The 144,179-nt window shown below is 38.6% G+C and overlaps 3 protein-coding genes across 4 annotated transcripts; 1 reads left to right on the forward strand and 2 right to left on the reverse strand.

The window, feature by feature from the left end:
• Nucleotides 1-2,399: 2,399 nt before the first annotated feature.
• Nucleotides 2,400-41,848, reverse strand: LOC137193083 (aryl hydrocarbon receptor-like). The gene is made up of 11 exons (XM_067604272.1): nucleotides 40,495-41,848; nucleotides 35,795-35,982; nucleotides 17,916-18,025; nucleotides 13,629-13,718; nucleotides 11,941-12,073; nucleotides 9,836-9,969; nucleotides 9,442-9,644; nucleotides 9,238-9,347; nucleotides 7,914-8,055; nucleotides 6,021-7,635; nucleotides 2,400-3,846 (listed from the first exon to the last, which is right to left on the reverse strand). Exons 1-11 carry the CDS (start codon nucleotides 40,533-40,535, stop codon nucleotides 3,697-3,699), a joined length of 2,916 nt encoding a protein of 971 aa, XP_067460373.1. The 5' UTR covers nucleotides 40,536-41,848; the 3' UTR covers nucleotides 2,400-3,696.
• Nucleotides 41,849-51,977: 10,129 nt separating this feature from the next.
• Nucleotides 51,978-88,651, reverse strand: LOC137193084 (aryl hydrocarbon receptor-like). 2 transcript variants are annotated; one of them, XM_067604274.1, is made up of 11 exons: nucleotides 88,139-88,651; nucleotides 78,772-78,962; nucleotides 62,237-62,343; nucleotides 59,772-59,861; nucleotides 59,522-59,636; nucleotides 59,229-59,356; nucleotides 58,792-58,994; nucleotides 58,469-58,578; nucleotides 58,087-58,228; nucleotides 56,002-57,778; nucleotides 51,978-55,588 (listed from the first exon to the last, which is right to left on the reverse strand). In XM_067604274.1, the coding sequence occupies exons 1-11, from the start codon at nucleotides 88,195-88,197 to the stop codon at nucleotides 55,511-55,513; spliced, it is 3,000 nt and encodes a 999-aa protein (XP_067460375.1). In that variant the 5' UTR covers nucleotides 88,198-88,651; the 3' UTR covers nucleotides 51,978-55,510. The 2 variants fall into 2 exon arrangements, with proteins under 2 accessions (XP_067460375.1, XP_067460374.1); XM_067604273.1 differs by having other exon boundaries at nucleotides 51,978-55,591; nucleotides 88,139-88,647.
• An 8,579-nt stretch (nucleotides 88,652-97,230) lies between these two features.
• Nucleotides 97,231-103,704, forward strand: ndufa10 (NADH:ubiquinone oxidoreductase subunit A10). Its single transcript, XM_067604276.1, has 10 exons — nucleotides 97,231-97,404; nucleotides 99,742-99,910; nucleotides 100,278-100,493; nucleotides 100,691-100,777; nucleotides 100,917-101,038; nucleotides 101,303-101,382; nucleotides 101,725-101,779; nucleotides 101,866-101,951; nucleotides 102,391-102,499; nucleotides 103,474-103,704. The coding sequence occupies exons 1-10, from the start codon at nucleotides 97,330-97,332 to the stop codon at nucleotides 103,540-103,542; spliced, it is 1,068 nt and encodes a 355-aa protein (XP_067460377.1). The 5' UTR covers nucleotides 97,231-97,329; the 3' UTR covers nucleotides 103,543-103,704.
• The last annotated feature ends 40,475 nt before the right edge of the window (nucleotides 103,705-144,179 follow it).

Below are 144,179 nucleotides of genomic sequence, written 5' to 3' on the forward strand. Positions count from 1 at the left end.
GGATGTAGTCTCAATGAATTGTGCGAAGTTGAAAAAGATGATTACGTAGCTATCTGCAGCTGTCAGGCTTTCACCTATTAGAGAGAAAAGTGGGGAAGGTTGAGCTGCCCAGTTTTCCATTTAACAGTCTTATATGTGAAAAAGTTGATTTAAAAAAACAAACAAAACACCATCAAGTTTGTTGACCAGCTGCAATTCTTCACTGTTTTTATTTCTACAGTAGCAATTCCTGTGAATGGAATCCATTCATTAGGAGATATTTGACAAAAATAGCCTTGTTTTCATCTTATTAAGCGGATATCTCTGTTGAACAAACATGCCTACAAGTAGCAAAATGTCCCACTTTGACCTTCACCCCCTGACAGATAAAGCTGAATAGCTACATCCCTTTGAGATTAACAGCCTCGTCTCCAAATGCAAACTTCGAAGGACATCTTTCTTGAACTGGAAGACTGCATCACAATATCACAACATCCTGGCAGGAAAACCTGCATCTCTGCATTTCCTGAATAGAATACTGAATAACCAGCGCCCTCTAGCAGCAGTAAGTGTAAACTGGTGTAAATTGAGCTGCATGGCTACAGTGGCAAAACAAGAGACTATGAAGATTTTTTATCCCGATATCTTTTCCGTTATGGACATACATACACACATCTTGTAGAACTGTTTCTCCAGCCAAAGGCTTACTAATTTCTGTGCACACAGAACTTGATCTACTGCTGTTGATTCAACAATCTTATAAGAAAAGAAAAGAAAAAAAAAAACACCCACCAGTAATGGCTTGTGTTGGTCACAAATAGTTATTTTATTAATTCATTTTTGTACTGACACCCCTTTCTGTGCTCTCTGTTGTAAAATTTACCATCTTCTGGATTGTTCTTTAATCATTAGCTGCAGCAGTGGTTTTGTTTGTTGACAGTAATTATGCAGACTTCTCACAGTTAATGTGGCAATGATTTATTGATGTTAAAATGCTACATATAGCACCTTTTACATGTCAGGGGTCCACAGTAAGGAGTCACTGACAAAGGTTGGAAACCCCTGCTGTTTACTGTCCAAGTGATTACAAAACTGGAGGGCTCAGAGAGGGAAACGTATGACTAATCAGAGTTATATGCTTACAAGATGTTTGTGTTTTTCACTGTGGTTGCAGAAATCCTTTATTTCAAAGGAAGAAAAGAATACATTTGAAACAAGCAGTCAAAGGACATGGGTCAAATCTGCAACATCTACACCTTATCCTGTTAGCATGTTAAAGTTACTGTGGATAAGCAAAAGACAAAATTAAACTCTCCAACATTATAGCCTATTTAACAAGTCTCGGTAGTATGGCACCATTTTCAGGCTGTCATAGGGTCCAGTGTTTTTTGTGATGACAGTACTATTTACAATTTTTAAAAAAGAACAAAAAAAAAAAGTAATGTGATGAAAATAGTGCTTGAAACTAGTGACTTGACGTAAAACTATGTACATACCTGTATTTGTCAAAGCTTGTTTGCCTTTTATATACAGTACACATCTGTTTTTCACATTGTTAATAAGTCACATCAATCATATTAAATAAAGCAAACATTTCTGCTGTAGAAAAAAGAAAGGGAACGAAACAAGTCAATTCGAATGACATGTAACCACGTGTGTCTCACATTTCAACATAAAACATATAACAATAATATTAATACCAATAGTAATGACATTATTTTAACAATTAAATGGAAATCTCTTTTCAGCATCTCTCCTTGATGAAATAAGTCTACTCTGTATCATTTTTCCAGTAATTTTACTATGTACAAGAAACATTCAGAACTGTATCCTTCCAGTAGAGATCTCTTTTTAATACTCACATTTGGTTTTTCAGTGATTGCCATTCTGTAACTGCTCCAAGATCTTGTGTAGACCTGAAATTAATGACCTGATATCACCCTGTTTCCTACCACTGGGTCAAAGTAGTATTTTAAAGGAAAGGTGTGACATTTTGGGAAATGAGTTTATTATTTTTTATTACTGAGATGACAAGTCAGTTGAGAAGATTGATATAGTTTTTTTTATTTCTATGCATCCAGTATCTGTTTCAATCTTCACTTCTCCCGCTTCTGGGCAAGAGAGAAACAAGAGGATTTCCCAAAATGTCAGACTTTTCTCTTTCTTTAGGTTTGATTGTACTGTAATGGGTCTGGATTACAACCACTGCTTAGCAAAGGATGACAAAGCATTGCATTTTCTTTTTTTTTTTTTGTATGAGAGAACATCTCACACACCAACTTCAAAACAATCAAGAATGCTTACTTGATGTAGGACATGAATAAATACAGGAAATTAAGTGACTTCTTCTAATCAAGTCAGTTAAACGTTTAACACTGCCCCCCCACCCTGACCCCATCCCACCCCCACCCCCCAAAAAAGGAAAAAAAAAACTCCAGAGGTCGAAGATGATCAACATTATCAACAACAAAAATAAGAATAATTCAAACGGAGAAAGATAAAAATGATGACACTAACAATTATAGAGAAGTGTTTGTGCTTGTGAGGACATTAACCCATCACCTGAAATGTACCTCAAAATAAGAATTTAAAAAATGCAAACTGGTCAATTTTTGCACCAGTAGCTTCAAAGATAAACAAACAAACAAACAAACAAACAAAACAAAAAAGAAACAGGGTCTGTTGTCTTTACAACCCCAGTATCCCTGACTACAGATCTGCATTAAGTGGGTGCTTGAAATAAAGTGCAGGATATTTCTAGCCATAATTTCCATATTCTATACTTTTTTTCAAAAACATATATGGTTTAATCTCGTTGTTGACAAGTACAACTGTTCAACAAAGAAATCACTGAACACTGAAAGATTACATTCTTGTTGCATAACAGAAAACTATAAGCGGTGCTGATGTCCTGTCGACTGCCAGTACCAAAAACCTGTAATCACGTTGGAGTTGCACTGACGGGGATAGAGTGTGTGTTTGTGTCTTTATGGAGCTTTCAGATACAAAGTGAAACAAATATTCCTAACGGAACCAAATGTGAAACCAAATTATGATTTAAATCAGGAAATATAGGATGAAATATTAATAAACATGACTAATAATTGCATTTGATGCTTGGTCAGATGCAAATTTTCTAAACCCTCTCCTTTCTGCTTGTGTCTGTACATTCATGAAGCGCAGACAAACAACTCGTGTCTTCACCTCAGTTCATCTGCAACTCCAACTTTGTTTAGATATCTCTTCCTTATGTTGTCTAGCTTTCTCTCTCTTCACAATGTACACAATTAAAGAAAAACCTGAATTAAATGACAGAAAACATCTTTGTTATTTCATATTTAAATACTGAATAACTGGTATTGAAAATGCCCCCAAAAATTGGTATTGAACTATCCTTAATTTAGATAGCATTTTATCTGAACACTGATTTATAAAACTTGTGTTTACCTCTCTGTATTCTTTAAAATAAACTCAACTGAGCACTCTTGACTGCATTATTGTAAACAAAGGACTCATATGATAATATGACTGGAAATACAACACAGTGATCCCCTCCCCCCACAAAAAAAAAATCACAACTTTAAAATGAAAGAAAGAAAAACTTATAGGCCTACGTTTATTCAGCTTTGTTTGTTGTCTTATCTAGATGTATAAGGCTGGTCCAGTCATTGTGTGTTTCTGGCCATTAACAGTGCATGACTGTTCCTGGTCAGCTGGTCAGAGGTAGAAGCCAGTGGCTGGTGGGTCGGGGAGGCTGGACAAAGTCTCAGGGCCGGGCATCTGGACTGTAGGGGGTGCTGCTCCGTTCCCATTGGGCAGAGCACAACCACCTGGGTAAGTACTGGTCAGGATGCAGCCATTCTCCATCTGCACAAGTCAAGAGGACATTATGAATACAGAGACCTGGAAGTGATGTACAATAGTGAAATATAGTAATATATAAAGTAATTGGAAGCAGTGATCTTAGCTCAAAAATAGAACCCCTGTTGCATGAGTTTCAACCACTTAACTCCCTCATCTTATCCCACATTGTCTGAAAATATCACATATACACTCATCAAGCACTTTATTAGGAACACCTGTGCAATCTAATGCAAACCAATACAAAAGCTCTGCCATAAATTCTACTTTTACGAAGCTTCTGCATTTTCAGTTTTTGTTGACATTGTCGGAAAGGTGATAATTCTACTTTATGCTTATTATGGAGGTCGTAGTGGGTGGTGGTGGTGTACTGGAGTGTATTATATTGAAACGTGTCCCACCCCTCTAACAAATATGAGGGAACACTATTCCTACTGTTAGGTTTCTATCCTGATTTGGCAACTCTTATTATTACTATATACTATTTTAGCATATAAGACATATAAGGCCTGTCACTAACAGATGTGTAATAATTAATCTAATTATGTGATTCAATTTTGATATTGATTCCATGGATTTTAAAAATATATATATTGTAGGTATATAGTAATCATTGAAATACCTTATGCCTATTTTATGGTATAAAAATATGTTTTGTAAATGTCTGTGCACAAGGTATTCATTGGAAAGAACAAATTAAGTAATTTATGTGCAGAAGCACTCAATAATTCTGTCCTTGATATTTGCCAGGGGCTGTAGGAATCAGAGAGAGTTATAATACATGGCCCACAGTGATGATGAATAATGATTATTTTTCAATACCCCATATATTGCAAAAAATGTTAGCATACATAACCAAACCTGTGCAACTTCCTCTTGAAATGTCACAATATTTTTAGAAATGTGTCAAATATTTACTCAATGTAAGTAATTTAGTCACCCAGACTTGTATAGACAATTGAAATTAAGATGCACAGCTACACAACAATATATACTATTCAATGCAATTCAATTCAGTTCAGATTTTGTGTTATGTAGCACAACAAGCTAGCAGAGCTGTAAGGAGAATTGCGTTCCCATGCATGCGCAGTGGCGTCTGCCATACAAGAAACCTCTCTCCTGAGTGTTACTAATGTTAATTTAATAATATTTGGACAACAATGGAGATCTACAGCATAGAGGAATACGATATATCAGACTTTACATACACACACACACACAATACTTGTAAGTAGGATGAGTTCATTGTTGGTTTGGCTCTGCGCACAAGATTTGATGACGATGAGAAAAATAATGAAAACTGCCAGCCAAGTATCACAACAGCAGTGTAAATTAATTGATAACGTATCATAAGTAAGAGGATTACTATATACTAAATCCTGTGCACAAATGAAAATGATGGCCGGGGGTCAAATTAGATGAGTCCTTCTGTGGGAAGCATGGATTTGCTTTGCAAATATCAGCACGATCTGCTTATATGAATTTGAGATATTATGTATAAAATGTTGACATATTTCCGTGAGGGTGTCACAGTTGGAAGTTTTAGTCTAACCATTAGAGAAGGTCAGGGTGTGACTGAAATTATAAATCATCCTTTGTGTGTCATGAATACTGACACCAAATTTCACAAGAATTGGTCATTAATTTTTGGTGGTCTAATGGAAAGTCTGCAGATCACCAAAGTTACTGAGATTTGTCCTATGGGGATCATGAATGCCTGTACTAGGGCTGTCACAAAATCAGATTTTCACTACACAATTATCGTGGCCAAAACAATTTATGATAATGATATTATTGCAATATCTATAGAAAATTTGAAAAAGAAATTATACTATCAGTCAAATCATCTTTAACTTTGTTTATTGTGTGTTTTGTCTCTTTTCTGGCAAATGAATTACACTCAAAATACGGGTGTAGGGAGGTGGAGAGTCTGTAACCATAACTGTACAAAAGCGTACAAAAAGAACAATTACACTTAATGGATAGTGAAAAGATATATTGCATTACCATTAGCCTGTACCAAATTTCACAACATCCGTCTGAAAAGTTGTGAAGATATTTTTCTGTGGACCAAAGTGTTGGACTGACAAACTGACTGACATGATGCATGGTGATATAGTGAAGCTTTTTGAGAACCAACTAACCAGTTCTAGCTAGGTAGTTATGATTCAGTGCCTCACCTTACTGTGACTGTGACTGGGGTCATGAGGGATCTCCGAGGTCAGCATGCCATAATGGTCCAGCTGCCGGCAGGGTTTGCCCACCCCTAGGATCTGCTCCAGAGAGGCGTTAGGGGGAGGACACTGTGACAGGCTGGAGATGACCTGAGCCAAAGGAACTGGGATCTGTTCCTGCGGCTGTTTGTGGCTCATCCCCTGGAAAGATGAAACTGTGGACTCTGCCCTGTGCTGTTGCCCATTGCTCCCAAACAAACCACTTCCACTAATAGTGTAATCCACATTGTCAATATCAGGCATGCTATAATCCATGCAAGAGTCTAGTGAGGTGTTTGTAAGGGGTTTTTGGCTGTTGTCAAGGCAGGGACCCAGACTCTCACTGAATCCATAGTCCTGCCACTGGGATTTTCCAGCTGGATGCTCTGTGCTGGAGACGCCACATAGTCCGTTGAGGTTGGTTGCCTTCTGTTTGGCATGGCACTGCTGTGAGAGCTGGTTCTGCATCCGGGGTTTCTGCTGCTGCTGAAGGTAGCTTTGATGCGTTTGCTGCTGATGAAGCTCTCCATCCAGCTCCGAGGCCTTGCCATTGAAAATAGTCTGTTGTGAGTTCAAGTGTCCCGGTTGTATCCCTGCATTGGTTAGAATGTCTTGGGCTGTCCATTGTCCATTGGAGATGGATTGATTGTGCCCTAACAGCTCTCCATTAACTAATGTGTTAGCCAAATGGTTGTTCTGCTGGCCCCAGTCATGTGCAACTTTACCTGGTCGCATGTTGAGGTGCTGTTGCATCTGCTGGGATAGCTGGACAATGGGAGCCTGCCCCACTAGAGGAGGCTTATGGTGAGAAAACTGCATTTGCACATTAGTGTCTGAGGTGGCGTTACTATCAGGTAGTGACACTGGTGTGGCTGCCGCTAAGGCATTACTAGGAGGCACCTGTCTTTCATGATCTGTGGTATCAGTCTTCCCCTCAATGGAGTCATAGATATAAGAAAGAATCTCATCATTCGTTAGCAGGTCATCCAAGGTGGGCACACGCTCAGGGTCTATTTCAACTCTGATCATCCGCTCATCCAGCAGCAGCAGCTCCAGATCCTCAGCACTCAGCCCCAGCCCTTCTAGAGCTCCAAACAGCTCACCGTTTGAACAACCCCCCTCTTCCGAATCCACAACCCCTTGGCCCTCCAGGGAGAGGGAGTCCAGAGTAGCCAGCAGTGGGTCAAAGCTGGTGCCTGGCTGTGTAATGCTTGGACCCACCACACCATTGCTTGGTGGGTCCCAGTTCCTGTGCAGGCTGGAGGATTGGGAGTCAGAGAAGCCCATTTGGTCTCCAAAGAAGCTGCTATGAACTGACATTTTGGACTCCAGGGCGGGCTGGCAAACATACACCGACTCATCCTGACTCATAAGGGCCCCTAGAAGGGAGCCAGGGTCCAGACCATCCCTCATCAGCCTCTCAGTCCGGCTCTTCTTTGACTTACTGCCATTTTTCTCATGGCTTCCATCTATAAAGCCTGCAATAGGATGGTTGGACTGGTAGAGCAAGGCCTCACCTGTAGCATAGGTAAAGGGTAGATGCATGGAGCGCTTACGCAAGTGTTCTCCTCCCTCTTCATCCCTGCAGAGACAGAAAACATGATTATTATCTGGAAACCTAATGGCGGCAATCAAAGTTCCCAGCTTGTGCTTGGTGCTTACATGCATTTTCTTGTTTGAAGTGTCATAAATGTTCGATTAATTCGTGATTAATGACTATTCGCAAAATTGGATGGTACCCACTTGAGGTAAATTCCTAAACTCTCTGTGTAAACCAAGTTAAACCATTTGTGGGGGATAAATCAAATTGTGTTTGATTTTATTTATTGGTTTTTATTGGTTTGCAACATAAAAACATACAAAAGAGGCCTCTGGGTGGCGATGATGTAGTCTGGTTTGCCGTTCTTGTACACCAGCCGGGCATTGGCCTGGACCCACTTCCAACGATTCTCCTTGGTAAGGAGCCTGAACACAGTCAGACCACTCTCTCCAGTCTTCATCACTACAAACACACACACACAGAGTTATAATGAGTAAACTGTAATAGCATATGTAGTGTACAGAATATACTGTAGTGTTTTAACTCAACAAAACAGAAAAAAGTCAACATTGTAGAAAATACAAAACTGAAAACCTCATTCAATTTTATCAGTGTCATGTTTTTGCATCCCTTAATTTGTATTTTGAAGTGTTGTATCTAATGTAGTTTTTGTTTTTTATCTTTAATTGCCCTGAGGAGAGTAACATATCTGACCTTTGAAGTGTTAGCCCTCACAATGTGTTGATGCTGATGTATGTATCATCTCTGATGCTTTGCTCATACATTGGATTTGTAGACCCCATCCTCTCCTCTGGCAGCTCAGCAGCTTTGCTCAATCTGCTCCGTAATCCAGCAGGATTACTTGCAAAAGCTGTCTGAACTCTCTGACCAGGTTGGACCAGCTTCCACAACTTTTTTTGACAGGACTAAATCTAAAATAGCAACATGTTTCTGGCAGTATATTGGCAGATGAATGTCAAAGATGGATGGATTCATTTTCACTGTATAACAGCTAGAGACTACTTAGCAACCATCTATTTTTGCCACCTTAAAACTGTGTTTACATGCAGTTAACTTTGGGTTAGTTATTCTTGTCTATTTTGCTCATTAAACTTTTACATGACATGGTATATAAACTATTGAACTGCCACTTGTGGTACAGCTTCCTTGGAGAGTTTTCATCATATATTTTGGCACATTGTCTTTGACTATTTTGTATGTAAACAAAATCCTTATATACAGTACGTGATTTTTTTTTCAACTGTTGTCCAATTAAGTTTCTCAAATGTGTCAACTCAAGACACAGAATGTGCATAAAGGTGGAATCTCACAATGACCCTCATGAATTTATTTAGAGTTATCTGTAGTTTGTTTTTAATTAATAGACGTAGACCAGTAAACGATGGCAGCATAATCAAACAGATGTGGACTGTCAAGAAAAGGTACTTTCATGACTTAATTTTTAAAAAATGTATGTTGGTGAAGGTCATACTCCACATGATCATTTATGTTCACTTCCATTTGAAGGGCCATCCTATTATCAGAAAGTCTTAGGGCCGATGTGGATTATTTATTAATTGCCATAACAGTTACTGTCAAATAACTTGATTGGCTTCTGTAAAGACACATGGAGATTAAACTTACTTCTGACATGGTTCTCTGCACAGTACAACATATCTGCTGCATGGATGAACTGATAACCAGATCCTCGTACCCGCAGTTCAGCCTCTGTGTACCCCAGCACTATCTTCCCCCTGTACAAAAAGACAATAATTCCCAAATCAGGAAAATTCACATGGCTCAATAAGACATGTATGGAGTGTGCATGTCGCACGCCAGTTTCATTACTTTGCATCACAGGCCAACGGTGTGAAGTCCAGCTTGTGTTTGGTTCTGAAGATCATGTTCTTGGTCCTGATCTCCAGGATGGATGGAGGCTGCAGAGGAGTTGCAATGGTGAAAAGGGCGAGCTGTGGCGGCACCTTTCCTCCATTATCTTGTCGCTGGTTCTGTCCGTGCAGAAACTTCAGCCTGCCCTGGATGTTTAAAGCCTGTAGAGTAAGGAAGAGAATTGGGTCTTAGTGTTGGGAGATCTCATGGGAATGCTGGTGCAACACTGTAAAAACAGCCCTGCACAGACATCTACTGAAAGCTAAATATCAAGTTTCATGTCTCCAGCTCTGGTGAAAAATATACCTTTAGTTTGCAGGTTTTCTCTCTTTTGTTTCAACATGTAACCTACCAGGAAGCCGGAGGAGTTGTCCAGGAGGCAGCGGAAGCGACACACAAAGTTTCTCTCCAGGAAGGATGAGTTCTCTGGGGGAAGCTGTTCGGGGTTGTAGGTGACCAAAGACGAGCTGCTGTCAGGTTCCATCTCTGTGGGTGAAAAATATGAGCTGATGTCAGGTCATTGCAACCAACTCTCTCTGAACAAAGCTTAGTTTAAATCAACAATGTGTGGAATCGTAATGTGATTATATCAGAATCAGCTTTATTGACCATGTATGTTTACGCATACAAGGAATTTGACTCCGGTTCAGTGGCTCTCACTACACACATCAATCTTTAGACACACAAGGAACAAGTTGAACAAAGATAATTAAACATATCACTATTATGTACAACCAAGTGGGTGAAAAAATAGATACATAAATATAGAAACAAAAAATGGACAACAACATACAATGTCTATATACAGGTGAAACTGTTTCTGTGAACTGTTTGTAGTGCAAAGGTGTGAAGAGTGCAAGGAGTGCTGAAATATATATTGAATAGTTTAAAAAAGTAATGTTACTTCATATACATACAGTAGGTGGTTATGTACAGTATATACAGGCTGCTCAAATGAGGAATGAAATGTATACACATTATGTATTTATTATATATTTTGTACTATATAATTTTATAGCATAAAACTATTCTGATAACATGAGTTTTGCAAACAACAAAGACATCAGTACATTCAATGCATCACTAAGCAACTGCAACTTTGTTCAGTTCAGTACAAAACTACACCCACAGAAAACACTGTTTAGAAGGTTATGAGCTTAGTTAGCACCTATTTGCAAAGGAGTTATAGCATTATGATTGTTTCTGTGGCTTTTATGGTCTCTCAGTAAGCTTTTAGCCATGACGTATCATACTGTATATCACAACGGAGCTGACACTGGTGCTTCCAGTCACCAGTGACACTGATGATTTAGTACATTCAGTTCACCTTTGAGTATTCTGTGTTAAAGATCTGTCTGGATGCAGTGAACACCTCTACAGTAAAGGCCTCCTATATTTAAACTATACCATGACAAAGCAGTGTGTCTTGATTTCTGGTGATCCCATTTGTTACCATTTCACTTGTATCAATTTAAACATGAACTGCAATGCTTAGATAATGTCGCAAATGGGAAAATCAAGTGGCCTGGCATCATGCTGCCCTTTGTATTTATTCTTGACCTGCATGTTAATGTTGTCTCATAACATCAGCGGCCCTCCATTGTAGAAAATGCACTTATGTAATGATGCCTTGAGCAGCTTAACACATCAAATGACAACATTTGTGGCCCCTAGAGGGGAGACTGTCAACAGGAGTGGGTTAGTTGTGTCAGAGCTGTGGGTCTTAACTTAAACACATTGCTCAGAACCAAAGCACACAGACATAAGCATCTTAAAACCCAAATGCAGATCTGGAACCACTTCACCTCATAAGCCACAGTGAAGATTACAGCGTCATGTGACCTGACCTGAAGATGGTCTTATAGCTTAATGCCTAAACTGTGTGTACTTAACCATCTGATATTGATCCCCAAATGTGTATGCTCACACTGACTGTGGGCTGCAATGGAATACAGCACATCGAGTACATATCAGTACTGATTTTTTTTACTTGAAACAACAGGATCATATCAGAAGGAGGACTGTAGTTCTCCTTATAATTATATCAGCTTATTTTGTTTTTACCTTCTTTGTGTTTTAGACACTGATGTGACCAACTTTCAGAGTTTGTAGTTAGGGCAGCCTCAAAAGCACACTTGCTCTTCCAACTCAAACTTCCAATTTGGTCAAACTACTGTAAGGATTATTGCATATTCCCAGCCCAATTTACAATCCTTTTTCATGGGAAATCCAATTCAGAAACACTGTAAGGAGCCCAGGTCAAATTAAATGTAACTTAAATCTCAACAAATTGACTTGCTTGCAAAAAATGATAATGCCTTGTTCTTGTGTGTTGTATATTTGCTTGCCCTTCAGACAGTAGTTTCAGTTTAAACACCTGTATTCAGTCCCACCTGGAGCTCACAGTATTGTAATCTTAATGAAACTGAAACTCATGTAGGAGGAGAGAGTGATCACCTTGGGGCGAGTCCTGGCTAACGGCGGATGCAGCAGCAGGAGGAGGATTCAAAGCCCAGTGCAAGTTTCTCCTGAGCTCCTGTTGGTCCTCCGTATGGACCAGTTCATACACACTCTGGTGCATGACGTCAGTCTGAAGAAAATAACAAGAGGAGATGAAAGTATTAGGTTTTGCCAAAATATGACAACTCATGCAAGCTTTGAGACACATACAGGGTGTAAGCAAACATATGCACCTAATGATAAGAGCTAGTATCATAATTTCATGTATACAGTGTAATCTGACCTATGTTGCAGCAGAACAAAGACAAACTTAGCAATATATTAATTTCTGGAGAAAGTTTATCACTTTAATCACGAGCGTATCAGTTTATCACTCGGTGGTTAGTAATTATCTTGGTAGATCATTGCAAATACTTCATACTAGTTCGGCTGTTGCCACATGTTGCTGAGGGATTACTAGATGGTCTTGCTAGATAGCTGCTAAGTGATTGTTAGGGTGCGGTTGATAAGAGCTGCTACAGAGTCTCTGAGGAGTAATTGCTTGGTGGTTGATATAGTGTTGCTAAGTGGTTGCTATGGTTTCCGGTGTGGTTATTAAGTGCTGTTAAATAGTTGGTAAAGCATTACTAGGTGGTTACAAGGGTGTTGGTGGATGTTCCTGTAGTGCTGTTAGGTGGTTACTCTGTGGTTTGGGGTGGTGGCTATGTTGTGTCTGGGGAGTAGTCACTATAGTTACTTTAGTGCATTATGTGTTTGCAGTAGTCAGATAGTGCTATTAGTGGTTGTGGTGTTAGCAGCAGTCGTCACACAAGCCCATCAATGAGTGTGGCTGTAGCAATATGTTTGAGAAATTGCAATGTCCCTTAAAAATTCTCTCTGTAGCGTGTATTTCTCCAAAACATTGTGTTCAAAACCAAATTTCACTTTTGTATTGCTGCCACAATTCATAGCACAGGTGCACTGTGTTATCCAAAGAGGCACAGTGTGTACTGCTCAGTTGAGCTGTGATGCAGAGACGTGCTGCCCACCGCAGCACACTGCTGTGACTCGTGGCCTTACAAAAGGCCAAGCTATAAATAGGTCGGGTCTTTCGGTTGCTGTCTCTGTTTCTGAACTCCTGCACCATGCAGGGAGCGGACGCATGGATCATCAGAGACCCGAGCTGCTCCCAGCAGATGTTGCACGCAAGCTGTAAAACTAGACTCATCTATCTGCCAAAACAGAGCCTCTGGAGGTTTCCTATGATAACATATACTGTATTAAGTTGCTTTATGGCTTTGCACCTGTCCATCTCTACTTGTTCTCCTAACAATGTAAGCAGGAGGGAATTCATATCTTTTGTACATACAGTAATCCCATTTGAAAGGAAGTCTCTCAAGTGACTGTAATGACCAGTATGTTGGGGGACATGTGGCTGACAAATGGAGCTAAGCTAGCACTAGTATTGTTCTTATATTTCTAGCTTATCCTATAACACTACAGTAAGGCTCACACTCCGGGTCCCAAGATTTTTTAGAGCTCAAAATGTTGTCTTGCCAAAATGAATGACAAAAAGTGCATGCCCCTAATCTGTTTTTATTTCATATCTGATTATGCTTGATGAGATGCTTGATGAGTGTTAAGATAATTATTAGAGGTCATTCAGCCTGTCAGAAGTATAACATAGACTGGAAGTGATACAGTACCTGGTGGAAGCCCAAGTAGTCCTGGATGGTGTGAGAGGAGTAGAAGATTGTCCCACTGGCAGTGATAACCAAGACAAAACCATTGAGAGCCTGTGGATCAAACACACAAAGACAGTTAGTAAGGACAATTGCTGTTGCTGGAGTGAATATAAAGGTAAAAATCATATAGCTAACTTTAGCCATATACTGTAAGTATACTTGTATACTTGATACAATGCAGCAGACATCATCTCACCAAAGTAAAAATCCCTTTATTTTCAGCAGACTTACGCCGCCACAAACAGTAATTTATCATGAGGTATTTCTTTTTTAGTCAGGAAGTGGTAAGCACTAGTATTACTTGATTATTTTGGGGCATTATATCTACATCATAAATGCTACAATCATGTCGCTGGAAATGTTTAGTCATACTAGGACCTCAACACACCAAACTAACATTATTTAGTTTGGCACTGGTGGGCTGTGTGTGGCCAACAGTGCATCTTTTTTCTTTGAGAAGGGATTATTCATTCATTATGTTTATTTGTCTCTCCTCCTGCTCATTTCCTGGAGGAAGCAAGATGAAGGTAGTAAAGTGAAGAAGAGAAGAGGACAGAAGTGAACAGAATTGGGACAATTTTTTGCTTGTTTTGTCACAGACGTCTGCATCCATTATAGATAAGGTGGCACCAACACAAACTTAGGTCCAACAGTGAAACACAGAAGTTTATAGTGCAACATTGTTAAACATTAAAAAGGTTTCTAAAGTTAATTTTCTTGTTCTTTTCTGTGTTTTCACCGGAAAAGCAGAACATCACCAATGGTGCAATGAATGTGGATCTAATTTCTTCTATTTTTGTAAAGAGGAAAATTCATAAAGTTTCTTCTATTTGTTAGTTATAGATGCAGTTGTTGCAGAGTGAATATTCAGGTTTGTGATGGCCGGTGAGATCACAAAAGAAAGTGAGAGGTAGAGAAGGAAAGGAGGTAGGAAAGAATAAAGTAGAGCTACAACCGTTACTTGATTAATCGATTAGTTGATTGTCAAAATATTAAACCGTCAACTATTTTGATAATAGAATAATCGTTTCTGTCATTTTTCAAGCAAAAATCATATTCTCCGGTTTCATCTTCTCAAATGTGAGGATTTTCTGCTTTTCTTTGTCATATGTGACAGCAAATTAAAAATCTTCAGGTTTAGGACTGTTGGTTGTACAAAGCAAGCAAACTGAAGACATCACTGTGGGCTCTTAGAAATTGTCAATGGCATCTTTTCACCATTTTTTGACATTTTACAGACTAAACAATTCAAAAATAAATTTGAAAATACTTGCTAATTGCAGCACTAGAGTAAAGGGGTGGAAAGAGGGAGACAAAAATGGTGAAAGAAGAATCATGTTAAGTTAAATGGAGCGCACTCATTGTTTCTCTTCAAAGGGGAACAGCTGGTCCAACATTTCCACCTCACTAAACGCATATGTGCCCTCCCCCAGTATGGGAACTTTTCATTAACAAACACACAACTGTCTACACAAACATCTGTACAAGCACAGTCATCTCTCTCCTAAATCAGCCCACAGGGTGAGGGGATGAGTAATGCTGCAGACGCCGTGTTATTCTTTTTTGATAATACACCAGTGATTCACCACAATTATCTGCCACACTTCCTCCAGAGTAAACACAAACACCTAAATGTCACATACACAGCGGACAAACTGATGCTGAAATCAGTTTTATGACATGAATGTTTCAGTTTTTAAGTCATTATAACTACTAATTTTGAAATTTTACAGCCTCTTATTTATTTATTATCTTATCATTTTTAAAATTTCAATGTTGCTCGTGGAAGTGCAGCGCAACTGCTATAAATGAGGCCATATCTTTTAATGCCAGATAGTCCACTCATGTGTACTCATTAACCTCCCAGCTGCAAATGGTTTCATTCAGGCATGAGTATGAACAAGAGGAGAGTGGTGACTCACCGATTCTGGGTTAAAAAAAAAAAAATTTAAGCCTACATTGTGAGAGAAAGCTTCATGTTGCTCTTACAATGTAAGTGATGGTGGCCAAAATCTGCAAGCCTCCTTCTATGCAAAAATGTATTTAAAAGTTTATCTAAAGCCAATATCAAATCAAGTAGATATCTTTCAACATTACAGTCTTTTTAATGCCAAAGTTCCTCTTTTTGTTACTATACTTCCACCTCAGCTCAACAGGGAAACACTGTCTGAGGAAACACAAAGAGATGAGAATTTGATGCTAAAAAGACTGTAAATGTGGCAGATATGTGGCTTGATATGACTAACTCAGACTGATGTGGCCTCATATAAGCTTCAGATCAACTTTTAAATGCATTTTTGCACAAAATGACTGTGTGGACACACTGTTGATTTTGGCCTCCATCACTTACATTGAAAGCACATTTGAAGGGAGTCTTTTAATAGCCAGTATGAACATGAGGAATGATTACAGTGAGGAAAACCTGAAAAATTGTGAACCTGTCCTTTAAGTAATAACAAAAACTTTGTTGGAAAAAGAAATTAAAAAAAAAAAAACCCTGAAAATTTGGATATATATTTGAACATAAAACTTTTTAGTCTGTTTTCAGATTCATCTCTGGCACAGTTTTATCCAACAGTTGAGCAGCAGACTCATTTGACTAACAGTTAACAGGTTTGATGCAGGGCACCACAGTCAGTGCCAGGCGTATTGAGTGGTAAGCTGCCCTGAGCCTCTGAGCCTCTGAGGATCTATTCTGGGACCAATTTTATTCTCACCGTACATGCTACCCCTTGAACATATCATTCAGCAACACAACATCTCTTATCACTGTTACGCTGATGATACACAGTTATACCTCTCATTTAAACCACATGAACTGAACAATCTAACCAAACTACATTCCTGTTTATACAATATCAAGGACTGGATGGCAGCTAACTTCTTACAATTTAATAGCAATAAAACAGAGGTTTTGATCTTTGGTCCAGAACACCACAAACTACATATACAATCCTCCCTTAGTTCACTAACTACCAATATTAAGTCTGTGGCAAAGAACTTTGGGGTAGCTTGTGATAGCCACTTATCCTTTGAGCAGCATACCAGGAATATCATCCAAGCTTGTTCCAACTATTCTCAGTTTTAATAACACACAAAAAAGTCATACATGCTTTCATATCATCATGCCTGGACTACTGTAACTCTCTTTTTACCTGTTTAAACTCTCACCCAGTCTCACAATTGCAATTTATCTAGAACTCAGGAGCCAGATTGACTAAATCTAGAAGAAAATTTCATTAATTACCTACAAGGCCATTCATGGTTTGGCTCGGGATTATATTAAAGAACTTTTAACCCCTTACAACCCAGCCAGGCCTCTAAGATCAGCTGAGCAAAAGCTTTTAGCTGTTCCACTGACCAGACAGAAAACCCAGGGCAACCGTGCATTTTCAGTTAAGGCCCCTCAGCTTTGGAACAGCCTTCCCCTCAGAGTGAGATCGGTAGACTCCACTGTAGCGTTTAAATGCCCCCTTAAAACTCACTTTTACAAGATGGCTGAAACTTAACAATGTTTTCCTTTATACGTTATTGCATCACTTTCATATTTCTTCCATATCTTTTGCACTTGTATCTGTTTTATTTTTGTTCTTTTATTGGCATCCTATCTGCTTTATATGAGATCATCTCTTATATTTGCATCTTATTTGTTTATGTATGTGGTTATTTCTTTTACTTAAATTTCTCCTGCTTTATATGAGCTTATTTCTTATATCTGCATTTTACTTACTCATATATGAATTTATTTCTTTTATTTTGCACCTGCACTTTCATGTGTTTATGTATGGGTTTAGTGCTGCTTGATATATGTGCTCTCACGTTCCTAATTTCTGTATGTCATACAGGAGGGTTACATGGGTTTCAGATTTTCTTAATTTTTATTTTGTAAATCCTTTTATTCTGGAATGCTTGAAAAGTGCTATATAAATAAAATTATTATTATTATTATTATTGGTCTAAACGGATAGAACAGAAAACACAAGAGCAGTCCAGACTCACAAATGAAATTACTGCAATTGCCCATCAACAGTTGCTGTCTCTAGAAAATAGTTGTTTAGCTGTTTGGAAATTTGAGGCATTTGAGTAACCAACAAATAACCTCAGATATTGAACCATAAATCTATCAAAGTGTTGATAAAGATAAAAGATGTTGAGGATTGAAACTGAATAAAAATAGCTTTAAATAAATCGCTGTTATTACTGTAAACTACTGATTTACTGTGGTTATACAGCAGATTTATTACTGACCTGCAGCAGAAGTTCTCCTTCAGGAATCTTTGTCTCCACCACTCCGGCTGTTTTGATGTCGTCATCATTTTCACCGGCTGGAGACACTCTGTCCCGATTGTTGAGGGTAACTGTAGAGAGGGAGACAGAGAGGTGGGGGGTGGGGGTGGCATGGGAGGGGGAGGAGGTGGAGGTGGAAGTGGAGGTGGAGGTGGGGGAGAGGCAGACATGGTTTAGTCCTGTGATCATGTTTGCAAAGCACTGCTGTGACTGTCAGATTGCCTTATGCTTAGTATGCTAAAGATGCTGCCTGCGTGCCTGATCCCAGCTCATTAAACATTCATCACATGCAAAAGTCTAATTTTCAAACACAGGCCTTTTATTTTGTCCAACTTGATTATGATCGCCATGACATCATCACGTCAGTGATGTAACTTACAACAGAAAAACAAATTCCTTATAGTTGTTTGAGTCTCTTGAGAACTTCTGCAGTCCTACAGTTGTAATACTGTGTATAATTTAATATACTATGTATCCTTACTTCCACACCACTATGTTTCCTCTCATTTCATTTTTACAAACAACAGAAAGAGGATTCTATTTTGATAATCGATTAATTGTTTTTGTCAATTTTTCAAGCATAAATGCCAAACATGACCGAATTTCAGCTTCTCAACTTCAAGGATTTGCTGATGTTCTTTGTCTTATGTTAGAGTAAACTGAATATCTTTGGGATTTGGGCAGTTGGTTGGACAAAACTGGAATTTGAAGTTTAGGAAAATGTGAGGAGCTTTTTTAACAGTTTTCTGACATTTAATAGACCAAACAATTAATCAATTAGTCCAAATGTAAAGAATTATAATTAATACAATACAGACATGGCCATATGTATATTATACTGTATATATTATTGGTCGCTGTAATTGCTCTTCCTGTCCATACAGGCTGCTAAGAGATTCCTTCCTAAAGCAATGGGGAACAAAATCCACAGCTCTTGTTTGGTGCAAAAATGCGTTATTGAGTTCAGTTGAAGTTATTAGATGATTACATTTATTATTATGCCAGAGGAAAACTGGTTTGCAGTGCAGGCACAAAATTTTAAATATATAATAAAAAAACATGCACAATAAGAGAGAAAAAACAAACAGCAGTCTGAGTAACACAAATAAAGTGTTTATCTTCCAGACTTGTAAGAAATCAGGACAGTGTTAACTTGCTGAGCCGCTGAACCACAGTTACAGAAAGAGGGACTTTTGTCTGACTTGGAGGTTACCAGCTTGGTGTGTGGTGTGTTGTATTAGTATGAACTGAATTTTCGAAAACTATTTTACATGACGGGCAGATCTTTTTGTACCAGAGGAAGTTTCATTTGAAAATTCATCCTTACATTTATTCACGTGTGTGTGTACTGTGTGCTTCACATGTGCACGAAACACAATAAGAGAGCAGAGCTGTTGGAGAAGAGCTTTCTGTCTTTCCCAGAGATGCTTTGTCGCCACATTCGGGTGAGATGAGGCGACAGTTCCTTCAGGCGCCACTATATTTGCACTTTACATCCTGCTCGACCCCCCTCCCCCTAAACTCTCCTATCCAGCTTTATCCCTCCCCTGATCCCTCCCCCAGTTGTTCATTGGCTGGTAACTCCAGCTGTTCTCATCCTAATAGGATTCTCCTTTTTCCCAGTGTGACATCATAACTTTTTTTTTTTTCCATCCAGCTCTGGTGCTCAGGGCACATGAGAAGGTTCACTGGTTGGGTGGTTAAATAAATGGAGGAGTGCCTGCTCAAGAGGTTATGTCCATGGGTTATGTTAACGCTGGTTTTTATCTTGCATTTAAAGCATCAAGGATCAAAAGACATACTAACAAATATATATATATACACACAATAATCAATACAATAATCTATAATAATCTGTGAAGCCTAAACAAGCGTAAACCTCCATAAACACCACGCAGACATCAACAGAACTCAACTCAAGCAGATTTGAGTTGAATTACTTGCCATCACAATTTTAGGAAAGACATTTTTTAAATCCTCTTGTTGTTGATGGTTGAACTTACTGCATCCATAACTTAAAGTTAATCTATGAGTTTTTGACTGCTAGTGACATTGTAGAGCAATCTACAAACTGCAGACAGGAGTACCACACTCGTGTATTAGATGTTTAATATTTAGTTGTTGTATCAAAGCTTATATGTTTAATACATTTTTGGCAGGAAGCGTCTCACTGGTTGCTGGCTACGCCTAGATCCTTTTCCAAGAAGCAGGTTTACTGAGTTATCTGTTTGCCGAGACGACTCGGAACAGTTACATCAGTCCATGTTCCAGCTTTAAGGGGGTTGCAGATAACTCAGGAAAGCTTCTTGGAAAAGGGCCTTGAATGTTAAATCACCCTCTGTGTGGGTGAATAAAACAGGCCAAGTCTGTCAAATGAAGGGGGCTGTATGAAAATGCTCAGTGGGACAAACTATTAACCTGTTAACCACATGAAGAAAGTGTTATATAATAGTATATATATGTTGTGTTTAATTTGTATTTCTTCTGCTGGTACACCTGTGCAACTCAGTGCAGAAGCCCTGCAAGAAAACTAAGTTTTTGTTGACACTGTGTGACTCTTGTCTTATTGGTTTTGTAAAGCACTGATTTGCTGGATGTGTATATTTTTTAGGTGGATACACATTTTATGGATGACAACTCTGATAATGGATCATTCAACTTATGTATGTAAAGCAACTGCTTCTTTTCTTTGTTTCATATGATAGTAAATTGGGTACCTGTACATTTTTGGACTATTAAAAAGCAGTTTGAAAACATGTATTTGGACATTTATTAGCATTCGTGACTGCTTCAAAACACTGACAATGTCAACAGCTGATGAGAGATAATCGAAAGGTGAATGAATAAATAGTTAGTTAGAGCTAATATTATCACAATCATCACAATTTTTATTGTTATTTCTATTACGTGAGGCGATGAGCTCCGGTGATGTCATGAGAAAGAGAGCAATGGTCAAGCACATTAATCTCTGACCCCTGCAGGAGCACCGTGCTGCGACCCGTGATGACCTCTGACCCTGGAGGTGATGTATAACATGATTGGGTAACTGGGTTCTGGGTCAGATCTTTTGTTGTCTGCAAAGGGGGTTAACAAGGAGTCCATCTGAGGGGCAGACATTGGAGAGCATATGGGCTTTGTGTGGGGAGTTCGACGTAGCTTGTACCTTCACACGAGACAGGGCTTTGGTTGGTCACCCCTGACCTTATTCCCAAACAGACATCTCGAATCACCTTTTAGAAGGCCGCTGAGAACAATATGTGACATAATCCAACATATTTGTGAGGAAATGGCGTGGGGATTGCATCGCATATGGAGTGTAGCATTGTTGTTAGACAATGAAATGTGGGAGATTGCAGCTGGGAAAAAAAATCTGAAAAAAGTCAAATGGTGAGTTGATGCCTCTGAAACAACTCAGAAAACAAAGAAAAAAAATATAGAGCAGCCTCGGGGCTAACTGATTTGCGTGACATATCGTAATCATGTTGTTCTTGGCTTGATTACAGCTACGGTCCTTTGTTTCATGCTGTCGCCCTCTTTGTTTGCTGCCTGTCTCCACTATCAACCATCAATCATTAAAAGGCATATACCACCTTATGCTGAAACGATTAGTCAAATCATCAATCGCCGGAAATTAAATCAACAATTTGGATAATAGTTTCAATCATTTATCAAGCAAAAATGCTACTAATTCTCTGGTTCCATCTTCTCAAATGTAAGGATTTGCAGTTTTTCTATTTCAAGTTTGGACTGTTTGGACAAAACAATTTGAAGACATCACCTTGGACTCAAGGAATTGTTAATGTGCTTTTTTTTTTTTTTTTACTGTTTTGCAGCTGTAATGCCAAGAAAAGGCAAGGCAGTAGTGTTCTACAGTTGCTGTTAAGATTATGTTCCATTTGCACATGCATAAACTGAAGATAGCACAACACTGTACATATATTCATTTTTTTGTATGTTAACTGCCAATAGCACAATGTCAACATTAGTGCAAACTGAGTATTTCTTGGTAGGGATACAGTATGTAATGTAGTATGAAATGGGACACAGAGTCCAGAGGACATCCATGATTGCCAAAAATAAAAATAAAAACAAAAACTTTACAATCCTATTTTAAAAGCGCTATCCTAAAGAGGAATAATAATTGGTATTGACGTTACCATTATGTCATAGAGAGTTGTATTAGCAGTAAGTATGTTAATGTTTTGTTTACTTGTGATCACCAAATAATCTCATTAATCTCGATTTCATAAAATACTTTCCTCGCTCGTGATCCCAAACAATTAGATCTTGAACACAACATCACAAAATCCTATTTTGGGATTATGACATAACTTCTCACGATATTATAAAAACATTTATGTGTGTATACATGTGCTAGAAATCAATCTCTGCCAGAAACTGTGAATGCGTAACTGTTGTCTACAGCAGTCACGTGGGCACATTAGTCTCTCATTATATCATTGCAGTGACTTATACCTAAGTGGATCACTATAGTCTGCAATAAGCATGTTGTTGACTGCCACAGGCTCACTGTGTGGCATCATCTGTGTGAGTGCTGTGTGTGTGTATTTTTCTGGTCTTGGTAGTTTACGCATCAGAGACCACAGGTACAATATGCAGCAGAGTCAGTAGCATAATCCAGCCAGTAAAAGTGGGCCAACACAAAGCCTCTTGAATGGCCAGAGGAGGACAAAGAGCAGATCTTGTTATCAAGCTTCAGTGGGCAGGAGTGTACATAATGAAAAATTTACATTCCCACTGCCATAACATACATGTGGCATAATAATAGCGCTCCAGCAGTCACACAGAAGCGTTTCCAGTGAATTGAATAGGACAGCTCGGCTTTCCCAAATATGCTTATCTTCGCATAAAGGAGTTCCATAGTTACTGGACAGCAAGCAATACACATCAAAACAAAGTGACCTAATATAACATGGAGAGGTGAGACTCTGTTTTTCTCCTTTTTCATTCATTTTGTTCTGCACAACAATCTCTCTCGTTCTTTCTTTTTTTCTATCACATCTACTCTACTGTCCTCCATGAAAACATTCCTCCTAAAGGCACAATCCAAGGCTCATACAATACAAACCAATAAAGAACACTGCAAAAAAATCTCCATCTAGTAAAATGATACATGAGCAGGGCAATATTATCAGCTGATATCATCTTATCAAAGATAAATACATCAGAGTATATGTTGATAGATTTGGGGGAAAAAACATTAATGAGAAAAAAGTCTGTAAAACCAATGTTTATAGACTACCTTGTTCTAAATACTGGAGCCTTATTTCTTATCTTTGCCTCAACTGCTTGATAACCAAACTTGATGGATCTTAAAATATCCTAAAATAAGGTAATAAGGTTCAGTGCATTGAACTTTTAAAACTTTCCTGCTCTTCTAATATTTTTTTTGATTTTTGAATCCCTTTTTTGAAGAAAATCTGTCAGTGGGTTGAGATGATTTCCATTCCCATGTTCCATTTGATTAACAGTTAATTTACAGTGAGGAACATGCAGAATCTGCAGCTCTACATACTTTGCTAATCTGTCCTCCCTCCTTTGTAGAACATTCCTGAAACAAAAGAAACTGCACTGATATAACTGGAATTAGCTCAACCCATTGTAACTGAATTTTTGATTTTATTTCTTGTTTTAATTAACATAAATCTTGCTAAACCCTGCAGCCCTATGGCCAGATAAACCATTAATGGACGATTCTGCAAAACATTCAGTGACAACATTAAAAACATACTAACCACCTTGCCACATAATGGGCATTTCCTGCATTGGCACTAAACATTTGAACTAAACAAGGCATTGAATCTTGGGATCCTGGGTACCTGTTATGAGAAATGTTTTTTGCAGTGATGTCATTACTTAAAGGCATCTCATTATTCTTTCAAATCATTGCTTTGATAGCACTATAAATGTACCCCAGAGCAATGTGAAGACTTAATGAACAGGGCCAGTCCACTCAGTGCTAGACAGTGTGTGGTTCTTCCTTTCACAGGGCCCCATGTCGGCTCACAGTAACGTATCCGCTCCAGTATTTGATAAATCAAATCTGACAAACAGGCAGTGACCCTGAAAATCAGACAGTTTGTCATACTTCAGCTGCCTTTGGAAGTGTTTCCTATTGCATTGTGTTGTTTCTAGATGATAGTGATGCAACTGGAACAAAGAGGTTCATTGTAATATTCATTTCCACTCATCATAATCTAGCCAAGGTGTAAATCTGCCAAGTCAAGGCTTAGGTAAACTAAATTTTACTGGGCAACTTTTTAAGATCCTTTTATCTCCAAGAAGTTGTCAAAGGAAAATGAAATCAGTGTGTGCTTCTGTAGAGGGTGTAACAAGATCAGAAAAGAACGCCTGTAACTCTGCTGCTTCCCACCTAATATGGTATTTATATTACAGTAATTAAATAAATGAATTTACTATAATTTTTATTTATTTACTTATTTATTATGCTGGTGAGGAAACCTTTACAGTAACAGTAACACACTGAGGGATGAATTCACAAAGACTAGATTGCAGCTGCTGATAGCACCATGAACTGTGCATCATTTGCAACCACTATCTGCCCCGTCTCAATGTCTGATTCACAAAAGATGTTGCTCATCACACCCATAAAATTTTGCAGCTGAGTGCAATTTGCCCTTGTTTTGTGTCTGATTGAGTGAGCAGGGCTGTTTCCAGTGTTTCAGACTTTTCTCCATATTTCAGCGCACAGATTGGTCCATAATGAAAAAGAGCACAAAAACCTCAAATTGCGTGTCTTTAATTAGCAGAAGTGCCTGCAGACAGAGCTCTCTACAGTCACAAAGCAACTTCCATGTATTTTGCTTCTTTTACCTCTCTAATATTTTGCATAATCTACATAATCTAACATAATCTACTGAAATGTCAAATGTCAAAATTCAGCTATTAATGTGATTGTGTGTAATGTGATTACAAAAATGTCGTTCAGGTGTCACTGAATGTATCTGGGATTTCGCAGAAACATCAGCACTGATGTTCTGTTTGTTGCCCACAGCTGGCTGTATGTCACAGCTGGCTGCAGCATCACACAGCAGCTGAAAAAAAGTGCGTCTCCAAACTGAGAAAGAGGCTGTGTGCATTTACACACAGCAGCAGTAACTTCATTAACACTGGACACATCTACACATATACACAGGTCAGCTCTTACATACAGATTCCAGGTTTGTACAGTGGAATTGTTTGTAATAAAGCAGCACTTAGAGAGAAAGCTGGAGAGAGTGAGTGAGTGAGTGAGTTTCAGTTACCACCAGCTCTCTGAAGATGCCAATAATTTCAACTGTGTGTGGCTATTAGCACTGGTCTTATGAACTGAATGAACTTTTGCAATGCTATTATGCTATTTGCTTGGCAGTGCAGTTTGAGGTGCATTTCACCCTTTGTGGTTGCTTTGTAAATTACAGGGTTTCTTTTTCTCTCATTTGCACAGGTTTAGTGACCACAAAAGCTGCGCAATCCTCTTGTGAATTCCCTCACTCTTTGTCTCCACTGTGATAAATAAAAGAATAAGTAGAAGCAGGTTCTCTAACATCAGTTTTAAAATATTTTACTTCTTCAGGGATACACTAACATCTACATTTCAGCCAAATATCTTTATTAATTTTTTATTCTTTTTACTCTCTTTGTACTCATCCAACATTGATGTGTTTTTGGACAACAATAACGGAGGTCTATGGCACATGTATCATATATCATATTTCAGGTTTTAGATAAACACACAGTGTTTGTAAGTAGATCTATTCATTGCTGGTTTGGCTCTGCACATGATTTTTGTTGACAATAAGAAAACTACAGAAAATCTCCAGCTTTATCCTTTAAACTTGAACATCATTCAAGCTGCAAATTTTTTCTGTTCAAAACATATTTGGCATCAGTTTTGGGAGACAGAGTTACAGAACCGCATGGACCCGCCAAACCAAATGAAGTCCAGTTGTCGACACGTTCAGAAGAATCTTTTTGTCCTGGACCTGTGACCCAGAGGCCAGCTTGGCTCGGGTCCCGGCCTTCATCATGCAGCCTCCAGCATAAAGCTTAGTGACACCGCTCCATGCAGAGCCAGACCTGGGCCTTGTATGCCCGGGGTTTATCTCACAGAGGGCTTTACTCTGCTGGAAGCTGAGACCCGAAAAAACATTTCACATGCTGCAAATATTTATAAAATATTTAACCACTTTCAATTTGTCCCATCATGCTATTTACACCAGGATTAGAGGGGATGTTCTGTGCTTGTGCCGCTTCAATTTCCTGCCCAATCCCTACATGTCATCCTGGCATCCTCCCAGGGCCATCGTTACAAGCCGCTGTGTAGCCTCGATGACACAAAAAAACTCACACGTGACTCTGCCAAAAGAGACTTAGCACAGTGTTTCCAACCAATCACAGGAAAGATTTGGGATTGCTGTTAAAAGTAAGCTTCACCTTACTAGCTCATTCAGTAGTGATATATATAACCTTAGCTATAGTAGTGTTAGTAGTTTCTATGGAATCTGTTTAACTTAAATACAACGTATGAATTAAAAAATAATACATTATTCATGACTCTTTGCTTTTCACTCAATGAGCTGTGCATACAGACGTCAGAATGAACTTGTTTGTTTACACTGCATATTGCACATCTCTGCTGTCAGGTCACATGAGATAATAATAGCACAAGTCTGAATCATGGAGCAGTGCTATATTTGGACAGCATTAACCCAGCATATTAAGCCTGGTGGTGGGGGTGGGGTGGGGGTTCCTATAATGCTGACGATTACAGGACACACCCCACCCACATGGCCTGTGCTGGTGACGCAGTGAGGTGGAAGCACCGCAGTTTATTTTGGGATGCATGCCAGGACTGATTGAGACTACAGGCAGCGTGGACGAAAGCAAAATAAAGACTAAGAAGCTAAGAAGTCAGTCAGTGAATTCTTCACATCAAAGTATACAAGTTGTGACTCTTAACCTGCCTTATGAGTTAACCTGATCATTTATCTTCCTGTCCGTCCAGAAGTCTGTTTGACTCCTCGACATCCACACAAGTTTCCATCATTCAATGTTCAGTGTCGCCGCGACACTGCTGCATAGCGTAATCATTAGTAAACTATTTTCAGTGATAGTGATCTTATCCTCCACATTATGTCTTTCAAGTTGACATCAATATAAAGGTTATTCTCCTGTTTTTGGTTTTGTTTCTCAAACTACAACGCGACTCGAGCCAAAAGTGCACCTGCAGAAAGTAGACAGCTGGATCAGGTGTTGAAGTCCATCTCCTTTCTTTCAGTTAGCATGATTTCCTTTCTGAGATCAGGATAGAGGTTTATTTGACTTTCTGGAAATATATTAACATATGGACAGCATACTCCACTGATAAGTGGGGTACTATTGTTCGTGTAGCAAGGCCATGGACGAGTTAGTCATTACAACTGTTACTTTCTTTACTAAAGCAACACAACAAACTCTTCCTACACCTGATTGGATGAACACACTACTAGAGTACAGTAAAGGACTTCAGGCAGAGTCATCTAATCACTGTGCTGCATTTTACACAATTGATCACAACATTCACAGAACTCTGAGCAATGAGCAACTGGTTGGTCTTTTAGACACCTATGAAGTGGAACTTGTAAAGTCTTTCAAGACCTAACAAACAAATAATTATAAGAGACTCCAGGATGATCGTACTGCAGGGCAAGCTATTGTACATTCATCCTCTTAGCGTCTCACCGCCACCAGGAACTCTCTCACACACTCCGTACAGTAGCTCAGCTGTTAATCTCCACGGTAACATTAGCAGCTAATCAGGAAGTGCAGTTTAGGATGTTGATACTGTAGCTGCAAAGACAGCAGTCAGGATCCATATTAGCAGTGACAACTAAGGTGTGTGTGCATGTGTGAATCAATCAAAGCAGAAACGCATTCTATTTCTTACAAGTACAACTAGGATTCAATTGATTTATAGCTAGGTTCTTTTCAGCGCATTTGAGAACACACACACACAGGTGCTACCTTTGCTTTTTCAGTAACGCTATCTGTGATTGGTGTGTTTTGATTTTAGCACAGAATATATGAAACTTTAGAAGTTTATTTTATACTTCTGGACATTTTTGGCACCGCTATTGACAGAACAACACATGTTCAAGCATTACAGCACAAATAACTATCTGGCACTAATCTGTTAATTTCTGTTTGGCATGTATTTGATACATTTGTGTATACTGTTCTTAAATTGCACATAGTCACAATTAGAATCTTATCATTTATCTATCTATAGTTTTTGTGTGATTTCTGGGTTTGTGGTGATACTGTTTTCACATTAAAAACAACACTAAAAAAACATGACAGCATTAAAAACAACACATAGATACCTGAACACAGACATACAACATTACATAATCTGAAAGGATCCTAATCAGCATTAAGCATGTTACAGTTGTACATGCGAGACAAAACCAAAACTGTAAAATTCAACCTTTGAAGGTTAACACGCTACATTTCACCTCTGCACACACAGTGATTACATCCCAGTGTTTTCAGCCTGTCTACTGGGCAGGACGGAGAGTCGGACAGTGAATGTGTGTGTCAGCATGTACACATGCTCATACTCACAGTACAATGCATGCATACAGTATGTGTGTGAGTGTGTATGTGTGTTAATTATTCTACCAGAGTGTGAATGACAGTGAGTAAATATAGAATGTTTCAACTCCTTCAACCCCCAAACACTGCAGTAAATGAACACGCGATGCACACATACCACCCCCACATCCACTAACATACACATGGATGCACGCAACACACATACACACACACACACACACACACCCATACACACGTATACAGACTGAACATGAACACGCGGTCACTAATGCAGGGGGAAAGCACGCACCCTGTGCTGCTTTCGTGTCTCCCGAGGTTTCTCGATCACATGGTTGCATATTTGCTTATGAGAGGCGATCCAGAGAGGTGGGAGGAGGAGGAGGAGGAGGTGAGGAGTGATGGGATTTGGGCAGGGTACGGGCGGGGAGGGGTCACTGCTGATTACCAGGTTTTCCCTTTGGTGGCCTGCATTCCTCGCAGTGCTGTATCGTGATCAGCGCAGCTGGGGGATGGGGTTAAGCCCTGTAGGGGAAGGACGGAGGGAAGGACGGGCAGAGAGTCGAGGGGAGGGAGGGAGGTAGGATGGGTCGTCATGAAGGGATGACCCACTGCTGATCATGCAGCCCGGATCGCTCTCCCTTTCATGTGTGTCCAGATAGATGACCTACAGGAAGGAGGGGGAGGGGAGGCGCTATTTCAAAAAACAAATCATCGCCCTTATTCAGAGCAGCGACAGGCATCATGACATGTCACAAGACCTTCACAACAGCCACACAGCTTACATAACCAATCCCAGAGCAGCAGCAGCAGCAGCAGCAGCAGCAGCGGCGGCGGCGGCGGCGGGAGGCTATACAGTAGATACTCCAGAAATGTAACTGTGTGTGTGTGTGTGATTGCAGCGATGTATGGACATTAATTTCATTAAAACAGTTATTTGGCCTCATTTTCTTTAAAAACACCAGGCATGTAGCAATGTGTTATGCTCTGAATGAATCTGAATTGATTAACATGAATTCAGCGGTGTTATCTGTGCTTGCCAACACACTTCTTAGAAAACAGTCGAGTGATGTTTTGAAGGGAGAGAAGAAGTGCAAGCTGCTACATGTGTGTCATTTCCATTTAATTAGCCTACAGTTGCTGTAACTTCATGTGCACAACAATACATCCTACCGGGAGGAGAATAGTGTTTTACATAATTCATTTTCTATATCCATGGCTTGATCCAGAGGGAGTTGCATAATGTGTGTGCAGTGCTGGTCCATGTTTGCCGTCTCTCTATTAATGGAAGACATTGTACGCTGGTGCTTTTATAACAGATATAATGATCTACCTCATGGAAACATGTTAAAGATTCATTTCTTCTCTAGTGTTCTTATTTTTTTGTTCATTGTGAAGTTCAAAAGCGATCAAGTGTACTACTGTCAACATGGTTGAACAAGGCATTTTTTATAATAAAAAATCCGGGACACAATCAGGCGAGAAAAATATAATAGTTGGGTTAAGAACTGGATTATAAAATTACAATTTGCATTTTTTTTATGACTTAGAGGGAAACATATTCATTAGTCCTGTTTGATTCTCATGTTCTCTTTACTTTCACATAGTGGAAGCATTTCCTGAGGTGTCCTCACTACAAATAGACCCTGTTTAATGTGAACTGTGCTGAAGGCTGTTCTCTGTCAGCAGTCAACACTACAACTTTGTGATGAATGCTCACATTAAATGTGAGTGGAAATCAGTTCAAAGGTTCATTCATATTTCAAATAAGCCTAAGAGTCTACAGCCATGCTAGCAGGCACTGAGCGAAACGTTAACATTAGCATGCTAGCATGGTCACTATCTACCATGCTGATGTTTAACAGATTTAATGTTTACTATGATCACTTTAGTGTGTTAGCATTCTAACATTTGGTAATTAGCATTAAACACAAAATACAGATGAGGCTGATGGGAATTTTACTGTTTTTTTCAGGTATTTTAATTATTATTTTAACCAGATGATGGCACTGGATGGAAAGTCAGGGGATCACCAAAGTTATTAAAATTCATCCTGAAGGGACTGTAAATGTCTGTGACTGTAATAACTGTAAAGGTTTATGGTAATCCATCCCATAGTCGAGATATTTCAATCTGGACCAAAAGAGTGGACAGACAGACTGATGTCTTACACATGTTCAAACAATACACTGATTTTATTTGTGGTGGAAGAAGTATTCAGATCCTAAATCCTACATTCAAAATAGTACAAAGTAGAAAAGCAGTATAAGTAATTAAGTCATTATGAAGCACAATGACCCCTGTCACAGTAAGATTGTTATATCATCGGATTATTTTTAATGAAGCATTTAAATGTTGAAACTAAGTGGAGATCAGTTGGAAAACTTTATGTACTGTTGGACGATTTAATCTGTAATAATGAATTTTGTCAAGATGTATGTAAAATCTTAATCTGTAACTAGTAAGAATAACTGTTAAATGTGGAATAAATTATTTCCCTTTTAGATGTAGTGGAGCAGAAGTGTACAGTAGCAGATAATGGAAATAGTCAACCAAAGCACCTCAAATATGTATTTAAGTACAGTACTTCAGTAAGTGTATATACTGTAGTTACATTCCACCTCTGAACCTCTTTTGTGACCCAGTGTTATTTCCAGCAGTCCCACATTGGACTGCAGTGTTAAACACACAGCCAAATACAAACCACAGTTAAGTGATTCCCTCTGCAGTCCACAGGGATTATTTCTCCTAATCTCCATCTATATTTACAATAGAGCGCATTCAAAGGCCTACACTTCACTTTAACAACAGACATCCTGCTATGATAAAATCACAGGATTAATCACCATTTCATCTGCTGCCCTCTATAAGTTTAAACGGTGATCTATGAACTATAACTACAGTGTTAGCTGCAGCTCTCAGCACAGTAATGACCATCTGACATGCATCTGAGAGAGTAATGGTTATGCAACAGTAGTCACGTGATGGCAGGTCTGATTCTAGCTGCCTGCCTCTAACACTGCGGGAACCTTTCCAGAAAAACAAGAGAAGAACCAGAGGGAATCAGGGGTCGATGGAGGGGGCCGGGAAGAAGAAAAAGGGCAATCAAGTCTTTTGGCTGTGGGCTATGGTGACTCTTCCAAGAAACCCAAGAGAGCCCTTATTGGCTTAGTTGTGTCATCCTGGATCTTGTCAGGTCTTTCACCACCGTGAAGACACACAAGAGTGAAAAAGAAAATGCTTTTCAACAGTTTCCCCACAGAACCAATCCTAAGCATGGAGAATGATTATTGCTGTCATACATTTTATGAAGATATATTGACTGCTGTGTGAGATTTATTGAATATATCACAGTTTCTCATTTTTACTGTCACTTTCAACTTGGAAAGCGAAACCACATTAAACAAGATTTGATTGTTCATTGTAGCCACATGTGATGGTTGGATGGAAAGTCTGAAATACAAGAAATTATTTAGTGGAGATAAAATGAAAAATGCCTTTTTAACCCTTTTAGATCATCCCCAGTCATATTGTGGGTGTATTTAACACTATATGCCATATAGTTTTTTTGGTGATAAACCTCCAAGTACAAACAGAGAACACTGGCAAGAATGTGAACTATGACACTTACTTTGCAGCTGCTTGTCTATGTACACATGTTGCTAAAACTCACTTAACTTAAACATTCCCAGCAATGGAGCCACAAATGTAAGTCTGTTCTAAAGGAGGCAAAGTATTGGTCAAAATGGATTTGAGCCAACTAGAGTTTGACACCCTGACTGACTGGAAAACTTACCCCACACATGGATAAAAATAGAGAGAGCAGACTAGTACTAATAAGCGTATCACTGATTCTCCACACCAGATTATCTGTGACAGTACTGACACTGCTGGAAACACTGCATGTGGCTTCTCACTGCAGAACTGTTACAAAAGTCTAAAAAAACATCAACTATGTGGCGTAAAGCATTCAGCCCACAGTGTGAATCCTGCAGAATACATTGGCATCACAAAGCTGTTGACCCTTGTGCATGACACATTTAATAAAAACACATGAACAGTCTGACATCCGTCGTCTTATAATTTGGGACCTCAGCACCTCCAGGGACCCAAAATGACATGCTGCAGCTTTCGTTGCTGGAGCGAAGCAAATTTCTATATTTCACTCATTTACTGCCACAGTGCTGCTGTCACACATGGAGCATGAGTGATCCAAAAGGCAGACAACAGCTGTGAAGATGGCTCTTATAGCTGAGAGCTGCCTCACACCCAGAGTGGGGTGATCCCTGGTGTTATCGGTTTTAAAGAGTTAACGCCCCTCTCCTTAGACTGGCTGAGAGGGACAAGCCCATTGTAGCTCCTGACAATAACAAAGATGGCAGCTGGGCTGGATAATACTGTCAGCCAGATTAACTGGGCTCTGCTGAGGCTTTGTTCAACTCCTACAACATAATCAATTACGTACACGAATGTGTGACTCTGTGAAACAATAAACCTTACAGAAATGATTAAAAAAAAAAAAAAACAGCTGCTGATGATCTTCAGAGAGAAAAAACATACTTCTGCACTGCACATTACAATTCAAATGAATTTTAATACTTTATGATGGTGCGCCTCTCTTAGCATTAACAGCTCTTCTAAACGTCCAAACAGAGAGAGTGTTGAAGCAATGGCAACGTTCCCAGAGTGCACTGGAGCTAAGTCATCGCTCCACAGACCACCCACTTTCGGATGCCTCTGACAAGCAGGATTTGTACTGTTTACATACAACAAATTATGGCTGACCACAGAGGCAGCCTGGAGCGATGGGCCCTCGGGGTCCACAGAGCTTTCTCTTGGTGGAGCTGCTTCCTTAATGTAAGAGCCCTGAGCTCGTTAATTACTTAAAGACTGTCCAGGAAGTAGGCTAATGCAGTTAGACAAGAGGACTTGTCTATACAGTACACTTTGACCTATTGGTACTGAAATCCACAATCAAAAATACACTCTGACAGGTCAAGTAGCCAGTGAATATTTCCAGATGTTGCTGAATGGGAATAATAAGCACAACTCCTACTGATGGCTCGAAGACTAAATAAAGAAATGAATCAGAAGCTTCAATGTGGACTTCATTTTGTGTCCTCGGGGCATCAGAAGCTTCTGAATACACGCACAAACACACACACACAAAAAAAAATAAGAAATGCATTTCTACATCTGCCGTAAGCACACTCATATCACTGGTGCTGTATCCTGTCCGTCTCACCCCAAACAGCCATTTCAAAAGCCGCTCGCTGCCTTAAACAAACATTGCTCTGCCTCCATTTCATAAATTCTTTAAACTCCGGGGTTTCTCTAAATTATTCATGCTTCAAGAGCATCTGACGGCCGCATTGCAGCATTCTCTTTTAAAGATCATTGCCTAAAATATCAATGTCTTCACTCCGCATAGTAGAGAAGACTGTACACATTCATCCACTGGCATGCAACTCTTCCTGATGCTTCGGCGTACAGTTTTAATGGACACCAAGCAGAGCTCCATCTCCTAATCCTCAAATAACTGATGTCTCACACACACACACGGACATGGCTCTCAATGAAATATTGAAGGATGAAATCATCTGAATAAGGCGGTGGCTGGTTGCTCTAGGTGGTCTCCACATCTCTGGCTGCTGAGATGAGCCGTGAGATGTCAGGAAACACATCCAGCACAAATACAGAGTGAGTGACTGTGTTGTGACATTCTCATAATGGTTACAGGGATCAGAGTGATAAGAACATTTAGAAAGTGCTGCTTCCTGTTCTTCTCTGCTAAAGAGCTGCTCAAAAGAACAATCTGGCATTTTGGTAGATTTTTATTTGCCAACTTACCCCAATTGAAGATTGAATCACTTGAATTTCACATTTGTGCATTCAGTAGCAAGACTGGTCCCAGGCTAGCCTAGCTTAGCACAAAGAATGGAGGGAACTGATAGCCTAGGTTAATCAAAAGAGATAAAATACACCTTTGAACAAATCTAAAGCTGTCATATTTAAACATTGTCTAGTAAGCTAGCCACCAAACCATCAAAACTGAGTTAAATTTAGAGTCAGAATCAAACCTAGAAACCCCACAAAAAAGAGCCCTGAAGTTAAGCTAGTTTAACTGAATGCAATCTCGTTTCTTTCATGAGTATTTCTGAAAAAAAAAAAAACCCAACACGTTCCCGAGGGTTATAATCCATATTCTAAGATAAACAAGCATCTACAACACTTAGAATTTAAGGCCTTTCATGATTTTAACAAAGTTCAACTTATTAACATTCAACAGCAGTTTGTCATCTTTCCACCTTTTTAGTTGTAATCCTTTGTCAACCAGTGTTTAAATTGCAATAGGGCTTGGGATTGTGGGAAATGGTGTTCATGCAAAAAATCTGAATTAACAACAATATTACATTGTATTGTACCATTCCTATCTAGATGCATGAAGCCTCACAAATGGCATACTGTTTAGCAAGGTCATGGTGTAGTGCTAGATTTATAGTAATTTCAATTTGGACGTGTGCATGCTCATACACAAGCACAGAGGTTCCTGTTGCACTGTGGCCGCAAAAATATGCGTTAATCAACCACCAGAACCTGACCTGAGAACGCCACCTTTTTTTTTTACCAATCGTGTTTACTAAACACCAGTAGGCTCAGTGAGCTGTGGCTGGGGAGCAACGCACTGCACTTTTGTTGTGAAATGTAAGCTTATTACCACCTTTGGAGTACCAACAGAAAAAAGGTATGTTCTGCTGTTGCTTTGGAGCTTGTTTTCAGCTCCTTTGTTATGTAAATGATGTTTCAGCTGTGTGTGTTTGGGAATGGGGGACTTGTCAATGCAGGGGTGTCGCGAAATATGTAGTGGTTGAAAGAGGCGGCTAGCTGTTTCATTAGCTGGAGAGCTAATATCTGCAGGGTGTTTCAACTCAGATAGCATCATTTTTGCTCTGGTATATGCCGGTCGTTTGTTGGTGTTAGTGGGAGAGAGGCAAGGCACTTGGGAGCATGCAAAAATGTCACATCACAGAATTTTGGCAAAAACTCCAGCCCAGGTCCTTCACATATAAGTCCACAGGCTCATATACCCAGCCCACAAAGTCGGGGAGGGTCTTATTTTTTAAGCTCCGTTACAACCCGTTCACTCATTGGCAATAAAAAAACAATTAATAAATGTAAATTGCTTCATAATTCTTACATATGGAAGCTTTAACTAGTAAATTTACCAGAGAAGAAGTTCTTGGCTCGCAGGTAGCTGACGCTCAGGCGCAGGATGGAGAGCTTGTCCAGAGTGGCGGTGACCTCTTCAGGAAAAGGTAGGAGGCTGGCCAACCTCTCCAGCTCCCCGTTCAGCCTGTCTCGATGCCGTTTGGACGGGTTGGACTTTGCCCCTTCAGCTGGCGGTTGCTTCACCCTGAAGGACATTGTAAACAAAGAAGCTGGTCACATCCAAATCATCAGCAGACATTCAAAACCACCAGGGATCCCCAAAAAACCCAAAATATGATCTCTCCTTGGGTTTCTCTGTTCATTCTGTTGTAAATTTTGTTTTATCAAGGAGTTCCTAGGACTACAGCAAATACATTTTTGAGCCTGCTTTACCGTACTTTGGGATAATCATAAATTTGGGGGGCAATATACACATTTTGAGGGGATTATAGGGTGCTATAACAAAATAAGGGAGGGTATTTTGAAGTTTGAGCCCTTTTTTACATATTTTTGATAAGTATAATACTATAGTGGTATTTTGATAAGTACCACTATAACTTGTAGTATGTATTGCATATATTTTTTATGTGGGGGATGGTTGGTATCCTTTTGAACAGCCACCCCACGCCAGCTTTAGGCATGTTGACCTTAAAATTTATCGGCCAATCTCTTGTGAATTTAGGGCAATTTTTAAACACAGTTTGAACTCTATACAGACCCAGTGATGTCATGACACAAACATTCCCAAAGATACCAAATAGGTCAGGCTGAAATTTGAAGAAATGTGTATAAAATTACGTAGGTGGAATTTGATTTTGCTCACAATCAGCAGTCATGTAGTTTCAGTAGATCCTGTACTGTTAAGCTGTGTTGAAAAATAAATATTCCAAAACATGATTTTAGTCTTGGCTCCTAAAGAGGCTCATAGACGCTAGCTCACATTTTCCAAAATACATTACTGTTTTCTTATCAGCTGATATTCAGCTTTCACGAATGAATAAGCATCACCAATTATTTTTTTGCTGACAAACCCTGATTCTGGCAGGTGTTGATGTTTGTGTTGATGTATGAGGTTCATGTTTTTGAGTACATAAAAAGAGGCTCTTCTTACAGGACACAATCATGTTTTATAAAATATTACAATATGTAGGCCTATTAACTGAGTAGTTTTTAGTGATGTAATAGTTCATTAATGAATAAATACTACATATTTTGGGTCACTTTATGAAATCATTGCAGTGATGACTGCCTCAGAGGAAACATATAGCTAGGTATATCTTCCATGGTCTTTAAGACTTGGATATAAATCATTTCAAATGATAAAAACCATTACAAAAATCATATCTTCCAAATAGCAATGATGAAATAAGCTTTCATTGATATTTTATAACAATAAATAAAAGAGAAATAACTAGCCTGAGCCTCAATTTGAAGTAAACTAGGGTAAGCCTGAAATGTTAACATGTTTACAGTGTCAACATCTTTATTTGGAGGTCAGTTTTGCCAAATTGACCCAATATATTTTTCCCTGATGTTGCACATGATGCTTCATGTGTCTCAGAATGCAACATTAATAATAAAGACAAGCCACTTATGGGATGATTATAAGATTATAAAAGTACAGTAATGATCCAGTAATGATGACTTCTTGTTGTAAACCCTGAACTTAACTCTGTTCAGATGAGAATTTCGATGGACTTTCTGCAGTGGGTGCGTGATAAACAAAATAGTCTCTTTAACAAAACAATGACTTATGAGACGCATGTGTTATTTGAACCACATATGAAGACTATGAATAGAAAGCTAGAAAGAAAACAGTTGACATATTTGTGGGTGTAATTTACGTCATGGAACAAAATGTGTTTCAGCTTAAATGGACCACAGACTTTATGAAGTCTGAATTAAAAACCTTGTGGTATTGTGCATTAGAGATGTTGAAAGAAACACAGGAACAAGCATATTTATGAGTTCATTTGATGACGGCTGGTAGGTGATGTACAGTATCTTGAGTGTGTTGAGGCACTAGAGCTTTTCCAAATGATCTCAATCATGTCTCACAGTGTGAACTCTGCTCTGTCCTGTGTTTGACTGGCCAAGTCTGCACGTCACTACACTTATATAGGCTAATGGTCGGAGAGCTGACGTCCTTGACATGATTACTGTCTGTTACAGGGCATGAGGAAGAGAAGATTGTAGAGATTGAGGCATTTTTTAGAATTACTCCCCAAGGGGTCACATGATCTTTAAATAGTTAGGAAAAAAGAAGAAAGTTTTTTTTTTCCTTTTTTTTTTTTTTAACATTTTAACATTTACTTATGAAATACTGGATAGTTTCACCTCTGTAAAAAAAAAATATTTAAATGACTTTTGTTGAACAGTTATACTCATATACAACCTGTGATGATGTGAAGGTTGACATTACTTCGGTCTATACACTCATATACTGTGTTATGCAACTCTCATTTTCATGACAACACCCAGATGTTGCCATAGTGTGATTGTGCTTCACCTATTTCTCAGTTATTTTTTCTTTAATGCAATATATTAAAGGCCGTATTACTATTCTGACCACATTAAGAACTTGTATGTTTACATATATAATTAAAAGTTTAATTCATAAATGAAAAATAGGTGTTTTGAGTGTTTCTTAATTGTAAATATTGGCAAGTTTTACTTGTGTAAGAAAACATCAGAAAACATGAATAACTTGGATTTAGTTGTGTAGTTTTAGTCGCTGTATTAAAACACCTGTTCATCAGTGTGGGAGTGATAGCAGCTCCTTTTCATTCACATTTGGATCACAGATTGTGCTTTTATAAAGGTTGAGCGACTAGCTGTGTATCACAAGTTAAACCTGTGGAGTGAAGAATATATTTTCATACAAACAGAGAACATCAACAATATTGTAGCAATACGAGTTGACAGAATACAGTTAAGCTACAAAAACTGTTTCTAGTTCACACACGCTGACGCTGTCACGTCTGATCACTGCACATGAATATGGATGGATGGAGATCTGTTTATAATGCACATCGGTGATGGAAGCAGCACTGTGCTTGACCTGCAGTGCTGCTCTTTCTTGCATGTGTGTGTGTGTGTGTGTGCATGTATACTGCTGCAACTATTGTCAGTATCAGTAATATTAATATTTTATTTTTTTGATTAATCATTCATCTTTTAAGATGGCATAAAATTATAATGCCTATTGGAAGTGACCAGAGCACAGAGTGTCGTCAAAGTGCTTCTTTATCTGTAATCCAAAATCAACCGAATATCAAAATTGTGACGGGTCAATCAATGTATCTGTGTGTGTGTGTGTGTGTGTGTGTGTGTGTGTGTGTGTGTGTTTCATATTTCATCATCAAATCAAAAGTGTCTCAGCCACAGTTCTAGACTCAGCACAAGCAGGATTACAGGGATTTTTTATGAGTCCAACATTTACAAATGCTGAATCTACTTTTAAGGAATTAATGTGCTGCAGATCAATTTCTGCCTTAAAGTTCAGCCAGATTAAAGCTTGTTCACATATAACATGTTCATTCATTCAAAAACGACTGTATTAGTAAAGCTAAACGTGACATCATGTATCGACAGATATGTTGGTGTTGCAGTCATTTTGTACAGTGGGTCGATGTGATGATGTTCTCATCATGTGCAGCAGCAGTGAGCTGTCTGTGGACAGTTTGGAGCTTTTCCAAAGTCAGTCACATCTGATCACATTTGATCTCATCAAAGAATAAAGAAGATAAAAGGACTGCTTGGGATTCTTTATCTATTTGGATTGACATTTAAAAAAAAAAAAAAAAAAAAAAACATTGGCAGGGAAATGGCGTCAGTTTGACCCTGCCATGACTATGATGTCACACCAAAACAGTTACTGTATGATGTTCAGATTTTTATAGAAATATAAAATTCCTCATCTTTAATTTGGATCTATATTTCATCACTGTGGAGTTTTACATCAAATGTTTAAGCTGAAAATAAAGTAAAGTAAAGTCGCGTTAAAGCCTGAAAATTGGTTGATTTAATAAAAAAGGGCCAGGGTCAGTTATTAATATATATAGAGAGATTTATATATATATATGAGATATCATAAATAGCCCTTCATGATTCGATTTAACATAACCGATAAAAAAAGAAGCTGACAGAAAAAAAAAACGGTGCCTCTGATCCTCTCAAGGGCGTTTTGACAGAAAATGGCGCAACACTCAGCAGGAGGTGCTCAGTCATTTCTTTTTGAAGGGGTGCAAAATTTTTCTTTGAAAAGTTGAATTGTGTGTTACTTTATCTTATTTCCGACATATTGTTTAAAATATCTCTAAAGATTTTGAAAGAAACGGGAGTAGTTTTGAAGGTTAAAATGGGGCCGCTGTTGCAGGCCTGCAATAATCCGCAGGCATTAAAGCTACACAGCATTTTAAAACGCACAGAACATTTACGCCCACAGGCCCAACGACAGCACACATTTATTCTAAAACCTCAGCAAACTGCCTGTAATTAAATATACATTTTTAGCAAATCACGTGCATTAAATTATTTTGCGTTCCAAAAGAAAACGAAATCTTTGGAATTAAAATCTATTTGTGCTGATTGCTCAGGCTTATCGCGGCTCGTGCATTTTGGAAAACTAACATCACAATTCATACAGTCGATTTTACATTTTAATACGACGCTATTATAAAATATGAGAATTATAACCCAAATAAAATGAACTTACGCTCTCTGGACCGGTTTTCTCCTCTTGCGTCCTGCATACATGACGGCTCCTCTTATATAGAATCCCTCAGAAATCACACACAGCCTTTTTCTCCGCTACATGTAAACCACCGAGAAATATTCTGCTGTAATCCTCCAGATCAAGACTGTACACACATGTTGAAAAAAAAAATCTGAAAAACAAATTAAAAAAATAATACAAAAAACACCGGCAGATACCAAACGAAGTAAGTTAGGTCGAACAGGAGCCTCTTTTTTTATGGGCCGCTCCACTTAGGAATTAAATCAAAAACCTGCAAAAAAACCGCACCGGATCCGATCTGATGAAAAAGGAGAATAACTCGGAAAAATCACCCAACAGTTGTTGTCCCATCAGCCTCACAGAAACATGAACTTGTTCCAACTAAAAAAAGCGATGCTGAGTTTTCATCCTCATGAAGAAAAAAAAAAGGATGAGATGATCAGAGAAGAGGCGCAGTCTGCAGAGAAACCCTCCTCATCATTCCTCCACTTTATAAACACAGAGAAGTACTGGAAGTAAACGCAGTAAAAGCTTCAAGTATTTACATTTTATAATCTACATCAGTGCTGCTCTCCAATTAGCGCCCCGTACGTGAGCTGCAAATGGGGGACAGCGGGTGCGCGCATTCCACTGGCGGGCACGCCCGACACAGATTTCTAACCGGGCGCGCGCTCAAAGAAGCATCTACAGCAAAAGGAAGAGGGCACGCCGGGTGTGTGCGCGGGCACGTGGGAGAATCTCCTGGAAACACAGGCCGAGCGTGTCCACGCCGGCGAGTTCTCGAGCGAGGCCCGCCGTCCAATCAGCGCGCAGATGAGAGATGGAGGTTTATGTTGAGCCTGCAGTGGCCCGTGCTGAATGTGGGTCAGGGGTTAGACTCTTAAATAATGTAACTGAATTCATTTCAACATTCAAAATGACTCTCTGAAGGTCTTCACCTGCGCTGATGGAACAGTTGGATATTTTATCTCAGTGGGAAAAAAGAAGAACCTGCAGCCAGAAACATGTTTTAATAAGCAGCAGAATTATTAAAAAGTATAATTTAGGTGCTTAATGTCGTTAATGTTGTCCAGTTCTGATAAAAACATACAGACTTGATCGAAAGAAAAAGAAAAATACACTTTTTAAAGGAACAGTCCAACATTTTAGTGCATCTTCTTCAGTTTCATTTGGCAGATGTACACATTTAGATGTACTTTGATCACCACTGTATCTGAATTTAAGAACAAATGTTATATTATTTAATCATCTTTCTCTTGAGATTTGTGATTTACATGAAGCTGCACAAAACCATCAAGGCAGACAAACATATTTTATCTTCAGGATAATATTTCTTTATTCTTTCTTTTTTGTCCTTTGGAAAATCCAGTCTTCATTTAATTTAAATGAATAACATTTGATGTTACTGCTACCAAACTCCATGAAAATGTGCTGTTAATAATATCCTGCTTAAACATTCATTGAGTTGAATTGGATTTGCATTACTCCAGACACCTTGAGCTCAGTATTGGTATGGTGACACACCTTCAGGTAAGTGGATACACATCCTAACATGATGTCAGGTGCATACAGGAAAGGCAAAAACAATCTTGAGAAGAAAAAAGACATAATGTTGAAATGTTGTAATTGTTAATAATGTTAATAGATAGTCTTTTTGGGAGCATCGATTCAGTGTGTGGGCATCTTTTCTCTTGGTCACACACCTGCAGGGCTGGAGCCACCATGGAGGAGTGATATTCTATAGGCTGATTAAACATTTCTAATTATACAATTAAACACAGATATTATTTAACTCAAAAGCCATTTAAACTTGACTACTTTTAGGCCATCAAAACCTCAACAAATAAAGGACTATAAGGCTGACTATCTATCTGGGCCAGTTTGGAGAATATAAACATGTTTTAAACTTTTTTTCATTTAACAAAAATATATCAAACTGCTTAATGCATCAGATCAGTGTTTTTTTTTTTTTTTTTAAAAAGTTCAGGATATATTTGATCAAAGAATGACTAAATAAACTAAGAATGTGACCGAGCATTCAGTAAGAACTTCTTATACTCTCTCCATACTTTCTGTTACAGACACATTTTGGTTGATACTTGTATGGCAGAAGACATAAGATTTCGATGGGGGGTGGGGAGGTCAGGGCGGGTGGGGGGATGTCATGATTTCTGAAATCTGAAATCCTGCATGTGCTGCATCGTGTCAGGTTGTGTGGAAACAACAATGCAGTGATGTAACGCAGATGTATTTTGACAGCAGACGAAAGCAGATATGTGTTCAGCTATGGAAATGCATACATTAGGTCACATGACCACATCAGACCCCCTCAGGATGCTGAAGACCCCCCACAACGTATGTAGGAAGAAAATTAGGCCAACATGCTGATAGGTTGTATTGTAGTTGTGGGGGGTTTATTCATGGTTTCAAGGACAAACTGTTGATTAAAAAAGACATATTTGACCCACAAGTGTTAGGACAAGGCACAGCGATCTGCCTTTCTGTCAAAGACCATTCAGAGTAAGCAGTTATCCATGAAATTTGACATGGATATTCATTGTTCCCAGTGGATGAGCATTTTCATTTTGAGTTGAAATTACATTTATTAATACACTGAAATTCTTAATAAAATAATCTCACATTTGATAACATTATTGACAGTGCAATTAGACACCAACTATTTAGCATCAGTGGTTTTAACTAGCTATAACCCAAGTAATTAACATTAATGTTAGCTTGTTGTCCTTTTCCATTATCAGAAGCTAAATTATTGTTTTTGTCAAAATACATTTGCAGCACTGAAATGCATCCAAGAAAACAGGGATGACATATGGAGATTTTTTTTTTTTTTACAAAGAGTCAGGAGCTAAATAGTGTCAGTAAAAACATGTTTGTGAGCTTTCTTTACTTTGCTAACGTTAAATGATAAAACGGTGCCAGCTAGCTAACCAGCTAACGTTACCCCTGAGTTTAAAGCCTTTTCGCTAACATCTTCTTGTTCAGTATTGCTATTAAATGCAATTTAATGTTAGTTGGTGTCATTCAATTATAGTTGTAGTTACTCATAGGGGGTGGTTTGATCATAACCATAGAAGCCAAAACAGATCATTACTGGTAACAACTTGGTTTGATGTGAACATTTACATTTGCATTGTGAAACTGACTGCATGACGCCCCTGCAAGTAATTACAGTATTTTTAAGAGTACTGAAAAATAAGCTGCAGTAGTGCTACTGTCCATAATTATTACTGAATATTTGACAGCAAAATTTTACTGTTGGTGTTGAAGAAGATGTACAGAAGTGTTTTTCTAAATCATTATTAAGTATGCTTATTAAGGTGATACTAATGTAGTGAAATGCATTACTGTAATCAGATGTACAGTAAATAATTACCATTTTTCAGGAAACGCTGATGAGAATTTTGGCTCAGTAGCTTTGACTTATGAGCGTTATCAAGGTCTCAGTTTAAAAAGGTAAGTGAAAGTGCTCATCTCCCACTGTGCATGTAAACAACTGATCTGACACTTCTCCCAGACACTCATCAAAGCAAAAATTTTATTACCACCAAACACAGTTGTGTTTAACCTTCCTTTTGATTTTGAATCAACTCAGTGGTGACCACCAGCCCATTTGTTTAAGCGTATATTTTTGTTGTCTGCCTGTAGAGTACACACCTCTGCAGAAATCTGTAGTTCCCTTGCCCTTCATGCCTCCAGGAGCAGTGGGTTGGAGACAATAAAAGTTTTGTGTTTGTTTAGACACTTGGTGTCCCATGGGACAGACACCACCACAGCTGTAAGTAATATACAGTAAAGTAGGACAATGTGTTATGGTGTAATACAAGAAACCACATAACATTCAATTTGTAAACTTTTAGACTACAGATTTATGTTCACATTAAAAAACAAAGGACACATATCATACATGACTTTTCATACAAAAATCTATACAGTACTACACACTCTGATACAGATATGTAAACACTAGAAACATTCACAGACCTAAAAGTATCAATGCATGTATCAAATACATGACTTACTATAATATGCATAATGTTTAGTCAAGTCATTTTTATATGTATAGTCCAATATCACAAATTTGCCTCAGGAGGCTTTACAATCTGTACAGCAATACAACATTCTCTATCCTTGATTCGAAAAACTCTCAAAAAAAAAAACTTTTAACTATATTGATCTGTATGCATGACATACAAAAAATAACCTAAAAAGACCTACAGTACAGTGTTCTAGTTTCTTTAAGCTTATTGCTCATACAGCACAGCTTAAAAACAAAACAATAATAAAAAAATCTCACAATGAAATAGCATCAGACTTTATTAATTTACAAATTACCGTCAACAGGTGACTGAACAACCAATTAATGATAAACTGGAGAAATTCTGTCCCTGTGACTGTGTTTACATCACACTATAACACAACAACTTCAGTGCCCTGGCAAACTGCATGAAGTACATAATATGATCTCTGGCTGCATTCTTGTTAAGGAGATAAATACACACAGACAGCCACAGTATCATAGATCACAAATATTTAACCATCAGTAATAAAACCAGCAATAAGAGACAAACAGATGGTTTATATGACTTATGTTAGTTGATATTAAAATCCATTCTTCTTTCTTTCATGGAGTGTCATATGATGTCTTACTGTACTCCATCACTGCCAGCTAACTAGTCTTACAAAAACACTGCAGTTGTTATCATTAGCAACACTGTAAATAAGGTAATTCTCCTGGTTCTTTCATTTAAATGTTCACTTTTTATTGTTTGCTGCAAGACCAGAATATAACTGTCTTTACAATACACATAAGAGTTTCTTTTCTTGCGAGTTGTCCATGAGCAGTTTTACATTGAGTGAAACTGACTTTGATACTTAACAATGTATGTTTTCATCAAATGATGCCAATGCCACTTTTCTTCTCTCTGGACTTTGGTAAGTGAAGTTGTAATACCGTGTTTGACCACACAGGCTGGCTGACATTTACTAGCCATTAGAGCTCAGAGGGGCGCTGTTTCACCCATTTGAGGAAACTCAATGAAAAATGGACAAAAGCACGACAGTGACAGTGAAATAAAGGGTGTCAGTCATGTGCCAAAGCAAATTATTACATGTATGTAATAATTTGTATTGTGAGAAGTTGTGGCCTGCTTTGTTTCCTGAGAGAAAGCCCCTGTACATTTTAGGGGTAGCATAAGAGGGTCCCGGCTTGTTGCCAAAGGGGCACTGGAACCAGATCTGCCACAGTGTAGCTGGTGTAATGAGGGATAATGAAGGGCACTACTGCTGTAAAGAAGACCCCTCATTACGCTGGCTTTACTTTTTAACACTGAACCAAACAAATGCTGCCCCAGTGTGAGATTTTAGATAGCATGCCGCCGTTCCGGAATCAGAGGCATGACATGTAACAGCAATGGTGTCTAGTGTGACGTATAACATACGTACAGTGACATTGCTTTCTAAACAATAATAGTGGGTGATTTGCACCAACCAGCGACAATGGCGATTTTAAACCAGACTAAAAGCTGTTGAAATTCTCGCTGTAGAACTTTTAATATGTCACTTTATTAAGTTTTGATATTTTTTCCAGGTGAGAAAGTAACCATTTAGATTCCCAGTATGTGTCAGTTTATCCAAATAACGCCTATTTGGAAATTTGCTCTGACATTTTCAGAGATGTTTCAGAGCCACTGACCTGGTGAGACCAGCCATTCATCTCAGTTGCTAGCAGCCCGACTCCTGAGATGATCGGCCAGTCAATGTCCGTCGTCATCCCAGGGAGAAAATGATCTGATGAACTGATCTGTGCAGCTCTTTGATAATTTACCGCTGGCTCTAATGTCTCCATAGCATTTTGATATATGATATAATTCCTTTTGGAAGATAAATGTTGGTCTCACATATGAAATCTAACAATTGTAACTGCCACATTTGTCATGTGGAGTGGCAGGAACAGATCCAAATGCAGAGACTGAAATGGAGCGTTGAAGAAAACCTTCTTTATTCTCAGAACTGAGCAGGCAAAACAGAAGCTGGCTGAGCGGAGAGGAGCAAACTCGATGGAACAAAACAGAACAATGAAAACTCAACTGAAAACCAGACCTTAAATACAAACTAAACTAATCAGACAACGAGGAACAGGTGACAAGACACAGAGGCAGGCTGGGAGCTGAAAGGCTGGGAAGACACTGGGAGCAGGGCAAGGCTGATGAGACGGATATGGGGCAGGTGTGAACGTGACAGCAGACTGGGGAAGAACACTGAGACAAGGGCAGGGCTAACGAGGACGAATGCAGGGTGGGTCTAAGGAGGAGTACATGAACACACAAGGGAAACACAGAGTAACAGAAAACCAAAACCCAGAAAACACAATACTTTAAATCACAACCCAGCATAAAACTGCCCCAGAATTATATAAACTTAAGCACACAACACTACAAGCTAACTAATAATGCAGTCCTCAGGTAGTTTAGTCAGGTAGTTGTGTTGAATCTGAGCTGCTGCTGTCAGCAAGTATGCTGCTGTTCCAATTGCAGAATGATTGTACTGCAGCCTCCCATCCTTGGAAGTTTTTCCTCCCGAGTCAAACTCGCCATGTCCAAACTTGGCGTATTTGGTTTTGAGAAAGACCCTGTGTCAAATTGGCTTCAATCCTGACGCACTTCCTCTAGAGTTTCATACTCGGTTCAGCAATATACTAGGTTTTGACCTAGTTTAAGATGAGATTGACAAAGTACAAAATATGTATAAAATTGTTCAGAGGATTGCATTTTTGCTATGACAGCAGGAAAAGCAGTTGAAGGGATTCAAGTTTATGCCCTTAAATAGTTATTTATCCATGTGAATTTTGGATGGAGCTGAAGAGCTACGTAGTATCTAAAATATTTCAAATTTAACGCTTGTTGTTTGAATCTGTTCTCAGAACTGAGTAAAACCAAATGAGAGAATACAAACAATTTAAACCTAATAACCTTGAATCATTTGATGTTTTCAGAAGAAACACAGTCCGCGGTACTAAATGAACAGAATAGGCAATCAAAGAAACTGGAAAATCCAATCATACATTCATGTGTATATAATATCACATTTGCACGCAGGCTCTTTGTCTGCAAACACTAAAATGTGCCTTTGCACATTCTAGTGTCTGCAGACTACTGAAAAATGCATGAGGTTTGTGGCTTTGTAAGTGATCATTTAAATTGTGGCTTGGGGCCCAACTCTTTTTGGGACAAGAAAGGCTTGATATTTTACAGCTATCAAGGAAATACAAACTAATAAGTTTGGCAAGTGGGCTTTTGGCAGTAAGAAGATGGTGACCATCATACAACTATATGTAGACTGAGTAAGTACACAAGCCATAAAAACATGTTTTTTTCTTTCTTCTGAACAAAACCACAAGCACTTGCTGTTAAGGGAAATCAGTTTTTGTAGGTTCTCCAAGTGAATAAAAGCAAATTAAGGATTATGAATTATGGCAACCTTATAAAATGTCCTCTCTTTTTTTTAAACTGTTGTATTTATTCTGTTTTGAATACATCAAAATACTTAAAAATAAAACAAAATAAACAAAATAAAATATACAACTAAGCTAACTAACTAACTATAGAAAGAAAAGAAAGAATGTAAACTATTCATGACGTGTAGTTTGCCCACACTTACTTAAAGGAATATTCCTTAAATACACCAAATGAGCGGAGAGCGCGCGAGAGAGAGCAGCGTTGGTCGAGCGAGCCAGAGAATGAATAAAGAGAGGGAGCAAAGCAGTGAATAAGATAAATAAAACGTGTATTTTCAGATTACGTCACGGTGGTTATGTTCTACAAATACACCCACTCCTCCACACAGCCCTGCGGGAGCGAATGCAGAGCTTCATCCCGTCCACTGTTGCCTCTCTGCTCTGCGTGTGTGTAGCTCAGCCCCGCCCTCGGTCAAACAGACACACAGACCTGCAGCTCTTTACACATCCATGACACGGAGACAGAGAGCAGAACCCAGCAGAGGGGAGAGACGGAGACAACGATGTAACCTGGTTGCTACGCTATAAGTCCCGACCTCACGTCCTGCATAGTATACCTTTAAGTCACTGATTTATACTTTTTTAAAATGTTAATCTGGGGACCACTTATGGACTTCTTGAAAAAGCCTGGATGGATTTTTCAGTACAAGAATTTAAAAAAATGTCATATCTGATTTGACATTGTATAGAACAAAAAAAAAAAAAACTAATAAAAATGAGATTTTAAAAAAGTCCTAAAAGATTCAAAGAAATAAATGTGATATGGAATCTATATGATAGATTCTGGATTTTTCAATAATAGGTAAGGAAGATATGTCATTGCAAGAATTTTAATGAAGCAATTGATTTTTTTTTTTTTTTTGGCTGAAAAACCATGTCAGGCACAAATTATTATTCAAAGTAGAACATTTTAATATGCATCTGGAGGGAATCTTTAACCCGAGGTCCAAGCTTTTTCTGGAGGTTTCAACAACATTTCACAATCTACTTTAGCGGATGGTGTTTGCTCAGTTGCCATGGAGATATGTCAGTTGACACTGTGAATAAATGTAAGGAAGACAATGAGATGCAGTTGAAAGCTCTGGAAAAAATAACGAGTGATTATTTATTTATTTATTTTTGTCAAACTACTGTTTCCATGGTCAAGAAAGAGTTTTGTTTGTGAACACTGCTTAGACATATAGACATATATTTACAATGAGCAGTTGCAGAACACAAAAAAAGCATTTTGTTCATCTTTAAACTCTTTAGAAAAATGTTGTTCCAACGGAATTTTGTTTACTGATCATCATTAAATGAAGATCTCAGTGTATTCAATATTTTTATTTCAAACAACAGAACTGTGTCATGTAGTAAATCTGCCAAAATGGGCTTAATTATCAGTGAGACTGCTGCTTGGCAGTACAGCTCACTTGTACTGTTCACATAAATGGCACTGGAGGGTGAAGGCAGGGAGAGTGAGCCCTCTGGTGGACATAAACCATCATTACTTGCTAAGAAGACCGGCTGTGTCCTCAGCTTCCCTTGTCTTTCACATGGCCGGTACTGTATCATGTTTCACCCTCCTCACTTACCTCATTTGCATCTCTTCCTCACATTTTAGCTCCTCCCAACAGAAACAAAAGTGATGTCAGGACAAATGTGAAATCCTCTGAAGACAGTTTCTCAGAAAGCACAATTGGATTAATGATTCAGTCACACGACAAAACAGGAATAATGTTCTTACACCTGTCCTCAGCGACTAATCATCTGCTAATTTTCTCGTTTGGTTTGATAGTGAAAAATGGTGATATCATCAAATCGTTTCTTTGTGTGACCAAAACTGAATCCACAGTATGGCAGTAATCCATTACTTTAAATATTGCAGTGACACTGTTTCCATAGCAGCCCACTCCTTTTGACAATCCCATTAGATCAGCTGCAGCAACCAATCACTAAACAGATTCCTGCTGAAGGGTTGCTGCCATTTGATAAAAGCAAAGTCTCCTTGCTCCTTTCTCCTCCGAGACACATTTAAAGGATTGGAACATCCTCAGTTGATTTGGAGGTCACGGGTTTGAGCACACAAAAGATGATCAACTAAATAGAGAGCACGATTTCTTTCCTCTCCTATCTCCCTCTCACCATCTCCTGTGAGTCCACTGACTATGGATGGAAACTAGCCACTGGCACATTTAGATCACAGTGTTTGCACTGTCCAAGCTGTCTTAGCACTGTAAGAAATTAATGAAGCAGCAAAATTCTGTCTGAGGAAACACTTCATTTATCTGACAAATGGAAGTCATCTTCTACAATGTTCTTATTTATAGTCACAGGACACAACAAACATGATGCATCCTGGGAGTCATTAGCAACCAAAAAATGACATTTAAGATATGACAAGGATGCTAAACATCACTGTAGTTAAACATATTGATAACACAATAATAAGGGTACAAATCATATACTTAAATAATGCTTAACTACACTTAGTAGATCATCAATTAATGGATGTTAATTCACAGTTACTTCATATATTAATTGATGTTCCACCAAATTAGAAAGAATGTAACAACAGTTACTACAGGTGTAAAATCAAAGCCTGATAATGTGCAATACATCCAGCTAGTGTTGTTGTTGTTGTGATAGTAAAATGACTTTAAGTCCCCCTATTTAGCATTTATATGCAATATCCAAACACTTAATGATGTATAACGTGCTATAATGTAGTTATGTAGTGTGTATTAATGCAGAACATTTGTCAGTAATTATAACTACTCCTATGAAGACATATTTTATATTATTACAACTGTGTTTTACTACATTGTCATTCATTATCTGTTTACACACCAGCCTCCACTTATCAATATCCATAGAAGTTTGTTGTTGACAAATACATTCATATACACTCATATCTGCTTACAACTACATTATAGTGTGTTGTAAACAATTTATTAACTGTTTATATAATGTTTATAAATGGTAAATAGAGGGTTCAAGCGTCTGAGGTATATTCCGATCTGGTTCACAGACTTGGTTCTGAAATGCTCTATAAAACTGGAATACAGCTAATTTGGTGATATATCAATTAGTGTATAAAGTCATTGTGAATTAATATTTATTAACTGACGATCTATTAAAGGGCGAGTTCACAATTTTTCAAGTCTGTCTTAAAACAGTCAGGTGCCCAGATGAACATTGAAATAGGCTTTTGTTGCTGTAATCATTCTTCCTGCTCATACTGACCATTAGAAGATCCCTTCATAATACATGTTCACAGTCCTCCTTCTGTGCAAAAATGTATTTAAAAGTTTATTTGAAGGTAATATGAAGCTTCAGTCGTCCAAATGGGTCAAATCAAGTAGATATCTTTCAACATTAGTCTTTTTAGTGTCAAAGTCCCTCTTTTTTTACTATACTTCCACCGCAGCTCAACAGGGAAACACTGTCTGAGGAAACACAAAGAGGGAATTTGATGCTAAAAAGACTGTAAATGTGTCAGATAGCCACTTGATATGACTAACTCAGACTGCTGAAGCCTCATATAAGCTTCACATCAACTTTTAAATGCATTTTTGCACAAAATGAAATGTGGATTTTGTCCCAACTGTCATACACTTACTGTACCTTCTTCAACTACTAGTTTTACTACTGAATTTCCCTCAATGGACCAATGTACCATGTCATCTGATCTTTGTCATCGACTTCATGATGAAATAAGCCACTCAACACAGTTTTAATGATTGCACACATATATTTATGAAAAAGCATTTAACAGTAGACAAAGGGTGGTTATTTGTTTAACATATATATCATGATATAGACATTATAACTGCTTGGCTAAATAAAAGTGGATTACATGAAACTGAATAGTTGTGAATTTCTTTTTTTCTCTTTCCTTTTTTTTCTTTAACAAAGCACAGAATTATGGTAAATGTCAAGGCACATGTTAGCTTAAAAACATCAACACCGCTGTGAATAAAACATTTGGCTCCAGGTTTTTTTGTTTTTTTTTTCATAGTGGACATGTCTGTATCAAAGTCCAACATCACAGGCAATTTATAGGCTGTCCTTAGCCTCCACAGTCTGTTTCACGCTGAGAGATCCTCTACAGGAGAGAGAGTGAGGTTTCCATCGCTGCTGTTTCAATACAACAAAGACCAATGACCGACTAGGACGCAGCCAAGGATCTGTGCCCTAAAACCTTTTTAAGTTTTTCTCTTTATGATTCCATTTAAGATGGTAAGAAACATTTACTAAATGATTTTTCCAGATACACACACAATTGATTCCCAGGGAAAGGTAAAATACTGAGTGATTTCCCACAGTGCAGCAGGAATACGGTAAAGCTGCCATGTTAATGCTGTTCTTGCTTGCTTAATCCAGAACCTTTATGTTATCCTTGTAGTGTGGATATTATAAAAAAAAAACATCTGGTGAAAATCAAGATGAAAAGGAGCTAAAATACTCTGAAGAGGACAAACAGGAAACAGATACAGCAAAGTTAATATGATCTGAACATAGTTCAAATCTTCACGTTCTTGATTCAAACACTCTACTACGTACATTTTCATTCTGCTTGTCGATGAAAGAAACCTCACAATCTCCTTATAGAAATAAGTCATGACTGAAGTGTTTTCCCTTGTTTCCATTGTTGAGGACGTTTGTGCAACGGAGAATGGACTTAAAGGAATTCCTGCGTTGAAATGCACTAAAGAATAAAACCTTATTAATTTAAGGACATTTCCTATAGACATGGCTTCCCTTAAATTAGTGCAGCAAAAAAAGTATTGAGAAAAATTGTCTTAAGATGCTTTATATGAGAAGGCACAGATATATTTATATGGAGCTGCCTATTCAGCAAGAAGGCACAAGAAAATGTACTGGGTTATACTGTATATGGCTCAGTATGGGTGTATCATATCATTTAACTTTGGGTTATGGCAATAAGCAATATATATATTTAAGGTGTTCCGATGTAGGATCATAAAATATTGAAGGATGGAACAGAAATCTATTTGGATGACAGCTGCTGCAGATTCACCTGCGACTGTGACTAAAGGTCTGTTAGAAGCAGGTGTTTCTCTGCGGAGGCTGGTTTTCATCTGCTGCATCCCAATTTAAGCCCTGCTCCTTTAAAGTCTGCATTTCAACTATAGTACATCATATCAGGGTCGAAGTGTCCATCACTCATAGTCAATTCTTACTGTCATCCAAAGGAAGCAAGAAATGGGACACAGCTATCGTCAGTTGGTACTTTTGAAAGAGAATTAGCATCTCTAAAACCACATCAGTGTTTTTTTTTTTTGACATTGAACAATGGGAGATCATGCAGGCTTCTTCTATAACTCAAGCAATACTCTAGTTATTGGAACTTCTTCAATGCAATCACTGAGTGTTTTGTTGAGATGAGTGCATGATCTCAGTTGTGAAATATGTCTAATTTTGATAATGCACACACAGCGAGGTGCAGACCAGTGTGAGTTTCAATGCACATCTGTCAAAATTAAACAGGTTGCAGGTCTTTGGGTGGTGCTACTTTAATGAGGGCAAAACTATTTAGGGAAATGGGGCATGGTATGTTGAAGAAGAGTTATATGATTTTTGATGGGCTGAAATAGCCCACAAGCACAGGATTTTATTAGCAGCAGTGCATTCAAACAACCTCAACTGCAGCAATGCTTATTTTCTGTATTAGGAAATACTTAACTGAAATTGAAATTATGTGGCTATTTAATCCCTGATAGCAGCAGGCTGAGTAAATCAGACCCTCAGATGGGTAGTTTGGTGACAACCAAACCATTTTCCCTGATTGTGATTTCCTCTGTTTAAAGACTACTTTTTTTATTTCTTACATTTTAACTATCGGGGCTCTTTTTGGTGTAGTTGCACTGCGCAGAACGCAGCTCTGCAATGGTGAACTGACATTTTCCAGGGCTTCACTGAGGATATTTCCAGTTTGGTTAGGGTGTGGTGATGCCAATCCAGTAGCAAACTGCAACATTGGTGCCAAGAATGAGTGCATCTCACACGATTCGCTGCCCGCCTGCTCAGAGCAGGTTGAAAGCTCAGTGCACTTAAAAAAACAGTTTTGGTCCGATTATGGCATTATTTAAAGATTCATGATTATGATTCATGATTCATTTCCCCAGCATCTGTCATTCACAACAGCTGGCATCCTATACTGACAGCTTTTCCTTTACTCTGATGACTCTCTTTACAGCCATCTGAAGGTGGCTGCTATCGGTTTATATGCAGTCTCTAATTGGAAAGACTGTTGCAAAAAAAAGCACAGAGATCTCCGTACTCAAATTGGTCGGCCATGATGAATTGCTCTGGACAGTTTCTAATGCAAAAAATGTGCATGATATGGACACAATGAGAACAATTCACACAGTCCCATGTAAAATTGTGGATCAATTAAGAATTCTCTCTCCGCTAATAACTCCCTCAGGACCATCTGTTCAAAGCAATCCTCTCCTGGTGTGTCCCTTCAAAACATCGGGGTAAACTGGGGCAAAGGCAACGCCTGTCAGACTGCAGTGCTATTGGACTAACATTGCCACACCCTCTACTGCACCTCTTCTCCCACTGTGGAGCACAGCTAGTTACCAAGATACCAGTCTGGCGCAGTTGATGAAATAACCTCACTACACTGCAGGAAAATATCAGTTTGTCGGTGCAACACTGCGTTTCACGCCTTGCAACTGAAGGCATTCTCTATAAAAGCACCTCTATACTGCACACAGATAAACACATGTATCACACGCTAATGCATTCTGTACATATGAGATTTTTGTCAGCCAAAGCAGACCTTCTGGTGAAACAAACAACAGCAAATTACACATTATATTTATACACTTAATTTAACCGCATTTAAGGGTTTCATTTAAAATATACAGACTATTTTATCTGTAATAATATCAACTTGAAGGTACAGCTGTGTCTTTAGGTAGCTATCACTTTCAGTGATTCTTTACACTGATGTATTTTTAGGTGAAGACAACTTCTTTTAGAAAAAGTCTCCACTTGGTCAGTATAAAAGTTGAGAATGATTATGTTAGAAAATTGTCACGTTCAGTTTTCTGCTATTTCTATGTATTTAAGTTTGAGCAACAAATGAATGTCCCTCGCTGAATACAGGGAAGTGACAATGTCTGGTTTCCCTTATAAAAACATATTTCTTTGGCTATTTGGATTCACTTGACCAATCCTCCTAGCTGGCTCAAGCTCTATCCTGGTAAACGCACTTGTGGCTTTTATACTTCATTATTATTATAGTGTATCTTCACTAAAAACTGACAAGCTACAGCTTTTAAACATTACAGATTGGACAAAGTATATATGTGACACACTGATACAAAACATATGACAATAACATAAAGTTAAGCATGAGAGTCCGTGGATAAGCACTGATACAGGCAAATTATACTGTGTTTTGTCCTTCTCCTGGATTTGTTGCAACAACAACACAGCTTGGCTCTACTCTGACAGGTACATGGCTACATCACGAGCAGGAGTGGCAAAAATTCCATTGTGTTCAGCTGAGACTCTTTCATCCTGCTGAATAGAGAGGGAGAGGAAATCAAGCTTAAGCACAGAGTTAATTTTGAGAACAAGCACACCTTTTGGAAAATGGAAAAAAAAGAAAATGTAAAATAGCTGTTTAATAGTGAAAAAGCAATATTGGGAATACATCAGGATATACAGTATATGATATATAAACAATTGAGTTGGGTGAGTAAGGGGTGAGTGATCTGTTGATTTCAGCATTTACATTTAAGCTTTTATATTTCAGGCTTTCGAATCAACTCTCCGTATTAAATCTAATTTCTGTTTTTGTTTTTTCAATGTTTTTATTGCATTTAATTACAAACTGATTGTCCTTAACAACAGAGAAAATACAATCATTATTTATCAGTCATTTTTTCTTTTCTGTTGAAATGATCTGGCCCACAGCGGGAAATGTTTACCTGTGTCTGTCTACGGCATTCCAGGTAGTGCTGAATGTTGAGTGCGTGCTCCAAGGAGGACATGTTGGGCGGAATGGTCAGAGGACTGATGTTGGCGTTCTCCTGGTTGATGGCTGATGTGCCAACCACAGGCTCACTGTGGCTCCACTGGAAGTAGCAGGAACCTTGAGGGGGACTCTGATCCAGAGACGCATCAACCCCCCTCTGGCAAGAGGACCTGGAGAGAGCGACTGTGTCACCCCCTGCTGGACTGGAAGAAAAATGCTGGCTGAACATGCAGCTGCTTTGAGAAGCTGCCTGTCCACATGTCAGCTCTCCCTGTTGAGTGTGGTTCAGTCTGTTGACACTCCTTGGCCAAAGGCCAGCACGTGGGAATGTTTGGCTTTCTGATATTTGGCTGTGGCATGTTGGCATTGGCTGATGTCCATTCTGCATGATTCCAGGGTGATGCAGCTTCTGCTGCTGGCTCTGAGGCCACTGCTGAACCTGGTGGTTGTGCGCTGCAAAAGGTGTGCTTCCTTGTAGACAAGTTGTGGAAAAGGGTACGGGAATATTAGGTGTGTTAGAGGAATTAAAGTCATTGCAAGGAATCAGGGGTGGCAAAATGTCCATTGCAGTGGGTGCTACATGGTTTGGTTGTTGAACAGAGCTCTGCAGAAGCTGTCCATTTGCTGCTGTTGCAGGAGCTTGCATATTGTTTTGAGGACATAGAAGACGTTGGCTAGACTGCGTCTGGCCAGGAATACCTGGTTGGAAGCCCATATTGCTCATGGATGCCTGCCCACAGGATTGAAAAGGGGCATCAGTCGAGGCACCAGGGACAGTGAGCTCAGGGAGCTCTATCGATGGGCTGAAAATGTCCTGGAGCTGCAGGTGCTGAAGAGGGGGCAGGCTTGTGTCAGCTTGAGCAATCAGGGGACCTTGGTGGGAGAGTTTCTGGGTGCTGCTGAATATCTGAGCAGACCCTGCTGAACTTTTCCCTGTATTCACATGCTCATTCACTGTATCCTGCTGGTGAGCGTAAAGACCATTCATTGGAGAGTAGGTACGATCAGGGCTTGGTGTCTGAAACAACTGTTGCTCACAGAGTCCAGTGGTTGAGAGCCGGGCAGCCTGAGTGAAGGGATCTTGCTGATTATTGTTGACTCCTGTGAGGCAGCTGGAAGGGTTGGCATTTAGGCAATCGTCTGCCTTCTCCTTGAACAAAACAGAATCAATGTAGTCAAATATGTCATTGGTGAGGATGCTGTCCAGCTCAGACCTGACATTGTTCTGCTGATCACCCTCCTGACTTAATCTCTTGATAGTATTTTCCAACTCCATCAGCTCTGCATCGCTGACCTCCAGATTTTGCAACGCGGCACAAAAGTCGCCATTTTGAGCCATTTCTTCCAGGCTGTCAATCACAGTCATCACCGACTGTTTGGCCTCCTCTTTCACTACAACTGGGTCCTCTGTCATGGCTGCAGCCCCATTTTCCTGCCATGTGTCACTAGGAACGCTGACCAGGGCCCGGCTGTCCATGAACACCTGATCCACAGGTAAGGGGGTCTCCACTACCTGGGTGTAGGCTGAGTCATCCTGTCTAAGGAAGCAGTCCAGCAACGAGCCGGGGGCCACATCTGTGTCCATGTCATTGTTGCCAAACAATTTATTGAACTGAAACTGTTTGATGTCCACCGTGGGACCTGTGTTGTAAAGGATGGCCTCTCCTGTAGTGATGCTGAAGGGGAGCTGCAGCCTCCTCTGGCGTAGATACTCCTCACCCTCAGCGTTGCTGAAACAGACCAAACAGAGCTCACATTTCATTACTGACACCAACATCAGAGTCTTAATGAGCTTGGTAAGAAAAACTATCTGGGAGATGCCTTTGGCAGCTGGTACTTTACACTTAGATTCACTAAAATATATTATATATATATATCTGTTTGTGGTGAAACATTTACCATGGTTGGAGATGCTCTCCATGCTATTAGTTGCGTCTTTCCTGTCCTGGTTAACAGTGTGCCATTTCCATCTAATTTCATAATTCCAGTAACTAAAAGAACCACTGATAGTCAAGTTATTAAGGGATTAAACACTTACGCTAAAGCTCTCTGATATGCAATGATGAATTCGGGTCTTCCTCCTTTGTAGACCAGCTTGGCGTTGGCCTTCACCCATACCCAGCCTCCTGACTTACTCAGGAGCCTGAAAACAGTCAGGCCGCTCTCTCCTGTTTTAATCACTGATAAAAAGACAAAAAAAACAACACACAATTACAGGTTAACAGTGTAGTAGTAGATGAATTCTTAAAGGAAACCCTAACATGTAATTTTTTTGGCCTGTTATGGTTTACTCACCATACATTGTGATACAATAAGGTTAGTGCAAGTTTTTCTTGAAAGAAAAGGACATCTGCAATTCAATCTAATACCAAACGTTATTAGTATCTATTGTGAAAATGGAGGCTAAATTGCCAACATACTGCGGATGTGGTTGTCAGCGCAGTACATCATATCAGCTGCGTGGATAAACTGGTAGCCGGACCCTTTCATGCACAGTTCAATCTCTGAATAGCCCAGAACAAGCTTCCCCCTGGAGAAAGACACAAGAAAAAACATAAAGTTTGTGCTCCTGGAATAAATGTCAGCTTACAAGCAACAGTTCACGAAACAGGCCACAGTTAAGTGCATTGTAATAAGACCTGGGGAACATGCCTATTGTTTAAAGATGGTGTTTTTAGAAGGAGCATCTGGAATTAGCCACAATAATAAAATAAAAAGACAAGAGTGGAAGAATTTGTGTCACCTGTTATCAATGCCCATGGGTGTGAAGTCCAGCTTGTGCTTGCTTTGAAAGAGGAGCATTTTAGCCCTGATCTCCACAATGGATGGAGGCTGGACAGGCATCGCGATGGCAAACAGTGCCAGCTGAGGTTGGGTACATGTCCCATTGTCCCTCAAGACACTTTGGCCATGAAGGTACTTCAGTCGTCCCTGGAACTTCAGAGCCTGGTTCAGGTAAGAAGAATATGTGAGTAATTCAGTGTGAGATTTTCTAAAATGTAACAAGACAAAAATGTTTAATGTGTGTTTGTTTCTTGAATTGGCTACAAATATCTTGTAGGAGCTGCATATGATTTTGTTTCTGATGTGAATTATTCAATTCAAGTGAAGGTCACTTAACCACATTACACCCCGTTTTGGCTCTTTTTTTGACAATTGAACTTAGAATATAGCACTAACCAGAAAGCCAGAGGAGTTGTCCAGAAGGCAGCGAAAGCGACACACAAAGCTCCTCTCCAGGAAGGATGAGTTCTCAGGGGGAAGCTGCTCAGGACTGTACATCACTGTATTAATGGAACTCTGCAAGACTAAAAACACAGGAAGAGATAAAACATCACATGTCAGAGCCATTTACCTGAAACCATGAACACTGATTTACGTTAGGCTTTTGTCTTATTCAAACAGAGACATGCAAACTATCTAATGGTGAAAACCTGAATAAATGTGCCTTATTTTTCATTGACAGTGCTTACCATCTCCCCCTGTGCCAACAGGTGAGGGGTTTAGAGCAAAGTGGAGCTGCTCTCTGAACGTGGCCCGGTCATCAGTATGTATGAGCTCAAACACACTCTGGTGAACCACATCCGACTATCAGGAGAAGAGAGAACACAACTCTTCATCAACCACCCAAGTCATTATCATTTCATGTGAAACTAAGTTTCTGACACTAAAATGATTGTGTGCATTGTCTCTTTAAGAGGAACCAGAAGGGCAGCATCTAACCTGCTGGAAGCCCAGGTAGTCCTTGATTGTGGGAGAGACGTAGAACATCAATCCCTCTGATGTGACCACCATCACAAATCCATTCAGCGCCTGCACAGGGAACAGATGGTCAGACATACAGTTTGAATTAATGGAGGTTTCTTAACTTACACTTCAGTACATATCACTTCAAGCACCTGTCAAGAGCGTGATGGATTATTTTAAGACAATATGTTATTTTTAAATGACTAAATGACTAAAAGGGGTCAAATCTATCAATACATACAGTATATTTTTATTGTTTATTGTTCATATTCATGTAACTTTTCATAATACTAGCAGTCTGTGATGGTACTAGAGCCTTGTGGAAAAGTGAGTTGTAACAGGGTAAAATGATTTTCATCTGGATTACATTTTAACATGTATCAAATATATACTGTTTGCTGCAGCCAGGACAATGTTTAACAGAGTTTACAGTAAACAGGGTTGTCTGGTGACATGGACAGAGCATGCATCCACTAACAGAAAGTGAAGAGAAAAAAGAAGAGAGAAACACCATATAATCAGCTGATTATTCGGCACATCAGTAAGAATGAAAGAGGACATAAAAGTGACAGGTTTGACCTGCAAAAGGCATTTTTATAATCCAATTTTCAACAGTTTTTAACAGTCAAAAACAGATAAGTTTAGAGTATAAATACAGATCAAGTCCCATTTTGTCCAAATTTAACAGGTTTTAAATAAAAAATGTAAATAGTTGTGTATTTTCAAACTACTTTCCATTTTTCAGTTTGAGGGATGCTTTGCAGAAGACACTGGGTTGTAAATCCTGCTGGTTGTTTTTAATATAAAATACTGACACCAGCTGCTACTTCTCAAAGGCCCTCTCAAAGGTATTACACAATCACCGTCTGTTGTGATCATTATGCAGACCAAACTGTGAAAATGTACCTGACAGGTGAACATTAATAAACAAGGTGCAGGGCACTTGACAAGCACAGGTTTTGTTAAGAATCATAAAGCGTGGCCAGGCTTTGGCAAGAGGCACCAAGACAAGCAGCCTCACCTGTCATAACTTCCTCCTAAAATGGATAGAGCTGGATCAGCTCTACGCAACATGACTGGCGCACAAATAAACAAAGTGTGACTATGCATTTATGCACCTGCTAGCCTCAGGCTGTTCAGTTCACTTATCAATCAGCCTGTGTGACTTTTTTTTTTCTACACACAACACCAACATTCAATGAAAGTGTTTTAAAGGTATATTTGCATTATTTTGTGCCTGGTTTTAATCTGTGTATTATTACTGTTGTCTGCCTCTGCTGTGAGTTTGTGCTGCTGTGTTGGTGATCTTTTTGTGAGCTGCTTGGAGCCACTTGCAGTGATACAGCTTTATCCGGTGAGGGAAGTTGACCTGAATGGGTCAACGCACACCATCTGACCTAGCTTCATGGCCCTGCTCCTGAGCACAGCTGAATGTAGGTCAGACACTGCTGAGCTTCAAAGAATAGCTTTTTCTTTCAGAGAGATGGGGAATTTCCTGACTGTTATTTTCATTTAAATGACTTTTAGTCTATATAACTACTACCGGACTAGTCTTCAAATACAAAGATAAAAAGAGCGACAGAGTGCACAAGTGGTTAACAAGTTAGTGCAAGTGTATGTCATGTAGTGCAATTCTGTGAATATTGTGGTTTAGAAGTGTGTATGAGTTGACACTTGCAGACTGGGCTGATCTGTGACAACAGTGTTAAATGAACAGATCAAATATGCATTTGCAACAACATGTCACACGTTGTTGTTCTTCTGTGTGAAGGGATTAAAAGTAGCTTAATATGAATAGCTGGACTCATGGGATTGGCACTTTGTGATTTTGGTTGTCACTTTGCATAGAGCGTGCATATTTTAAGGGTGTAACACCATACATGTTTTTGTCTGCTTAATGTTGCCAGTTTTCAGTTTAAACTCAAGTGACCTTGATAAGGACACCGCAATGGCTGAAAGCGTCACTTCCTCTACAACAACTGTGTCGCTGTTGGTTAAAGTTGAAGATATACCCAAACCACCTACAGGTAAGACTCATCAAATTCAGTTCTACATATTTTCATTTAAAATACGTTGTCTCTTTGTTGACACTTATTTTCAATTCTACTCTGTTTTCACATGTATCTAAAAGTCCATGTGTTTGTTGCTGCCAGAGGACACTGATCAGCATAGTTGACAGTAAACAGGGTCCTCTGGTGGTGAGGATGGTTTAAAATATGCCTCCATTAGTTGAAAATGAGGAGAAAACAAAGTGATTATGCTTAAGGTTGAAAAAGAAAAACCAAACAAAGCAAATCCTAAACATGGTAGTACACTGAGACATGAGAAGTAACAATAATTGTATCACAAAGTTATAAAAAATGTGACTCTTTCAGACAAATTTATGAGTAGTGTCTGAATGGACATTTCCCCCCAGAAGTCAACTCAGCCCTGTCATGTACTTGGAGCAGTAGGTCCCCTTCAGAGAAGCCTGTGGCGTCCATGCTGTTCCCATTCTGCCCATTGACTCCAGGAAACAACAGACTGCTGTTACTGTTCTTCATGGTTGCTGCAGAAAGGGAGAAAATAAAGGTAAAGAGAGTTAAAAACTTCAAACTTAACCTGAAATATCAACATCTTAGAAACGTTTACACATCAGACAGAGACATCTTCAAACATTGCTAAATAAAATGTGATATACTATGGCATTATTGAAGTCTAAATCTCCTGCAGCAAAGTTATGGGAATCTTATCTGATAGGTATAAAAGCACAAATCAAACACAAGTGTTTGTTTTAATGGATGGGAGGTAGGTATCTGACTGTATATGCAGCATATATATGTGCAGGGGAATGGATAATGAATCTTTTAATTAACTTGGCAAAATATCACATAACTGCAGTATCAGATATTGCATCTTGTCTGAAAACATGCTGAATGATGTCTTTTTTACACATTCCTGACGTATTTAGCTGCTTGATTATTCATTTAAAAGTAAAAAGTCAAATAAACTATTTGATGGGTGAGAGCTTGACTTGTTTCATATGCCTTGGCATGTGCAAGCACAAAAGGTTTATTCTCTAAGGGCAATATGCACTCAGTGGATTCTGTTAAGATAATTAGGCTACTATCGAGCGCTGTCCACCAATCACATCTGTGACTTTACTCAAACATTTCAAGCGGTCTCCTCTTTCATCTGTACCCTTTTAGAGGTCCTGTGACATAAAGATATTGAAGTAACAGGACACCACTAGGCTTCACCTGAGCCGCTTGTGTCAAAAACCTGCCAGCCACAGATCAAAGCCAGTTTATATAACCATTTCCAGGTAAGGGATTACAAAAAAACTTGGCAACATCTCTGTTGTGTATTTTATATTAGGGAGACGTATGAGGTACCTTTGTTGCAAACAGATAACCAAACTTCCAGTGACAGAAGTTGCATCACTTTGTCAATATTACTCCATCAGTGTTTGGCATTTCAACATCAAAAGACAACATGTTTGTTTTTAGATTTACCTTGAAATTTCCTGACAGTGTTGTGTATGAAACCGTTCTAACTGTTCATCATTATTCTAAGCAGCCCACCATATCATGTTGTGTTTAGACTGCCACTTAAATATATGCTTATATACAGTATAATTAAAACCTAATTATTAGAAACTAATAGGCTTATATTGATGAACACAATATCTGATTACTGTAACGCAAACTAATAGTGAACGAGGAGTATTCAAACTGGAATTTAAACTTGACGAAGAATGAGCTGTAAAAAAAACCAAAACACTACAGGCTGCAACTTAACTTTTCTTCTCTTGCTCAAACATTTTAGTGTGTTTGGCTGCTTTTAACATTAACATCCATATCAACATCACCTCCACTTGCCCAGCTGAATATCACTTTGTCTCTTTTTCATGTACCATATTGATAATATGATAAATACATGCAATTATAGTACTAATATAACAATAATAGTATAGTTAATATAATTTTATGAATAATATTTTGAGAAATAACCTAATGGCACCCAAAGTACAGATGCAGCCACATAGAATTGCCTGCTGATCCATGACAGGTCCTTGTTTATCTGAATGGAATGATTGCATATATCTGGCTGCTAGCAGACTGGAAGCCAGCTGGGGGCGGAAAGTCTGAGTGTCTGGTACTGTATATATTTTCTAACTGAGATCACGTTGTCATTTCTTTTTTGAGACATGTCATAGAAACTGCTGACAGTGTCTATGAGCTGTCTGTCACTTGCAGAATGCATCAGGATGTCAAACGTGCAGTGCAGGAGCTGAATGTGTCGTGAGCTGCTGCCTTAGTAAATCAGGTGCTTAATACACACATATTATGGTTGCAAACTTGATGAAAACCACAGCACGCATTTGTCTGGCTCTTAATCTTGTTACATCCCTGTGGTAGCATATGAGTTAATGTACTTAGTTACATTTTACTACTAGTTTTCATAAGCTTGAAAAACCTCAGAAAGGTTTAAGTATCAAGGTGGAGGTAAAGGGTAAATCCACATTTAATCCCATACTGAATGGCAGGAAATTCTCTGTGTGATACCTTTTGCTACATTAGATAAACTTGACTTACTTCATTATTCTACCACAGGTTATCATAAGCTTGAACAAGAAAATGAAAGCAACAGTATTTACTTAGGCTGTGCTGAGTTGTGTGTAATCACTGTGTCTTTGGTCAGCAGTTACACAGCTGTTATGTTTTTGCACTGCACTTCCCAGAGATGAAAATGCACAACAGTGTAGATGAGACTCCTATAAATAATCTGGATGTTAGATCTAAAGTGTGTAGCAGAGAATAAGCAAACCCGGCTATTTGGCTTGTGTTGAGCTTTAACTGTTGGTCTCCCACCAGAAGACAGGTTTTCTCATTGCTGGAGAACTGATCTGGCAGCTTGCGTATCCGCACACACATAACACATACACAGAAATAACACACACAAACACACTCGGTCCTCTTGCATCTGCCCCTGGGGGGGTTTTGTAAGCAATAGCCGACAAGAGTGCTTCCCTTATCTGGATTGCCACTACAGGAAAATCCCAGGATATGGCCTCTCCCAACCCGTCCGTCCAGTCCTGTCACGCAACTTCTTTAAGGAGAGACGGGGCCCCTGAACACTCCCCTACAAACACAGACGCATAGATACTCTCCACCCCTCAGCTAGAACTCACACGGCGTTTACACAAACACCCGGACCTGCCCAGTCTGACAATCACACATCCACACAAAGCTGCAGGGCGGACACACAATCCATGCATACATCTACTATGAGCATAAATGTGGGTTATACGTGCAGCCCGGACAGACTAGCAACGCTGTCATTCAAAACAAATCATCAGACAGACTAAAATTGAAACTATATCAGCACAAAAAAACAGACACGTACACCTCACACACAATTCATTCTTCAGCCTAGCATACACAGACAAATGTAGACCATGCTACTCCAAGTCCAAATCTGGATAATTCACCAACTCCTTCATGCTGTCTTTTTTTTTTTTTTTTTTTTTTCTCCATTCAGTGTTTGCGTGAGTAAGTGGGCCTCTTTGTGGCCGTCTGTTTGTTTTCATCCCAGTTTTCTTCCCCAGTGGTGAACTCTGCATCGTGTTCTTCCTCCACATCTTTTTCCGTTGCTAACAGCTTAACAGTTTGGGGCTCTGTTCTGAGCAGTGCTGCTAGTCTGCAGCTGCAGGAGAAAGATGCTTAAAGATCCCCTCAAGACATGTACTCTACTCTCATACTCTCCTTACTACTCTCCTACTGAATAATAATGTGTGTTTGATAGTTTTTCCACAAGAAAAGTTCAATTATTTTGTCAGAATCCTTAAAATTGCATCTACTTCTTCTTCCTCATTAAAAATGACAGAATCTATAAATATGCAAATATAATTCATTTCAATAGTTTAACTGTTGGACACATGATGTCTCCTACTTACTGTAAAGTCCATTCTCACTGTATGTGCACCAGAGGCTTCACGTTTCCACATCACACTTGTGTAATCTGCATATTGGACCTGGATTGGCTTCCTAATTATTTGTGATGTCACAAATCATGCTCATAGGCTGACCCCTTAAAATTTGATTTTCAATAAACACAGAGAAACTGTCCACTTTCAGCAGATGATTGTGAAAGCAAACTCAAATACATCCAACTGTAGGAACACGAAAAAAAATATATTTTTGAGTGGAGGGGGACTTTAATGATACTTGTATAGAACTTGACCAGAGAAGGGAAAGACATTCCTGTATGTTTGTGGGGGGGGGGGGGTGGAACATTGAGGCTTGACTTAAATAGTTTAGAAATTATCTTAGAGTCATGAGTCAGACCTTCTCACATGTTTTTAAACATCTTCCACAGTTAGGCAACTTATCATTTTAAAGAAAAGCCCCTTGTACTGGGATAGGTTTACCAGACATCTGACTACCCGCAGTCTTGTGGCCTCCAAGTAGAGCCGATGTATATTTTGTGTAACTTGCAGTCAGCTAAGATGAGATCTCAGACTTTCCCACGAATTCTCCACATGTAGACACCTTGAGAGACAAACATTTGTCTGCTCTTGTTCACCTGCCAGCTTTGCAGGGAGGCATAACACATAGGAGGTTCATGCTACCCCCCCAGTTCCTCCCGATGACGAGAAGGTTTACAGGCACTCTGACAAACCAGGAGTTGCGCATGCAGCTTCACATGCTAACATGGAAAATTTTGTTTGTTGCAATGCACGACCAAGCCAGCTATCAAAACCGCAGGTATCTGCAAGGGTGGACAGGAGATTTAGTCAAGACTGCTTATGACTGAAAAATAAAAGGGGTGAAAGAAAGAATGTAACACTGATAAATGTACTATTTAGGCCATAATAACAGTACTTAAATCATATTCAGCAGTGACGATATACTCTCATACAAAACATTTAGGCAGCGACCCTAAAAGCTTCTTCCAATACTTTCCAGTTCTTTTTCAAGCCAAGGTGTAATTCGACACCAAGAGAGGCCCCTTTTCAGCATCAACACTTCCTCTTTCAGAAAAAAACAGGCCATTATGGGATTTGTGAAATGCAGAGCATGCTTTTGATGCATGATTCACTCCAGGTAAACAAACTTCTGACTCAGGTAATGAGGTAACCTTTAAAGGATTTGACATCTTTTCATCATTGGGTAATTAAGTGAAATTCAAAGAACTGTGAGGGTTTGTAGTTTTTCTACATGATATCTAGTCTGACAATTGAGAAAAACAAGTTAAAAGTAGTCATAACATGAGAGCGTGTGTAGAGTATAACTACACGCTTTCAGCTCCATACACTTCCCAAACATGGTGATAGAAAACAAGCAAAAATTCAACTGAAACTGAAAAAAACCAAATCTTTGAATTCTTTAAACTTGAACTTAAATAACCTTGGTGCACAGTGTCTACTTTAAAGTGTTAGCATGTGGTATGGAGTTGGGACACACTGAAAGTAAGGAGAGAAAAAGGAAATGCAGTCACGGGTTGGAGGTCTGCCAGATTCAGAGAGTATAAAGCATGCCAGCAATGCATAGGGGAATATTATCTTGATTTGAAAACATTTAGTTCCAGTAGATCCTGTACAGAGATCTCTGTTCTCACGCAGATGTGCAGGAAAGGGCAGTGCTAGCAACAAATAGCAGCCAATGAGCTGGGTCACATAGTCCACAGGTTCATCCTCCCATCAGTCTTTTGATTAATGTTCCAGTTTACTTCCATGACTTTAAGGGAGGAAACAGCCACCATTTTTTTCATGATCAGACAAGAGTGTCATCAAGGCCTTTCAAGGAAAGGAAGGAAAGCTTTAGATGGAAAACAGAGGTTTTTAGAGCCACTCCAAGGCTTATTAAGGATATGGAGGCACTATTTGTGGAATTTGAGTGTTACTACAAAATCAAGGCGTGTATGTTAAAATTAAAAATGACAAAATCTTATTTTCATGTACATTTTCCATTTACACTTTCACTTTTGTTTCAGTTGTAAAAGGTTTTTTTTTTCTGAGTCATTTTTATTTTCATCAATTATATTTAAAGCTGGAGTGCGCGACTTTTGCCTCCCCCTTCTGGCAGTGAGAGTAATTACAAAAACACTGCTGACACACTCTTACTCATAGGCTCTGCTGTACTCCATCGCTACTGTTGCGGCTGTAAAATGGTGGATAAGTTGTTCTGAGCGTCACACAACCCCCACGAAATGACATTTCACCATCAGAATTTGATCCATTCGGTCTGATAACGATTGAACAATCTAGAAGAGCCGTGTGTTTAAATCATTTTATCCCCTTTCAAGTTAGCAGAGAGCTAAGCGGAGGTTAGTCGCTCGACCGGCAGAGCATGTGCAGTATGCTTTCATCCGGCCGGCACGGGAATGTCAAACCCGACACCAGATTAAAAACTTTTATCTGGCAGTGATAGGCTTAATCAGCATTGTGTGAACTTGTTTTGCTTGAATGTAACGGATGTTCATTATATGTAAAAGTTCCACACTGCAAGTTTAATTGTTTTTTACACATTTTTTGATGAGTAGAAGGAGTAGAGGAAGGGTTTGTTATCATACCTTGTTTAAGGCCCCAAAACAACTCGAGCCAGAGCTGCAGGTTTGAGAAGGTTTGTGTGCTGTTGTACAAAACAAGCTGATGTTGATGATCTGATCCCACATCAAAATAAACAGTGATTAAATGCTATTCAAGACACAAAGTCTGTTTTGCTGCTGGTGGTGGTAGTGGAGTCTGGGGGCATCTGTTTTTTTAATCAACACTGTGAGCTATTCTTGGTCGTCTGGGTCCTTTTTATCGGCTTGAAAAGTAATGTCATCAGTTTTGGACTGGGCACGTACACATAGAAAAAAAAAACAAAACAAAGCAGAATTCAGGTGGCTGCGTTAGGCGTGCCGAACACATATCACATATCATATCACTAAAATGATTCTTATCAGTCTCCAGGCAGAATTGTCCTCTACTAGATGTCTAAATTTATCCCTTGGAAATCAGATAGCTTTTGCTGGAAATGAACACATATGAAGCCCCAACTCTGAGAATATGTGAACATCACAATCAACAATAAAAGCAAATTCACTGTCCTGGATAAAAATCACTGTTGATATTTGCACATTTCTTCCGAACCCCGTCAGATTTGAATCACAGTCCTCAAATAAAGGTAATAATACATCTTCTGTTCTTCTGATCCCCCAACCAAACTTTGAATGGGACAACAGCTGATTCTGGTCCAGCACATAAACAAACTAAAGCATTTTTGGAAGACTCTAAATGTCACAGAAAGCCTTGGTGGGCGAGCTTGGCAGCCAACAGGGAACAAGAAAAAAACAGTTTGGGTATAAAGGGAGATGTAGCGCTGTGGTTTAAAACTGGAGAGACTGAAAAATAACGTTCCACAGAATAGAAATTGGAAAAAATGAAAACATGATTCAAACTGTCTCCCAGTGGTTGCTTGCATTCTCACGATATACTGAAAGGGGAGTCATGAATCAAGAGCCAACGGGCAACTGCTGGAAGATGTCCTCTTCTTACATATTATGATAGTGGTTCTCAAAGTGGGGTCCGGGGATCCACAGAGGGCCATGAGGGTGTTCCAGGGGGACCCCAGCAAAAAGGAGAATAATTAATTTTCACTATAATTCCATCCATAAGTAACATGATGACAGAATGTCATCACAAACTTTCTGTAATAAAACATCTAAAAGCTAAAATCTTATCAGATGGAGGTCTGTAGTGTGATTTGTGTCAGTTTAGGGGTCCTTGACACGAAAAGGTTTGAGAACCACTGTATTATGATACTGAGTTGACAGGTGAATTATGCTGCGGTTTTGAGGGCATGTGTAAGTAAAACACACGTCTTTCATAAAAAATAATAAATAAATAAAAATCCTCATTATGAGCCCATCAGGATTAAATAACAAACAAGACTGGGCTTCCCCACACTGATACTCTCTCCTCCAAGCTGCAGACGCTGCCAGAAATTAAAATGTTCTTCTTTACTCTTTATTTCTTCTGTTACACTTGTGTCATGTGTATGGGGTTGTGTGGACGATGTTCAGATATCCCAAATACCAAATAATAGCACATGATACCATGTTACCACATCAACTATGATTGCTAACAGGCCCTGGATGTTTTCAATGAACTTGGAAAGCAAGTCCACATTTTTCTCAAATTTCTAACAGTGTCACACAAATATGTCAGCAGCAGTGAGCCACAAGCCTTTCAACATATCCAGTACTGCCTCATAAAGTCACGCTATGAGGCGAACAGTCCAGCTTGTTCAGAGAGATCTGCCATTTCACGGCAGCCATAAATAGCTTGCTTCATTATCAGGTCTTTAAATCTCACTTGCACCCCCTAAAACTGCTTATGTTTGTTCTTGTCTCTACAGCCTTTTCTTTTACCTAACGATTTATGGGATCTTTATCTTAAATTCTAGGCATGTCCCCACTTGAGCACCCATCCCAGGCTTATGTTTTGACTGGGATCACCCTTGAAAGCCGACCTTGGTGATCTCGTTTAGACACATAGCAAAGCCTCTGTCGCTGTTTACAGCCATCATCTGCTTTAGAGTGGTGCACATTCATCTTTACCAACTTGATGCAATTGAAACTAGGGCTGTGTTTAAGTTATTTAACTCCAAAGGCTGAGTTTCATTCTGCACAGCTGTCGCCATGAGTGTGTCTGTAAATGTGTGTTTTTGCTTGCTCCACTTTCTCACAAAAAGCTTATTTTGCAGCAGTGTTTGCGTGGTAGTATTTCTTTTTTTTTTTTTTAATACCACCACTAGCGCTTCTTACATCAGAGCCACAGTGCATTCTCAAACATTCCTTCAAGGCTTTCCTCATCATTTGATCCTGCCTCTGTAATGTTTGTCTTCATCCCTTCACCTACATTTTCTTAAAAAGTAACCATATGTGTTTGTTTTAACATAAACTGTAACAGCCACAAATCAGTACAACACCCTGCCTAACAATGTGAGGAGCTGAAGCTCTATCAGCACTTTCAAAACCAGCTTAAAAAGTCTGTTAAAACCTGTTCAGCTCTGCACTCACTGGTTTGGTATTATGGTCTTCATGACTGGCTTTTATTTGACAAGCATACATTTGTGATGTGCTATTGTGTGTAGTTTTCTATTGCGTGTCTTGTGTGTTCTTTTTACTCTGTACTGTTTGTTACTGTGCCGTTTCTTTGCTCTGACCTGCCAAGGGACTACAGATGTGAATTAGCCTGAAGCTATAATCTGGTACGGTGCATCAAATGGTGACATTTATGTTTGAGCTGTACACTGTCCTTTTTAAGTAAAATAAATTAAGCTAAGAGGTTTATATTGGACCTGTTAAAAGATAAAACTGGTTCTCCATACTGAGTAACTAGATGATAACTTTCATGAATCATTTCTGCAGCAGCTTCAATAATTATCCACCCAGAAGAGGAAGAATGAGTGTTGAATAACAATGACTTTCTAATGAAAAATAAAAATACCACCCCAAATTACTGAGATGCTTACATACAATAGACTAGAATTATCAAATGATCTCTGACTTGATTGAAAATTGAAGTCTATTGAACAGGTAGTGTACATGCCAGATTCACACTGGATTAAGCAACACAGACTCACTGTAATTACCAATCAAAGGAGGACTCCAGTAAACCCTAGTTCTGTGACAATCTATATTAATTTAACAATATAACGACTATGTTCTTTAAAGGTTAACTATTTAATATGATAATATTCCATATACTAACTTGAAAAGGTCATATGATTCATCTCCTGTCTGTTAAAAAAGTATCAGCAACATAATCCAAATGATCCTGCAACAAGTGTGATTTCTGGACAAAAGGTCATATCCAAGCTGTTACTTTAATTAGGCTAATATCGACAAACAAAATGCTGAGATATATGATGCTGCAATCCTATATCCATCTTAATAATGCAGCAGTGTCATCAGAACAAAAAAGATTCCTTTCAGCAGGGCTTTTCAAAACACTAAGTTGGCATAAATTGTGGTGGCACACAGGAAGAAAGCTGGCATGGACAACACTTTGCATTCTGTTATAGATGTATCACATGTCACATAAATACACACCAGTGCCAACAGGTAAAAGGGGAAAGGTCTATAAATATGTTTGGTGCCAGTAAAAGCATTCGAGGGTGTTCTGTCTCAGTCCACACCCTAATACCTCTTTCTTAATGTGAAACTACTGTCAGAGGTTAATCTCTTATTGTTACTGTTGAACAGACTCTAATCTGCAGTGTAGTTATATACAATTTACTACTAAACCATTAAATTACACACAATTACATTACATAATTACCCATTAACTTTCAGTTTCATGTCAACAACTCTTTTTTTCAGTCATTCCCCCAAAGGTACAGACTTTCCTTTTTTCTGTCTCTCTCACTTTCTTCAAAGAGTCGATGTTTAAGCCTGTAATAAGTGATTTTTTGGCCCTTTGGCAACAATAAAAGGGCAGCGGAAACAAGTTATGAACACAGCACTGACGTATCATTACCTTTTAAGTTGACATGGCAAACTTGTTAGCAAACAACTGCTTATTTACACATCCAGCAGTTATGGAGCTACATTATCATTCATTTGAAGTTATGTTTCTGTCTGCCTGACGAACATTTTTGGTGTCTACCAACTCCTGACAGATATGACTCTTCAGCTGCTAATGCTTAACTATGTTCACTATGTTTTTACTGAAAACAGCTGCCTGCAGCGGCTGAAAATGACACTATGAGAGCTGTGAGAGTGAACCAAAACAGTAAAGTTGTAGCCGGACAACTAAACAATGGGCTGCAACTATTAAGCTCCATAAAGCCAAGGGGAGCTCCAGAGCTCTATAGCTTCATCACAACAAATGATACCTCTCACATTTCACACTGTCAATTGATACATTATAAATGTTATTATAAAAAATATTGATTATGGATGCTTTAAGATGACGTTTTATAATCGTTATCACTGAATTAAGTTTCCATCCCTGATAGAGAACCCTGGTAACCACAGCCTGGCTGCATTTGACCCACTTCCCTCCCAGGTTGTGATGAAGGGTTGGTTGATGTGTGGTGGTGCATTAACCCAGGTTTGACTCGAGTCACTGCGTCGGTCTGAATGGGGTATTAGTAATCAAAGGTGACCTTCACATACACGTCAATCATAATACGATTAAAGTTGTACTCCAGCTATTTGCTGTTGCCCTTGTATAAGGTTAGACAACTGAAAAGAGTGGTATAAATTCAGGCAGAAGAGACTGAGGTATCCTGATATTTTAATGCCTAGTGAGGGTCAAGCTCCAAAAATACTGGATCCTACATTTCCCATAGTGTAAACGATAGCATTTTTTTCATTAATCCCTGCGTGCCTGGTAAACTAATGACTTCTTAACTAAATGCCACCAGTTTGTAACAGATCTGTTCTGTTAAAGCTGAGAATATTTTCTCAGACTTGACAAACTCCAGAGACCGAAAACATTTACACAGGCTGTTTAGTACTCCTCATGACAAGTAAACTGTAAAAGTAGTGGAGTTACCCTTAAGGGCAGTAATGACAATAATATTCTGAGTACATTAAGGTGATTATGCACATTCACAGCTAAGGCTCCATCAGAGTTTTCACAAGGCAACACCAACTGCTGAATTAAACATACCAAAGATGTTCTGCTAATGACATGGTTTAAACTGCTTTCATCCATTGTTTTCTCATTTTGAATGCTCTCAAGGCAACAACAAACTACCTGTTCTACCAGCTAACAGCCTGCTAACAGAGAAGCACGTCTCAGAAGACAAAGAATATCTAGACAGAAAAGCTCAAAGCACTGTTTTATTGTTGGATTTGTCAAAACAGCCAACAGCCACCATGTTAAACCATTACTGCGTCATAACTCAAAAGATTGGGTTTGATAGGAAACTATCAAACCCATTCTGATAGGAAACTCTTGATGTTGTAACATTAAGTGGAAGGGTCATCTTCAGCCCATAACACTGAAACATAATGAAACAGTCTTACAAGCAACAGAGAGTAATGATGTGTGTTTATTAGCCATAATTGCATTATTATGGATTATTATGTGTACTATATGTACAGAAACCAGCAAGTAATTGAACATTTATGAGGTGATGGGTTGCACATGGGCAGTGTGATAAGACATGTGATTTTGATCCTGTCCTCCATTACTACATACATGGAACAGACTGTCTTTTCAGTGTACCTGACTGCTGCTGATGTTGAATGAAGTGACAGAGGTGTAAAGAGCAAGACAGTGTCACTGAGAAACTGCAGAAAAATATTTTTTTCTGCACAAACAACTAAAAAAATCAACCAAATTCCCATTACTGTCTGTTGTGAATAATTCAAGATGAGTTCAAAATTCTTTAACATTGCTTTAACAACATTGCATGAGATAAATGTTCTGTAAATACCAAATACCACTTGTTTCAAATGTGCAGTTGTTAGCATTTCCCACAGTATAAAAGTTTCATTAAATGGGAAATAGCACTGCATTCACAACCAAACTTGATAAGGGATGTCAAAGGACTGCACATGAATGCAGTATATTGGTAGACTTTCAAATCAATACACACCACCTTCAACAGCAATTTCATGTTTTCCATGAGTAAAGACATTGTTTTGTTTGCAGGGAAATAATTTTGGGTGGGCTGATATTGAAAACACAGGTAATTGACCCTGTGCTGCACAGAAAAAAAACTTCAATATTTATTTTCTGTTGATATTTGTGTCAGCATACAGTATGTCATTTTGGTGCAGAGATGGTTGTGCAGTGGAAAACCTGACCGTTGGTTAGTATATTGCAGGTGAAAGTTAGAACAGAGGGAAAAGAGGGGTTGGTTAGTAGGACTGGGTGTTACAATCCCTGTAGATCAGTGCTTTACTTGACTGGGGTTGTCCTGATGTCGGGCGGAAAGTTGACCACCAGAGAATGTTATTTTGTTGGGACACATCTTCAGTTGTGTATCTCAGCGTCCTTGGGTGTTTTGGTCTTTTGCTTACAATACACCTTCTTCTGAGGCAGGCCCACCGCAGGCTGATCAGATCAGGTGTGTGTACCATAGCCAATTGCTGGCCTCTTTTGGTGGTCAACTGTTGGCCCAGGTGGTGTCTTTCCTTTTCAGCCACAGTCAGTGACTTCTGTGCTTGACATCCTCCTTAAGTACTTTTATTGTCTTCCTGCGGCCCTGCCCTCTGACTCCCAGCTCCCTTAGGAGCTTTGCTGTGGAGTTGGCCACGATTCCCCTGCATCCCACCTCAACTGGGCACACCTAGACATTCCAGCCTCAGTTCTTTGCCTCTGCTGTGAGGTTGGCGTATCGCAGCCTCTTCTGCTCATGAGCCCTGTCCAAAGCATCCTCCCATGGGTCTGTTAGCTCAATGATAAAGACACATCAATGAGATTCTAACCAGAGAACCAGATCTAGTTTCAGGCTGGTGCTGGCGATTACCGGGGGAAAGGTGAGTTGAACAGAGGGGATAGGCAGCATCCTCTCCCAGCCACAGGTCTTTCCAGGTTATTCCTCTCTTCTCATTGCCCTCTCATCTCATCCAGCAGCATTGTTTGTCTTGAGATATGGCTTTGGCGATCCTGACAGCTTCTTCTTGATGGTGTACCTCCTCCAACCACAAGTTGTCGACATTCATACACATTCACACACTGATGGCACAGCCATCAGGAGCAATTCGGGGTTAAGTATCTTGCCCAAGGACACATCGACATGTGGACTGGAGCAGCTGGGAATTGAACCGCCGATCTATCGATTAGTAGACGACCCGCTCTACCTCCTGAGCCACAGCCGCCCTAGCCCTATACTGAGGCATCTTGGTAATCCAAGCCACTTCCTCTCATGTGAGCTGATCGGTCTCTTCAATTTGCTGACTTTTGATAGAGTGACTTTGTACATGGTAAGTGGCCACATAAGATGGGGAGGCAGCCCAGAGTGGAGGCACCAAAGTTTCAGCTTCCCTGGAAGGGCAGTGTTGTTGATGTGCTTGAGGCTAATGAGTCCTCCTCATTTGTTGCTCCTTCTGTGTGTCTTTGAGGTTTGCACCAGACCATCGTTCAAGGTTTTTGATTGGCTTCTCCATGACTGTTGGTACTGGTTCTTCATCAATGCAGAACCTGTTATTTGTGAGCTTGCCCTTGATTATAGAACTACTGCGAGATTTGCTTGGCTTGATTTCCATTCGTGCCCATTTGATGTTAGTATGGAGTTTGTCCAGGAGGAACTTGGTACAAGCCTTTGTTGTCGTTATTGTGGTCATGTCATCCATGTATGCTCTAATCGGAAGCAGATGCAGACCACTCTTCAGGCGTTCCCCTCCTACCACCCAGCGTGATGCCCTGATGATAGACTCCATTGCCAGGGAAGAGATGGTACAGCGTGACATTATGCCTACCTCCGGGTGCTGCCAAGCGGTGGTGTATTCCTTTGTTGTAACACAGAACTAGAGAACCTGGAAGTAAGCTTTAACAAGTTGTGTGATGGCCTACCAGGACCTGGAAGAAGTTCAAGGCTGTCCAGAGCATTTCATGAGGCACTGATCCAAAGGCACTGGTCAGGTCTAAAAATAACACATGCAGGTCCTTATTTTCCCTCATGGTAGTTTGTATCTGGTGCCAGATGATGTTTGTATATTCTAGACATCCCACAAATCCTTGCACTCCTGCCTTCTACACTGTTGTGTCCACCATGCTGTTGCTCAATAGTTAAGTGGTGAGTCTTTGAGCCATGACATGGAAGAATATTTTGCCTTCTACATGCAGAAGGCTGATTTGCTGAAACTGGTTGATGGTTGAGGAGTTTGCTTCTTTAAGAATCAGGATTCCTCCTGCACTTTGCCATGCCTTCACAATGATTTGTTTTCCTCATGCCACTTTCATTACGTTCCAGAGGTATTTCAGGACACCTGGAACATTTTTATAATTGCAAATATAACATATAACATATAATAAAGGCCACAGGGCATCTTTATGTGTGAGAAATGACATGTGCATAGTTTTAGTACTATATGTAATTATCATTTATACATCTTGCCCCAGGTGTTTGATGAGAGTTTGACATGACTCCACTGATATTACACTATCTGTCCATACAGTTTATAAACACGAGAGCAAAACCATGTAGAACCTGCCTTGCATGGAAAACTATTTTTTTATGGCTAAAACCTTCGTCCTGTCTGAATAAAACACCTACTGTGTATGGATTGAAATAAATCCAAACTACATGTAAGTAATAATCCCTGGTATTCACCAGCTGCATGTTACTGAAAAGGAATCTCTGAGATGACTGGGACACACCTTTAAAAAAAGAACTTTCAGCATTTTCATCCTATCAGTCTATCAATAGAACTGCAAACTCAGTTAAAACAGGTAACTACAGCTGAAGTAAAGTTTATTATAGGTAGGAAATGTCAAGTGTTAAAAGCAGGTGTGCAAAGATTATGGAAACTACAATCTGGAATGATTATATGATTGCGCAACTGCAATACATCAGCCTATCTTGCCAGCATAGCAAAAAAGTAGGCAAAAGGGTGTGAGAACAGGCAGTGTGGGAATGTCACAACTCCTCTTACTGCGTGTAACATGTCCATTCATACTGTATGCTAACACTGCAAACACCTTAGCTAATGAGGCCATTACAGTCTGAAGCTACAAACCTTTCAATGTATTTTGGCTGTTTTAGTTTTTTTTTTTTTTTTACGTTCATCATTTCTATTGGTTAACATTGCTAGCTCAATAACAGAAGCTTATTAGGTGGCACTAGATTGGGTCTACATGATAAAACTCCCTGTGTGCTGGTCCCACTCTTGCTGATCTTAAACTTCCTTCAGACCTATGCCCCTGGGTTTAACTTCTGCAGCAAAATGCATACACTCTATATATGTCAATTAGTTTACCCCAGACAAGTGTAATTATCTGAATGTAAATAAAAAAAATCTAGCTAGCTAGCAAGCTAGTAACTAATCTATCCAATATTTTTTTAGGAGTTTTTCCTTATTCGAATCAAGGGTTTAAAGACAGAGGATGCTGTATTGCTATGCAGAATGTAAAGCCCCCTGACGCAAATTTGTGATTTGTGATATTGGGCTATACAAATAAATTGACTTGACACAGACAGGAGGCAGAGATTTAGTGCAACATAACCAGTATATCTACAGTACAACATCCAATAGGCTAAACAATGCAAAGAAAATGTACCAAAAAGAAAGACAGAACACATACATTCTGACGAGTGAAGCCAGAGGCCCCGAGACTGAGAAGTTACTCAGCAACCTGTCTGCCAACACCTATGCTAAAATGTCTGTTTAACTGTAAGAAAACTATCATCTGCGGGTGTTGGAGATATTATATAACACACACATACACATAATTGACTCATTCACATGACTCATCAGATTTTCAAAGCCGACGTACCTGCAAGTTTAATGAACTTACAATGAAGATTTGAATCTTAAAAAACATTTAGTCGTTTTTTTGCAGTGTGACTATTGTTAGTGTTGCTGACAGAGAGAGGGTGGAGTAAGGTTACAAGTATTGAGGATGTGTTGTTTCCTAAAACCAGATTCCTGCATGCTTCTCATTCCTGCCTTGGCTGTCAAATGCACTGCCGGTGCATTTGCATGCCTGCACTCAAATTCGTTCCAGTTCCAACAATCCTACAGTAGATGCTGGCCTTGTTTCACACACGACAAGCTCTGTTTGTTTGAGGAATATATATTCTATTTAGTAGATGTTATTTTTGCCAACTGATAAAAAGGCAACTGTGTTTCTTATAATTTGTATTCACATGCATTACTCTAAATTTGTTATTTACAATCAATCACAGCATCTTACAGTCCTGTTTCATACAGGTATTCAATGTTATCATTTTCTGACATGGTTACATAAAGAAAATTTTAGGAGATAGAGCTGCTGAAGCAGACCTGGCTGGTACTTGACCAGGCTGGTCCTCCTCACCTTTGAAGTGGCTCTTGACCCTCAGGTATCCCACGCTGAGGCGAAGGACTGATAGTTTGTCCAAACGAGAGCGAACATCGTCAGCAAAGGGCAGGAGGTCTGTCAGCCGGTCCAGCTCCCCATTTAGCCGATCCCGGTGGCGCTTTGAAGGGTTTGATTTGACAACTTCATTGCCTTCAGAGACCTTTTTTCTGAGGAGCAATAAGAAAAAAAAACAATAAAGTTGATTATTGATGTGTGAAAAATGTTGTTTAACAAAGCCTATGATTAAAGCTAAGGAGAAGACTGATTCAGTTTAGGCCTGGCTAACCGGCCCTTCCAGAGCAGGGCATCTGCTGTGGTTTGCAGTATGACATACACCAATTAAACATGAGCCATATTAACCTCTAGCAATGCTTCAAACAGCTTCAAACCTACTTAGGGAGTGAAGAGGCAGCCATAACTGTGACTAATAAAGACTGCAGTTCAGGTGAGTCAAGCACATCCTGATTAGTGTTAGACAAAGGAATGCTCTCACAGCCTCATGAGAGCTGTAGCTCTTGAATGCCAACAAAATAATCATTATTTTATATTTGTTAAAGTAAAAAGTACAGTACAAGATCCTCATTTAGTTTGAAACAAAACAACTGTTTCATGCGTCAGCTCATTAGAACATACACTGAGAAACAGAGATAGTGGGACACAAGCCAGCTTGGCTCTGGGTTTTCTGAATGCACTACTCAGCTGGGAGTAACACTCTAGCCTTTGCGATGGTGGATAAGAATTTGTGTAGAGCCACAACTAACGATTATTTTTATTATCAATTAATCTGTCGATCATTTTCTTGATCATTTAGTCGTTTGGCCTATAAAAAGTCAGAAACTGGTGAAAAATGTCGATCTCGGTTTCCCAAATCCCAAAATCCAACCTAAATGTCTTGTTTTGTCACAGATATTCAGTTTACTACCATAGAAAACTGAAGACACCAGAAAATATTCTCATTTAAGAAGCTAATTGGTATTTTTCCTTTAAAAAATACTCAAAATAATAAATTGGTTATCAAAATAACCAATTTAATTTTCTGTCCATTGACTAATCAACTAATCATTGCAGCTCACAGAGTTCCTTTTTTACACCACTTGGAGAAAAGTCAATTTCTTAGTAAACTTGGATTGTTTCCTGTAGAAAAAGAAAATCTAAATTTACATAATATTTAACAAATACAAAGATGGCAAACTATAGTAATGAACACTAATTGTAGGTAAGTCACTTTGGACAATGTAAAAGTTGATCTGACTAATGACCACTCATCACCTTCCTAGCTACCGCAGTTAGCTGCTACCTACCGGTCTGAATAGAAGGTCATGTTTGAAAGATTTTCAAACATGAAAACAACACAGAGTGGGATTTCTTTCTCAAGAAAACAATCTTTGGCCAAGTATAAATAGTACAGGCACCAGCATACAAACTATCCAATGTTACCACAAGTCATTCCATTGGGTACTTATGTAGCTTGCCAAAATGGAAGCCAGTTTTTACCATGACAGCAGCTTTATTTGCTCTTGACTTTCACTTATAAGGGGCAACAAGGTTTGAGACCACCCATGCTCAAGTGCAAAACACCAACTCACAAGGCTCGCTGGAGATACATGTCATTACTCACAAATCAGATACACATGCTACAGCGGGAGTGAAACCACGTGTCAGTGAATGAGAGAAATGGGGACGACACACACCACCACTGTTATCATTCCTCCGCTACACACCTGCTGAGAAAACACAGACTTGCTTACAGCTTTCAGGCCCTAAAAAGCCTTTATATTCACAAATTATTTTGACTACAATTGATGGTAAAGAATCTTTTTGGAGCTTTCAGAACCCACCCACCTCAAAATATATGGAATACATGGAATATATGGGGGAAAAAAAACTAAACAAGGATTGATGAATTGCATTATTGTGATAAGTATCTCATAATTATAACATAGTAAACTGATTATAATAGTACAAAGATACTGTATTACATCTCACTATCTCATATTTATGACTTTTTAGGTCATAATAAGTATCTCATAATTATATAATTATAATTGATGCTTTCATGTTTATTTTATTTGTAATCAATTCTTAGATGCATCACAATTCTCTCTTGAACAATTCAGCATCTCTGCACAAAGCGCCAGCTGCTGGCTTAATGACGGACTCCTGGCTTATATATTGTGGTGAAGAAACATTTTGCACAAGGAGTGGAGAGTCTAACGAGGTAACAAGGTTCTTGACTGTGTGCGATGAACATGATGTTAATCAGAATGAGCCAATCTTCCTCCTAACATTGTTTAGTTTAACTACATTTAAATGAACACATCCTGACAAGTGTTAATCCCTCAGCCAAAAGCATATCTTTTATGTACTGACCATTGACTGTATATAAAGACGGACATCATGACAGCTCCTCAAAAGTGAAGCCATAACATTTCATTCACCCCCTCGTGGCTGGCTGTAGTATAGGTCATAAGTCCAGCCCCCTCCATGTTAGTGGATGGGACATGAGCCAAACTAAAAAAATCAAAGTACATGTCACATAAATTTTTCCCAAAGATGGTTTCTGTTATTTTAGGTAGTTTTTAATCACACTGATGTTGTCAGAGTGCTCATTTTCTTTTAAGTTTGCTTTTAATTAGTTATTTGATGATATAAAAAGGGGATGTGACATCATGATAGACAGCTGTGACAGCTGCTCTCAAACCTCCATCAGGCGGCGGGACAGCTGAAGGGGCGTGTCCCGCAGTCCGTCATCCCGCTGCCCAATTCTACTGTGCAGCATGGATGTATAAAGAGAACTGGATACAGGCAGAGCGGCAGGCTTTGAAGCCAATTTGACATAGCGGCCAAACCATGTAATTACAACGTCACGTGACGCACACTGGCCCAAAAAGACTTTTTCCCATAGACTTACATTGTGAAAGAGACGTCAGTAAATCAGCGGATAAATTTTTTTGAGCGTCACGACCCCCACAAAATGACTTGTCTCACTGTCAGAATTAAATCTGTTCGGTCTGATCACATTTCAAAAGCCTCGAAGAACCAATGATTGAATTGTTTAATCCCCATTCAAGTTAGCCAGAGGGCTAAACCAGAAGTAGCCGACTCTGCCCATGAAAGTCACAAGTGCGCATGCTCTATGGGCCGCACAATGCGGAAGATCCGGGTACTTTTATACCGGGAAGTTGATTTTTTTTTGGTTCATGCGCCACTGAGCAACTTTCATAGGAATGAACGGGGCCCCGCCTCCGACGCTGTATCCAGTTCTCTTTATACATCCATGCTGTGCAGACTCTGGCTCCAAATGACATCAGACAAGCAAGATGGCAGCTCCCAGAAAGAAGATAATTTGGCTTAACTTTTGCATAGCAGCATCATCCATATTTATATACAATCAATGGGCTTTGCTGTGTATACCATGAAAAAGGTAAATATTATGAATATGCTCTATTTCTTCTGATGGAATATTAATGATCAAGATGTATCCATTTAATTGGTAACTATGTTGTTCTCCTTTTATAATCCGACCAAACATTTTACACGGCTACCATGCACATCCTGAGCGTAAACTGTCACAGTGGACTCTAATCACTGATAGGTTGATGCTAGAATTTTTTAGTAATGCAAGAGAGTCTACTGAGACCCAGCGGACAACAGCAGGCAGGATTGTAAACTGTTGCTGTGTTTTGTCCATTTGCGTACATGATGTAGCACAATGCAGTATCTGACTTTATTCAGTCAAGGCTCAGAAAACTGTCAGGACAAAAAGCTCATTTGTATGGACAGAAATGAATGACTATGTTATTGAAAATGTGTTCATACAGTAAGAACGAATATGGAAATCACCAACTGAGATGCATCGAGAGCACCACAAAGTAATTCCAGGAAAGAAAAGCACATCACAAATTGATTGGTTAGAGCTCTGCTACAACTTCAAAGGTACAGGTCCAGACCTATTAGGAATAAATCTGTATACATTGGACTGGATCTGTTACATTAAATACTCCTGCAGGGTAGAATTGTCTGTCCGTATTAAGGATAGGTTTGCAGCTGGATATCAACCAATCATGCTCTAATTGAATAGGTGCCAGTTAATATCAGCCAATATTCATTACAAATGATCTGATTAGTTCAACTTCAGATTTTGTCAGACAGGTAATTTAAAACACACCATTTGAAACGTGGACTTTCTCTTTTCTCTTTTAATCATATTGTAATTCTGTAGAATGTGCAGGACCCACAGTTGTAATTTTTGAACTATACATCAACGTAGGTGAGGGAAATCATGTCAGTTTCACAAAAACAATTAATTTGAGTTATTTTGAATATTTCAATTGAAAACACTCCATGATGTGATTGCAATAATAATGAGAACTTATTACCATCAATGTCTTGCCAAGCCTTGAGCATAACTTTTTCAGATGTTCTTAAGCAGCTTACTCTGTAAATATTTAGCCAGGGGAACTAATCAGTGATCTGTATCAGACTGGAAAATTCTAATCACATTAAATCAGTCGGTTTCAGCCCCAGATCACCTGATCAGACTATCTTTAGCATCATCAACTTCTTCAGGTCAATTCATACCAAAGCATGTATGCAGTTTCAGCCTGCAAATCCTCTATTTTTCCCTAAATTTCTCTCTTTACCAAAACTGTGGTTAATGACAGGCTATTTGGTTTCCTCCTCCGCCATTGAATAGTCTGCAGGGAATGCAGCCTTAACTCGATTGCTGGCCTCAGACTCGAGCTGTACCTTCTCAGAAATAGAACAAGACTGATCTCACTCTCAAGAAATGCCTAGCAGAGACAAAAGCCAGCATTCACAACCATTTTTTCCACCTTGATTTGCTATGGATCACGGGGTTGAGCAGCAGACATCAGGGTCGTCATTGCTGGAAAGAGGGATGTTTTACCTCATCCCTTCATATGTTGATTTCTTATCAAGAGCAAAAGATCAGAGATCTGAACCCAAACACCTCTGTCTCAGAGTCGAGGCAGCCCATGTTGCACTCAGTCTGCTTTAATGACACTGACACACATTTGTCTGCTCAAAGCAGTCTGCCAGATTGAAAAGGATGACTCAGTGGCTCAAAATTATGAAAAGCGTGCTTTTTATGCACGTTTGGCTGCTGACAAGCACACTGCAAATTTGGAAGTGGGATAGATTAGAAAAGCAGGCGGTTCTAGCCTACAAAGAGATTTACAGACAGAGAGAAAAAAGTGAGTGGGGAACTCACACAAAATAACATATGTTGTACATGAATGCAGGATTTTTTGCCAAACACAAAGTGTTTTGCAATCACTCCGAACTTTAGGTTTTCTGTTACTTGCTATGTTTATTCTCACCTGATCTCACCTGAAAACCTGATCATGATGTGGTGAATGCTGCTCTCCAGTTGTGTTATACAGCACAAAAGAAAATTAAGATGTAGCATGAATGCATGCAAAAATCAAGGAAAGATACAATCTTAGGCATCGCTTTGCCAGTAAATTTGTTGTTCATCCAGAGGAGCTTAAGAGCTATGGAGAAGTAATAACATGACAAAGACTACAAAGACGTAGAACAGTGTTTGAAACGTGGATTCACAGCAGAGAATTGGATGAATAAGTTTCTAAGAGAAGTGACAAGTTTTTAAAGGAGGTTTTTTTGTGTGACTCTTGCAAACCATCAAAACTGCCACAAGCTTCTTAGAGCCACCTTTCAAACACTGGCTTCAGGTCAGGTTTGCATCAAAAGCTTCTGAGCTCAGGTTTGTTTGGGCTGACATTTCTGGCCTGTGTAGTACTCTGGGAAGCAGCCTCTTCTGTGATCCAAGAGGGAAGGGAGGGAGGCACACTGTTTGCTTCAAGCTTGTTATGAGGCAAGCAAAGATTAGAAATACTGTTCCACAGTACTCAGACAGTGCTAGTGTCTGGAAAAAAAACATATTGTCTGTTGCAAATAATCAAAAAACATGAGTAGGCTATCCAGTTTGAGCCTTTTTTTTTTCATTACATCACATTTCTGTTTTCCCTACCTGTGTCTTTCTCAAGGGCACATTAACATGTGGACAAGAAAAGCCAAGAATGGGACCACCCACCCTACTTTCATTGATTACCAGCTCTACCACCTGAGCTACAGCTGCTCCACCATGCAGACAGATATCCTGACAGATTTCAATTTTAATGATAATAATAGTACAAAAATAATAAAATGAGATTTACTTTAAGCTTTATCGATCGATATTCTAACACAACTTTACCATGACAACACAACAAACTATGCATTAGTTATTCTATTGTTAGATGGTGGTGTTATTTATGCACATATTATTTAGGTTAAAGCACCATCTTTAATGGAGTCTTTGGCAATGATAAAAAAAAATGTTTAGCTGGTGTTTGTAAGGACTTTTATTTGAAAATGAAACAAAGGGCAAAGAACAAAGGGCAACTGTGTTGCTGTTCTCCAGGCCTGTTTTGGCATTCTGCCACACCTCTTATCAGCATATCTGCCTGTGTGTGTGTGTGTGTGTGTGTTTCTCATAATCCCTTTGGATTACTGTTATCTAAAAATATTTTCATTGTTGATGCATATTATCCCCTCTTATTCAGAAAAGCATTGCTTGCTAAAATAAACGCTTTTATCACACTATAAAGCGTATAACGCACAATCCACTTTCTCAGTGTTACGTACACATTCACACACATTACCACTGTACTCTCCTATACAGTATAATTCATTTTCACAGCAACCTGTAGGAGTGCTGCTACTGTACAGAAGACAATACTGTGCACCACAAAGTAAGTTTCAAATGATTTGACTGCAGTCTACAAATACTGCAGCAGAAGCAATGCATTAGATCAAATCAATTCTCACTATTTTTTTAATTTATTTGGGCGTCTGCAGCCAAGGGTACAAATGTGGGTGTGATTTGTTGTTGCCTTCAAATGTAGCCTAACAACTGTAACTGTTGCTTGGAAACTGACTAAACAATGGATGCTGCAAGACTGGAAGCACTCTTTTGATAAATGATACATGAAATACATTAACTGTGTATTTTAATCAGTATCTTGAAATGCATGGCAAAGTAGAATGGCATCATGCAGAGAATGTGTTTGGGTAATAAAACAGAGAATTTGGATGGCCAGATCTGCCGTGGAATGCCCCTGTGTAGTGACCACAGCCTTTTACAGTCAGGCTCAATGGTGCCTTTGTGCAGCTGAGCCCAGCTGGCCATCCAGGAAACCTCAGTCCTCAGCGCGCAGTCCCACATCTTCAGAAACACAGACGTCTACACACAGGCCACCTTTTTATTTTGGGATTTACACTGGGAACAGCCTATATGCAATTTGCCAGATCACTCCTACAAGCAGACATATCTGTTTACCAGTGAGGGAATATGCTACAATCCTTTTGTCTAAACCGTAAAATGCCTTTAATTCTAAAATGCATTATAAGTACTATATGTTATCAACCACCATGTATGTAAACAAACTTGTAACCACATCATAATTTGGATAATCCCTGTATCAAAAGACATGTCAATCAATTTAAAAGTGAAAGCAGGATCCTTTGTTTTGTCTTGTGATGGAGGGAGGGGCCACCTTTTGGTTTACATTGGGCAACAAAAGGTGTTTTTAATCAACAGAAGTGGGATGTTACAAAGTACTACGATCAAGTAAAATTCTGAGGATTTTCTTTTTACTTTACTGTTTCAGTTTTTACACATTTACACATTCAGCAGACACTTGCATTCACTTGGTGTCGTGTTTCAGGTCAGTGTTCAGTTCGCTGACTTTGTCTGTCTGCTATTAACGCTGGGCAGATAATGTACAGTGGATTTATCACAACTGTTTTTCCTGAAAAAACATCTGCCTGCTGCGTGTGGAAACGAGGCTGATGAAAGTGGAGGTGTGGGCCAGAAAAAACTACAAGCGAGTCTTTTCACATCACACATAGTCATTTGATCTATTCTTTGTATAAACAGACTGTTGAATGCAGCTGTAAGGAATCTACTCAACTAGCACAGGAGCAAACTGATATGGTAGCAAGATTATAACACAAGATGTTTGCTTGGGAAAGACACGTATGTAGAGTTGAAACAGTTGATTGATTTGTTGATTAACAGGAAAGTAATCAGTGACAATTTTGATTAATCATTGAAATCGTCCTTCAAGCAAAAACGCCCATAATTTGCTGTCTTTATGATAGAAAATAAAAGGTATATGAAGACATTAGCTTCAATCAATGGATTAATCGATTAAGTAATTGGCAAATGAACCAATTATGAAAATAATTATTAGTTGCAACCCTACAAACATAAGCATTCAGAAGTGCCTCACAAGACAAAGACTAAGCTCCAAGCTCCAACATTAAAATACAGTTTATATGTGAATGCTTCAATAACCAAACACTGAAAGTAACCTTTAAATGAATATTCAAGTACATTTCCATGCTCATGCTTTTCCTGAAGTAGACTTTGCACCAGGACTTTTTTTTTCTTAACTGTTCTATATCGACATTTTAAACTTAAATAAAGCATTGTTTACTTTCACGTTATGTTGTAAACTTTTTTTTTTTTCAAAACTAAGGAGACGAAACAAGAGGAGAAAAAGACAGAACCAGGCACACACATCGTACAGCCTGCAGTGATCCCAAATCGATGAGGCGCGAGGCCGTATCAGATTACAATAACATACTCGGAGCCCGCGAGCCCCCCGCCCTCCTCGGAGCATCGCGTGAGAGCAGCAGCCGACTCTCAAACTTGATTGCGATTAATGCGCGAGGGCAAGATATCCATGCCAGATCCAAGCGAGACACATTCTTAAGGTAGTCCGAAAAAGTGGAAAACAAAAAAAAAAAAAAAAAAAAAAAGAGAGAGAGAGAAAGAGACCGAGGACAAGAACACACGCTACCTGTTATCACCCACAACTTTTCTTATGAGTTGTACATATAGACTACAGCTGACATAATCCACGATAAGTTTACAGTGAGATGCTACACTAATAAAAATATAATAATAATAACAATAATAATAATTATTATTATTAATATTTGCAGATAATTTGACTTTACAATTTACCCAATATGACCAAATCTAATTCATCTTCTTTCTTTCTCCACCTTTCTGTAATTTGCAGCATTAAAGTAAACTGAAGGTTGCAAGGTTATAGATATTATCACTGTTGGTTTTCTACATTGGCCAAAGTTAAACGTACATAACTTTGTCTTTACCTTCAAAATACGTGCCTACACTTTCAAAAGTAACCTGAGTAACAGCAGACACTGCTTGTTGAAAACATGAAGACACAAACTCTTTAAGTTGTCTGGCTCTGTGTGCAGCACAACATTTTCTAACAAGACTTACTGTTTGAGAACTGGCTTCTTCCTCTTCTTGTTAGCATAAGTCCCAGGGTTTCCCAACATGGTGTCACGTCGCTTTACGCTCACAAACTTGAAGTTAAGTTTACGCTTGTTCAGTTCATTCACTTCACCGCTACAGCGGCTTCATTCATCCATACAGTGACAGTCGGTGGTCCGTCGTTTTTTCAGCCAGCGAGACCCATGTGTTGCCGGGGTCCACGGAGGTTTGGTGCCGCGTTGACAGATCCCGTGGGCGGTCACTGTCGCTGACCTTGGTCGGCGGTGCAGTGAGGGTGAGATAGAAGCAATGTGCTGAATACTGCTGGTTGGTTTTGTGAAGGAGGAGGACAAGAAAGTTTAGAAAAGTTTGGCGTAGAATTCAGCTTATGTTCAGCCCCCTTCTTGGGTTAAACAGCGCAGCCTTATTATTATTCAGAGTCACTTGAGTTTTCCTTTTTTTACCTGTACGGGGCGTTTTCAGGAAATGTGTATGTACAGTCGAGCAGAGCTGTTTTAAGGTGGACTGGACTCTTTGTGACTGTCAAGTTTGCTTCTGCTTTTATCCTGATTGCCTTGCGATTTTTGACTTAACCTAGATGGGAAATGTGTTGTTTGGTTGCGTTTGATCACGGCAGGAAATATCATAGCAATGTTTTCCTAATATCTAATAAATCTTTCATCAACCGATTCTTTTTCCTGCTGTAGTCTTCTATTTTGTACATACATATCATCTTGTTTTTGTTTGATATGTAAGCAAACTCAAAGATTGCGGACTAGCCCTATGTACCCTGTCATTTTTCACTATATTTATGTTACTGTGTGCTTTTCTAAATATAGCCTATGTATATACCCATATGTAATTCTTTAGCATTTCATTCTAAAACTATGGGCATTAATCTGCAGCTACAGCAGCCTGCTGTTTTCAGAGGGCTCCCCACCAGATTTTGGAACCTGGCTGTATTTATTCCCATTCAGTTACAAGAGCATCAGTGAGGTCGGCCACTGATGTTTGGGTGATAAGGTCTGGCTCATATTTGGCACTCCAGTTGGTGTTGATGGGGTTAATAAACAGGAAATGGCCTTCCCTAAACTCTTACCACACAGTCGGAAGCACACTGTCCAAATATTGTATGCTGTTGCATTAAGATTTCAGTTTAAATGTCTAATTAACTAATAGGTCTAGCCCAACTAACATTCCCAAACCAAAATTATACAAATACCTGTTCACATGTATGAGCATATACACTTATGTCTTAGCAAGTTTTGAGTATGTGGTGCAGTCACAGTTATGCTCAGTCTGTTTGATGTTCGATTGTGCTGTTGACTGACATTATTGTACCACAATTCAATACACAAAGGAAATGGAGGAGCTGCTCACAGCTGCAAAAAATTAAAGTCCAACTGAAATTAAATAGCATTTTATTTGTCTACTACAGTGTACATATCTGCTCTGTAAATCGATTGTCCTGTTTTCTCCTTTGAGACAAAAATCAGAAACCAAAAGAGAGAATTTTTTTTTGTGATGGCGCCCCCTAGTTTTGCATTAACTCAATAGAATATCATAGAGAACTTGTGTCCATACAGCCAATAAAATCTTTGCAAAAAGTAACATCAGCATTCTTTCATAGGCAGAGCAGACGGTCACACTGAGCCTGATTGCATCCTGCTACACAACACAAGAGCCGCAGACTGAACAGCAACCCACATTAGCTTTGCTGCTAAAGTCTTCTTCTACAAGAGTTACTGGAAAATCCGCCTCCTAACATTTAACATGGGTTTTTTGCAAAGGTGGTTTTTATCACATCACCTCAGCACACATCATTGACAGCTAGGACACGTTGCTAGCAGTTCTCATGGAGACCATTCACACTCTAAGCTTTCTCTATTGTTCCTCTCTAAACAACAGTATTTATCTTGGGCACACTGTACTTCTTCACAACAGCTGTCTGTCATCTTCACATTCCTCGCTTGAAGTTTGTCACTTGTTATAATACTAGACTCTATTTCCTTAATAGCACAAAAGAAAGCACTTTTATTTGTAATCGTGACACACTGACATTGTGTAAAATCCTGACTGCATGCTGCACTCACATTATTTCAACACGTACAACATGTATTTTTCCATTTTACTTTGGTGTCACATCTAAATGAGTTCAGGTCTAAATGTTAGATTTGATGCACAGTTTTGACAAAATGGGTGGCTTTTCTTTTCGCTTACTTTGGTGAGTGTTTACAGGCAGAATTTTGTTTGTTTGTGTTGCTATAAACTACTAAACCATGCACTGTTTCTACATTTGTATCTGAATGAGACACAAATGCATGGCGAACAACTTCAAGCTAAAAGTACCTCTTTCATCTGACACTTTACAGTATATCTATATATACATATATACATATGGTGTTTTCAGTACATCTTTGACAGCTGAGTTTGACTGAACGGCGCCTGAGGTGAAGGCTTTGACATGGAAGCTCTTCCATGTCTCTGTCTCTGAGAAAGGATACTCTTTTCCCTCAGGTCATGTGTATCAACAATCTACAAAGGACATATGCAGCGTCACAGTTACATTCTTTTCTCTTTTTTATAAACAGTGGGTAAATTTAATTGGCAGTCTGGACATGATTTGTTTGTTTTTACATGTTTGTTTGTAATTGGTTAAACTGTGGACTTGTTTGTTTGTTTGTTGGCTAAACTGTGGACCTGTTTAATTACTGGTTTTGGACTCTTTTGTATAGCGTGGAGAGTCCCATATCTCTGTAACAGAAGCAGGTGGATCAAATGGGACCGTAACTAAATGATGGCCTAAACTATGAAAATATAGCCCAGGTTGTTAAAAATATATTTTTCTTATAATGATTTAATACAAGCACTTTGTCATTTTTCACAACATTCATTTTTCAATATTTACATGGGCATTTATCAGCAGTGTTGTGGTAATGCATTAAAGTGTAACAGGTTCTTCTTGTAATCACATTACTTGTTTCAGTGATGCAGTAGTCTTATTATGAAATTACAGTCACTGCACATCACATTACATAAAGTTACAAGCTAAGATCAGTTTTGGAGCAGTTTGGATGGTGGAGAAAAAGTCTGCAGTAAAACCTCCATCTGTAACACCGAACCTTAAGATACCAGTCATTATGACTGTGATGCAAAAGTATGCTGATATATTTCCTGAAATGTCTTGTTTACTGACATTTCCACTCTCCTGAGCTATAAAGTTAACCGCTGTGCCCACATGCTGCATGTGGTGACGGAGACCTCTGCATGGAGCTGGATAACAAAGCAGCAAAGGACTGAAGAAGATGGGAAATGGGAATATGGCAGCTGCCGCACCACAGAATTCGGCGTGTGGTTGCTGGTGAGTGTTGAGCTATGGTTCCCATGGGTTTAATCCACTCTGTGTGCCTGTTTATTTGGCCGTGGTGCATTCCTGTGTGACAGCCACCGGTGCATGACCATCAACACCAGGCTTAATGTCTCAATTTCACACTAACTTTAGAGCAATGTTTTATTCCACCCAGCAGCGGTTTTCATTTAGCTGCCTTTTTTGGTTCTCCACCCACTGCATAACTCCCTTAAAACTTATTACAACAATGTTTTTTTTAACTGCTTTGATTTCTTCATTTGAACAGTTCAGTCTTGTCCCGGGGTCTGTTCCGCTCTGAGATGAAGATTTAAAAGCTGGACACTCCCATGTAACATGTGTAATTCTCTTTCTTTGTTCATTTTGAATGAAGACTTATGAAAGCCCATTCCCACCAGAAAAATAAAAACAGGTGAAGAATTAGGGATGGTAAGAATAGAAATTCTCATGTGACAAAATTAAAGTATCCATGTCAAAATTATTACTTAGTATGTCATATTGATGATTTAGTCAAATTTATGACTTCATTTTGACTGTATATTGTGTTATAATTGATTATTTTGACCTACTAGGCAGTAGTTATGAGATATTATAATTTCTATCTATTGGGTAGTAATTACGAGTTACTATTTTATATTTAGACCTAATAATTCATAATTAGCATGAAAGTGTGAGTATTAAACAGGACCTTGTTAAATTAATACCACCCATGCTCAGAAAACCTGGCCTGGATGAATACAGTAAAAGTAAAAAAAAGTGTATTTCATAATTTCAATATTCTTTACTTTTCAAGTATAACGTCATAATTCTTAGATATAAAGTCTTTATTTTGACTTAAATCAAAACCATGACAGACTAAGATTGATTTAAGTTTTAATTCTGCCTGACAATCATATAGATACTATTTTATTTTTTGCTTTCTAAACTTCATAAGTGTATTTATTTTGGGGGTGGAAATGGGCCTCAGTGAGATTTGATGCTGCAGCTGAAGGCATGGGTGAAAATGTAGACATCTCTGCATCTCCATGTGACATTTTGTTGGCCACAGCACTCTCTGAACTGCAGAGTCCTTTTCAAACAGGCAGAGGCTTGACAAGAAGCAGGACTGCTGCCCTCTGGGAAGGGAAGAATCGCGTGTGAAGGACAGGAGGGCAGTTTAAAAGCACAGTGAGATGTAACTCAGCTCTATTACACCCTCAACCACAGTGCCATTAAAATGAACATCAAGTTGTACAATGCACCCTGTGAATGTCACGGTTTCTGTTCATTTGCACGTGTGTGGTCGGAGAGTTTCAAGCATGATGTTATTTGCTAGGTATGAAAGTTACTTCTGTGTATTTGGTGGACAGCTAGAGGGAAGACTGTGCTGTCAGAAAAAAGTAGAGCAGAATTTAAGTGGTGTTGTAATGAGAGAGTCACAAGGAGGGTATAATGCATTCAGAGGTTCACATTTCCCCCCTTGGCTGTTAATAACAACATTGTGTTGTCTTTGACACATTTTATGAGACAAAAACTAAAAACTTAAAGGTGCAGTGTGTGGAATTTAGTGGCATCTGGTGGTGCCAAACAAAGTACTACTCACTCACAGTCAAACTGTTCAACAGGAACTTCAATGCCCCATTTACATTTTTAAAAAATGTTTTGATACGTCTTGCCAAGGTCAATGCAACTCAGATCTCAAAGGTTGTTGCAAAATGTTGTAAAAACATACTGTTTAAACGGGTCGACGGAAAACGGTTGCAAAGAGGTTTTATGTCAAAAATGCTACTGTTTTTACCTATTTTATTCACTTTCAGACATTTTCAACACAAGCTGTTGTAGCTAGACAAACAGTGTATTCCACATTAACACTTTATTAATAATATTACATGTATCAACATTAAAAGTGCCTTTTTTTTGGCAAGTTAGTATGCAAGAAATAACGTCAATCAAGCTGCAACTTTGCATCACTTCTGCCAATTTTAGATTAGAAAACTCACACAATCATTTTTTTTCAAATGTGAAATACACTACAGATGCAATTCACAATCAGAAACACTGTACAGTATGGGGGTAGAGCACGGGTTGTCTCACAAAGAAACATGAGGCAGGCCGTGTTGTAAGTGTAAACAATAACAATAATACATATACTGTTCGAAAAGTGTGTTTCATAATCACAGATGGATCAAGATGAAGCATATAGCGTTCCTTGTACAGTTTAAGGCAGGTGTAGAATAAAGCAGAAAATGTAGGCTACTAGTTTTGTTGCTATGCTTTTGAGTTGTTTTAATTATAAACAATTGCAGGCAAACCTCCTCCCTGTTGGCGCTGTTAAAGCCAGCCCAAACTGCAGAGCAGAGAAATAAAACCTGCTGTAAAACCAGGGGAAATTTGGCAGAGATAGATTTGCCAAACCCCTCAGCTGGCCTCACAGGGCTTTAGCCGTGAGACCTGAATGTGGAGTATTGTTGTTTTACTGTTGACTAATTACTCTGGTTCCTGTGGGTGTGTGTGTCTTTGTGTGTCAGGATGTGTACACGGGGAAGTGTGGTCACTGTAACTGTGTGTATGTGTTGTATGTTTTTATATGTGTGTATGAATGTGTGTGTTGATTGAATTCATCTCTCAATGTTGGCTTCAAAGATCCATTACTTGCACACACGTCCTTCACAGTATTGCTGCCTTTCTCTACATGTTACAACGTCTTTCTAATCTGCTATGTCGTCTATTAAAGTCTTTTTACCAGCGCTGTCTTCATCATATTCTTGTACCGCACAGAAGTCATAGACAGATGGTTGGGGTGGATGGTACAAAGAATAGGGCCTTCTGTGTCCTGCCTGTGTGTGGTTAGGTGTAGGCTACAGAAACCCTTTGGTTAGGATTAGGGAAAGATCGCAGTTTAGATTATATATTCAAAAATGCCAAACCTTAGCTAAGTGCTTTGAGTTTCCTAAATAAAAAAATCATGCTTTAGTTGCCATAAGTGGATACTGTAGGCAAAACAACGTTTTCCGTATACCTTCATTATATTGCTGTAATTCAGCTAGCATTACGTTTGTCTCTAAAAATAATTTCCTGTTGCAAATTAGTAGTATATAAATATCATTTATGAGGAGACAAGTTTGCTGTTTACTGTTTAACTCCACCTATATTAGCCATATTGAACAGCCACACCATCCAGTGGTTGTATGTTTGTAGGTGTAATAAACATTGCAGCCTCTAGGGGGCTATAGACTTTTATTCCTAGAAGTACAACTACATTGTGAGAACTGTGTGTATAATTATCTAACATGTCAAATCTAAAATGTTTTACAACTCAAATAGAGGAAAAAGTTGGAAACTAGAACACAATGCTGCATCCAAGGTGTGTGTTTCTCAAAATTTAGGGAGGAAGAGGAATCAGAGGAAAAGCTGGGAAACAGGAATGGCTGCAGAGGTATAGATAACTGATTATTGTTGGTGTTCTGGACAGTTCCCACACTAATGTAATTGAAGCTTAGATCTGCTAGTGGGTTTGTTACATGCAAAGTTGACTGTACACAGCTGAAACACTGGTGCTCCCACTGACCATGAAGTATGAAGTGGTGTAGTTGATTGTCAGTTGTGTTTACATTGATGGTTTCCTAGCCTACAGAGGAAACAACCAGTGAGTCACACGTATATCCTTACGAGCTTGAGGTGTTATGTAAAGTATTCAGGTGTGAACATTGTAACCTAGTAGCTGTGGGAGAAAAGTAAAGTAAGTGCAGGCAAAGATGAGCCTAATCATAACAGAAGGTAACTGCATATTTGTGAAGTTATTTCTCTCATTAAGAAATCAAACTTTGAAAGAGAAACAGATGATTACTGAGTCATTTCCGTACTACAAAGACATGATGAGATTTCCAGCATTGTTTAGATTCACATTGTGCAAATTCCAGTCCAGATCGTGAAGATTCCTAACAAAAACATATTTTCATGCTGCTCGTAGGAAAACAGATATACTGAGTAAGACTGTCAATCCCATCTGTTTCATTACAACTTTTAGTTGTTTCTGCTAACCGTGGAGATGAAAGACCCTGCCGAAAAAGGGGCCAATTTGTATTCCAGTCTACTTTTCCCACTGCAGTTGGTTACATTGCAGTGAGAACATTTTTATAAATAGTTGCTAGACAAACATTATGTAAATTCCAGCCCAGATGATGAAGATTCCTAACAAAAACATATTTTCATGCTGAATCAGAAACATGTACAAAACTGAACATCTAGGATTTTTCCTTTGATGTATTACTAGATTTAAGACTGCAGTAACAAAAGAAAAAAACCAAGGTTATTACTTCAGGTTCCACAAAGGGTGACATCAGGGGGCATTACCTCTCCCAGATACACACTGTGTTTGTATCTGGCAGGGTAATGCACTATTCACACCATCACATACAAAAACATACATTTTTTTCCCCACACAAAACAGCACTTTTAAGTTCAGCAAGACATTTGTCTAACAGTCTGTGTAGTGTTTGAAGCTATTAATGTTGCTTGTAGGAAAACAGACATAGTAAAATTGCTAATCCCATCTGTTTCATTAACCTGATTCCAGCCAGTGTTGCAACTTTTAGTTGTTTCTGCTAACTGTTTAGTTGTTTCTGCTAACAATTTGTATTCCGGTCTACTTTTCCACTGCAGTTGGTTACATTGCAATGAAAACATTTTTATGAATAGATGCCTGTTATTCTCTGTCATCAGTGGTGAGGCAGATTTATCTAAAACAAATAAATACTGCCATCTGTAGGTGAAAAGACAGAGACACACGAAGCATGGATCTTACATTGTTGTAGTGTAAGTGGGCACTCAGTGGGATAGATGAATATGAAGAGATTGTATAATATTAACAGTGAAAGTGAAGTGTATGATCACAATCCAAGATTTTCTGAGAGTGACTGTAGTCAGTATTATGCATTCTTCAACTTGGATAATTTGCTGTTAATCACGAATTGATAACCTGCCTTATATATCTAAAATCGATTATGTTGTATGTTATACAAGTATTTGATAATGAATGAGGATAAGAAAGTTTCTCACAAGATTATGCTAACTTTATTTAGATTTTTTTTTCAACACAAGAAAACTACAACAAAATGTCTTCAGATCTATTTTGATTATACAGATTTTTGTATTATTTTAGAATGGTATTCAGATTTCTATAATCTTGATAGATTCATAGCACCCTGTTTGAAAAAGAGAACATATATTTTCAGTGTCTCTGGAATTATTTGAACATCGCAGAAGGGGTTGAAATTAAAATTGGTTGTTTTGAAAAATGTAATTCATTATTTTCCTCTATCATGTTTTTAAAACTGCAATGTGTTGTTATTATTATTGATAACTTTGTGCAATGCATGTACATCATACTGTGCCATAATTACTGAAAATACATGAGGTAGTAAAGAAAAATACAAAAATAAGAGCATTGTTTAATAATAAAACAGTGTTCAGAGACATTGGTTCATAATATATGCTGAAGAAAAAATGTCCGCTAAAGTCAGTTTTTAATGGGATTTGTTCAAACTATACACTGTATATAGATCTTTATAAACAGTCTATGGTTCAAACCATTAAGTTTTTGTGACTATTTCCCATAGAAATATTGCCTGTTCTTGTCAATTAAAATGAGCTTAATTAAAAAAAGGAAGAAAAAAAAAAAAAAAAAGAAAAACAGTCAGGCAGTGACTAGACACCAGCTGACGTATATTGTATGAGACAACACTAGCTAAAGGCCCTACCTCTGACGTATTTTTGAGCCGCTGGGTTGCGGTGATTTGTGATATCTCCATTTCTCAGGTCAGGTCGGAGGGTTTTTGGAGGACAGTTCAGCATGGCCCTGAGGGGGATCCGGCTGATCATCCCGACGGGAACAAGTGCTCTCAAAGCTGTGAATGCTGTACAGAAGGTACGCAGAGAACACGCAGGAACACGGGCCTTTATTTCTCCTTCAACTTCACAAGGGCAAGCTAACTAGCTAACTAGCCAGCTAGCATCACAGTTGGTCCGGTTTGTTTGTAAAGTTGTTTATAATGTTATTGGCAGTCGAGAAGACAGCTAAGTAAACGTTTAATTATGTTATTGACGCATACATAATGCTCCTAGTCAAGATATGTTGTATATGCAGGTTCCAACCAATATCAGTCAGCTTAGATGTCGTCAGCTCCATTTGTCACCTGAACGGTTCTCTGTGACTCCCAGTGCAAAGTGTGTCAAAGCCTGTTTTTTTAATTGTTGTTCAAACGGTGTGTTGCATGTCAGCATGTGATCTCATACGCAAGTGTAGGTTTGATTTGGAAAGTGGTGGGGACATAAATTTGGCAGGGGATCTGGGGGTCCTGCCCCAATATTTAAACGGGATTTCCTGTAATTCTACTCAATATAGGCCTATACACCCTCAAGTTCATGTGTATAACCTAAATACATGTCTTCGCCTTTTACTGATATAATACAATACACATAATAAATAAATAAATAAATGAATGTAAACAAAAAATCGCAATACTCTTTTATGATGTACATATATATGGTACACTATAAGTGTATATAGTAGCAAATGTCATTTTCTGATAGATGTAAAGTGATCTAGCTCAGCCTTTTACTACATACGTAGCTACTTACATTTACCAAGAAGTAAAACCTTATTTCTCTCATTTTCCTGACGCCCATAATGATAATCCAGACTGCTCAATTATGAGTAAATATTGCAGGAGGTTCAATCGGAAAATAATTAATTGTAATGTTAATTACAGTAATTCTGTAGCCTTGAAACTGGGGAAGACAGAATAGCAAACTAGCAATCCTGGAAGAATTAATCATGCTGCTCTTGTTTGGCCAACCAGTATGATTCTCATGAGGTGAACAAGAACATTTAATGTTAGCCAAGTGAAATGTAATGGCACAAACTCACCCTACAGCACACCCTGTCACAGCATTTAGTTTGCTAGCTAACTACGTTATCTGTTAATGTTAGCAAAGTATACTAGCTACTAGTATAACGTTCAGATGTCTTAACTATTTTTGTTTGTACAGTGCTAACTTTAGCAAGACTACTACAATTCCTGGTCTGTAGTGAGTTAGCCAGCCCGGGGCCAGCTGTGGCTTTCATATCACCGAATAATCTATGTATTGAATTTGATATTGGTAACATACATAACAATTCTTCCTCTGATTGACTGGTACTCATTGCCTTTATTGGTTAGGTTTAGGCATGAGGAGTGAGATGGTTAGGATAAGTAGCTTATATCAGGCTACTTATCTGTTAATATTATCTACACTAACCATTTATGTAAGTTAAATCGTGCTCAGCAAGAAGCATTCACCTCTCGTAATGTTTGTTATAATGTGGGAAACAAAATGTAGCCTATAAGTTGGCAGTGCATCTATAGTCTGTTTTTGGATGTTATACAATTATTCTCAATCCGATACTGGCCCATATTCAACCAGTTAACCTGTTTTGTTATTTTGTACACAAAGTATGTTCAGTTTGTGGCTAAATATTGTGTAAACTGTTTGGTCACACAGTTTGACCAGCCTGCCATCAGTGAGGGTACTGCAACAACATTCAGTGTTTCCTCTAGCTACTCTTGACAAGCTAACATTTAGCCTAAAACTATTAATTTCAGTAAAATCAGTGAAGAAATGTGAATTTACATAATATAAGACAAAAAGGACCGGAGGAACATAGTACCTACTGTGTAGAACATTCAATTTAAGAGAATTTAAGGCTTTTAGGAGGACGCCTATGTGTTCTGTTAGTGTTTTCAACAGCTGCCATTATTACGAGAACTCCGACGCGTTTGGCTGAGATTCGCCAGTTAACAGTGTCACTTGTTAAACTGAAACAACGTTTAAATCCAGTATTTTTACAGAATGTGACTGAATCACGGAGCAACGCACGTACAACAAAGCTGTCGTCATCACAGACAAATGTACATTCAGCTGTCAGTTTATTAGGCACACCTAACTACTGGTTAAACAAAATATCAGAAACATCACTAAAAGAGCTTCAACAAAAATTGAACATTGTTGCAGTGCTGTTGCATTAGACTGCTTTCGTTTTAGTTAATTGTAACTAATAAACTGCCAGATGATATACTGCAAATACAGGTTTGCTGTTTGTCACAACAGCTCAGTTTTGACAGAAAGAATGATAAAACAACAAAGGCCATTACGCTGTGTATCCCTTAGTCACGTCTGTGTTAACACCTGTTTATTCTTAAAGTATGCTCTTTTTGTCATCCAGGCAGGTGTTCACACAAGCTCAGTGAGAAGCCTACGGTATGGCTGGTGGGCCTACGCGCTGGGCGAGAGGACGACGCCACGGTTTAACCATTACAGCAAAATCATCTCTGTGGATGGCAACCTGGCCTCAGGGAAAGGAGCGCTGGCCCAGAATCTGGCTGACAAGCTGGGTAACTATCTGACTGCAAGCAACCTTCATTAGAGTTGTCACCAAGATACACTCAACCAACCTGTGATTCCCACTGGTTTATCAACATAAAGTAGATGAATGAAGACATTTAGAGGCTAAAATGACCAGTACCGATATTGTAAAATTCTGGTAACGATTTGTTTTAACATTAACTACAGTTTAGACAAGTCCGATGGCTGATATGCCCATATTGATTTGTCTGCAGTACTCTAATCTAAAAAAAAAAAGAGCCAAACAATCAATGGTCACACTCTACTAACTGTATTGAAGACATACTCTGACATTTTTGGAAATATGCTCGGTTGTTATTTCACTTGGAGTAATAACTTCTGTTTCTGTATCTGCAGGGATGCACTACATGCCTGAGCCCGATACTTTCTACTTGGACAAGATGACAGCAGAGAAGGAACCCCTCTCTGTTGACTTCAATGGGATGTGCAGCCTGGAGAAGTTCTACACAAACCCCAAAGCTGCTGATGGAAACAGCTACAGGCTGCAGCTGTGGATGTACACCATGAGGCTGCTCCAGTACGCTGACGCCATCGAACACCTGCTCACCACAGGTATTGCACGCTCTGAGGGAACGCACAGAGGTTCACTGTAGTTTCCTTTTCTCAGCTAACAAAGGGCAACCACAGCGTGAGATCAGGATAAGTCCAAACTAATGCAGACACGTTTGAAAAACGCCACTTACATTAATGACACCCTAACCTCCCATGTTTTCTGTCACTCATCTTCATCCTGATCTTCTGTGTTTAAGGCCAAGGAGTGATCCTGGAGCGATCCCCCTTCAGTGACATGGTCTTTCTGGAGGCCATGATGAAACAAGGCTACATCAGGAAGGAGTGTGAGTATAAATATGTCATTAACATCAAAGATGGCGCCAAAAGGTATTAAATTAACCGCCCACTTAAAAATAGTACATATGAAGCACAACCATGAAAGCAATCGTCTTGATAAGTTTTTCTCTCTCCTGTGACTTGCAGGTGTGCAGCACTACAATGAGATCAAAGACATCAGTATCTGTGAGTTCCTGCCCCCACACCTTGTCATTTATGTGGACCTGCCAGCTGAGGAGGTGCAGAAGAGGCTGAAACAGAGCGGCAAGGTAGGGGAACGCACACAGAGACACCACGGGATACTGTCTTCATTGTAGGATACTGATTTCTGGTATTTCAGTCTCGTTCATTAACTAACTTTGAACAAAGGTCATTACCATTTTCAGTTGGAACAACAGCCTAATCCAAATGAAAACCACCTTAATCCAAATGAAATGTTGATATTAAAAGGATGGTGTAAAGTGGGATGTTTTAATCAGGCTTTTTAGGCTTAGCATTAGTCATTGATTAAAATGGAATCTCTGTATTCCCAGTCCTATCTTCAGAACGTGCCCTTGATGTATCTGAAGAGCATCGAGGATTGCTACAAGAAGTCTTTCCTGCCCAAAATCAGGTAAGCAGGTGAACGTATAGATGGTAAATGTATGGTGGTGTATCAGATCTCTCACCATTGGCAAACTACATATGATTCAAACATGGTTCATATGTAATGCGACATTAAAAACTAACTTTGCCAGTTTGTGGTTATTTTTAACCATGTCGGCACTGTTTAAAGGCTAATTAGCAACACACCAGCTTGTTAACATCGCCATTGAGAGCATCACGCTGACATCATGTTATCATTTAGCTCAAATCTGGAGCCTAATTACAGCCTCACAGAACTGTAACGCATCTGTAGACTCTTCATCTTATCACACCTGAAGTGCTCGAACCAAAGTTTGTGTCTTTCTTTCAGCGAAACGTCAGAACTGCTCGCTTACGATTCAACCCAAGCACAAGATGTTGAAAGAGTAAGACTCGAATGAACAGCAGCTCGTTAAATACAAATCTTGTAACTGTTTTTGTAGAAAGCTCACTCATAACGTCGTATCCACAGGTGGCAGAGGACATCGAGTACTTGAAGTTTGAAAAAGGACCTTGGCTGGAGCAGGATGATGTCACCTACCACCACATGAGGATGCTGTGAGTTGTTGATTGCCGTTCTGCGTTTCCACATTGAAATGCAAATTACACAGGAAGATCTGCAAAAGTCAAATTTCCACAAAAGTATCACAACCGCTGCCTCTGATTGTCGTAGTCATTATGGATAAATATGCAAAGTACCTGAAGGGAATCACACGGAGAACAGAAAAGGCACATTTGTTTTGATTTTCACTTCTGTTCAGTTCAGACTTTTATTTTCCCTGCAAGAAAAGCATAAAAACATGAACACAATAAGACTATTAAAAACATTCAAGTGCTGGTCATATACACGCAATAGAGAATACAATAAAAGTTTCATGAAGAATATGGATAAAATAAATTGATGCCTGTGTGCTCGTCTTTTGGACTCCAATATTAGCCATCATGCTGGGTTTTCAACACTCTGCTCTAATTTGATTGTATTTCTGTCTCTTTACAGCGTGGAAGACAAACAGAGGGTGGCATCCCTGACCCACATACCAAGGTTTCTGCCAGAGATAACAATCGGGGCCCATGATTATGATGAAAAATTCTATGCCTATAAATCGGTATGTAGACACAACATGTTCATTCTTATTAGCTGGTCTTGCCAGCGACCTTTTTTTTTGTTGCATGTCATTCCTCAGCTCTCTCTCTCTCTCTCTCTCTCCACTATGATGCATCTGAGAAATGTTGAAATAGACATAAAGAGAGCACTGCTGCTTATTTACATGCTCCATTTTAGTTATAATGGAGATATAAAGGGTCACAGATCAGGCTGTTTATATTCAATACAGAAAAAAGTTAATTTGCCCTAATGATCTTGGAGATCAGCTCAGCACATCCCTAATGTTGTTAACTGCAGTGTCTCATTAAGCTGCAGGAGAAATAGTTTCTTATTATTTATTGTGTTGAGCACTTAATGAAAAGCTGGAGCCTTCGTCTAAATCCTTACTGTTCTCTTTATAATTAAATACTTTTTATTGTTCTACCCTTTGTAATGTGAAGGCTGTGCAGTACTGTCAGCCTGATGGATCTAATTTTTTTTTCCGCTGAAATATTGAATGACTCCATAGTTACAAGACGGCAAATGCCAGATGTGGAATATGCTACAAGGCTTGTGGTATCAGTCTTGCAGGGAAACATTTGGGTCTGACCTTTTCTGTTTATTGACTGGAGACTTTTGTCTCCCCCCTGCTGTAAAAATCTGGCTGCATAATGCTACAGGAGGCTGTGACCTGACATTTTGTTCTGAGCCTGGATCTCAGTGGAGAGAATGAGAACTGTGACACGTGGTAGCATCATCTCCCTCAGCATGTTTGAGCTGACAAAGTCATGCAAGGACATTTGCAACGCTGATGTATTGCAGCTTCTGTTGTACATTTTAATAGCAGTTAATTTGAATTCATTGAGATAAATGAATGAAAACTTTCCACAAAGCCTAAGCTGTTCTTGTTAGAGGTTATTATATGCATGCCTGCTGGTTTGAATGTGCAGTCTTTTTTTCTTTTAGTTTAATTGTCAGTCTTGGTTTTCATTTTAGCTCCCTGGGAAGAAGTATGCCGCTGGTTATAATGCAGATGTTGGAGACAAATACATCTGGCTGAAGTGAATGAGTCCACATGTGGTTAATGAATCTGAATCAACCCTCGTCATTGGCTGATAAACTCCCTGGGTGAACTGTGGACTTCTCGTCCGTGTTCGTTCCACTTGTCCTCTGTTGTACATCCTAAATAATATGTATTAAAAAAAAATAAAATTCAAATCTATTAAAGTCTTGTCTTTTGTTCTAACTCTGCATCCAGATATGATCATATACATATTTCACACACACACACATATTTACCATAGAGAGTGAGATACATATAAATAAGCCAATAAACTGCAACATACTAATTTTTTGTTCTCATGGTGAGTGTAATTTGATTTTTTTTTTTATTTTTTTACTTTATTATAGATACCTTCATTTCAAAATGTCCCTTCCAGTCATGTGCTCCCAGCCTCTCAGCAAGCTCAACAACCTGTTTGCTCTGTTAGGTCTACTTGTTTAGTAGAAGATCCTAGTGTTCCATATCTCTGATTTGAGTTTTATTCTGAGGCTGGGCTCAACCTCCCCTCTGAGAGCGATGATTAGTTTGTGTTTGCCTTTGCTGCAGGAGGCTCTTGTTCTAATTAAAAACTGATCATCGGATACGAGGATATAGTGGGCTCAACAGCTGAATGTGCCGGAGAGATGAGAGGAAATCCCCAATAACTTGCTTCCTGCTGCTGGGTTGTAGCGAAGCTCTCACTCAATTACACCTCCAGTTTCAGTTTTAGCTCCCTTTTCACCACGGTGTCCAGACTACACAATCTAGTCTATCTGTATTAGATCGCTCACCGTGGTTCTTAGAGGGTAGAGAACAGGTCGTGACACATGCAACCCTGTAAGTTAATGGTCTTGGAGAGCAGGAGACCCAGGACAACCTGTGGAGCCCTGAAGTTGAAGGATGAGCAAATTATGACATACAGTACCAGTCAAAAGTTTGGACACACTTTCACTTGAATGAGAAGGTGTGTCCAGTCTTTGGTACTGTATGTGTTGGTTCAATCAAAACAGAATCTCACCATATCACCACCTGTGAATTATAATGTTACATTCAACATGACTGTTAGGGAGAATTAACATTTACTATCCTTGGAGTTGACCAGTTGTCCATCAATGCACTTGTTATGCACCATATAGGAATGGCCAAGACACAACGTGGCAAAAAGATCCATCTTCCCCAAATCCCAAGTAGCCATGAAGCCATACTACTGAAAATAATGTCTGATGTTTGTCTCAACATAACCAACAACATAGATCTAAGTGGGAAGGTAACAAATATGACCTAACAAAAATCTAAGTAACCAAATAAGAATAACTTACCTCTCTAATTAAAACAAACAGATGATAACTGGAGAAAGAAAACAAGCAGCCCACTCCTACAAACTGCAGGAAAACAAACCCATCACCTATTTGCATACACGCTCTCTCACACACACTCCTGTCACAAGTCATGCTGAAGGACAGAACAGACAGCAAAATTTGATCGTGGTCATATTAATGCAGCTATGGAAACACTTTGCATACTGCATTAATGAGAATTAGATAGGGCTCAATATGTGAGAAAAAGGTTAGACATGCATAACCTTGATGCTGAAAGCATTTGAGGAACCAGACCAAGCTGCTCTTGTTCAGATCCAGAACTCCGATTTTCTCCAGCATGGCCACCTGGTAGGCAAAGAGAAGGCGATGAGGTTGCAGAGCAGACAAAGCTGTGTGAGAAAATATATGCTGCCCAAACATTTCCAAAGATCCAAAATCATCAAAATGACCTACATTATCTACCTCTCTCTCAGAATTATGGACACAATGAGCCCTCTCCTTAAAAGTTCTTCCACACATTTAGCCAAAGCAACCTTTTCCTCTTAACTCTTGTGATGCAGCGACAGGACCTGCTGACCAGAATGCCACTCTGTCACATGTAGTTGGGATATCTGTAATTGAATTCATAAGCCTAAAATGATAAAATATAAAAGAGCAGTCATGGACTTTGAAAAGAGGAAGTAGTGATTAACTTCAACCCTGTTATTACTGTGTCATATAGATGACCGGTTCCTAATTATCACAGTAAGCCTCCAACCCATGACGTATGCACTTAAATCAAGCTTCACAAAGTCTGAAAAGCTCTGTCTTTCAGGACAGCGAGATAATTGCGAGCCAGGACGAGCTCTGTGAAGGAGTCCAGGCCCATAGAGAAGCTTTCCCCAAGGACAGAGAGTTGGTTCAGCCTCTCTAAACTTTGGAGGTTGATGAAAGCTCTGTCAGCCACAGAAGTGATGTTATTCTCTTTCCAACACTTCATGCCCAAAAGAACCCAAGGGGAGCTCTGACAGAATGTCCCTGGACAGATCCAAATACTTAGTGTTGAAGGGGAAGTTTTGGAGAGCAGTGGAGACATTTTTCATCTTAGCAGCTGCTATATTTCAGGTATGGGAGACAGTTTCATCTCTTATAACAAGCACTAACTGCCCTAGGTAGCGTAGAGGCGAAAATGGATGGTCGAGGAAAAAAGGAAGAAAAAAATATGCATTGCAGTATAATATTTTCTCAGTCTTTTATACTGTCAGCATATACACAATGCTACATTTTAGAAACCTAAATGATTATACATCCAATGCAAAACAGTCATCTGCCTGCACTCCTACTGCCAGAGCATCAGAGCTACTCAGACAAAGGATGTGTGAATAGCTGTCAGTGCAGCAGCCAGGCGCAGTCACAGCAAACTAATGGAGGATGGAAAACATGAACTCTGGAGAAAGGAGGTTGGCACAGCATTCTGTCTGGTACGATGTAACACTGAGGTCTTATCAGTGTTGAGATGTTAGGCAGGGGGAAAAGGTGGACATTTTTGCAGAATGGAGTTGTAACTCTACAGACGTTTCCGAAGAGGGACTGGACTGATTTGGAAACAGAAACAGCGTATTGGTTGAGTGAAAGCCACAGACGTTGAAGAAATTGAATGCAACATTGATTGAGTCATTTATGAGTTTGTGAGGGGATATTTTTGCCGCCTGGAGTTTGGGTTTACACACTCGCTGCCATGTTTGTCAGTTACTGCAGCCAGAAAATCCTAATTTTGGACTGCGTGAGAAAGAAGAAGCCATGTTCCATCTGTCTCCTCATTTCCATACTGGAGCAGTGAGACATTTTGAGGGGCAGTGGCTCAATTTTTTTTTTAAAGGGCACCCCCACACCCCATGTATTGTCTTCATGCCAATTCCTGATGTTAGCACACTATATAAAATTGTATACGCAAAGATACAAACATACATACAGATGTTTTTGTGCACTAGAATGAAATACTGATTTGATGATCCAACATAAGATACACAAAGTCGTGCGTACTTCTGTTAAAATTGCACCTCTTGTCCATAAATTCATAACTACTTCCAACTTAACAAAAGACATGGAGACAAACATACTTCAATGGAGATAAAGTATATAAGAAGTGGATGTTAGATATTTCAACTGCCAGCAATGCACCTTTATGTAAAATGAAGCTATTTTTATCTCATTTATTGTCATAATTTGACTTCATTATTAATATTACACTGTGATTGCCACTGATGCCACAAGACCATGAATCAGACCAAGAAAGAAGAAAATACTTTACTAAAGGTATGTGTGTTTCATGTTTTCATCAAGGTGTGTACTGTAGGATGGATAGGTACTTACAAATATAGGCTACCTTGGTAGTTTTAGCCTACCATAGCTTTCTTGTGTAGCGCTCCATCTCCCTCTTCTGCCAACCGGCTGAACCAGCATTCACTGAGGTGTAACAAGATGTGACGACCAACATAATTCCTTTTTTTTTCTTTGATGTCACGAGAGCAACTTGTAGGTTGCCCAGGGGCATTACAAACACTGTTTGTGTATGAATCTATTCTGGATTCTTTAGGCTGTCTGTCTTAAATTAAATTGAATAAATACATTTAATCCAATTATTTAGATTATATCAAATGTAATCAAATAATTCAACTGATTATATAATAATGATCAAGTAGATTGTATCTGGCATCTAAATCATCTGCACGTTGATATTATGATACTTTTTGAGGTGACTGAACAAATCTTCATCTTTTGACGAGCACCGATTTCACCTGTTAGCCCTGCAATGTCCATGAAATCAGTTGTATTTAATGCACACTTGAATAAATATCAAACAAATGGGTGTGTAAAGAGTTTATTTTTGGTTCGATGACAAAACAGCATTTGTCATTTAGGTGTTCCGATACTTATTTATTTATTAGTTTATTTGTCAGGGACGATGCAAAAACCAACAGGTCAAAATAACAAAAAATGTTGCATAGGATTTCTAGCCAAGGCTAATTTGCAACCTCTGTCCCTGGTTAAGCTTTTCTACTTAAAAATAATCATAACATATCATTACCAGAAACACATTAGTTAAATAGAGCTCATAATGAATAGTGACATTCTCAATAGCAACAGTATTTACATCACATAATCAATTTACATGTGTTGCGTATGAGTGCATGTGTGTATGTTCCCTTATTCATGGCAGTAATGTGTATATGTGCATAATGTTTATAATGTGCATAATGTGAAAAGTTTTGCTAAATATTATTTTCGGTGTATTGTTTTGATTTGTTGGCAAGTTGATTCCTTATTAACTCAACTGCCATCTGTGCTTAGTTTACTGCTTTCAAAAGACTGATGCAACAAAGCTCATTACCTGCAGCAGCTGACTGACTGTGAGCAGGTATTACTGACTTGGCACGAATGATAGAGTAATCTATTACTAATCGGATATGTACCTGAGAAGGAAAGAAAGGGGAGTATAATAACTTAGACATAAATACAAATGAGAAAAATAAATGAATAAATACAGTTCTGCCCAGCTGTTTGGCCCATCTTAGTTTCACCCTGGCACCCCCTCGTCCTTGGGACCCAACCAGAGATGCCCCCCAACAGCACTCCTCCTTTTTCCTCTTCTTCCCCTTCTGCCCCTTCTGCTCTCTCTCCCCTCTATATCCTTACACACACACACACACACAAACACATACACACACACACACAAACACACACAAGGGTATCTAAGTATTAAGCCAAAATTTGTTGTTGTTTTGTTTGGGTTATTGTCTGGTTCTGTTGCTTCCCCCATTTGTACTGTCTCGTGTGAAATATATACATTTTTGTTAATGGCTCATCTTGCACAATATACAATTTTTAAAAAAAGGATATGTACCTGATTGATGTTTTCATATTTAGTATCGTCAGACTGTCGTCATGCACACGTGTATGGAAAATGCCATGCGACCAAGATGGCATTAAAAAAACCTACTGGCTCAAATATAAGATGATATTTTTTTCTGGAAATTACATTTGAAAAATTGGGCGTTATATTCAAAGACTAGACAATTAGTTGTATTCACAATGTCATTATTCTTTCTGGAAAGTCTACAGACAGTGCTGCATTATGGGTTGTTTGTAGCCTTATTGTTGCAGTGACTTTCTTCATTTCTGTTTAGTGTTTTTTTTTTAAGGCCAGTTCAGATCAATGTGATCGCAACAAGACTTGATGCAACTTGCAAAAGAATCCCAAGACATCTGATCATAGATGTTCTAAAACTAGGTCGTTCAATTTCCAGAAAAATTACGAAAACAGCAGAGGATATTCTGTCAGTCATAGAAGAGTTTTAGGCCTCAACAAAACTCCATGCTACCACTGAGAGAAGTAATTATGAAACATTCGTCTGGCTTAAACATCCCTATAATTGACATAAAAAGATAATGGTTTTACTTTTAACATTTGAATATTTATTAATATCAGATTATCACCATACAGAAAATCCATCAATTAAAATGCTTCCTTTATTGCTTGTGCCTTCATATGTTATATTCCAAAGTAGTTAAAAGCTTAGTATTATTAGGTCTGATTTCAAAAACATGCAGTTGAGTCTCTCTTCCTGTGTGCAACACTTTACTTTTGATCCACTATATCATTAAAAACTTTATTTGGTAAATAATGAAATCTCTGCATTTCTTTTCAATCTTCCTTGTGATGTGCAGATGAGACTTCTGAAAAGCACTCAGTGAGTTTTGCAGAGCAGTGAAGCAGTGAGCCCTCCAGACAGACACTCAGCCAGTGAGCCCTGTGCATAAGCTGGAAGACACAGTCATATACCCAAATACCAGACACACCTGGGCCCCCTTAGCCTGACATCCAGACAACGAGACCTCCAAAAGGTAAATATTGTAATGGTCAATGTAATGGTAATAAAGAAATGAGTGTTAGGAAACATAGAATACTGTATATGTTTGTTAAAATAATGTTGATTGAACATAGTACAAAACACATTTTAAGTCTGTAGTTTCACAGCAGTAAACTGTCAATAACAGCTTACACTGTGGTCTTAACACTTTGGTTCCCAATCCTGCTCCTGGGGACTCATAGTCCTGCTCATTTTCCATCTGTCCCTTCTCTACCCAGAGCTAATGAGCTTTTTCTGGTGTGTTCAGCCAATCAAGAGTTGCACAACTGAAAATCTCTGTTTTAGCTACTAGACCATTTTCCCAGCAGACATTTTCACTTGTCAAAGCAGGAAAAGCGCAGGTGTAAATAATAAAAGCGCAGGTGTAAATAATAACATTCACGATGGCTCCATTCCATTAAATATCCAAGGAAGCCATGTCAGTGAGTGCATGTCAGTAATTCAATGTATACTGACTCACTCATAAATAGCTTGAGCAACCTTGCTTTTTTTCATTCGGGAAAATGACTGGAAAAAAAACTTAAGAAGAAACAGCACAAATGCCACCTCAAAACACTTAATTGGCTGTCGAGTCCACTAGAAATGGACCACTATTTTCTTGTTTTGGCTAATGTCTTTTTGATGACTGCCCTGTAGAGGTTCAGGTGAAAGTTCAAGATGAGTCATCACTCATCACTTGTGGAACAAAGACTTTGTGGTATGTAATCATTCTGTGAATTGCAACTGTTGTATCCTTGCTCACATTGCATAAAGGATGTCTTGGCCTTCATTATGACTGTATTCACATGGATGTTTGTTGCTCATGGATGACCATCATTCAGCTATGACAAGGTTTACATTTTTTTTCAAAGACTCATTTTGAGAATTTGATACAGAAGGGAGAACTTGAGAAAAATGGTGATCCCAACATGTACTTCAGCCCAATCTTCATTCTACATTGCTGAAATACTTTCTACCTCAGGCTGCTTTGTTGTCTGGCTACTCCTGGGTCGGTGCTCTTCTACAGCTTGTGCTTCAACATCTGCTTCTTCTAATACCTCTACATTAAATGAAAAGGCATGTGTACTGTTTTGTCAGGTGACCTTGGACACCACAGAACAGGGCCTGTGTATGACAGACTAACACAGAGGTACAAAAGAGCTGACTGTAAACACACAGAGGTACAATAACCCAAAACATTTGGTAGTAAAATTAAATCTTATTACATTATTCCGTTATGGATATTATAGATTAATATGTAAACCAAGTGAATGGAGACATTTTCCTTTGATAAAGCTCATATGTTCAACTCCAGAATTACACTGAACACAATAAAAACAAAGAATAATGGAGAAAAGCCAGTGGGACCTAAAAAAGATCTGTTTCCAACAGAGGTGACCAGACTGGACGATATTATACATATTTACAAGATCACTCTGAACGCCCTTCTTAGGGAATACAGAGACTCTCTGAAGAGGAAGCAGAAGGTAAAAAGTGCAAATGCTTTGACAGTATACAATTTTTCACTTTTTTTTCACTGTATCATCATTACAAACATTTGTCCTCAGTTATTTAACCTAGCATTGCTACTGAGGTCTGTCAGTCAAAATCTCTACAGTTCATCTGATCATAAACATTGCATAGTGCCATAGTTATCCCCACAGATATTTTGTTTTATTAGTTGTGTCAATAAATGTCATATTTGTCAGAAGAAGAAACATATCAGGAGATTTATTCACTTGATAAAACTGTCAAATACGGTGCAAAAAATATCAAACAGAACTAAGATAACTTTTCTGTGATAGCTACTCACATTTGAAAGCAGATTTCAAGATTCAGCAACCAGAACACACTAACAGAGGGTGTGTATATGCTACCACTACTCCCACTACTGTGGATGGGGGAGAAAGAAAGAACTCTGTATATCTCCCTACCTGTTCCCAACAGCATGATCAGCACCGTGGAGAGCACCATGACACACAGTCTTGATAAAATTAAAATTGATACACTGATCAAAACCATGACCTAACTCTGTGTTGACTTTGATAGGTTCCATAATCATAATGATAAATACTTCAAAGTAAGAATCAATTTGTTTCAACATAAAATGATCATTTGTCTGATGGATCAATACAATATGAAGGGAAAGGTGCTTCAGGAGTGAAGTTATTGAAATATTAACAATAATTTACTCTGTTGATACTCTTGATTAACTGCAAACACATCAGGTGGATGTGGAGTCATGGAAACAAAGGAAGCAGAACAGGCGAGGAGTTTTATGTGTCACCCATAACCAAGCCTTTTATTTTCAAACAGTACAAGACAAAGGTATGTCTTTTTGAGAGCTATCCATTAGCATTCCATATGTGGAAATATAGGATGAAAATGGATGAATTGTTTGTGTCATATACTTTTGTTTTTCTCAGAGCACACAGAGACAAATTACATCCCAAGCTCCATATACACAAAACAATACTGATGTTAATGACAAGGACATTGAAGGAATGTCAACAAGCTCTCAAGATCATGTTCCATCACAGGTAATCCTTTGTGGCATGGTTACACAATGACAGGAAGCAAAGCAAACACATTAATGGAAATCAACAGCTGTGGCATTTTGAGCTTAACACACATGCATATTGAAGAACAAATGTAGATGCAAATTATGTGATATAGTGAATAGCCATGAAATGCAATTACCATTACATATTGGACCATGTTGGTGTGAGAGTATATAATTAAAAGCCGACATTAATGTTGCAATGTTTACATATAGAACCCTTAAGATAAGACCACATGTAAAGCTCCATCCACATCCAACATGACAGAACATCATGAGGAGGATACGCAAGGAAGCATTCAAAGTATAGAGGACACTCCAGCACAGGTGATCTTATGTACAAGGAATTATTATCATTACAGGGAATGTAATTGTACAAATTTTTCCATAATGTAAAAACTTCTACACTCAGTGCAAGTATTTCTGCAGGATATGTTTCTCTGAATGACTAAAAAAAGTCTTCAGTGCAAAATAAACGATACTATGAAATACAGGATCGAAGACTCGAAGGTAGAAAAGGTATCAAAACATAAAGACACAGATGAAGAAACAAGGATTTACATATATTAAGTACAAATTACAATAGCATACTGAACAAAATAGGCAATTAATTGAAAAGAAACTGAGAGAAAGAAGAACAGATAAGAAGTTCATTAAGGAGAAAGGATTAAAAGAACTGTTAAAAGAAACAGCAAGGACATGAAGAGTAGTACAGGAAAAAATGCAGATATTAAGGTGGGAAGGAGTGATAGGTTAGTTGCAGAAATAGGGAAATTGAATTGCCCATGTGTAACTCATCTTCTGTGAAGTAGTCTTTATTTATCTAGCCCCAAATATAACATGTATTGTTTTCATGACCCTCAGCTGACTTCATTGTGGAAAAAAGGGGACACAGAAGTGGTTGTTTCTGTGGTGCACACACAAATGAGAAGGGACAGCTTTACCATCCATCATGATCTCTTAGACCACACCAGTGGCTTTCAGGTGAAGTATGTAGTCCTAATACGGTGAAAAGACATGCAGTGAATTGTAATTCTCTCCACTACACATGAATCAAATACCCATGTTATGCTACCTTCATGGGCCACCACATCAAGGCCACATTGGTTGTTGAGTCCCTGACATAATTTGCTATTTTTAAAGGCAGGTGTCAAAATGCATCCACAGTTAAATATTTACCTGTTATGTGTACAACTGGGAGCAAATAGACACATTTTGACAAATGTCACTTGTAATAATCAGTGATGCGATTGCTATTGATCTCAAAATTTTTCTATGTAATGTTCTTTTATTTTTGCATTTTTTGCATATATTTTTTGTTGGCAGACTCCTACAACAAAGCCACACAGTAACCCATTAGCTTATAATTTTCAGAAATGTAAATGATTTTATTACTTTTAATAGACTGTCTGTCTGCATGAGAACAATCTCTTAAGGTCATCGAGTGCCTCTTTTATGTCACTGCCAGTCGACTCAATCTGGGAAGAAGGATTTATATCTTCACGGCTGATGTGAGCCTCTTTGGGGGAAGAGAAGTGGTCAGGAGGTAACTTGTGTTTCTGTCGGGGACAGGTACAGAGGTTAATAGTTTGATTAAGTGTTTACATATGTCAGCTGATGATGATGTTTGATTGTGTGTACAGTATGATGAAGGAAATACAAATACAATGTAATAGAGAAACATATTTTAATAATAAGGCTTTTTACAAAAACTGTCTTTTGTTTTTATCAAGTTGTTGATTTTTTGATGTGTTACAAATAAACTTTGACAGCTATGAAGCCATTGTGTCATTTGTAAATATACAAAATGTATTTTTTTTCTGGATGTTGTGAATAATTTTTGATTAATATTTCTTGTGTTTCCCGTGGTTACAGTACATCAATGCAGCAGAAATCACGGTGTATTTGGCAAATCCCGCACACAACTCCACAGATCTGGCAGAGTCAGACAATACTATATATATACGTGTGTATAGTATATTTATGTCGGCACAGCTGGATCACCTCTACCTTCCAAATAATAAAGGGGGGGGGTTACCACTGCCAGCACAATTTCTTTTTTCATCAGAAATAAGAATGTGATACATTGATGTCTGCATGTTAATCCTTAAAATAAGCTGTTTGACATGCATCCACACATTCAGTTTTAAGTATTAGGATTTGTTTTGTGTTGTACTTCGAAAGGGTTGTGGTGCACTGCGACCACTGAGCCCTGGTCCTCCAGAGTAGGGACTTCAAGTTTTCTAAAAACTTTAGGTGATTGAAATATTGCTGTGGTCACTCTTTGGCATGGAAAGAGACTCCTGCCCTGAAAAGCCAAATATTGTCAACATTATTTTTAAAGCATCATAAAAATCACCTGCGTTCTTTGGCTTTTTCTTGATCTTATACCTTTACATCTTGGATTTTTTACACTTAATGTCCACGTCTCGTTTTATTCAATTTTTCATTCCTACCTTCGGTCAATAACTACAAAGTAGTAGTGCAGTATACATAAATTATACTCACATCATATACAAATAGGTGACCAATTAAAGAACAAACACAGAAATGACAGTGGAAACAGAACAAATGCTAATGCTTCCATGCAGGGAACAAGGGGTCACTGTGTGAGAGTGTGAAAAAGATCAGAATCATGCACTATGGCCTTCACAGTAACCTTACAGTAGACAGCGCTCACCAATACCATCATCAAACCCCCTAATCAGGGAATAACTTGTAACAGCAGCTCTTAACCTTTTTCATCTTGGACCCAAACTTCCAACGTAGCGAGTCCCAGGGACCCAGCTCATGAATGTATGATTGGACCCAAACCGCTCACTGCATGGCTGAGGAGGGACCTTGAGGAATCGTCAATCAGGCATCAGTTAGATTGGCAGAAGCACTACACATATGAAGGGGAAAGAAACTTGTAGCTGCCACTATAAGCACATACCAGTGTGGGCCATCATAGGAGCATCTAAAACTCGGGTCTATGATGCACTTTTTGTCAGGACCAATACTTCAGGACACACTGCTTTGAAAGGATGGCGAATGTTACTCCATCTGTCCAGTACAGTTCCAGAGGCCTTGTAGAGTCAATGCCAAGAGCACTGAAGATGAAGCTGAAAAATTGTGGTGGCCCAACACCTTACTAAGTCCTTACTAAGACACTTAATGTTGTTGTTCTTAAAGTGTGTGTGTATTGTATGTGTATGTACGTATAGTACATGAGTAAGTTAATACATTATTCTCACAGAGTGAGTACTTAAAAATGAGGAGGACCTGCCACAGCAAAACTGATAAGGCATAAAATGGAAAGGAGGAGTTATGCAACACCCAGTTCAGCAGGATGGCAGTAGCTGTGGGGTACTTGCCATCATGGTAAATGGAATATTTCTTAAAATACCTGCTTTTTCCCAATGATTCAGCATTTAGAATTTAAGTCTGTTTTTGTCTGTTTTTTTTTTTTTTTTTAACTGAATTTCAATCCCCATATTTGGGGGAGATTGAGTCACCACAAAACCACCTTGTCCAGGGTCTTCCTTCACTGACTGGGTTAGGTATTTTTTTTACTCTGTTTTATTTATTTAAGTGTTTGTTTGTGCATTTGTACCTTTAATCAAAAGTGGACAATAGAGAGATGACAGGAAACAAGGGTAGAGAAAGATGGAAGATGGAAGAGACATGCAAGAAGGTCTCCGGCTGGAGTCATACCAGGGATGTTTCTTCTCACCCCTCATGTGATAGATATTTCAGGCATTATATACTGTGGATCTGGGGAGTGATCAATGAAGGAAAAACATTCAACAAAAGGTTGGTGAAATAGGAAAGGTCACTACTGTGATGACAGAAAAACATTACCTTCTCATTCCCCTGGAGATTGCAAAAAAGGTGACTAAGGCAGGCTTGTATTTATTGGGATTCACATTTGTACTATACTGTTATGCAGTATATCAATGGATTTCAACAGACACAAATCCCATCAAAAACACATTCATCACCATACTTTAAGTGTAGAGATGTGTAAAGATGACAGATGATGATAGCCATACTAAGTATTTGAAAGAACTAAACCAAAGGGATGAGGGTTATCCTTCATTTTGCATCACTGTACTTATGAAAAGTTGCTCTTTGCAATTATCCACTGCACACCACTCTCATACGTCTCTACTCCGACCTTTATAGATTCAGTGCGACAGTTGTTGCTGGTGGTTCCATACTTAGTGCTTGCAGATGGATAGCATAGATTCAAAATGCAAATGCTGTTGACTGGTATTACTGTCTGTGTACATACTAATAACATACAGTACATACTGTGTACAAATAATAATAATAATTTCACATACAGTAAAGACAGTATGTGAAATTATTATTATTAACTCTATGTTCCACCTTTTTCTTTGTTTGTGAGTGTGAAGCAGGTGGTGGAATAAGGCGTATGTTTTGCTTTTCATAATGTGTTATTTTGACTTCCTTTTTCTCTCACATTGAAAATATTACAAGGCATGTACTGTGACTCATCCAGAATCCGGCTGACAGATGTTGTTGATCAGCACATGAATAAATAATTTTTTTTTAAAATACATCTTCCAAAATGACAATCATCAAAGAATTTATCTTTTGTGTGCATGTAGTCTGACTCCTCTTGATTTCCTAAGTTTCACCTTTTGGTTATCTAGAGGAAGGATCCACCTAAAGTTGACTATCCAGTCACAAAATGAACAAGGCTTTTGACAGAATGCCGTGTTTTATTATTAAACAGCTGTTTTCCTTTGGTGTAGGCCTCAGGTATTGTACTTGCTTTATTTACAAAAGGGACAAATACAATAGTAGAGATAACTCACAAATACAAAGATAGTCTGTCACTCTGCAATCAAAAGAAATGTAAAAGATGTGCCTTCAGCAACAAGATGGGTTTTAAATATGGGTGTGGCTGGCAGGGATTGCGCCAGGCAACAAACAAAACGTGGGCCTTAGCTAGACATTTTGGGGACCCCTCCCACTGGCTTGCTTTCAGTCAACTAAGAAATAAATGCACCTCCTCAATAAGAAAATCTAAATCTAATTATTACTGAACTTCCTTTTCTAGCTCTTGGTCAAATCCATCTAAATTCTAGGAAGTAGTAAACTCCACTAAAAACAACGTTTCCTCTCTGCCCACTCATGTCAATTCCAGAAAATTCATACTGACAGAAGATAAAAAAATATGTACAGCTTTTAACAAACATTTTGTTCCTTTTTGAAAACAAGCGTATGGGATCAGCCACTTCTGCAAATATATTCATGAACGATGATGGCTCTACAGGGCTGCCTCTTACTAATAATGATAATTCTGCACATATAGTAAACTGTGCCTCTCAGTTTGCCCTCAATCAACTTTCTCCTAGTTTAGTTACTGAAGCTCGTCTGGCCATTGACTCAAAGAGAGCAACTGGCAAAGACAACTTGGACCCTTCTCAAAGTCTCTGCCCCCATAATCTCAGACTCACACCTATTTTTAACTTAACTGTTCTAACTGGCGCAAGTCCTAAAGTATGGAAGTTGGCTCATGTTTTACCTTTGCACAAGGAGGAGAAAGGTGTGACCTAAATAACTACCACCCTATTTTAAACCTGTCTTTTCTGGCTAAAACCCTTGAATCATTAGTAAACAATTGACTCATTCTTAACTAGATACTGTGCATTAACTCCCCACCAATCCGGCTTGACAACAGATCATTGCACCATCTCTGCCACTTCCCTAATTCTTAATGATATTATGTCAGCTGTAGACAACAGAAAGCACCGTGCTGCTCTTTTTGTTGATTTATCAAAAGCCTTTGATATGGTTGATCATTCCCTCCTCCTGCAAAGATTATCAAGTGTTGGACTTGATCCTAATGCCTGTAAATGGTTCAATACTTACCTTTCTGACAGAAAACAGTGCATTAAAGTGGGTAATGCTAGATCTGAGTTTCTACCAGTAAGAAAAAAGGCGTCCCACAAGGTTCAATCCTAGGACCAGGTCTGTTCACTATTTATATAAGTGATATAGTCTAGTCTTTGCAAACCTTTAATGTCCACCTTTATGCAGATGACGCTATTTTATACTGCTGGGCTGACTATAAAATTGGCTACTGAAAACCTGCAGCTTTCTTTCAATGCTTTGCAAAATCTCAAATGCAAAAAAAAAAAAAAAGCAAATGCATCTCAAACTATTAAATGAAAACAAAACAAAATGTATGCTGTTCTCCAGAGCTAAAGACATTGACCACAGTACTCTCAAAATTTGCACTTTAAATGGTCCAGTCATTGAAAGAGTCCCACATTGTAAGTATTTAGGCATCTGGATTGATGATAAATTCACCTTTAAACCTCATATTGATGTGCTAACAAAAACATTAAGAAGGAAGCTTGTTTTTTTAATGCAGAAACAAGTCCTATGTCTTGTAGACAGAAGATTGTGGAAGCAATCTGTCTCTCAGTGTTAGATTATGGTGATGTGATTAATAGACATGCAGCAACATCCATTCTTATGCCCTTAAATGTTGTCTACCACCCAGCCCGTAGATTTATAACTGGAGACATCTATGGTACTCAAAACTATATTCTTTATCAAAAAGTGGGTTGGCCTCCTCTTTCCATAAGAAGAGACCAGCGTTTATTTTTATTTATTTATACAGGGCTTCTCCAAAAATTGCCCTTATATTTGACGTCACCTATTGGCTGGAGAATTGGACCACATAACACATGACACAGTACTGGCTAGTGCTGTAGGTTCCTAGAGTTAACAATGATCTGAGAAAGACGGCTTTTAGATTTTTTGCACCATACATTTGGAATGAATTGCAGTGTACTTTGAAGCTTGATACTCTGGCTCCAATAGGTCAATTTAGAGATCTAGTCAAAACCCTTATTACTTTTAGATATGGCTGTTTTTAACTTGTTTTTAACTGACTTTTTATTGTATTACCTGACTTATTATTGTATTATGTACTCAAGTCTCTCTTGAATCTCAGTAGGACCTACCTGATTAAATAAAGGTTATACACATAGTAAAATGCTTGATTTTAGGTCAGTGTGTAGTCAGGGTTATCCTGAACACCAATAAATCAGTCATTGTCAGAGCTTATGGAGCAATGTGTTTTTACAGCACCCCAAGTTTTAGAAAGGAAGCCATCTGAAAGTACAAATGTGGGACTTCAACTTTGAAATTCTCTAAAATGATACAGTAAAAATACTTGATTTTGAGTTAGTATCTAGTCAGGGTCGTCCTGAACTTTTCAGGATTTTTTTTCAAAGAGGAATCAAAGAATAAAGTAATGTCCCTACAATTTAATGGGATATTTTAATTTATAAAGGCTACATATGCTTTATGCTAATGTGCTAATGTGTACAATTAATCTAATTTCCATATGTGTCTTTGTATATAGCCTCTATTAACACCTCATTTGGAACACCAGACTTAGTCACATGTGGATCTGGTGTCCCAAATCATGGACAGCTCAAAAAGACTACTTTTACATCTTATAATCAAGGCTGTGTTATATTCAGGCTGATATGAGAGATTTCATCTTCTGTGCAATTACTTGATCTCTATTCAATCTGTGAAAAAGGTGAGAATCAACATCCCTAGTCCACATGACTATACTAGCTCCCTTGCTAATCCCACAAGATTATGAAAGTCTCTAAAAAAATGTACTTAATTTACTTGTATTGTTTTACTATATTATATGTCCCACTTTAATATTTATTTTTGCCAGTTATTCAACTTGTGCTCCAAAAAATCTGGGTCTTTGGCTCCTTCCATTGAAGCTAATTATGACACTTCTTATTTAGTGGTTAAAACAATACTTCCAATCCAAGTATTATTGCAAATATTTTATATACTATATATATGCAATTAGGCTAGTGTCATTTAACCAAATAATTACAACCTGTCAGTCATAATTTAATTAATGCTTTTTTCCAACATATTAGATACATAATTTCCCACCCCAGGACACTGAATGGATTTCTTGGTTTTGGAGGCAAATTATGGCTGCAGTAGCTTTGTCATGCATTACAAATTTGGGAAGTGACATCCCTGCAATGCCTTTTGCTAAAAGCTGACTTTAAACTTTCATCTAAAGCTTCCAGGATTAAAATTAATTTAACATTATACAAATTTTATCCCATAGAAATGCCTGGCAGTGAGATTAAGCTGAAGGAAGATTGATGCTGGGGTTCATCACTCAGTCACAGTCAACTGTGGCTGCTGCTCAGCACCATGGAAGCCTGAGAAAGAAAGACAGAGCAGGAGGGGCGAGGGAAGGGATGCCGCTATAATCAACAAGGCTAATTGCATTCATTTAGCATCTTAACATAACTGCCCAATAAAAATATTGTCTTCATATCATATTCAGTGTGTATGTTGATATGTGCAAGGCTAAGAAGGACGCTGGTCTGATGACATCCCATCAGGCTTCAGTCTGGAGGCAGCAGATGGCAGTGTTGCTATCTGGATACGAGAAATCTGAAGGCATTGTCCAGGAGAAGGATTTGTTTTGACAGTGTATGTAGCTCTGGGCATATGTGCCACTGAGGAACACTACTGAATGGTAAAACACACTCTCTCACAGATACTTTTCTTTCTTCACCTCAGCTGTTGTTTGCAAGACAGAGCTTACAAGGTGTGTACTAATGGAGTTGTAAAGTGAAAGGCACATATTTAGTATTTTTTCCAACTACAAAATTTTCTTTGAATGTTGTTTATGTTCTCCAGAACAAAGTCAGGAAAAAAGGCTGCACTCCATAGTTAAAATAAAAAAAATAAAAATAAAATCCCCTCATGTATTGGTCTTTTAGAGGAATTTACTCATAATCCATGGTCTGAAAAATCTACTGATGTGTCTCAGCATACAGCCATCCTCAGAGCATATGTGACAACATTGAGCTCTCTCTTTATAAAGGACACATCATGTCATCACCAATCAACATAAAACAGTTACACCTGTACACTACTTCCAATCTCACCCACAAAAAACCCAACACTCACAACCGATAGTTCTGCATTGATGGCAATATCAATGAGAGCTGAACATTTTGAAAAAAAAAAAAATTCAACACTTCTGAAAAAAATACACAAGACATTACAAAAAAGGCTTACAATTGAATGGGTCATTTTAGTTAATCAATCCAGAACATCATGTTTTGGGAGGTCTCCACCACGTATCAATGACACCTGTTCAAGGCCAACAAACTGTAAAGAGGAAGATGGGCCATGATTTGCTTCTATATAGTGTTTGGCCATAGCATAGTCTGTGTTTTTGGTTCTAATTGCAGTTTTGTGTTCAGTAATTCACTGCTTTAGTTAGTACAACATGTTAATGGAGTCACAGTTGATAAACTTTTTTTAATTTCATTTAAATTTTTGACCTGTAAGAGGATGCTTGTATTTACAGTCTGTTGTATTATGGCACTGGGAACACTTGCCACACTTGAAGTTGCCTCTGAGTGACAGCCAATTGTGGCTTTCAGGCTTCTTCAAAGAATGCACAAGTGCATCTCTTATGCTGAGAACATGACTGATTGAGGAAAGTGGTGGGAACTTTGTTTCTTCTTCAATATGGAATATAAATTAGTATTTAATATGTATTGTAGTTGTGTGTCACCATATCTGAATATGTGAAAACATTTTATATGAATACATTCAATTGTGTGAATGTTTAAAAATGTTTTGATCAATTAATTCAAATGTTTGAATGTGTACAAAATATCTGAACAAATAGATTTCATTTTTGAATCCGCAAGGACATCTATTGCTGTGCATGATGTTTTATGAACAAATTAAAAAGATTTTCATTTATAATTACCAATGTGTGCATAAAGAAGATTTACACAAAGGTTTGCAGTTACATATCTATCTGTTCGTGGGTGAAAAAAGTTCACATAGAACTAAATTGTATGTGTGAATCCCAAGTTTGCAGTTATGAATCAAATCTATGAGTACAAATCAAACCTTTGCGTAGAAGTACTTTTGTCCCACATTTGACACTTCCTCCTGAATAGCCAATGGGGATGCTCAGATTAACATATCACAGAAAAGACAGAAAAGAACTGCTTTGCACATCACTAGCAATCTACCCCATGGCGGACTGCTGGAAAAAACTGCTAGAATGGCTTGCCCCCCCATCCCTCCCCCTCGGCTCCATGATTGGATAGTGAAATTATATTTCTGATGGATAGTCAAAAGATATGGCACATCTCTGCCCTGGGACATTGGGAATGTTACAATCACTGGGTTTCCAATAAATAGTTGTCTGAATTGTGTTGTTTTTGTCTTTGGAGATTTCTAAATCTAAGAAGCTGATTCTGTTTAGGTTGCTTTCTACTGTATCATTTTCATTTAATGATATCCTTAATATTTCATTAATGGATGATTTAACAATATCAGTATATGTCCACCAGTTTTTATTATTTCAACTTTGGTTCTGAAAAATTATATTTTTCCCTATCACTTTGTCATAGCAGATGACTCTTAATACTGCAATGCCCATGAGCCTCAGCCATTGGTGCCATTTTTAAAAAAATGTATTTATTTAACCTTTTTTTAACCAGGAAGTCTCTGGACATTATTTCTTTTACAGGGCAGACCAGGCCAAAATGGCAGCATACAATAGGTGTCACAAAGTTACATAAAAACACATTAATTTACAATGATCACATCCAACACAAAAAATAGTATCTTAGAAATATGAGTGAGAAAAAACTTGACTATTTAAAACAATTACATTCCTTATGAAACATTTCTTAATGTGGTGCTTGAACGCCTGATAGAAGGCATTGCTGAGAGGAAGTCAGTCTCTGGTGCAAATTGGAGCTGTAGCAAACTTTTGCAATTGGTAACAAAACACTGTAAACAACCATACTGTAGTTGCTGACTTCATCCAAAATTGACCCATTGTCAAAGAAATAAACAAAAAAAGAAGCAATGTAAATACAGGTAACAGGTACTTGTGATATAATGAATAGTGCCAGCCTTATACTCTAAATTTTTATGTTCACAGGTTTGTACCTTTGACTTTTTATCATAAGAGCTGATATTTTGTGTCCATCAAAATCTCTATTTTTGACACACCTGCACCTGATAAAAGGCCTCACACTTGACCTTGTCATCCCAGAGAGCAAGGTTCATTTTAAGTCTTCACAAAGCAGCTAACATGGAGTGTGAATGTAACATTATGAGTCATCAGTTTAGATCCCTAACCGTAACGGAAATAACAACAAATTATTTTTTCAGGATGTTGTGATGTGACAAGGTTCTGTGTCATATCCAATGACAGGTAATATAATAGGGTTATTGATAATCTGTCACCTCCAGTATGTGTTGCTGTGGTTCAAGTGTGATATTGAAGTGAAAACACCTCCATGGATGTTTCCCACCGGCATTCGACTATATGGTTCATTGATGCTGTGCTCCGTTGATCTGAACTGTTATTTTCACCCCGTCTGAGTTGCAAGAGTGTTACGGATATTTTTCTCCTGGATATATGTGCCCGAGGAGCTCTTGGCAGCTTGGTTTTGATATTCAAAAACAGGGCTACTGTAGCTACTAGGTCAGGCAACATCTGTAAAATCAAAATAACAGCACAGCATAACCTTAACGTTAAACAGATATAGATTGATTAGGGACAACAAGACCAACATGCAGAGAAACAAGTCTCAGGGTTCAAGCAACTTTGGTAACACTTTATAATACAGCCCACATTTTAGAGTGTAACTTCCCATAATTTACCATGTAATTTCCTGGAACTTACAGTGTAACTTCCTCATATGAATTCGTACATATGAAATACTTATCTAGGGTGACCATATTTTAAGTGTGCTGCACATTCATGCATGTGCACATGTATGAGCTTATGCATGCACCATCGTTTTCATCAGGATGGGGGACAATTTTTTCAGCACACCTATGGAGAGCACTTTGCAGTGCAGGCTGCTGGCTAAATGGCCAACTGTGACACATTCTCTGCCATAACAGGAAAGTATCTTTAAATGTAAATGTAACAAACCAACAAAAAAAGTTTTAAATTTATTTGCTACATTTACAATTTCAATTTCTTGCTTTCTTCTTGTTTTTAAAAAAAATCATAATTAATCATTTTATAACTACATTTGATTTACACTGACTACATTTAACCACATTTTGATTTTGATAGCCATGAAAATTTGTAAATTTGACCCTTTTTTCCTCAGTTAATATAATAGATTAGTTTAGAGTTAGATATATTTGTTGTTTAATTTTTATATAGTACAATTTATATAGCATATTTATATTATATAATAGTAGTTTATATAGTTAAGATTTTATTAATAAAACATATTCTATGTAATCATGTTCAAGAATGTTATCTCATTGTCTGTTCAAAATGTAGTTTGGGTCTATTGTTAATGACATGTTGGATGGTGTTGGTTTGTGACATGAAAGGTAACAGAACCAAACAGCTAGTCTTGGGTCCCATATTGTAATGTCTGATGGACATAGGTCCTGTAGTGTTTGACAGTGTTTACTGTGATCATTTGTTTTTACCGGGTAATCATACAGTAAGAATGGGAGAACAGCAAATACCTTGTTGGTTCTGTGTACTTGCAGAGTAAGAATGAGAGAAGAATGTACTCTTCATAATCCAGCCTGCCCCCTGTTGTTACTCTGTATTTAAAAGAGTAAGTACTCTGCACTTATAGAGTAAGAACGGGAGAATAGCACATACCTTGTGGTTTCTGTGTAATTAAAGAATAAAAACATGTTTTTATATCTCCCTGCATACCGTATTATTTTGTAATTAAAGATATACATATGTATATTATTACATTACTATATTATTAGTTTTTCGTCCTTGCATGACAATACAAGTTTTCCATAGCTATGCACTTAAGAGAAGTAAATTTGCTTTCTACTCCAGCCAGCCCGTTATGAGCTGCTGCAGTGCTGGATGAACATGCCTGCTAGGAGCTAATTTTTAAAAGTATAGACCCATTTCTCGACATGTTCCTATTCAAATTCATACAAAGAAGTAGGAGACATGAGCATAATAAATCCTTGGAGTGTGGGTGAAGCGTGCCTGCCAAACTCACATGCATGAAAAATTATTGCCACAACTGCCATGAGCAAAGGGCAAAAGCATTTGTTTTCAATGCACTTCATCCATATACGTATATACTGATTCATATGAGGAAGTTACAGTACAGAGAAGGAAAAATGGGATACATTTCATTTGTGCAAAACACCACAATGTGTGCCAGTTTCAAACTGTGATTGAGTGTCCTCCAGACAGTACAGTAGTAAGTGCATTGTGAAACTTCGTTTGACACACTTTCAAAAGATAGCTCATCAATATCTCATCTGGGTGGTTTTAAAGAATATTAGGCTCCAGTGACGACTTCTTCTTCTTTATCGGCTTTGATTTTTCTTTTCAGAAGTGGTGAGAGTGGAAGTAGAGAAAATGTGATTGCATTAGTTGCACAGCATGTATCTGACAAATGGTCTTACGCATGCTCCATGAATCTTCTGCTAATTAATATGCGTGATATAGGCTTGCAGGGCAAATTTGCAATAGGCCCTTGATAAGTCTGTAGAGGACAATGTGAATAGAAATTTCCATCCTTATCTTGTGAGAGATACAAATGGTTGTGTAGCAAATGTAATTTCCAAGCTATTTCCTTATCTTTCTTATGGAGCACCAAGATCATGTCATGAATGACAATTATCCCTTTGTTTCATCTTACAATTGTGTTTTTTTTCTTCATTCTCAATTCTTTCTCTTGGAGCACTTCAACAAGGATATTCTGAAGCAGCTGCAAGTGATGGACATGACTAGGTGCCCTTTGCATCAGATCAAAGAACAAAGCACTGAAAAAGAGCAGTGAGTTGCCTGATTGACAAGCTACAGCCTGTTGTTAATCTTCCCATGTGAGTGTTAGAATTATCTCGCTGAACCTCTCACTAACAATTGAAAAGAAGTCAAGTTTGGGAATTAGACAGCACAAGAACATGCTTCATTGTGTTAAAACTGTGCAAGAAAATTTTCAAGAAAAAATCTTGTCTGTCTAAATAACAAAGTTGATCTGGATTTATCTACAAGTAAACGTATATGTAAACCCAAATTTAACACATTTAAAGGTCCACTTTGTAGAATTTAGTGGCATCTAGCAGAATGGATTTAGCAGAAATGGAATATAATATTTATAGGTATGTTTTAAGCAGTGTATAATCCCATGAAAACAGGAATTGTGGAAGGGCAGGGTGAGAGGAGGGGTATTCATTTGGTTGCAATCTGCAACTTCGCTGATAGATGCCACAAAATCCTACACACTGGTCCTTTAACTGAGGACACACTGGTAACAGGGGGAAGCAGCTATCTTAGCTCTATTTGAAGGTAACAATAAACACCTCTAAAGAACACTCATGAATACATATCTCATTTGTTTAAGCTGTACAAAATGTGTAAAAATGGCACATTGTGGTTTTACATAGTTTTGTGCAAGACTATTTCTTGGCTGGGTGCGGTAACTTCCTAATGGAAGTGGTTTGGATAGCATAAATCTTTTCAACTAACTGTCACGAGAAAGCAAATATGCAGATATCCTAAAATGCTCCTTGATATTTCAAAGCAGTGAAGTACTATAATTTCTGAACCTAGACTCTTTTAATGAATGTCTCTACCAGCTTGGTCACCATACCCACCTGATTATTGATTATTTTTAAATATGTTTATGAAAACACCAGTGGTGTTTGTTAAAAATTGATAACTGTCAATATCAATCTCCTCTAAGTCCTATTTCCTTAGTGTCATTGGGTCTTGTGTCCACTTATGTCATGATCACAAGAAAACAGTCTGATGTTATTTTGAGTTCAAATAATTATTTCATGATCACAAAAACCAGCTTGACAGCTTGTTGTGTTGATCACAGAATAATTATTGGGTGGACTGCAGGGACCAGCCCTAGACACGGAATTGTCTGTGACCGACTGAGTCACTGAGTGATGAAGTTACACCATTGGTTGGACGTAGGGATGGATATCGAGAACCGGTACTAAATTGGTACCAGTTCCTGACTGGTCAATACCAAAATATTGATAAGCTCTGGGACAAACGGTGTTTATATGTAACATTAATTCATTCTAACATAGCTGGTGTAGGTGGCAGTAATGCACCTTAATGTTGGTTGCCACCACCATATAACGGAAAAAAAGAAGAAGATAGCGCTGCACAGCCAGCGGCAGGCTGAGGAGACAGCCACCAACTAGGGTGAGTCTGAGATGGAGACAGGAGCAAAAGAGCTACCCAGAGGAAGACAGGCCTTGTCCGGGCTAGTCAGGCTCTGAGATAACGTTATCTTCTGTCCTCTACTTAGAAGTGGTGAATTTACAGCTCACAGCAGCTTAATACGATATAGTCTCTGGATTTTGTTTGATATCTAGTGTCGGCAAAAAATATTACAGCGTTCACTCTCTGCGAGATTGAGAGTAAGCGCAGCCCCGAAATGACTTTTAAAAACACACATTTACCAACCGAAATGTCTCATATGAAGGCTCCAACACTGAGAGCACCAACCCGCGGGAAGGTCCATGGACACAGTCATGTTTCACATGTGGGCACTAGTAAACAGGGTGCTGTTAATAATGCTAATACATAAACCCTGGGAGACATGGATGTCTTAGGCAATGAGATTTATTGACAAACACAAACTTGATTGATCAAGGAGACAACAGTTACATATCAAAGTGCTGGTGATGACACAATGAAACGGCACATCAAGTCTGAAGGAGAGTTGTCTGCATGCCTAGTTGAACCTCTATTCCTGTCCGGATAAGGACGGGAATACATAAATCAAATGTGTGGCAGTTAATGATCAAATAAAATAACCCATATAGAAAAATGTATGTTCACATAGCATACGTAAGACTCAAAAGTACTTAATGATTCTAGTGATTCTAGTGATTGGAATATGAAGGGATCATCTGAAATAAGTACTTAAGAAATAAAAATTGTCAGTCAGTTATGTTCCTTCATGTGGGTACACACTACTATGCATATGAATTGAAAATATATCTGAATACTTGCTTGTATTAGATTGAACTGAATATATATTAAAGACCCACATTAAAACAAACAAATATACATTCCTAGGAGTAATTGCAGTCTAGTAAAACATATGATTAACTAAATGCTTATTGCATTAGCAAGGAAACTTAAACATACTAGGAAACTATAACAATAACTATAAGAATAGATCATTAACAAACCAAAAGAAAACACACATTCAAAATTCTGTTCTTTCAAAATTCTGCAGTTATGCTACAGTATGCTGTTTACCTCTTAGTTCACAAAAGTAAGGATACACTCATGAATTACCATCCATCTATTAGGGTTTTTTTTTCAAAGTAATGGTTTTTAAAGACTTTCATCAAAGATGTTACCCAGTGGAACCTAATCTTCAGATTGTTGAAATTCATCATACATCATCTCCAAATCATTATCATCAATACTCACCAATCTGCTGAGTGGCTTGAATAGTAGTAGTGGTACTCTTCAGGTGTGTATTATTTTCTGGCTCCTGGGGTTTGTCTAAGAACCACAGTGGCTGTGTGGTGTAGCTGTCCTCTCTGCTCTGTTGCCCAACTGGATAATTCTCTGAGTAACAATGGTGGATGATTGGTCCAGACAGTAATATACCCCACCTTGACCACATTTTTTTCCCACTTTCTACTTTGGATGGTTTGTTCTGGGTTATTTGCTTGCAATCCAGACTCACACCTATGGAGACACAAGCCTATGCTTGCTGCACTCCTGTATTCAAATGTGTGGCTAATTACTGTGACCTTTGTTCTGTCTTGATGACTAGTTTTTATGTGTGACAGATAACAATCTTTTAATGTGTATTGATCCCTCAGTCTTCCACTTGCGCTACAAATCTGAAACTCTCCTGTGAATAGGCCCAGAAACGTATCTGTCACAAGTCTCATGCCCCACTGGTAAACTGCAGCAATGTTGATGGAAGTTTCATCATCCGTGGCTGTGAGCGCTAGTGAAACAGCAGCCCTCCTTCCACACCATGTCTTCTTCCTCAGACTTTGGCACAACTTAATTTGGGGACGGTGGAGTTCACCCAGGCTTAGATTTGGCCAGATGAAACTACTCAGCTATATTTATTCAGCTATGGTCTGTTGTGTGTGGAAATCCCTCTTCTGGTTCTTACACCTGCTTGCAGTGGCTGGCATGGACCAGTGTGGCTCTCTCGCTGCCCGTTACCACTGATGCTGTTGTCAGCAGCACCTGGCATGCTCCTTCCCACCTAGGAGAGAAGACTGAGAGAGATTTGATTAATACAACATCATTTTGGAAGCCTATTCAACCCCTTTCCGTAAGGGTTTTTCAACTGGGATTTTTGGGGCCAATCACTGATCACCGATCACTGGAAGCAGTATTGGCCAATACTGATCACAGGGTCTATTTGAAGCCTTCTATTTATTGCGTAGCATTATTCATTTATTTAACTATTCTTGACAACATTGTATATTAAGTATTAAAATTAAGAGATGAGAAAGTATCATGAAATGACAATGTTTATTTATTGGCAGATAACATGTGCAACATATTCCACTCTCTGTCTTAGAGACACAACTTAAACCATAGTAGCCTACACTTGGTTATTGGGAGCAGGTTAGAGATGAACAAATATATCATTCCTGTGGAATAAAATAAATAACATTTTGTAAAATAAAAATTAGAATAAAAGCTAAATGTGCACAACACACCAAGTTAGAACAATAAATTGTATATACTGAGGCAACAAAAATCAATTCCAATAGACAGAACAAAACAGGCCTTTTATCAATTTACTCCAACTTTAGAGACTATAAAAACTGCAACATAACAGGCTGTAACCAAAGCATTATTTAAGTCACTCAGCCCTCAATCTTACTGCATTTAGAAAATAACAGAACACAGACAATAAAATGCACAGCAAGAAACAAATAAACAAACAAAAAAACTTGTACCTCTATATCTGTATCTATATCTGGCTCTTGGGGTTTGTCTAAAAATCATAATAGTGGTGGCACTATCAAAGTGGTGGTTAAAAAGAGCACACATAAAGTGGTTCCAGGGCTACAACCCAGTGGGGTCTGGTGTAGCCCTTCCATACTACCCAAGTAGTACAACACAAGAAAAAATGCATGTAAACAGTCAATTTAGATGTATGTTTTTAAAAGTTTTTGAAGAAGAATCTGGGCTCAGCCCCTGATTCCATAACAATGGAAGTCGAATGCAATGCACAATGTAAAGTCCAGTTTGATGACATATACGAAAGAGACAAGTGCAGGGATTAAATGAGGGATGTGAAAAGTAAAGTCCAGTTTGATAACCCTATCTTCATCCTATTTATGTGGCCGTGGTACAAAAGTTGATGCAATTTAGTGCACCAGCAGGTTAGGGAAGGGCATAATGTTATGGGTGGACTTGGTGCAATCAACTTCTGTTTTGTTTTGGGTTATCTGCCATCGGTGGGCTTCATTTCATTTCAAATTGCCAGTCAGGCACAAAACAAAAAGTGTTTTATAGCTTGTGATTTTAAAATGGGAAGTTGCTCATTTAATTTTATATTTCCAAGAATATGTGGCTGTGGATATTTAATATGAAATCATCATTCTTAAAGCATAGTCTTCCTCAATTAATATTGCGCCACATCATCCAATAAAGCACTCTAACGTTGTGTGTTTGTGTGTGTGTGTGTGTGAAGCAGGGACTCTGTGAACACACACAAAATCTTAATGAGTTTGAAATAAATAAAAGTTTTGTTACGGGTAAAGCAAAGCAGACTGTCTCTATAGCAACACTGGCAAAAACAAAAAATGTTCAGAATCAAAGGAGAAATAATTAAAACTGATGACCACAACATTAACCTATCGTACTGTTGAATTATCAAGGACACTTTTGTGTTAAATGTAGAAAATACTTCTGAATGGATATTTTCGCAGCAGGGTGTACATTGGAATAATATGAAAGCCTGGTGCATCACTGTACAGACGTCTAAGGGTACCCTTGTGTGTCTGCATGAGACGCAGAAGTACATGACAAAGATTCAGTATTTGATGACCTGGGAATGAGAATGGGTTGGCTGATGTTGTGTTCATTCTATTCTGAATGTGGTTGAAAGACTGTGTGGTGAGCGGTGGACGCTAACCCTGAACTCAACAAGACGTAGTATACATACACTAAATATTCTGAGGCTTGGCCAAATTAGCATTTTCATATGTTTTCTGCTTTTTTGTTGTTTCCTTTCTTTCCTGGCTTACATCAATTCTTAACTTTAAACATTTTGTGAGATTAAAATGTCATATGTAGCCCACATACTTGATCAGATTTTAAAGACAGTCCCAGAGCCTTACACAGCCATGGTGTATCCACACTTAACTTCACTTTAAATGAAAATAATTTTATCTATTCATGAAGGCACATCATGTATGGGAATATTACTTTACATTGAATTTACAGAATGATGTTCATATAGTAGTAATTTTATTAACAAAATCACTAAATGCTGTCAATGTTAGCAATACCAACCACGTAAAATGTCATCAATAATTGCACCATGACATTTTATTGTGAGAACAGAGCCTCCACCAAAAGAATCCCCACAGTAGGTCTGCAGACAGATATTTTAAAAGCAAATATTGTGTGTTGAGAGTGGAGAAATTTTGTTATCCACAAAGTAGAACTGAAGACAACTCCAAACTAAATCTCCAACAAAGAGTATTTAGTTTGAACCATATGAAAAATAACAAAAAATGCAACAATATATCGGCATATGTGAAAAGACAACAAACTCTGCAACCTTTTCATTGATATGGGTAAGCAGTGTGGAAGACAAAGTTAAAATTAACTATGACCTAGATCAGTGGGAAAATCACATCTGAATTGTCACCAGCAGTTGGTTTCAGTTGAACATTGTGTTGTTACCATCAACCACAATTGACAGTCCCACAGTAGTTTAACAGACACTGTTACATTCAGCCTTTTATCAGACCTTTGACCAAGCAAATATTGGCATGCCATGGCATGTATCTTTGCTTGCATGCTAAACTTACACATAAAGTATTGACAACATACTGACAACTACATGTTGGCAAGCATGACTAAGGCTATCCAGAGCATCGTCAATTCTAGGGAGGGGATATGCATCCTTTCTAGTAACCTCTTTGAGTTTCCTATAGTCAACACAGAACCAAAGCCTACCCCCATTCTGTTTTACAAGCATGACTGGAGCTGCCCATGGGCTACAGGATGGACAAATTATCCCACTGGCAAGCATGTGCTTTAAGTTGTCGGTCACCTCTTGCTGTAGGTGAAGGGGAACCCTTCAAGGGTGCATCTTAATTGGTTTAGCATCCCTTCTCCTCAATTTCATGTAGGATCAGATGAATCCTGCCTAAGTCAGTCTCTCACCCTGACTAAACACAGTGATATGCTTGTGGAGTAACTGTTTAACTGCTTTTAACTCCTCTGGGGCAAAACCCATCTCCTCTATCCCAATCTGGCTCATAAGTGTGTTGAATGTCCAAGACTGCAAGATTTTTCCTCCCTCACTGTCCTCACACTGCTCTGCCACCTCATCCTCCACTTCAATACCTGCCCATAATGCCGTGACTGAGTCCGGACCAAACGAGGTAGGTGTGAAAGGGCCCTTAATCTCAATGGTTCATCCCATTTATTAACATCAGCTGCCATTTCAAACTATTCAGCCCAATCTGATCATTCTTGTCCCATTTAGTAAAAGTTTCAGGCATAAAAATTGGCCGTGGAGTTACAGCCTGATACTAGATGAGAGAGGAATGTTTGATTGACTTGTACCTGCTTCTGTGGGTTGAGAAGGATTATTTTCAGGCTCTGACATTTTTAATTGATCCCACTGCTGCCACCACTGTAATGAATGTGGATTTTATTTTTATTTAGCAGGAAAACTATTAGTGTCAGAGCCTTTAAATACTCACAAACATAATATTGTATGGTACAAGGAGAGCGATCTTTGTTAAATCATTAAATAGGTATAGATATTTAAGCTACTTCATAAAAAGGTGAGGAGGGCTGCAAACAGCTAGGGGTAACGAGCCATGCCAGGGCAACCAAGGCTTCCATTAAGTTGAAAAACCACTACACATGGGGCCAGAGTCTAGCTTAAGGCACACCACTCAAACACGTCACGCTGGCATCCTGTAAACAGGAGACACTGTAAAATTGTCAAGCAAAGCAACACTGAACAGACACTACAATCCACAACCATCACCAGCTAGTGTCCCGCCCATGAGCTTTCAGTTACCCCTCCCTCCCCTGTTCTCCCTCCCCACGCTATTAAACCACAAATACCTACACACATACAGGAAGACATATGACAATTTATTTAAAACGTATACTTAACTCACCTGCTCGGCGAGACCGTGCCCCGGGGTTTGAGCTTAAGACACCATCCAACTCCCCTGGTAAATGGTTTCACTGGACTGCATGGATGGAATTCAGTGAGGCATCAGCATCACACTAGACAGTATGAAATAACACACAGGGAGTGGTGGCTGCTACACTCGCTTACAGTCCCGGCCCTGACTTTCTACAGGAGGCAGCAGACCTCCCCTCCTGACACAGGAACAACTAACCCCCTACTCTGTCCCTCTTCATCACCAGCAGTCCTAGGTGACTGCAAACGACACCCTCCCTCCCAAAAGAGTGCTGAGTCACAGTAGCAAGATGCTCCAACTATGAATGCGGTGTCTGCCCAGTTTTTTATCTACAGTGTTTGCGGTGAAAACCCAGAGCGGAGTTTTGAGTTGTCTTTCTTTTATGTTTGTGAAACTGGATTGAACTGAACTGATGAGGGGTTGTGGGGAAAACAAAACAGGCCCTTTGCCGAGTGGATTGAACTCTGAGACAGTGGGGCGAGTGACATGCACACCCTCACACACACCAAAAAACCCGAACCCTTCTCCACTCTTTATCGTTACCCGGGTTCCCCATAAACAGCAAAACTTAACCATTTTCCCTTCAGTTGAGAGTTTATCTCAGCTCCCACTCCAGCATCCTCCATCAACTTTGTTTGCGGACGTAGTAGCTATATCTGTCCATAGAAAAATATTTTTTTTCAGTGGTCATCTCAGTTACAACGAGATTGAGCTAGCAAAGCAGTTTTGTGTTTATATGTTTGGTGTTTATTCAGTTTGGGAAATGCCGCGATCTCCAAAAAGCATTAGCTCAAGTTGGCTGGTTGTCTCAACAGGGACTAGAAATTGTCTCTGTGTCTAGGTCGTTACTAAGGGTCTACCTACTTGCTGGAGTTGTAAACTAGGTTTCATTACATAGGAGTCTACTAATGTGAGTGATTATTTTCCAGGTATTAGTCATACCCCATGTATTTCCATGGAAACGGAGAGTAAGAAGTAAGAAGTTTTTTATTTTTAGAGCGAACTGCCTCACAATATGAATAAATTTTGTCACACTTCAGTGATGCTTAATTTGCTTAATTTCATCACATCTGTGACCAAATACATATTGACAGGCATCTTTTATTTACTCTGCAAATGCCCTTGTTGGAGCATTATTAATTACTTTGCATATGTGATTATCAATTAATGATTCAGTAGACATTTTCTGAAATCAGTTTGCCAAGCTAGCTAACCTAACCATTAAACTAGCTGTCTGAGGCTAATGTGTTACTAAACATTCTAGGTAACCGTTTATTTACTGTTGTAGACAGTAGACTATATTGTGTATGTTTACCAAATAAATTATGATGTTGTACTTCCCATGGGATGTTGTTCTTTCACTTTGTCCCTTCCTGGCATGAGAGACAATACAGCTAGTAGTAAATCTGACTGCTAGTTTTGTGAAACCAGTCTGCAATAACGTTAAGTTGTTTTATAATACTTTTGGTCTAACTGCTGTTTATGGTATCTCATCTTTTTCCAGCCTGCAATAACTATAATTGAATTACAGTGCCAGTCAAAAGTTTGGACACACCTACTCATTCATGGGTGTTTCTTCATTTTCACTATTTTCTACATTGTAGAACAATACTGAAGACATCAAAACTATGAAATAACAAAATAACGAATTATGTAGTAAACACAAGTGTTAAACAAATCAAAATATGTTTCATATTTTAGATTCCTCAAAGTAGCCACCTTTTGCTTTGATGACAGCTTTGCACATTATTGGCAATGTTTTAACCAGCTTCATGAGGTAGTCTACAATGTAGAAAATAGTAAAAATAAAGAAGAACCCTTGAATGAGTGGGTATGTCCAAACTTTTGACTGGTACTGTAATTGTCAGTACTGTTTTTCACAGTTTTACAGTTGCTTTCAATAAAGACTTCCAAGCCAACTCCTGTCTTGGACCTTTTATCAAGGTGTGTGCATAAATTAGCACCTAACACTAGACTGTTATTGTACATCATTTGCAGCTTAGTATTTCACTCCTTAATAAACTCCTGTGTCATTGTGAGCTGAAAAAAAACAACTGTGGAAGTAACAACTGCATTTGGATTGACAGCTCAATGGATCTGCCCACAGGCAGCCAAGTGTAGGAGTTGTCAGAGGTTCGTGGTGGCCTCACAGCATTGCCTCCTCAGGAAGCATTTCATCAGTGAAAGTCTGCAGACAGACTGTTGAAAAGTACTGAAGGTCCACCCTGTTACTTGGCCAGACTCAGTTCCACCAGTATCTGTAATTCAGAGGGTTTCCTTTTCTGAAAACCTAAAATATGTTCTCTAGAGGTTTCTTCCTGTCTGTGTCTATTATTTGACATTTTAGAGTCTTAAATACGCCTGAATTAATTCTACTTGCTGTTGCATATTAGTTTCAAAAGCCTGCAGGCTCAAAATCTGAACATGAACAATGTGTACCTGGAGTAACTGACGAAAACCATAAATCTCCGACATACTGCTTGCCTGTATAAGTCACAAATTTCTCCATGAAGCAGCACACATATTGTGCAGCTGCATTATATGTGTGTTGGCTCATGGAGAGGATCATGCTGTGACAATATGACAGCAGTTATAGCAGTATGCAGTTGTTACACACCTATTTACATTGGATCTTCTAATGATTTAGTTTGCAAACTCAGTCAAGTTGCTCATACAGGAAGTGAGCTTAAAGGAGCATCCTGTACACCGCAGCTCATTAACTCGGAAGTTTAGCAGGGAGAAGCTTTGTCTGCAACTTTTCTCAATGCTAAAAGCAGTACCTGTGCTCCCAGGAGTTTGTGTAGGCGTCCCTGAAGTCAAAACAGAAAGTATCAGATCCACTGAATAAGCAGAGGAGGTGATTCTAACCACTTCATCTCACTTTCTCTGGTTTGTCAGAAAAAGGTTGTGTGTGTTTGCGCAGGGAGAAATTTAAATACACTGGTGAATGTGATACATGTGAATCCATGTGGAATGATTTCAAGTACTAGCTGTGATGTTGTTACTAACGTAGAGTCATTATCTTTTCTTCATCTGACAGAGGTTCAGTAATCATAACTTTTGTTTGGTACTGTATATTTTCTGCCCAATTTAGCATGATTGGCATAGTAAACTCTAGTCTAAAGAGCTCTAAAGTATACACCATATACAGCAGGATAATGTTTCATTTTAGTACCTGCTTGTACTAATCATCTGTATTCTCTCTCTCCTTCTGCCTCCTGGGTCTGGGCAAACGCCACCGTGGTGGTGAATTGGCATAATCAGTGGCCCAGTCTGCATCTTCTACAAAAAGACTGCCAGTGTTTCATCTGGGAGTTCCAGAGCAACTGAGGTGGAGGCTACGTGACTTTCTCCTGTGTGATGTTGCATACCTGCCAACATTAGGTTGTGAAAAGAGGGAGATTTTCTTGAGTATCGGCAAATGGCCTACCCTCAGTGCCCTCATACATCCCTTCACCACAGATTTTTTAAATAATATGAAGTGCAAACATTGTGACAGAGAGAGTATGAATAAGTGTGTGTGTGTGTGTGTGTGTTCTTGGTGACTGGCATGACCATTTTAACATCTGCCTTAGTGACTTCCAACACACCTCTCATGATGAATGTGCCAATGATAAGGTTTCCCCTCTGTGCCTCCATGGCTTGTTTGTGTATATTATAGTTAGCATGTTTGGTAACATCCCACTGTTTTTACCACTGTGCTCTGTGCTAATGTTGACCCAACATATCTTATAAAACGCATGGTGTTTGCTGATGTGGCTAGCAGTTAGAAAGGGGAAGTTCTTGCACCAAGTGAACTTAATTTTGGAAGCGTATTTCTTATTCTCGGGACCTATTTCATCCATTTTCAGTGGCAAACTGGAGCGGAGGGCTTGAGCGAGTGCAGTGACAGTGATGCACATCAGGCAGGGTCATTTGTGAATGCTCACCTCTGCCGCTGGGTTGAGTTGCCAGGTACCATGACACATATCCCACACAGAAATTGAGAAACCCCCATTTGATTTGTATCACTATGAAATCAGGAGCACAGTGGGAAAAAGGTTTAAGAATTGGGAGACTCGTCCGAGTGTTGGCAGGTATGGGTAATATAATCCTGGGCAAAATTCTGATTCAGTTGTGGCACTATTGTGTTTGTGATTCTGTGAATTAGAGTATATTGAGTAGCAGAGAGATAATCCTCCTGCATTTAGTCTTTCAGCCTAACGGCCCTGGGATGCTTTCCCATTTAATTACATTCACGCATTTTAATGTACCATTGGTGTTTTTACTGTGATAATTTAAAACTAGCCTAGATTCTCCACTCTGTTAGGTAGTTATTTATTTTATTTCGTGGATTAACCTATTTATTAAGGAACATTTAGTAACTATGCTGCTGTTTTATCATTAGACCTAAGTGTATGTGATGTGAACTCTGTTGTTTAAGACTGAACTGAATTTAGTGAGTTTTATTGCATGTTTTCTCGGTTTGTTTTTTATTGTTCAATCTGGTTATTTTAAGGAGTGTTCACTGTGTGTAGAACAGGGTATTTTATTATGGTTTCTTGTTAGAGAATTCTAGAAATAAATCGTTTTAACAATTTATCCTGGTGTGCTGCCGTTGTCTGCTCTTTTTTTTTACTGAGGTGCTCTACCCAAGGTACAAATTGTAGTAATTTTGCAAAGGGGCCTGTCCCTATTACATGCACACACATGGTCAAAGCTGAATGAATGAATATAGTCTTTTTTTAATGTTCTCTAGATTATGTGACTAATTAAACATTCATTGTGTTTTGGTCTTCTTATCACTTGATGATGATTCTATTTCCAGTGGTGGGAGAAATACTCAGATCCTTAACTTAAGTAAAAGTACCAAAACAGCAATGTAAAAATAATCCATTACGAGTAAAAGTCCTGCATTAAAAATCCAACTTAAGTAAAAGTACATAAGTATTAACAGCAAAATGTAGTTAAAGTATTGCAGTAAAAGTAGTGATTTGGTCCCTCTGACTTATATATTATTATATATGACATCATTAGATTATTAATACTGAAGCATCAGTGTTAGAGCAGTATGTTACTGTTGTAGCTGCTGGAGGTGGAGCTAGTTTCAACTACTTTATATACAGTTAGTTAGTTTAGTCCTGTGGTTCCCAACCTAGGGGTTGGTCCCCTCCAAAGGGTCACCAGATAAATCTGAGGGGTCGTAAAAAGTTCTGATACACAAAGTTTTCAGTTTTTGGTGAAATATTAGATCATTTGAATATTTATTGAAATTAAACCTTGTGAGAAGTTTAGATGGAAAAATCACTATTTGGTGGAGCTGTTGTTAAGCGCTGCTCCACTCATAGACATCTGAAATGTGACCCTGACAACACACTGCTTTTTGTAAGCTTTTCTGTAAGATGTAGACATTAAAAGCCAAAAAGGTTGGAAATCACTGGTTTCATCTTTAACAATGTGCTGTACTTCAAAGGCTTGTTATATTATCCATTGTGTTAAATCTTCCTCTGAATCTGTTCAAATACAGTTGTCATTCTCAAAGATGCCTAATCCATGTGTCCATGTACCCTGGCAGGCAATCTGTAAACATGAATGCTAATTCAGCCCTAAACTACCTGTCAGCACACTTTTTACTGGCCATGGACTTTCCATAGATGAAGTACTGGACTTTAAGCTGAGTCTCAGTGACACACTGTCGTTTCCAAGATGAATGATGTCCTACAGGAAGACCTGTAGGACATCATTCATCCTGTCATCCTACATGACAAACTGTACAATGATATCACTCAACCAGATAAAAACGGGCATCCGGGCATCACTATGATGCCAGTCTCTCCACACTTTCCTTGGAGCAGAAATGACTGACTGACAAATAATTGGACAACAATGAAATAATTTTACTGCTGACAGGCAATCATCACAGGTAAAATTTTTACCTTCTTTGTCCCAGCTGTGTTGCCTATTTTAGTTTACTGGACATATTATATGATTTTATGCTGCTGTTTCAGTGAACTTATAATGAGTGGTTGTTGTGCAATAAAAATGTGTTTTCTGAGTTTGTTCTTGGTGCCTGTAATGTTACTTTATTAAATATCTGCAATTTAAAAAAATTTAATAAGTATTCTAATAGTTACAATATCTCAGTATCTCTGTTAGGGTCTATAACACAGGACTCAGCATAGGTATGTAGCCATTAAATGCATATTGAAGACTGTTTTGCAGGCTTCTTATTTTCAACAAGTGAGCCAGAAACATTAAAAAGTCAGCTGGAAATCATGTTTCCAACCAACTCATGGAGGTAATTGTAATTATCTAGCTAGCTATTGCTGATAAAATATGCCAGTGACGGTTTTCATTTTAGCTTGCATAATTGACAGTTACTGGCTAGAATTGAGAAGCAGCTTTTGTCAGCCTCTGTTTGAAATCAAGGACCAATTGTTCCAAAAATAACTACGAATTTTGAGCAAATATGCTGCCATTATCATTGTATGCAAGAATGCTTAGTGAAGGGTAGTGTGGATGAAGGAAACATAACTTGGTTAAGCTTAAGGAAAGATGCATGTCATGGTTAAATAATAAAAATGACAACAATGACGCGTAGAATGTGATGAGACGTTAAACTGAGATTGTATTCTCTCCTTCACACACCTCTCTTCCTGCACTGAATACTGCCATTGAATACAAACTGTTGATGCATAATAGCTGCATTCAAACTGAATTTGAAGGCACAGGTTTTGCTGTATCTACCAGCACTTCAGTGAGCTGTGGAGCAAAGGGGAAACTGGTTCATCACTAGAAGAGAAACTGTTCCCTGACAAGAAACCAGCCCATCAACACTTCTGCTGTGCTGCAGGTGAAAAGCAGGATGAGGTCAGGGGCAGAACAAAACCACACCGCAAATCTTGCACACTGACATGTAACCAGCCTGTTGGCAAAAAGCTCTTTTAAAGGCAAATTAAAATATATGAATGTTACATAGTTCCTCATACACATGGGCTGCAGTGTTGTTACCATAGCAATTTAACAGTATCTACATCACTAAAGGGATTGAATCTTGCAGAATTTACAAAATATTACATAATTATTTCTTCTTTCCAATAACATTTAGACAAATCACAACTGTAGAAAATCATAATGTAATAAGTAAGCATGTATAATATATAATAAAAACTTATAATGTGATAATTGCACATAATGTAACAAGTTACTACATTTTGCAAGTTGTTACATTATAGATAGTTGGATGTAATGAATGATTAAAAAGAAGAAATACAAAAGAGGAAAAGAAGACTCCAGAAAATCTCTCTCATTATAGATGGTCATCTGTGTTAGATGGTTATTTACTCCTTTAAAACATAACAGCCATGAAACAAATAAAGCAAATAAAGTTTCAACTGCTCCTCCCTCTCGCTCATTCTTTTGCATACTTTCTTCTTCATCTCGTGCTCTTTTTTAATTAGTGGTCAAACCACAAAATGACATTCAGTAGTCATGCAGGGCTTGTTGGTGAACTGCTGAAGGTAGCGAGGTAACCGCTAACTCGCTAGTAGGGATGTGCAGAGAGTCCAATATTTGTATTTGTATCTGTGTTTGTTGAGGCAGCAAAATTATTTGTATTTGTATTTGAATAAAAGTAGAAAGAGGCTTACAAATCCTGTTTTTGCTTTTATTACACTTTTAATTTTAGAAAATTAAAGTGTTACAATAAGTGTTTATGAATAAACTATCTTATGAAGGAGGTCCCAAAACTGGGTCTCGAACTGGAGTCTCCCAGATCATAGATGACTGTGCTGATTATTGAGCTAAAACTTTATACCTCTAGCTAACAAATATTTTTAAAAAATATTTGTATGAAACAAATATTCGTAAAAAAAAACAGTATTTGTGCTTTGCCAGATCATGTATTTGTATTCGGGCACAGCCCTAGTCAGTTACAATAGTTCCCCAACTTCTCTCCATTTTCTGCCCCATTTAGACCTCAGGGCAAAAAGCTGAGGAGACTTGATCTCAGATCAAATCTTGTGATGTGCATATTTTGCCTTTTGTAGCACTGCCAAACTGGCATGAATATTTGATATCATAATGGGAATGCACCGTTTAATGTTTAATGCATGGTGCAATGTTTCCGTAATGTTTCACATAATTGATTTGTAATAATAAGTTTTCTCATGTTTCAACACATTTAAGCCGATGCCCCCAAATCTCAGTCAGTCCCTCATGTGCAGTCAGAAACTAAAGGTATAAGCTAATTAATATGGAAAAGGAGTAACTTTGTAACTACTATAAACCCTGCTGGGTAATAAAGTGCTCTTTACTATTAGCAGCAGGTGTACCGGATATTTAAAAGTGCCCTGTGGAGCTGTAAACAAACAAAAGTTATATTTATATTCAGTGTTACTAACCAAAACACAGCGTGTGTAACCTTGAGGTCTAAACAAACATGTCAAATCCATTTTCTTCCTTGCACTTTGCATTTGCAAAGCAGATGTTTTTTTGCAGATTTTCTTGTTTGTTTCCTGCATTGAATCCTGCATTGTTTACATCTATGTTTACTACCTTGCAGTCTTCTTCTTCCCTTCCCTTTTTTGGCACATTACCACCATCTGTAGATCAGTGGAATAGTGTGAAACCATTGGCAGGAATGTGTATCACGTCACCCGCATACATGAGTGTCCATAACCACGGGAACATGATTTCAGTAGGGGGTGCTGACAATTGCAGCGCTCCTCAGGATGAATCCTGAGCTCCGTCAGAGTGGTCAAGACATTTTTATTTCAAGCTAAAAATCTAAACTCTGTTTTTCCTGGAGAGTTTCCTCTGTCCAGTCAAGGTTGTTATTACAGTTTTCAGTTTTGCTGCTTAAATTCAAATGTCCCACAATATTTGCCACTGTGACATTACTGCGTGCATGGAAATATTTCCAATTCCTCAGATACACCTGGGCTCCTTTTCTTTCCAGCCGGTTCATTTAAAGGATCAGTTTACCCATCCAAGAAATGCTTTCTGTCTTAGGTCTTGAAGGATAGGTTCAGGTTTTTTAAAGTCTGTGTTTATACAATACTGATGTGCCCTTATTTAATAGGAAATGGGTTTTGGCTATAACAATTCCTACTCTCTATACTGACCCTGAAGCTTCTCTCTTTGAACACTACTTCATTGTTGTGTGTAAAATGCATTCCAAAGGTCAACTGATGCTAATCTGATGCTCCAGCAGTCTCAGTTGGTTAAATCAAGATGTTATATTCCAAAGTTACAGCCTGTTTAGTATGAAATTCCCTCTTTTTGTTTCCTGGACTGAAGTTTGAATCTGTGTTGGAGGGATACATCCTGGTAGTGGCGTGTAAGTCTGTTGATATCATCTGGCTTTTACTACTCCAGACGTGCTCAGAGAAAATTTTGAAGTGTTTTTGCAGATTTGATAGCTGGAATATTTTTGCAGTCTGTTTTTGGATACTGTTTGCAAGATCAATGAAGAGAAATGGTATTGGAGCATAATTGGATTATCTGGTTTGAGACAATAAACAACTTTTATGATACTACTAAAACTTACTATGTATTGCTCATCATTTCCTGTATTTAAGTCACAACCCACTCTTTTTAGCAGAGTGATGAGATTGTAGGTGCATAGCAGCAGCCTGTGGCATACAGGCTTGTAGGATTGGAAGAAGCTTGGAGCTTCTGCCGATTCAAAATACAGAACATCAATGTTGCCAGACAGCAGTCTGAAAGCAGTTATATTTTTCATTCAGATAGTTACGAGACTTCTGTCTCTGAGATTGTTGCCTCTATCTCACTTTGTGACTCCTTAACAACAACTATGTTAGGTTGACTTGATTCCCAAAATACGATGACTACAACAAACCAAATATTGACACTGATGATGCGTGTAAATCTACAAACAGTAGATTTGGCAGTCAGTATAACTTATGTCAAGAGTGGTCAGGTAAATTTTGTGTAAAATTGCAGTCAACTGTAGAGTTGCAATGAAATAAGTTTATGTGTGCTGAAAAGAAATGATTGATGGAAATTACATAGCAGAGGAGAAAAACAGTTTTCATTTGAACCTGTACACACTCCCTCACTTCTTTCTCCTCTGACTCCCACAATTCTCGGAGGCCAGGCAAAATAAGTACCAGAGTAGAGAGATAACCATTAGGAATTATGGAATCATATAAATGCGGCCAGTTGCTGCGGTGCACACCAGCTTCTTGATATAGCAAGATGAGCTTTTGTTTGTTTACTATGACTTAAAATGCAAATTGAATTTACTGACATTAGCCCTGCAATGCATAAGAATGCATCTCAGTGCCACTCAGAACCAAACTACTGTCTGATAACGAGAAAAACATGCTGCATCTTTATTTAGCCAATCAAAACAACACAGTGACTTGAATGTGGCCTCATCACCACATTAAGATGCATTTTTCTATGAAATCAGGTCAAAACATGAACATCTTTCT

Source organism: Thunnus thynnus, chromosome 11, assembly GCF_963924715.1.
Source record: "Thunnus thynnus chromosome 11, fThuThy2.1, whole genome shotgun sequence".
Classification (NCBI taxonomy): domain Eukaryota; kingdom Metazoa; phylum Chordata; class Actinopteri; order Scombriformes; family Scombridae; genus Thunnus; species Thunnus thynnus.

What these genes read in the sequence shown, in the direction of transcription:
- LOC137193083 (XM_067604272.1), bottom strand. Translation starts at nt 40,535, where the DNA reads ATGTATGCAGGACGCAAGAGGAGAAAACCGGTCCAGAGAGC. An exon ending in AGAAAACCGGTCCAGAGAGC is followed by an intron (nt 35,983 to 40,494) that starts GTAAGTTCATTT and finishes AATGTCCTTCAG; the next exon opens with GGTGAAGCAACCGCCAGCTG. An exon ending in TGCAGAGAACCATGTCAGAA is followed by an intron (nt 8,056 to 9,237) that starts GTAAGTTTAATC and finishes GTGTGTTTGTAG; the next exon opens with TGATGAAGACTGGAGAGAGT.
- LOC137193084 (XM_067604273.1), bottom strand. Translation starts at nt 88,197, where the DNA reads ATGTTGGGAAACCCTGGGACTTATGCTAACAAGAAGAGGAAGAAGCCA. An exon ending in CCCATGGGCATTGATAACAG is followed by an intron (nt 58,579 to 58,791) that starts GTGACACAAATT and finishes GTCTTTCTCCAG; the next exon opens with GGGGAAGCTTGTTCTGGGCT. An exon ending in CGCTGACAACCACATCCGCA is followed by an intron (nt 58,229 to 58,468) that starts GTATGTTGGCAA and finishes TCTTTTTATCAG; the next exon opens with TGATTAAAACAGGAGAGAGC.
- ndufa10 (XM_067604276.1), top strand. Translation starts at nt 97,330, where the DNA reads ATGGCCCTGAGGGGGATCCGGCTGATCATCCCGACGGGAACAAGTGCT. An exon ending in GGCTGAAACAGAGCGGCAAG is followed by an intron (nt 101,039 to 101,302) that starts GTAGGGGAACGC and finishes CTGTATTCCCAG; the next exon opens with TCCTATCTTCAGAACGTGCC. An exon ending in TACCACCACATGAGGATGCT is followed by an intron (nt 101,952 to 102,390) that starts GTGAGTTGTTGA and finishes GTCTCTTTACAG; the next exon opens with CGTGGAAGACAAACAGAGGG.